We start from the raw sequence: 144,179 nt of genomic DNA, 5'->3' as shown, positions 1-144,179 counted from the left end.
AGTTCATTGTCAGAAAAGGAATATTGCCTGGGATTCTGACCAGTTGTTACACTGCTACAGGAATCCATCCTTTAAGAAAGTGCAGTTCTATAAAACACTTACTACAACAGTTGTAATTATTTTCTATTCTGTAATCTGCATCTTATGGGTATTGGTCCTGCCAAGGAACATAGCAGCTAATGTCAGATTTCAAGCTCTGTCTGTTTGAGGTGTCAGTTACTGAGCTTAGAAACAGTGAGTGATTTACAGATTGCATGAGGGAGACTATCTTGAGTTTTCAGAACCCTGTCCCTAAATGTTACAGCAATGCAGAAATCACACTTGCACCCACAGTCCAACGTTCACAGCAGTGGTGTTTAATGTAAGTCACTTCTTGCAACAACCCAAGCTACTAGCATAATATTAAGATTCTTCACTTGAGATATTGCATTTATAATATAATGTATCATACCAGGCTGTGCTACTGTCCATGTTTACTGATCACCTGTGCATTGTTGCATTACACAACCAATAGTATCTTCATACTTTAATAGATGCAATTTATGATAGGCTGTATGATTTTTCTGAAAACTCACATACCAGGCATCTTGCCAATGAACTACCGGGTGGCATCAAAACAGTGAAACATTGAAAACAAACCAAAAATTACTTGCACCACAAGAACAGAAGTGCTAGGAGAAGTTATTTCCAAAGATACAGGAGATGTGGTGCTCTGAACTTAACCAGCTAAAAGACTGAAAAAAGATATATCCACTTTTTTTCTGGCAGTTTATCTGCTTGAAGCACTTTAGTAATGCAAAGAGATGTGACTGACACTTGGGCAGAGGCTTAACCCATAGAAGAGATCAAAAATGAAATAACTATTAAGAGGCCTCCTGCTTAGGTCTCCTTTAAGTTTTCTTTTATCTTTGAGTAGCATTGCAGTAATAGATAGATTGTGATTGGTTATTCTTGGAGGTGCAAGCAAATGATTGTTATTGCTCTCCCAAGAATTTTAAAGCAAAAATTCAAAAACCTTTTCAAAAAGAAGTTTAAAGATGCTTTTTGTCTTTTTTCTTTCTTTTATTTTTCTGTAAATAGCCAAACAGTAACATTTTATTATCTATATGAAAAACGCTGTCTTAGAAAGCTGTGCCCCTGCTGCATTTTCTGTTTCCCTGATATGTATGGTGTGCAGCAGGTAAGGTATATACTTGACAAGGGTGAAGAAAACCAATCTTTACTCATGAAAGCATGAAACTGGCAATGAATGTAAACAGCATACAACATAAAGTTTCATTTTATTATTTTAAAGCCATGAGTTCTTTTGCTCCTGGAGCCAAGAGTTAAAGAACTGAACTATAGGCAAGCAATACAAAAATATAAATACAATTTCTTTAAAAAGGAATAAAAGCCAAAGTACAAGGATAAACCTGGTTCAGAGTATCCAACTCAGAAAAAAGGTCACACCACAATAAAATGGTCTGCTGAGCAGAAAATATGTAAAAAATAATCCACAGCAGCATCCAATGAACCAAACAACGGTCAAGAAAGCCAGTCCAATCAAGTAATAAAATCCAATTTATTAAAATGTTAGCACTTTTGTAGTATTAAACACCACTTCTTCAGACTAAATAACCACATCAGTGCAAGTTAATTTACACCATTCTCAATTAGATAGGAGCTTATCAGAGCAAAACAACTAATTTTCCAATAAAATGCTAAATACTCTAAAAACATCAAAATCTTAACCCTAAAGATGGCATATTACCTTGTAAGTTTACTTAATGCATGTCATAGGTAATCCTATAATATTCATAAAAGAACATTAATAAAAAACAGTTCATTATACAAAAATATACACAAGCAAATCATTTCACTTAAGAATCATTATTTAAAAAGCATTCTGTTCCGAAGAATAGGTTTCAAAGGGACCATATCATTCAGGCCCTCCCTTTATGTGCTTTTAATCGTATGATTCATCTGGTCTCTGATGTTTCTGTTTTGTTCTCTATGTCCCCTCCATGCTCATTGTCTAAAACAACCTCTATCACTAAAAACCTGAAGGAATGTGAGGGTCCACAAACAGAAACATGTTTAGCCAAGGCATTAGTTAAAGCTGCATTCTTTATATTCAACAGATGTTCCGTAATCCTAAACTTCACTTTCCTGTTGATCTTCCCCTCACAGAAGGCCGAGAAGACATTAGACACTGCCAGGTAAACCACATTAAAGGAATTACAATTTGCTGATAGACTAAACCTATACTCAGTGCCATAGTCTGGATGTATAAATTTACCAGTAGTGTTTAAGAAGCTGCAGTAATTACAATTGTAACAAGGAAAGGTCCCATACCTAACAGACTGACTAGGAGCTCTAGTATTCTCTTTTGGATAACATAACAGTCTTCTAAAGGATTTCTTATTTTTAAATAAAAATATAGGTTTGTCCCCAACAATAGTTCTAATCTCAGAATCATGTCAAAACCAGCCAACACTTTTTATTATAGGTTCATAGGTAGGTACTAGGCTATCGGCCCTGGGGCCTATACAAGCCCAGCCAAAAAGGTACCCTGGCTTTTGCCACCCAAGAAAATTATTTTCCTGTGCCACTGTCGAGCAGAGCCACAGAGGTGATCCTGGGGTGAATTTCCTATTTCCCATCCAATCATCAAGATTTTTCTTGAAGAGTGCTAATGAGGAGTTTTGTTTGATATAGATAGGTAGTTTATTCCAGAGTATGGGAAGTCTGTGGGACAGGAATCTATCCCTCCGGCATGTTTTGTTTATTGTGGTAAAAAGGTTTAGGTCCCTAGAGCATGTAGCTTGGACGGATTGGGATTTCTTTAAGTGGAGCATGTCCAACAGCTCTGGGTTTGACATAGCTTTGTATGTTAGGCAGAGATCACCTCTAAGTAGGTGATATGCGACGGAGTAAAGCTGGAGTTTTTTGAGACGGTCTGTGTAGGGCATCTGTTTGAGGCCGGTAATCCTCTTTGTAATCCTCTTTACTTCTGTTATTACATTAACATTATCAGAAAAATAAGTAGGCACTCATAACAGTGTCTTCTTACCTTCTTTATCCTTCAGAGGAGCATTTTCATTAGCAGAAAAGTAGAATTCAGAGTATATTTCATTAGTCACAAAACAACACAGGTGGGCAACCTCCCTGAAGGTTGTATTATAGAAAAGGATAATAATAAATGTGTCTAGAGACATCAGACCTGCCAAATTTTGGCTGTGTGGCACATGTAATTTATGGCCTCAATGGAAAAATGGGTGGCAGTATTTAATAATCATTAATCATCCAGCTATATTAAATATAACTGCAGATGAAGCATTACAAGCACTGTTATTGCATAATGACAACATTTATTTGATATACAAGGCTATGTCAGACACATGTGACATGTATGAGCAGAGACAAAAGTGTACAGTCTGACATATTTCAGATCAGAGCTACAATGGAGGAACGTGAAGCAACACACGTATGTTATGCGAGACTAAGGGAACGAGCAAGGAAATGTGAGCTCTCAGACACTAACAAAGAGATAACAGTACAAATGAGCAAGGAAATGTGAGCTCTCAGACACTAACAAAGAGATAACAGTGCAAACGAGCAAGGAAATGTGAGCTCTTAGACACTAACAGAGATAGTACAAACGAGCAAGGAAATGTGAGCTCTCAGACACTAACAAAGAGATAACAGTACAAACAAGCAAGGAAATGTGAGCTCTTAGACACTAACAGAGATATTACAAACGAGCAAGGAAATGTGAGCTCTCAGACACTAACAAAGAGATAACAGTACAAACAAGCAAGGAAATGTGAGCTCTTAGACACTAACAGAGATAGTACAAACGAGCAAGGAAATGTGAGCTCTCAGACACTAACAAAGAGATAACAGTACAAACAAGCAAGGAAATGTGAGCTCTTAGACACTAACAGAGATATTACAAACGAGCAAGGAAATGTGAGCTCTCAGACACTAACAAAGAGATAGTACAAACGAGCAAGGAAATGTGAGCTCTCAGACACTAACAAAGAGATAACAGTACAAACGAGCAAGGAAATGTGAGCTCTCAGACACTAACAGAGATAACAGTACAAACGAGCAAGGAAATGTGTGCTCTCAGACACTAACACAGAGATAACAGTACAAACAAGCAAGGAAATGTGAGCTCTCAGACACTAACAGATAACAGTACAAACGAGCAAGGAAATGTGAGCTCTCAGACACTAACAGAGATAACAGTACAAACAAGCAAGGAAATGTGAGCTCTCAGACACTAACAAAGAGATAACAGTACAAACGAGCAAGGAAATTTGGGCTCTCAGACACTAACACAGAGATAACAGTACAAACAAGCAAGGAAATGTGAGCTCTCAGACACTAACAGATAACAGTACAAACGAGCAAGGAAATGTGAGCTCTCAGACACTAACAGAGATAACAGTACAAACGAGCAAGGAAATGTGAGCTCTCAGACACTAACAGATAACAGTACAAACGAGCAAGGAAATGTGAGCTCTCAGACACTAACAGAGATAACAGTACAAACAAGCAAGGAAATGTGAGCTCTCAGACACTAACACAGAGATAACGGTACAAACGATCAAGGAAATGTGAGCTCTCTGACACTATCAGAGATAACAGTACAAGTGACTCAGAAATGCAGCTCAGGCAGGGTTAGCAGAAAAGCACTGCTGGACCATATTTAAAGGACCTCTTCAGCAAGACACTGCAAGTACAATACACATAACTAAATATTTTAAATTGTTTTTCAAATTCCTTTTCTATGCTAATGTCCCATGCAGCACTCTAAGTGGTCATTAGCAATATTCTTTCCTTACCTAAAATGAGACACAGGGTGGTATTCGTAGTCCCTTGTTTCACAGATACACAGATACACAATGGTGATCTGACAATCGCATCATAATGCCTTATTTAAATGAGCAAAGTGCACTGCTTTCAAAACTTCTCATCCCTGTGGCAAAAAGCTCACATCAGTTTTACACATCTGAAGCAGAGTAAAATGAGTAAAAACCAGTCTAGTTATGTGCAGAATAATTTATAAATGCCTAAAGAAATGAGTCAGATTGTGCATTTGTGGCAGGATGGTGCAGGGTGAACCTGCACAAATCTCTCAATAATTTTCATAATACCTGAACTGAACTGAACTGAGGGCTGATGGCCCACAGTCTATCCATACTGTATTAAGGTTTCTTCTATTCTCTGTAAAAGGTGTCCTTGTGTGGACATCCTACTTTGGCTTTTATAACACCAAAAAGGAGGAAGATAAGAAATTGGGAAATAGAGGAAAGAAAATATATAGGAAATACTAAAGAAACACTTTAAGAGGATTGTGCTGGAGTAGGTGAGACAGGACAGGCATTATGTGTTTGTGGGATTACATCCCCATTTCCAATTTTTTTAATAAGGAAAGTTTGCAAAGCAGTAAAGGCACAGGGTGTAGGAGAAAGGGATAGGGAAGAGCTAAGGACTTTTTAACACAGATATACAATGTAGGCAAGACAGGCAGGGACACTATGATGGCATGATGCTGGTGAGAGACAAGACATACAAATGGCAATCACAAAGGAAGGATGAGAAAATCTGGGTGACAGCTCCCACCCAGATCCAGACATCCTCAATTATCCTCACTCCCTAGTGGGCCTGGAGGGGGGACCTTGATGGCATGGGGGTGGGGACTCCAACAGCTTAATGGATTGTGCTGACTGGGTCAGTGAATCTTGCACCTGCTGGAGCAAAGACTGAAGTGGGTGCAACTTCTCTCCATTGCCGTATCAACAGCAGTCTCTCCTGACAGTCATGACATTAGCTTACCTGAATGTTTCTTGCAGAGAAGACCACAGAGGTGTATTCACTGCCTAAAGCCTGTGAAGATGTCATAGGTCAGGCAGAGGGGGGGGGGTGGAGATCTTTCCCTCACTTGGGTGGCTTCTTGTTGTACTGCCCTGAGTGTTGCTAAACTTGCAGGAAAAAAAACATAAATGGGAAAGTAAAAAAGAGAATGAGAGAAAAGTGGACAACAAATGGATTTATATGAGTAAGAAGCAAATGCATTTATTTTAATTAACAGATAATTATCCATTTTATCATTGAATAAAAAAGTGTCACTAAGCAATGTAACATATCTTGCAGGTTATCACTTAAGGCACTGGAAACTAACTTAGCCATGAATGCTGACTATAAACAATATATTTGATTGTTAATTCATGATTATTGGAACAATATTGAAACATTTGTTTTTATCTGTGGCTCTGTATAACAATTTTATTCTATATTGTACTAAGGAATAGCAATGCACTTTTGTTTGATTTATTTTAGTCATATGTAGTCAAGCCATGAATGCTGACTATAAACATATTATATTTGATTGTTTGCTAATTCATGATTATTGGAACAATATTGAATTTTTGTTATCTGTAGTTCTGTATAACAATTTTATTCCATATTGTACTTAGGAATAATAATGCACTTTAGTTTAGTTTATTTTAGTCATTGCAAAGAAAGTTATTAGGAAATGGAGACTGAGTATACTTCCTAATTATTCATAATTTTTAGAAACTTAAAACTTCTTTGTGATTGAGAAGTTGAAGTACTTAAATGTAAAACAGTTAATAAACTTCTCAGTCTTAACTACTGGCTGAAGATTTCTGAAATTTTGTACAGAAAATTGTTAACATTTTCACCCATCTGGTAATATTAGATTTCCTAATTGCATTATATATATAAAATGATAAATATATTTGATAGATGTATGAGTCTATACGTTTAACACTCTTTTATACAGGTCTAGACAAACTTTGTATATATTCTGTATAATTTAATTTGCTTATAGCTTCACGTATAAAAAAAACTTGGAAAGGTTAAAAGAAATTTCTTGATTGAAGATTATCTGTTTTATTATGTTAAATAAGTGTCCTTTTATATTTGAAAGTAATGCAACCAATAAAAACTATTTGAAAAAAAAAGCAAAATTTAATGCAGCTGATAAAAACTATTTGGAAAAAAAAAACAAAGTTCTTTGTTTTTGTTTTGTTAGGCAGTAATGGAATGACTGAATTCTAACCACTGCTTCTTGATGTTAAGTGTTATCACAGGATCATAAGAGATTACTAAGCTAATGACCCTAGGGCCCTTACAAACCTAGCCAAGTTTTACCCTTATTTCCCTGATTAGTATCTATCACCCCTGTCCAAGAGGGACATAGGTGGAATCCCTTGAGTGAATTTATGGTTACCCATCCAATCATCCAGATTGTGTTTGAAGAGGGCCAATGAGGTGCTCTGCTTGACATGAAGAGGGAGTCTGTTCCAAAGGTGTGGCAACCTCTGGGAGACAAATCTGCTCCTCCAGCAGGTTCTATCAATGTCACATACTAGGTTAAGGCTATTAGAGTGAGTAACCTATGTACCATTTGATTTATGGATATGCAGTATTTCTGATAAAGCCGGGTCAATGATTGATTGTATATGCAAGGCGAAATCACTTCTGAGTAGTCTGGATGAAACAGAATAACGTGACAGTGATTTTAGACACTCCTCATAGGACAGATGCTGAAGACCTTGAATTTTCCTTGTGAGGAACCTTTGTAGTCTCTCCAATTGCTGCAGGTACTTGGAATGGTACATACCAAAATGGGCATTATACTCAATTATTGGCCTGATGAGGGGAGAGTACAGGGAGATTATAACTTATTTTTCTTCTGGAGGCAATGCCCTTACTTATCAGATGAGTAGTATAGAATGCCCTTCTTACCACTGTGGAGACACGGTGATCAGAGGTAAGGTTGCTGTCAGCCTGTGCACCCAGGTCTCTTATTACTGCTTATTGTGCAAAATGAATGAACTGATTTAAGTCTCAAAATGGCATATCATAAGCAATCTTCAATGAAGCGCTACTAAAAACTACTGTTTCATTGACACCTAATGCTTTCACTAGAAAAAGTAGTACTTAATGACATAGTATATTTTCACCATTTTACAGATTCAATGTAATAGGTTTACATAAACATCACTGATTGTATCTATTGACTAATTACTGATTCTGTGACTCTGATAACCTGATAAATGGCACCCTATTTTTAATGTTACATATTTTTCTGTTATTTTTATTTCCTTGAGTATTTGTCATACTTAACAAGATTGTTGCACCAGCTAAACATTTCTGCTGGTCCTACACCCTATTGTAGTTAATTTCCGCTGGCACTATGGAGATAAGATAAAAACAGGCTAAACAGAAAGACTCAAAAACTAGAAAAAGTCCAGGTACTGTGTTTAAAAATGCGTACTTTCATTCCTTCTTTATTAAAAATAGAACTTCATCTGATCAAAAGCACAGTAGTGATGTAATGTTTAAATCACAGTATTTTTACAACACAAACATTAAATTCATCTCATTAAATTAAAAAAACATTTAATATGAAATATAAAACTCCATCATTAATAAAAACTTCATAATAAAACCTAGACTGTAAATAAAGTCAATAAATAATCCATACCTTTATGTACACTTTATATAATAAGCCTTAAATTAATACTTAATTGTATTTTGAATATATTCAATTATTGATCTCAAAAAGTGCGGTAACAATTAATTTGAAGTTGTAATTTATTATTCATAATTTTTTCTGCCCTGGTGGTTGTGTTGCATCAAGTAAAACCTAGAAACAAAATCAAAATGAGCACCAAATTAAACAGCAAAATTAAACAAATGGAGACCAACCAACATATCTCGCTGCATGTTTTATAGAAAAAATATAAAATAAATATTGAAAAGACTTAACGCTTTTGTTCTGAATATAGCAAGGCTTCATCAGAGTAAAGACTGCCATAACTCCATCTGTATTAATACTTGCAACCAGCCTATCACATTCTTTAAATTAGCATGCCATAAATGATACAACACATCAGATTAAAATGACCTAAAAGCACCATAAAAAATTGTGTGAATGAATAAATAAAAATATAACTGAAAAAAAGCCTGCATGACACAGAATGAAATTCACGTATGCACCACAAATAAGAAATATTTAGAATAAAAACACAATATGGTTTGCACAATATTAACCTTCTTTTTCAATACAGTAATTAATGACAAAGAATCATTAATTCCCAGGCTAACTCAGGCATTTAGCCTCAGGTAAATTATTATAATGTATTACAGCATATTACAATTATACATCCCCTTACCAGGAAAAAGCCGAAAGACAAACAACAACAACAACAATTATACATCCCTGGACAAGGGATAATTTTCTCAAAGCCCTCTACTACTATGTAGGGACCTTCATGTATAAATCTAGAAGAATTACAGAATCCACATTTTCTCATAACACGCAGTCCAAACATCATTTTTTCTATTACCAATGTCAGTGTCTATTAGGGTTTTAATATTTCTCCCCTTACTAAATACAGTTACTGGGTCTGAACCCAAAAACTTCTTAATCACGGGAGGAAATATGAGATCCCTATTTTGTTTCTGAACTAATATATCTAAAGATGTCCATGCTATATGAAATCATAAACACAGGGGTGGACAGATCAAAATGTATTATTTCTTATTTCAATAAAGTTCCCACCTAAGTTCTGTTAATTGTGGAATTTAATCTGTAAAATAGGTGCAAACCAGTCATTGTGAAGGCCTATAACTTCCACCTTAACATTCAATGAAAGTTGAATAGGATACCCTCTCTTAATGAACATGCAAATTACATGTCTAATTTTGTTATCAAGTAAAACCTGCCAATGAATTTCTCTAAACTTGAGATAGGCTGAACAAATTTCTACCCTAACATTATTATCAACCTATATATACCAAAACTAGGCTGTCTTCCAATAGAGGCTGTCCACAAGAATACAAACAGTAAAATTCCAATCCACAGCAATTCACTTCATACGTTTATTCAAATGTTGGTGCAATTCAAGGATTAAGCGTTTTCATCTCATGACCAGAGACTTCATCAGAATCAATACAAAGAAACTGAAAACCATTTAAAAATACCTCTCATTCCAAAGAAACTCATTTCATTGGCGGTTATAGAGGGCTAATTAATTAGTCATTGTTGTTTAAAGTCCAAGTTCCCTGTGTACACAATCTTAAGAATATATATATAAACACATATATAATCACATATATAATTAAATACATTTAAATATACACACTTTACTGCAATAAAAACCTTGTGTTAAGGCATGTTAATATGTATATATTTATACATTCATTTAATAAATATAAAATGATATATTGTACATACACAATATTAAATAAGATATAAAAAATGTAAAAATAAATCAATTAATTATCTCTGCCTTTTTGGATCTGCTGCTTTCAGTTTGAGAATCGGGGTGATGGATAAATGGTCATTGAGACCTGGATGATGTACCGCATCTAGCCTAAGTTGCCAAATCAACTCACGAAACTCTAAATTTTGTTTCCCAATCACCCCCTCTCTCATTTGGTGTTACTTCTTCCAGCACCCAAAACTTAAATTCTGCTTGATGGCATACTAATTTGTGCCTATATAATGCATTATATTCATTTTTCTTATTTACATCCCTTATATGTTCATATATTCGTTGCCTGAGGCATCATTCTGTCTTGCCTATATAGTATGCCCAGCATACTGTACAATAGGCAAGATAAACTACCCCCTTTGTATAGCAACTTGCATATTTCTTGGCTTTCAACAAATATTTAATGCCAGGAATGTAAAATTCTTTTATACCAGCTATATGTGTTCATTGCCTGCATCTCCCACATTTAAATGTACCCAGTCTAGTGCTAGTTTCATTAAACATCTCTACCCTCTTCTGTTTATAAATTTCTTTAAGATTCTTATTTCTCCTAAAACTCATTCTCAGGGGTTTAGAAAAACTTTCAACATTAGACGGTATTCTCTTAAACATATTCCATACGGTATTAATACATGTTTTGACCCATCCAATATTGTTATGATATGTCACTATCAAATACGGATTAGGATCAATACTTTGTTCTTTACCAAGTCTAGTGTTCTCTTCCCTAGTTCTCTGCATAATTCCACTATTCAAAAGTGGCTTGTATGTATTACCCCAACCCTGGATAATACTCTCTTTTATAGGATCTATAACCATGTCAGGTTACCCTCTTTCCCTAAATAACTGATGGACAAAATCCATTTCTTTCAAAAATTCAACTCTATCAGATGTCATCTGGGCAATACATACCATCTGGCCTTTTATGATGTTATTTTTTAAAAAATTATTATCAGCCTTTTACAGCATACAAAAAATAATTTTTGTTGCAATCTCTCAAGTGTTTACTTAATGTATTTGTTTAATCTTTTTTCTTCATCACATAAGTATGCTTATAAATTCAAACCTTCGGATTCTTTTCCACCTTGCCTATATAAAAAGAAGAGTATGACAAACAAGTGGCAGCATATAACACCCCACTTGTCCTACAGACATAACCCCCCATATTTAAAAACAGGATAAATAAGTTGCATACGCATCCCATTTATGTGTGAATTATGGCTAAAAGTAATGCAATATTTGCAACTTCTTTTATCTTTATTAATAACATTTATGGTATATCAGTACCTTCCACTCTTTCCATCCTTTGTTTTCTAAAGCAGTCAATTGTCTTGTGCTGAGGAAATGAAAGATGTTGCTCTGTAAATGTATGCGTGGGCATGGACAAGTAGTTATTGTAAAACTATGGCTGTGAAGTTCAGAAGGTAGCCATCCTGGGAAAAGGCTATTGTGGTATATCCCTTTGTTGCAAAAATGGTATGGTGTTCGACTTTAAATAAATTGATACAAGGAATAATGAGCACTTCTGAATTGATACATTCAGGGGCACTGTGGTGTTTATACTGGGAGGTGGATAGTTGATATATTGATATATCTAAACCTGAAAAGGCAACATTAGCAGATAGTCAATTTCAGAAAGGCTTAAACCTAAAATACACAAACAAACCACACTAAAAGAAATGTTGGCAGCCCAAATATCAGAAAGCTGTATTTATTGGAAAGCACTTTTCATTTACTGAAATAGTAAACTTCCTCAGACAAAAATAACATATACAATAGGCTACATAAATAGTTAAAATTGGCACCTTTTCACTAAAGGAAATGACGTAATCAGCCATAAGAAACTATTATGCCACTTAATATAAACATTTCAAATAAATAAAATGTATATAAATAACATAGTACAAATAAATAGACATTTCATGATAACAATATACCCAAAACAAAACCTATTGACCATAAATGTTAATATAAACATAAACAAATAATGTGCAACCAAATATGTCAATGAAATAATTATATAGGGAATTATTATTGTAAAAGATTTTAATTATACATTAATATAAATTAATGTATTTGATAATTATCCTTTATCTATTTAATGTCTTTAATTTTAAAATTAAAATACTGTTAATACCACAAAAGTCATTCAGACCTAGCCAAGCATAAGAATAGCACAATAGCTGCCAAATGAGTTCTGCTCTCTCCAACTGCAATTCCCATGGATCTCCTCTATCATTACAAAGAATCTGTTGCAATACCCCAAACTTAAAATGATGGTTATATTCATGGATATGCTAAAGCATTATTCAGCTGGTCTTTTTTTATTGCACATATGTGCTCATAAAGTCTTTCCTTCAAGGCCCTGGTAGTTTTTCCTATATAAAATGCTGAACACAGTTGACACTAAGCTACATACACTACTCCCATTGTATAAATTAAACTGGACTATAAAATGCGTTATATTTGTCTAAATTTAACTAGACTGGAAAATGTGCTACATTTGTATAATGTTATGATTACTCCTGATCTATATGTACATTGTAATGATTGTATATGTAACCACCTTTGGAGCTTTTCTCCCCGGGCCTCTGCTGAAAATGGACATGTATCCAGTTGGAATATCCCAGTCAACAAATGTAAAATAAATAAAATAAATAAAACAAATAAATTACAATTAAATTTACCTTTTATATTATATCCTTTTCCTTTTATCTCTGTATGCTGGCCCAGATGAATATACCTACAATAATTACACATGACAATCTATTCATAGTTCCTGTTTGTTTTATAGCAATGTAATTAACTCCACCATTCCCCAATGAGTTTTTAAAATTACTAGCTCTCCTCGCTACCATTTTAAACCCTTGTACCAGTTTGGTTCTAATCTGTACATCTTCATCAATGACTGTCCAATTTTTCAACATAATAGTCTTTATTTATAAAAATGTGTATTAAACGTTGTTGTAAACAATATAGAATTATCAAATTGTTTCCTGCTAACCACTGATGTATTATATTATTATGACTCCTTGAAGGCTTGTGTGGAGAGCGGAGACATTAGAGCTGTGCTTTTATTAAATATTGATGTAATTACTGGCTGGTTGTCTTCGTTTGCAGTTTGTTTTGTGGTTTTTCCATCATTATTACTATAACCTAATTGTTTGTCTTTCGGCTTTTCCCAGTTAGGGGTCGCCACAGCGGAACTCCAGTCCGCTAATGATTGGTAGTGGATTTTTACGTACCGGGTTACCAGCCCTGATGCACAACCTTCAATGAAGGCACGCCCCATTCACGTATGCCTCCACACAGAAGACGCTCTAGCTGAGAATCGAACGGGACAACGTCTTGCTATGAGGCGACAACACTACCGCAGCACCACCACTGCAGTAACCTAATATTGGTACAAAATGACCATTAAATCTTTTAACTTTTACCTCATCATAGAAATCATATAAAATATGATCAGGGTAACCCCTCTTTTTAAACATATCGATCAACTTATTACATTCCATTTCAAAATCAGTGTCCAAGGTAACCATCTTAGCCACACAGAAAAACTGTCCCTTTACCACGGCTTTTTTATTAGTGGTTGGATGTGCGCTGTTAAAATGTAAAAATGAATTTGAGTAGGTAGATTTTCTATGTATGTTGGCCTTAAATTTATAATTGACCCTATCCTTACTCAAATTAACATCCAAAAAGTTGATCTCATTCTCATTTACCTGCTGTGTAAACCTCAAATATGAGGTTGTCTTATTAATATAAGTAAAAAATGATTCCAACAACAATTGTTTGCCATTCCATAGGATGAATATCATCCAGGTAACATAAATACAAGCTAATACGTTGATAAAAAACATCTGAAAGATGTATTGTTGTTCCCGGACAGCCATCACAATATTAGCAAAGATGGTGCCACAGGGTGAACCCTTGGCTACTCCCACTTGCTGTAAAAAGTATCTCCCTTTAAACTGAATATAATTAATTTTAAGAATAATATCCAACAAATCTGTGTATAGGTTAATTTTGGATTGCATGAGCCCCTGTTCTGTTAAAAAGGTTTCTACAGCTTGCATGCCTTCATCACGAGGAATCACAGAAAATAAATCCTTAATATCTGTCATTACAAATACACTCTGATCAGAATATTGCATATGACTAATTAATTCAAGAAAGTGCCATGAGTCTTGACAAATTTGGGGACATTTTGTTAACTAACTCTTTAAACGGTTGTCAAGGTACTTTACACATGCATAAGTAATGGAATTGTGCCCATCCACTATAGGACTTAGTGGATGGTTATTCTCATTCTTATGCACCTTTGGTGCTCCAAAAATGGTAGGTATCACAGGAGAGATAATATTGAAATAATTATAAGTGCCAATGTCAATTCTATTTTCAAGAAACATATCATTTAAAGTGATGTGTACTTCTCTATAAGCTACATTCAATTCATTTTTACTGACCTCATGATATATATCAGTATATAATATAGCTAAAATTATTTTTTCATAATCAAACGTGTCCATTATAACCAATCCCCCTCCCTTATCAGGCTTCATTATTCTTAATGATTGCTGCATAAGAAATAATAAATTATCTCTTTCCTCCTTCATTAGATTATCATTAACATGCTTCTTTTGGTTATCAAGCATATGTCTGTTATCTAACTCACATATTTTTTCATATGTTGCCAATACTGGATGCAATGGAGGATTGAATGTACTATGGACACGTGTTATATCCTGCAACTGATGGTGCACATCCTGATTATTACCAAATAGAAATGTAAAATTCAACTTTCTTAAAAACAATTTTAAGTCAATCAAAATCTGTGCAATATTCGGTTGCTTGAATGGTAAACGTATAAATCCTTTACTTAACCCTTACATCAGGACCAACAGGAACCAGTTGATAATCAAAAGGATGTGACCGGCTTGCAAATGGATACCAATATGGTAATCAGCTTCTTCTTTGGTGTCTAAGGAATATAAAAATAAGTTATGTACTCACCATAATGTTCCATGTGAGTTGTTCATCTTGCCTTTATTCTTACAGATGGGTTCGGAACTGATCTTCGGCTCCGAGATGGCCTACTACAAAGCTCGAGGTCTTCAGACAGCTCGAGGCCAAGTCCCTATCCCATGATGCACCTTGAGTTACCTCAGATCTTGTTTGCTGCCTCTAATAATACCATATGCTATTTTATCACTTATTTTGGTAAAAAAACATAGAAAGAAAGAGCAGCCATGATAAAACTAGTATCTTGGTCCTCAAAAAACCTGGAGGGGGTAGGGGGGTGGGTAGTAAGAATGAAGGTGAGATGAACAACTCAAATGGAATGTAATACTGAGTACATAACTTCTTTATGTGAAGTTTTATCTCACCATTCATTCTTACAAATGGGTAGCATCCAAAGCACCATCTTTCTTGGGTGGCTCACAGGAGTATATTTTTCAGGACAGTAGAACTAAAGGAGGCCTTGTCAACTTTGTAATGAGTGATAAAGGTATGAGGTTTTGACCAAGTGGCTGCTGCACAAATGTTGTCTATTGGAAGCTTAGCAGAAAAAGCAGAGGATGTGGACACTGCTCTTTTAGAATGAGCCTTAATTTTGTGTTGTAAAGGTAAATCGGCAGCTGACTAAGTGAAAATGATGCAATCAGATAACCATTTAGATAGTGTTATTTTTGCCACTGGCTTACCTTTCTTAAAATCTGAAAAGGAAACAAAAAGTTGTTCTGATCTTCTGAAGTCTTTGGTTCTATCCAGGTAAAATCTGAGCAGTCTATGAACATCAAGCTTGTGCAGCATATACTCTAAGTTGTTGGTGTGTTTGGGGAAATACACTGGTAAATCTATGATTTGGTTAAGGTTAACTTCAGTACAAACTTTAGGTAAGAATGAAGGATTTCTTCACAGCGACACTCTGTCAGCATGAAAGACCAAATATGGAGATTTTATGGACAAGGCCTGTAGTTCTGATACTCTTCGGGCAGACGTGATGGCTACTAAAAAAATAGTCTTCCAAGACAAAAATTTCAATTCACATGAGGAAGCTGGCTCAAAAGGTGGGCGAATAATGCATGAAAGCATAAAATTTAGGTTCCATGGAGTATAAGGGGATTTCACTGGTGGTCTGAGCTGGAAGGTTCCTTTGGCTTTGGATAACTTGTGTGACATTATATTCAATCCTTCAAAGCCAAGATGAAAATTAGAGATGGCGGCAAGCTGTACCCGAACTGTAGCTGCTGCCGCTCCTTTGTTGAAAAGTATAGTCAAAAATTCTAATATAGAGGAAATGGGGGCTTGGTAGGGATCAATGTTATTCTTAGAAGCCCATATAGAAAATCTCCTCCATTTGCTAAGGTACAACTTCCTGGTAGAGGATTTATGAGAAGATATTAAAATATGCTGCGTTTCCTTTGAGAGGTTATGGAACCTGGCTATGTTGGGAATTGGAGCAGCCAAGCTGTCAAATTTAGGGACTGAAGGGAGGGATGAAGAGCCCTAGGAGTAGGGTCTAGTAGGGGTGGAAAAACAAACTCCAGTGGCAGACAGAGTCTTTTCTTCCTGCTCACACTTGGACAAAGTTTCCTTAACTTTGGGCCCAGAAAGGGATGAGCCGTCAAAAGGGGTGTTGGCAAAGGATAACTTAATGGACTCCAGAAAGGAACATAAGCACATCCTAGAATGTCTCCTGAGAGCAATTTCTGTACCCGCTGCCCTACTCATTCCATAAGCTGCCCATGAGATGAGACACATGGATGAGTTCACTATGGAATTAAAGCTAGCAAGCTGGGAGGCAACTTTGTCAGAAGCTTCTTCAGCTACCATACCCTGAAGAGTATCTCCAAGCTCTTTTAGGAGGTCTCTTTGCAGTCTTGTGAATTGTGTAAGATAGTTCAGTGAATGAATAGCAAACGTCACTGAACTATACATGCACTTCCCATATCTATCCATGATCCTACAGACTCTGTTAGGAGGATGCATAGAGGAAGAAGTTTCTGCTATCTCCTTTTTGGTGGCTTTTGCCGCCACCATGGCATCAACCAGAACTCCCTTAGTGAGAATAGATTTATCCTGAGGGGCAGAAATAAATTTATTGGGCCTCCTAGGGACAGGCTCCATGGAGTCCGGAGACTCCCATGCCCTTTGTGAGACCAGCTCCATGAGCTCATTGAAGGGCAGTGACACCCAAGAGGTGGAGGGTTGAGATCCAAAAGCCTTCAGGAGGACCGACTCATCTTCAGTAGGGTTGGAGGGCTTCCAGCCACCCCTCTGCTTAAGGATTTCTAATATATCTGTAAATGAGATATCTTCAGAGGGAGACCGTGGGGACCCTTCTGATTCATCTAAGTTGGTGTCAGATGTAAGAGACTCCTGTGGGGAATCTAGATGCTTCCTCTTGCAAATTCTGTTCCTGGGAACCTCATCAGTGGGAAATTCTGGTCAGGTCTCGGAAGAGCAGGGGCTACCTAGTGGGGCTTTCTGAGGCTCAGGGTCTCTACGCTTCAAAGGGATCTGTGAGGCAGAAGTGGACACAGGCACTTTTGGGGAGGAGGTAGTTGGCCCTGAAGTTGTGGATGTCCTGGGGGACATTACTCTCCTCATGTCTTCAAAGGCACCTCTGCTCCAATGAGAAGGAACTGCTGAATATGAAGACACAATCGATCCCCTCAGCACAGGAACATTGGGCTCTGAACCAGAGGTAGGAGCCGAACTCATCCGAGCCGAGGCCCCGAGAGGCAAAGTCAAAACTGACAGATCAATCCGACTATCCTCCCCGGACCCGAACGGAGAGTGTCAGCTCTTAGACTACTCAATAGGCGCCGAGGAAGTCTAAGTAAACGTAACCGATGGCACTGGAACAGGCGTCGGCTCTGAAGGCTCCACAATCATCAGGTCCAACTCCTCCAGCTCTGTAAGACCGGTATGGCTCAGAGGAGGAAAAGAAGTAGATGGGATAACAGTTTTTGGTTCCAAAACTGCTTGGGTCAGAGTCGATAAAAATTTAGCAAACGCCGGTGCCTTTAGCAACTTCTACACCACACAATCCACATCCAAATTGGATAGGCTAATCGAAGACTGAGATGAGTGGATGGAAGGTGGTACCGACTGGAGTAGAGGAGAGATTTCAATACTTCGGATACCAGTTCCAGGACTGGGGACCAGCTCTGAAAGGACAGCACACTCAGCTCCGAAAACTGTGGAGCCGACGTCAACAGTTTTTTTAAATTTTGATGAGTCTGATGAAGAAGTCTTAGAGGACTTAGAAGATTTGGGAGATTGAGTAGCTTTATCCTGGTCACCCAAAGCTTCCTGAAAGGAAGATTTTAGCAGTCCTCTATCTATCTATCTATCTATCTATCTATCTATCTATCTATCTATCTATCTATCATTTTTCTTTTCCTTTCATGCAAAACTCTACTTGAAAAGGAATGGCAAATGGAGCAACTCTCTTGCAATTGCAAAGGCACCCAGACAATAGACAAAATTTACATGACTATCAGTCACTGACATCTTTTGTCCACACTTCAGACATTTTTTAAACCCAGATTTGTGATGTTTGTCTTTATCCTGGTCAGCCATGAAACTATCTAACTATACCACAAAGCCACAAAGACTTGAATTATTCAACAAGAACGTACACACACACACACACACACACACACACACACACACACACACACACACACACACACACACACAAACTTTAACAATTTTTAAACTACACTATGGTATAAGCAGTAAGTAGCCCCTAAAAAAACAAATGGGATCTATATGGATAGATGTATAAATGTATAAACACACACACCAAATTTTAATATCTATAAATCTATAAATGCTTATAACACTCTACTAAGCTAATCTAATATCAATATAAGACAAAGTTTAGAATTTTTTTTAGAAAAAAAACATACTGGCCCAAGCTGTGCTAGGAAACCTCCAATCTGTTGCAGTGGCAAACTAGATCTGAGGTAACTCAAGGTGCATCATGGGTTAGAGACTTGACCTTGAGCTGTCTGAAGACCATGAGCTTTGTAGTAGGCAGACTCGGAGCTGAGGATCGGCTCCGAACCCATCTGTAAGAATGAACAGTGAGACAGAACAACTTCACATCATTGGTGCTTTGAGACAATCAGCTAATGTTAATCAACCAACTGTTTTGGACATAATGGATACATCTAATGGATCACTGCATATCTCCCAGTTAGACAGCAGTGATTCTATCCTGAACGGACAGCATTTACCCTCACTACCGGGTTTCAGTGGTAATACTGCTAGAGGTACTGTTATTTCTAGCACAATAAGTGCTGTTTTATCTCAAAATGACAATTATATTAGTGATGACAACCATAATAAGCATAATGAATATTGCAGACCTAATAATGCTGCTAATTGGAAATCTCCATCTTTATTTGAATGGTTGTTGGAGGGACAAACATGTACTGGAGCTGTGTCAAACAACCATAGTGAGGGGTCATCGATAAAAGCATGGTTGGAACAGCTTGATTTAAAACTGTATAAATTTAAAAAGTTACAATTGGAGAACATGTATTTAAAGGGTTGTATTAAAAACAGAGTTGTTCCCAAGGGTTTACGGACATGGCGTTACCCCTCAGGTTTGATAGAAAATCCCCCCTTACATTTGGAATTATTAACCATGTATGATAGGCATGGTTTTTAATTGTTAGAGTTATTAATTAAATATAATACAAAAGAAGTAGATGTATTATTAGTGGAATGTGATAACCTGGAAAAGCAGTTACAAGCTGACGTTAATTACAATAGATATAAATATGAACATCAAAGAATTTATGCAAGTATTGAGCATGTTTTATCTGAGTTGAAGCAGAAAAAAAACAGAATAAATTGTTAAGGGATCAGCAGCAGTACAGTAAGGGTCAGGTGTTTCCTAAACCACCAAGGGTTAGAACAAAAGTGGAGAATATTATTAATACTGCCAACGATAATGATCATGGGCAGTTGCAACAGCAGCATACACTAACTAACGACATCCAGCAACAGCAGCATACACTAACTAACGACATCCAGCAACAGCAGCATACACTAACTAACGACATCCAGCAACAGCAGCATACACTAACGACATCCAGCAACAGCAGCATACACTAATTAACGACATCCAGCAACAGCAGCATACACTAACTAACGACATCCAGCAACAGCAGCATACACTAACTAACGACATCCAGCAACAGCAGCATACACTAACGACATCCAGCAACAGCAGCATACACTAACTAACGACATCCAGCAACAGCAGCATACACTAACTAACGACATCCAGCGGGATAGTTACCCAAGACCATTTTGATGAGTATGATGAACATTTTACACCTCTCAGAAGATCTGAGAGAATAAAAAATCAAAATAATCACAATGTTAATAATAATCACAATTGGCCTGGTAACCAGGGATTTTGCACACCTTTGAGACGGAATCAGAGGAGGGTAGGGTATCAGTATCGAGGCAGGGGGAGGAAACACAACTAAATGTTTCATATGACAATAGTTTGGTTGAGAATCATTTAGCTAGTGTTAACATCTCTAATAATTGTTCTGATAATGTACCAGTAATTGTGTACAATGCTTTAAAAGATTTTAAAGTATACAATTTTTCTGGCACTACTATTGATGAAGCTTCAGTGAATTTATTAAGTAAAGGATTCACATTTGTACCATTCAAGCAACTGAATATTGCATAGATTTTGATTGACTTAAAATTGTTTTTAAGAAAGCTGAATTTTACATTTCTATTTGGTAATAATCAGGAAGTGCACCATCAGTTGCAGGATATAACACGTGTCCATAGTACATTCAATCCTCCATTGCATCCAGTATTGGCAACATATGAAAAGATATGTGAGTTAGATAACAGACATATGCTTGATAACCAAAAGAAGCATGTTAATGATAATCTAACGAAGGAAGAAAGAGATAATTTATTATTTCTTATGCAGCAGTCACTAAGAATAATGAAGCCTGATAAGGGAGGGGGATTGGTTATAATGGACACATTTGATTTTTAAAAATGAATTTTAGCTATATTAAATACTGATGCATATCATAAGGTCAGTAAAAATGAATTGAATGTAGCTTATAGAAAAGTACACATCACTTTAAATGATATGTTCCTTGAAAATAGAATTAACATTGGCACTTATAATTATTTAAATATTATCTCTCCTGTGATACCTACCATTTTTGGAGCACCAAAGGTGCATAAGAATGAGAATAACCCTCGACTATGTCCTATAGTGGATGGGCACAATTCCATTACTTATGCATGTGCAAAGTACCTTTACAACAGTTTAAAGAGTTGGTTAACAAAATGTCCCCAAATTTGTCAAGACTCGTTTCACTTTCTTGAATTAATTAGTCATATGCAATATTCTGATCAGAGTGTATTTGTAACAGTAGATATTAAGGATTTATTTTCCGTGATTCCTCATGATGAAGGCATACAAGCTGTAGAAACCTTTTTAACAGAACAGGGGCTCATGCAATCCAAAATTAACCTGTACACAGATTTGTTGGATATTATTCTTAAAAATAATTATATTCAGTTCATAGGTTCATAGGTAGGTACTAGGCTATTTGCCCGAAGGCATTTATAAGCCTAGCTGGAATGTGTTGGCTTTCGCCGCCCCTTAGATTAGTTCCCTGTGCCTCTGTCCAGCAGAGCCATTGAAGTGATCCCTGGGATAAACTTTATGTTTCCCATCCACTCGTCAAGGTTTCTCTTGAGGAGGGTTAGCGAGGAGCTCTGCCTAATGTAGATTGGAATCTTGTTCCAGAGCATGGGAAATCTCTGGGATAGGAATCTATCCCTTCAGCACATCCTATTTATTGTTGTGGTGAGGCTTAGATCCCTGGAGCATGTTGCTTGAGGGGATATGGTTTTCTTTAGGTGGAGCATGTCCATCAATTCTGGGTTGGACATGGCCTTGTATGTCAGGCAGAGATCACCTCTGAGTAGGCGGTATGCAATTGAATACAGCTGGAGTTTCTTCAGTCGAGTTGCATAGGGCATCTGCTTGAGGCCAGTGATCCTCTTGGTGAGGTACTTCTGTGGTCTTTCTAGTTGTTGCAGGTGTCTTGTAAGGTACAACCCAAATGGGGCATTGTACTCTATGATGGGTCTGATGAGTGATGCGTAAAGGGGCCCAATGACCTCTTTCACTCTGGATGCAAACCCTTTTGTAATTAGGTGGGCCACATAGAAGGATTTTCTAACCACTTTGGCAATGTGATTATCAAAGGAGAGGTTGCTATCTACTTGGGTCCCCAGATCCCTTATTACGTCTTCCGTATTTAGGGGCTACCATCTATGTGATAGTTTGTGGGTACTTTGTTTTTTCCAAAGGGGATGACTATGCACATTTTGTCATTTAGCTTGAGGCCATGGTTTTGACACCAGGTATCTCTCTCAGTGAGACCCTTTTGGAGGATGTCTGTGTCAGCCGGAGAGTCAGTTATAGCCCCAAGTTTGCAGTCATCTGCGAACTTGGTCAGCCATAGTCCTCCTGTGCTTGCCTGTACCTCTGAGAAGTATATGCTGAACAGGAGGGGTCCTAGGACTGAGCCCTGGGGAACACCACTTGTAACCAGTTCAGAGTCAATCCTAGCTCCTGCAACTCTTACCATGTGGCTTCAGTCCATGAGCCAGTTGGCAACCCATCTCGTGACATAGGGGTTTATGTTCAGGCTGGTGAGCTTGTCTATAATACCTGAGTGGGAAATATTGTCGAAGGCCTTCAAGGTCTAGGTAGGCTGTGTGGCCCACCTTTCTCTTGTCTATAGCCTTGGTAACTGTCTCAAAGAAGTCCACCAGGTTTAGGAGGCATGATCTGCCCTTAACAAAGCCAAACTGGGTAGGGTCCAGTGTTTGGAGGTTCCTAATGTCTCTGTTAATGAGATCCATGATGATGCACTCCATAGCTTTGCAGACCAAGCTAGTCAGGCTTATAGGGCGATAGTTCCCGGGGTCCATTGTGGCTCCACCTTTGTGGAGCGGAATAACTGTTGCTGTACACCACTCTGTGAGCACATAGTCTGTGGAGAGGCTGAGTTTATACATTGTGTTTAGGTGAGGGGTTAGTTCATCTTTGAGCTCGTGTAAGATGCAGCCTGGGACACAGTCCGGTCCCATTGATGCTGTGTTTTTGGCTTTGGAGAGGGCTGTTTTAACCTGAGTGTCTGTGATTTCAGGGGCACTACATTCTTGTGGTATAGTTATGGACCCTTTTGGGGGTGAGAAGGGGGGTGAAGTTTGCACTGAACCTGTCTGCCAGGATGTTGGCTATATCGGTCGGTTCAGTGTATTTTGTGCCATTCTGCACTAACTCCGAGCAGATCTGAAAATTGCGACTTAGATTCTTGACATAGCTAAAGAATGCCTTGTGGTTATCTTTGGAGTCCATGGCAATTTTTCTTTCGAAGCTAGCCTTGGATGATTTTATGAAGGAACAAAGTTTCTTGCTGATACTCATCAGGGATGTCTTCCCTTCTTGAGATTTTACTCTTTTCTGTACTAGTTTCCTCCTTCTATTGTATATCTTGTTTATGGCAGGGGTCCACCAGACTGGTTTCCTTTTCTTGGAGGAGTGAGTCTCGGTTTTGTTTGGGATAGCACCATCCATGCATTCCTGTAGGTGCCCGTAGAGTGCATTAGTAAAGGATTTTGCAGCTTGGACAGTGTTATCCTTTAGCATGGGGGCTTTGAAACTTCCCACCTCGGTCTTAAGTAACATGAAGTTTGCTTTTGAAAAGTTTTTTATGGTGGTTTCTTTGACTGGGGATGGTGGCAGAATGTGGATATCCAGAGTGATTAGTTTATGGTCAGATCTAACCAACGAGGGGTTGACGTCTGGTGTGGAACACTGGTCACCTATGTTGGTGATGACCAGGTCCAATATGTTGTCACCTCTGGTGGGGGTGTTGACCAGTTGATTCAGGGAGTTTATAAATTCTAGGAAATGTTGGGCAAGGGAGTTTGTACTTGAGTAGTTTTCCCAGTTAATGTTTGGGTAACTGAAATCACCCAATATCAGAGTGTTTGGTAGGACCTCTATATTTCCCAGTGTTTCCAGGAATGTGGAGTGGGGGTCCTGGGGCATGGTGGGTGATCTGTAGCATGCTGTAACTTGAATAGCAGTTTTGCCCATTGTTAGTTGCACGTGGATGCTCTCTGAAGCATCATGCCGTGCCACTAACCTGGAGATGTGGGTATCCTTGATGAATATGGACACTCCCCCGCCTTTTGTATTTCGGTCCGGGTTTTGTAGCCACAATGTATGGTACGAGTTGTAGCCTGGTAGTGCTGGGGTGCTCTCTGGAGCCTTAAACCAGGTTTCTTTTACTGCACATATATCGATTTTCTCCATACTGAGGAGTGCCTCGAGTGCATGCATTTTGAGGTTTAGACTTCTGGCATTGAGTAGCATTGCCCTCAGTTTTTTGTTACTTGTGCTATTTACAGCAGTGGGTTTGTCTTTTGAGCCTTGCCTAAAAAAGGCACTATGAGGGTGGCAAGAGCCTTGGCCAGTATTCGAAAGCCAAAGGGTGACAAGTGCAAGCTGTCTCTAGTGAAGCAGCGTGGCTTGTCTAGCATGTCATCCCAGGCTGACAGACACTGGATCACCTTTGAATGACACCAGAAGCTTAGCCAATTGTTGAAATTGATAATTTTTTTCTCTATACCGTGATATCATTCTTGGTGAGGGCAGGATGCTACTCAGGGTCAGGGTCATACCGGCCTTGGCTACGTGATCAGAAAACTCCTTCATGTCTCTCTTCATGTAGTCCAAGGAGGTACAGCTCAGGTAATTCACACCAACATGGACAATGACAGAGTCATATTTGCACTTGTTCTGGAGTGACCTGAGTGCTTGTGTTATGTGGTGGATCCTGGCACCTGACAGGCAGATAACAGTAATCTACTCCTTGTTCAGCCTAGTGAGTGGGACGTCAGTGTGCCTGACTATAGAGTCACCTATTACTAGTGTTTTGGATATGTTATTTTGCCTTAAGAGTTGTGATTGCATGGCACACTGGCTTTGTGAAGTATGTGTTTCATGGTTTTTGTTGGGGAGTGGAGGTTGCTTGGATGTCTGCTTTGGAGGTCTCTGTTGCTTTTGCAGATTTTTATTTAGAGCCTCCGAGTAAGTTTTTGTGTATTCATGTGTGTTTTTTGCTGGTGTTGGTTTTATAGGTCTATGTGAGACCGATGGTGTGATGCAAGTAATTCCCTTCTCATCTTGACTGCCTGGTCCAGTCTTGGGTTGAAAGAGCTTAGCCTCCAGTTTGGCTGTATAATTTCATCTCTCGCATGTATTAGTGTTTGGTGGAAGGAGGAGAGGGTTGTCTGTGTACATGAGGCAATTGAAACATTGCCTCAAAATGCCCAGATTCACCAGTTGGACCAGAGAGTACACCTGAAACTGCCCTTTGGACATGCCTGTATAGGTACAGTGAACTGTTTTACTGATTGGCTGGTAAGATCGAATAGACAGCCTTGTCCTTCTCTACAGTATAGGGGGGGTCTAGTGCTAAAGTTTATTAGTGCTTGCTATGAGTTTTGAGCAAGTGCCGGGATGAGAACTGAATGGTTTGAGTGCTTAAGTTAAAAGTTTGTCTAGTTCCAATGGAAAAATTGAAGAGTAGAGTTTGTGGAGCCGGGAATAGTTATACCCTAGCTAACCGGCACTGCCCAACGAGCAAAACTGCACAAATGCAGGTTTTATAGCAGGGAAATGAAAGAGATATAAATTAGCCCAAAATGGCCAATAAACTGCTAATTTCTGGGCTGAAACCACTCCTCCAAGGACAGATAGGCTGCTCAAAGCTCCCTCTCTCACAGTGAACAGAGAAACTTCCTTCTATCCAAGTAAGGTATGGGCAAACACAGAAACTTGAAACACAGCCCTGAATTCCGCACTAACCTGAAAACTGGACTATACTAGCTTAGAAAGATGGGAAAACAAGTATATATTTTTTGTTTTTTTTCAGAAAATAAAGCAGATACAACAAAAAAAAAAACTTTAAATGCACAGAAATGGCTATCACACTTGAGTGTGTAGCCTACAACAGTTAAACAGGTAATTTAAACACAAAAACAACTTTGTTAAAGTGCAGGCAGTAAAATAAGTACAATATGTAGCTGAAACAAGCTTTTTAAATCACAGAAACTCTAGAAAATCGGCATTTTAGTCGGAATTAGCTAAAGGCAGCAAGAAAATGTAGAAAAATTATACTTAATCACTCCAAAGTCTCTCTTTTGTCTCTCTGCTGCTGTAGAACTCTGCAGGACACCAGGCAGGAGCTTGCTGAGCTGTATACTAGCCCAAAACCCTAAACGCAGTTTAAAGGGAGATACTTTTTACAGCAAGTGGAAATAGCCATGGGTTCACCCTGTGGCACCACCTTTGCTAATATTGTAATGGCTGTCTGGGAACAACAATACATCTTTCTTAGTAATTTTTATCAACATATTAGCTTGTATTTACATTACCTGGATGATATTTACATCCTATGGAATGGCAACCAATTGTTATTGGAATCATTTTTTACTTGTCTTCTTGGTAAATGGGGGCAAAAACAGAGAGAGAGAGAGAGATAAGGTGTGGAACTGAGTAGTGTCTGACATAAATGCTGTAGAGGGAGGAACACATCTTGGCACAGTGTAAGAAAAGAACAAACAACATGCTGGGATGTGCCAGGACAAAAGCTGGGCCAAATGCAATTGCTTGTAACAGCACTGATTTTGTCTCTTCTGCATTCTAACCTTTAACATCAAACTAGGAGTAACTTCTGTCTCTAAAGGGTTATGACTTTGATGCAGATGAAGTTATTGCTGGAATCATCAGAGGTGACATAGACATGAATAATTTTAAACCCCCTACAACAACCACAGCCAGGCAGTGTGGAAGTATGTAGGTGATTTTATTTCATTATACTAATTTGTAATTGACATGATACCTTCAATGTTTCATCATCAGACACGCCATCAGCCAGGTGCTGCACAAAGTCGACAGACAATGTAAGGTAAGTATCATACCTTTATGTAAAAATCATTCCACCTGCCACAGGTCACTAACTTCATTGTTGCATATTTGCCCAGAGGGTTAGACTTGGCAATAAAAACAATCACAGTATAGCCCTAAACAAGTTTCATAGCACTTGCTTTTCTACAGTTCACTCAAAGGCTGACATTATAACTAGCACTTGTAACATATGTACAAATGGTGAGTGATAGTAGGTCATGAAAACAATCTTGATATGTGGAGGAATGTCTGATGCAGGGTGTAAGTTGACTATACACTACTCAGCACAGCCCACAGGTAACACTGCATGTATCAAGTGGTATCTGTGTGAATTTTTTTGCACTTTCTTGAAGTGAACGTCATGGCCCATAGTGGTGAATTACATACCACCTCTTTGTCTGCTCAGCTGTAAAGCATGCATTAGCCTGCTGGAGGGATTGCAGTACTACTGCTGTCATCTGACCACCGTTGCTCTCACTACCAGTATTGGGAAACTGCATTGGCTCTGTGAGTGACTGGCAGTTACACACCAGACTATCCCATGATTAAGTTCTACAGAATGCAGCAAGGGATAAACATCCTGCATGCAGCAGCAGGGTCAAAATGAAGGGAATCCCTAAATTTGGCTGTCTTCAGGACTTAAACTGAAATCCATGAATTGGCCTTGAAGAACCTGAACAAACATTGGGTTTTGCAATGAGAAATAAAAAAAAACTGGAATACAATAAGACCCTAATTCTTCATTCTTTGCTGTTATTTTTTCACTTTTTATCACTAACTTGTCGTATTACATTTACTTTTGCGAGAATGCTAATTTCTTCAAATAAATGTTACTTAGTAGGCAATACAGATGCTACATTTACTTTGATTACAGCTATAGTTAGTAAAATAATGTACATCCTAACTGAAAGAGAAAAGCAAATTATTATCCAGCTTTGTACATATTATAGCTGAATTATGTAGAAACTGCTTGCAAAAGTTGTCTTAAAAACTTTGGTTCTACTTGTATCTGTGCATCTGTGCCTGTATGACTCTGTTTTGGTACGTAATTTTTTAAATGGAATTATATATAACAATTGCTGTCTTTTTTTGTGATATTTATCTGAAGTTGTATTCATCTTTGTATAATACTCTAATCTGTTTGTTGTCAATCTCTGCTGTGTCTGAAATGGGTCTGTCATTTTCAGTTCACTGTCTCAGTTACAAAACAATAAACATAGTTCAACAGTTCACAGATAGCATGGGTGCTGAGGTTACTCTCAGCTGTCCTTAAGAAAAGAATGTTAACAAAAGTAGGACCAGTCTGATTTAAAAGCAGACATCCAAAACTGATTGTGCCTATTTTCCCAGTTTTGCACTTTTTTGGCACTCACTGGCCAGAAGGGTTTTAAAAATCAGCAATACTGTGAAAAATATGATGCCATTTATAATCTTGTTGAATCTGAATACTTTAAACATATTTATTTATTTATTTTATTTATTTTACATTTGTTTACCGGGTTAGTCCAACTGGATGCATATCCATTTTCAGCGGAGGCCCGGGGAGAAAAGCTCCACACAAAAAAAAACAAATAACACATAGACTTACATACAGATAAATTCTTGGTAGCATAATAGTAATAGACAGAAATAAGACATATTAACAACACATACAACAGGCAAGATATTTTGTGAAAGGGAAATGAGTGGTAACATTTTGCCATGCATATTAACTGTGTGGATATCATTTATCAAAGACTGAACTATGTGCTGCAGCTTTGCACATTGTTTGATTCATCCATTTGCCATTCATGTACAAAAAAAACAAATAACACATAGACTTACAGCACTTGCTCAAAACTCATAGCAAGCACTAATAAACTTTAGCACTAGACCCCCCTATACTGTAGAGAAGGACAAGGCTGTCTATTCGATCTTACCAGCCAATCAGTAAAACAGTTCACTGTACCTATACAAGTATGCACATACACAGGCACACAAATGTATACATGGGCACACAAACACATATACACTTCCACACAAGCATGCAGACACACACACACACACACACACACACACACACACACACACAGAAATGCCCACACACACATGCCCACATACACAGATGTGCACACACACGGAGGAGGGACTAGCTATTTTTTATTTCATGTACGTATCAAACTGCATTCATCACATAACTTGTGTAATATTGGAAACCAATATGAGAGTCTAAAGGATAGTTTCTATGGCACAACAGGGAGCCTTTGAAGATAAAAAAGGGTGAAGAAATAGATTTTACTTTTCCATACCGCAGAGCACAGAATGCAGTCAAAGAGGCATATGTTGATAAGTTTTGATTTTCTAAGCTGTTTTTTTTCTTATCTGCAAAAATATGGAGATAATTTTCATAAAGGTAATATTATATAGCTTGACAGCTTTTATGTTTTGAATGTTCTTCACCCCCTCCTCCCACTTGTTGCAACTATTGAACTAGATGGAAACAAACAACATTCCTGTCTTATGTTTTTTTATTTACATTTAACTTCTATAGAATTTGTATTCAATACTTAACATTACCCATTAATTTTTACTTTCTTCTTTATCTTTAGAATGGATTCATCCATTTGCCATTCATGTACTAGAATCAAACAATGTGCAAAGCTGCAGCACATAGTTCAGTCTTTGATAAATGATATCCACACAGTTAATATGCATGGCAAAATGTTACCACTCATTTCCCTTTCACAAAATATCTTGCCTGTTGTATGTGTTGCTAATAAATAAATAGCTCTGGCTATCTATCTCTCTTTTCCTCTCCTGGCTCCTAATCATAGTTCTGTAACCAGTTATCAGTGCAAATCAGCATTTGGCATATAACAAATATTTTATTTGGTTGTATTCTTTTCTCAAAGTGAAATTGTGCAGTTGCAACCAGTTTGATTTGATTCACAATTTGCTCTTGCTGTGTTATAGGTTCATAGGTATTTACTAGGCTAACACCCACAAGGGCCTTTTTAAGCCTACTCATGCATCCCAAATCTCTGACAAGTTGTGATACCCTTGATAAGTGTAAGTATGGGCCTGGAAGATGAATCATTTACAGGTTACCTGTTTGCATTAGAGACATAGGTACCAAACCAGGGATGAATTTCCAGTTTCCCATCCAATTGTCCAAGTTGCACTTGAATTGGGTTAGGGAGGAACTCTGTTTCACATGGATGGGGAGCCTGTTCCATAGTTGGGCTAGTCTCTGGGATACATACCTGTCTCTCCAGCAGGTCCTATTTATATCACAGGCAAGGCTTTAGTATTTAGAACAGGTAATTCTGGTGCTGTTTATTTTGTGAATATGCAGAAGGTCCATCAGAGTGGGGTCTGAAAATGCCCTGTATGCCAGGCATAGATCTCTCCTCAAAAGCCTGTAGGAGACAGAATACAGGGATAGGGCCTTGAGGTGGTCAACAGAGGACATATTACTTATGCCCTGTATTCTTTTAGGAACCTCTGTGGACACTCCAGTTGTTGGATATGCCTGGTTAGGTGCATACCAAAGGGGGCATTGTACTCAATGATAGGTCTGATGAATGCCGACTACAGTGGGACAATGAATTCCTTGGATTTAGATGCCATACCTTTGTTTATAAGTTGCGCAACACAGAATGATTTCCTCACCACTGTAGACACGTGATGATCAAAGTCTAGATTACTATCTATGTGTGTCCCTAAATCCCTGACTACTGGGTCAACTCTAAGGGGTGTGTGGTCAATATGATAATTACCAGGGATGGATGACTTCCCAAAGGATACTATTATGCATTTCTTGGCATTTAGTTTTAGTCCATAGCTCTGACACCAGTTGTTTGTCTGTGTGGGCCCTTCCTGGAGAATATTTGTGTCAGTATGAGATTCAGTGACAGCTCCTAATTTCCAATCATCTGCAAATTTAGTCAGCCAGAGACAAATGGTATAACCCACACCCAAACAGGGGAAATGTTTCACACACACACACAGTTGGCAGTTTTGAGATTAGAACCCCTACCTATCTAGTTGTATGTACTATAGTGCTACGTACGTACCGCATGCACCATGGAGCTTGTTTTAATGACATTACGATCTTGCAAAACAGTGTGACCACTCAGAGAACAATGGGATCAATACTTTGTTTTACTGCTGCATGTTAAACGATCAGTCAGTGCATGAGGTGTATCCTGTTGAAGGAAATTAATAGTCTTGCTTTTTCTTGTAAAATTAGCATGGTGGGTGTCTTTTTTAAGTTTCATTAAACTGAAGAAGAATTAAAACTAAGCTGTCATATCTGGCATAATTTCCTACAGAATGTGGCCAGATGCTTTTTAATTAAACAAGTTGACGAGGTCCCATTACAGATTAGGGTGGTGACACTGTAACTTCTGAAATATTGGAACTGCTGTGGTGTCTCTGCTTTCTATAACAAGTTAATAAGGCCTCTGGGGGAGTTCTGTTGTGGTATGGGGCATAGTGTAATTTTTTTATGAGAACATTGCTAAGTTGAGTTGATTTGCTTACCCAGAATCTCACAAGGAACATCTCTTGTACTATGAAAGCTTTTTCTTGGAAACCTTATTATCATAGAATACAACACTGAAATTTAACAGATGTCATTTGTAGTAAAACCAGGGCCTCATTTTTATTGAACTGTACTCGCACTGCTTTTGTAATATTCTCTCCAAACTACCATTTTTATAAAATAAATTATGTTATTTATCCTGCTGTCTTAAACTGTTCACAAGTACTCCTTTTTTACTTCTTTTTCCTCTCACTGCATTCCAGTAATTATCATTTATGCTTGGATAACAGGTAATTATTCACAGATTCTCTCTGACAAGGATAGTGAAGCTGAATGAATGCTGATTTATAAAGGGATTGCTTTAAAATGAGATAGGAAACAGCAGAATCTGTACAATTTTAAAAAGTTATATATATATATATATATATATATATATATATATATATATATATATATATATATATATATATCCATAGGCATGGCAGCATAGATAATTTCAAATAGTATGCATTTTTCTAGGACTGTGGGCATAATACCTGAGTACAGAATCTGGGGAGACTAACATGCATTATTTTCTTGGCCTGTCAGATTTTTTTTCCTATACTGCAAAACGGGGTATCGGAAAAAATATCATGTAGATGTACATATATCTCCTTACTGTACCTCTGAGATGTCAGACATCAGTGTTATCCCTTTAAAGTTATTTTTTTGCATAGGATAAGAAGCCCCCCCCCCCGCACACCACCAATGCTGGGAGGGGGCAAGCCTTCCACACCCCGTGAACTTACATATATCAGCTTTGAGGCTGCCATACCTCAGAGTAAATGGAACTTTCAAGAAAGAGCACTCTTGGACTTGGTATATGAAGGTCTATGTTTTGGTTCATCGAGTCTCAGAATATCAAATTGTTAACTGCATAGATACAGGAGTACTTTCTGTATAAAATGCCCATTGTGAGCTAATACTTCAGCAGTACTGTAAAAGACTTGGAAGAGATAACAGAATGATACATAAATGCATGAATATTTTTGAATGGAGATGCCCTTTGAGAACTACTAGGACTACCTAATACTAGCTGTTGTCACTCATTTTGTTATAGTGTGGCATAGCAAGGTCCTCCTCCAAAGCCTATTAGGTAATTTCTCAGATTTCCAGCTCAGAACCAGATATTCAGCTCTAATGCATTCTTGAACTGGGATCTGTTAGCAGCATTGTACAATTTAACTGCATGTAATTCACTCTATGCCACCAGAGCCTTTATTTTATGTGCATAGTTTTTTTCTCTTGCTCTGACAGGTAACATATTACCTCCACATATTGCCCCTTCAAGAACATTACAAATGAATCTGCTATTGTTCACTGCTGCTTACATATTTGGAAATGGGCAATATATGTCATTTGTGTTATGTTGCAACTGCCAAAAGGTCCTTGTTGTATTCTGTACAATACTTTACTACTCTCCCTTTACTGTAATGTGTTCCATAACTGCCAATACCCTACCATTGCATCTGTGAAAACAATATATTATTACTCTTACTTACTGTAATGAGTTTATATGGAGATTTTTTTCCCTGGGCCTTTGCTGACAGTATGTCCTGTCAGTTAAAATATTCTAGTTAACAAACCAAATAAATAAATAAAATGTAGAAAATTGATTCTGGATCTGTAAAGGGTAAACACAGACTAAAACAGGTGATAAGTTTTCTTTAAATAGCCAATTTGTCTTGGTTGAAGTCACTTCATTCTGTAGTGACAGTGATTGCTTTGTTGCAGTATTTTCTGTATGATGTTTCTAATTATTTAGTTACATATTTGTAGTGGGTGGATCTAGTAGATTCTATATCCCTTTGTTTGGATGCAGGGTGAGTCTTGGGCATTTCCAGTCACCAACTGCCACAGTGGAACATGCCAGAAAGATATTAAATTGCAACTGTGAAAAAAATATAGTTAAAAACTTTAATAGCAGCTAGAATTAATAATTAAAAAGAGTAAACAATAATAACAATAAGAAAATAAAGCAAGGGTATCATATAGGGAAAGGAGATTAAAATAAAAACAGACAAAGCAAGGGCAGGGTAATAGGATAAGGCTGGTACTGGAAAATAAATGAATAGTGATTTCACACTGGGCAAATCCATTTACGAGGAAGAATTTGGGGGAGCCGCTTCTTATTACACTATACAGTAGTAAAATCAATAAAGATGTATTTGAAGGTTTACATGCAATTGGCCGTACAACCAATAGTCGAACAGGGCTTTCTTCGAACTTATATGTCAAAGATTTAGGTGTCAAATGGTTGGAATGTCATATAAAATTCAGAATTCAACATTTCCGACCACTCTACCAGCTAAACAAGCTCTACCATGGGTCAAAAAGGGGGGATGTTTGGCATTTCGACATAATTGCGTTCGCAATTATGCGGAACTGGCATTCTGCATTTGAACATGTTGTGTTCGACATTTGGCCGTAGGACCAAATCCATGTATAGCGTATTTGAAATATACATTTATTAGAGCTATAAATAGCTGTAGCCTGCTCTTTTGCTTTCCTTTGTTTCTTTTATTATCTAAATTAGCATATTCTGTTTCATATGTGTATATTCAAAACCATTGTACTTAGTATATGCTTTATCTATTTGTTTGCACTTTTATTTAACTTTTGCTTCTTTCGGTTTTGTGTTCTATATGCTTTGTTGGGACGTTTGTAAAAGGTAACATCTGGCTGCCTATGAACCTTCTATACTCTAACATCTATTTTTCTTCATACAGGATTTTTGTCCTTAAGTTAGAATATGATATTTAACTTAATGTGTTTCTCAGTTCTATATTACAATGTATTTTATTTAGTACACAATCAGCTGTTTTCCTAACCGTATTTAACATTTTCTTGTTTGAATTTCATCTGTTTTGTAAAGTGCTCTGGGAGGCGGCACTGTTATAAAAACTGACTTGACTTGATACAAGGATCCTCAGAACAGCTTAGCAGGAAAGGGATGTCGATAAACAGCTGAGGAACCAGAATGAGAATGTTGACATGCAGAACAAGTGAATGCTATGTAGGAAAGAACGCTATGTGATAGAGAACAAGAGAAAGAGAGACAGAGAGAGAGATCTGTTAGTAAGGACAGCTTGTGATAAAGAAAGATAAGACAAAACCAAGAGATCCATAGAAACAGTTTCACATCAGGCCTGAGTGGGACCTGGACACTGGAGGATGGAAACATGGAGAATGCAAAGTATTCAGCACAAAAATCACACTGCCACACACCATGATTTAATGTGCTTCCTTTCTGCAGTAGGGCGTTTGACTTTTATCAAAGTGGAGCTATTGAACCATCTGGAGTCAACCCTTGGAACGGTCAAGCAGTACTGAGGCAGTAGTCTTAATGAGTGCAAAGGCAATGAGTGGGAGAGAACCCCAGGATGGTCAGTACAGGCCTCATGAAGGAGGACAGATTAAGCAGTAATGATTTTGGTATACTACAGCTTGGAATGCAGAGAAGACCATCTGTCTGTTGTCATTGTTCTGCAGAAATGCAAGGCATATACCTGGATTAGTGATAATATCTCTCTCTTGGTCAGATCCTTGTACAGAGTAACAATCGGGATTGGCGTAGTATAGAAAGATAGTTAGACAAGAATCTACCCCCCTCATGTTCACTTGCAAGTTAGGACACACAGTTCAACATGTCCAGCTTAATGAGGACATTAGCCAATGTGGAATTCATACCTACTGAGAACAATCTGAGCTTTGTTAGAAGCTTATTTTACTTCATCCACTACAATTATACAATGTACAGCAGTTGGGACAGGAGTTTCTCCATACTGATGGCTCTGAAAAAGACATTTGGAAGCTGGTAGTACAAAAGAAATGTAAGAACAGCACACTGCATAATGTGGCTTTTCCCACAACATTGCCAGAATTAAGTATAAATATTTTATGCTATTTACCTGAGAATGTTTAGTGAGGAGGTACACTGACCCACAGAGGAAGTATTCTTCCCTAGCTTGGTTCAGAGTAGCAACATAATTATATTATATAGTATTAAATACATGAAATGCAATATAAAATGAAACATTTATAGCTCAGTACAATACAAGGTTTAACATACATTTAAATGTGTCCAGTGCAACATACACTATAAAGGATACCTACAAATAAAGTATTCAAGAATTGATTTATGAAGTGCCTGTAGGACATTTCAGCAATCCACAGTTCATCTGACTGAATGTTATGAATGGAAGCAATATTTTCAATTCAAATTCCACATAACTTTCAGACTTTCATGTAGGGAACTTCTCCCCCACACCCTGCTAATTAATATAATGAACTCTGATGTAATGCATCTTGGAAAACAAAACAAAAACAAAAAAAATCTAGTTTGCAGCAGTCTTGGAGCCAAGCCCTTTCTCAAGAGTTTACTTAATGAGTTCAACATTTTAGTTCTCTGACAGGCAATTTTCATCAAATTCTATGACCTCCCCTAGGGGTGCATATCCAGTGAGCAGTACCATGTCAGAGAAAAGACCAAAGCATCACACTGTCTAAGCAGAGTCCTGCTATGCATGAGTCTGGAAACACAGGAGGCTCTTTGGAAGCCCTTAACCTTCATTGCTGAGTTAAAATATGATTTAGTCGTGCAGCATTAGTGAAGCACATCAGCTTTGTTAAAGCATTTAAATGGAGATTGTTGACATAAGTAGACATATTTTCTTGTTTAGCATTAGTATGTGTTTGTCTGTGTTTTGTTATACAGTTTCTTAAACTGAAAATTGCACCCTCTGTATAGCTGTCAATATATGTGGTTACTGGAGGAATCAAATGCATGTATCCTTTAAGATCTCTATCATATGATAGAAACCTCATTTGACTGAGACCATAAGACTGAATTTTCAAAAGACTGAAAAGTCACTTGACTGAAACCCATGACTGAAACCCATAATATTGAATTTCAACATACTAAATTGTAAACTGGACCATATAAAACCAGACTAGGTGGGGGGGCTATGCCCCCCACACCCCCAATGTGGAGGACTGTGCCCTCCACACCCCCCTCTAACTATATATACAAACTCCAGGCTTGCACTACAGTGGGGAAAAGGGCATATACCTTTCACTTCCTTACAATAGTCTACATGCTGCCGCTACTTTGACCTTTTTCCCCACTGTAGTGCGATCCTGGAGTTAGTAGATATAGTTGGGCTGGGGTCTGGTTTTATATTGTCTAGTTTACAATTTAGTATGTTGAAATTAAGTATTATGGGTTTCAGTCAAGTGACTTTTCAGTCTTTTGAAATTTCATTCTTATGGTCTCAGTCAAATGAGTTTCAGTCAAATGAGGATTATATCATATGACAGGGATCTGTCTTTTAAGTTTCCAGGTTTCCATTATCTGCCTTAAGACTTACCAGCCTAGTAAGTCTGGAGCCATTTTAGAGCTTGTGAGTCAAATGGTTGTCTGGATATCTTGTTGTGCAACAAAATGATCTTTGGAACAAGCTGCTTTGGACAGACTGAGGAAAAGTCCTTAATTCTGCTTGATTATATACATCCCTGGAGGACACATTTTATAATTTCATTACAGTTTTGTTTGCTCTTTACTTGTTCTAAATCCTTGCTGGTATCTGAGAAGGAACAGCAGACATCCTGAACTTAATAAAGCTGTAAGCAGTTATAGAAAGCAGAATCTTGGAGAACGGGCTAATTAGAGATGAAGGTCTACAGCAGGATAATAAAGCTAATGGGCTGACTTTATGCAGCCAGATCATACTGGTGTCCTTCCAAAGGATGGGCACACAATCTTTTCCAAGGAGGCAATTGATTAACCAGAAGGCAGGATGCTGCCTGACCTGGCAGTGAAGACGAGGAACCTTGCTAAAGAAAGGCCATAATTTGTAGGAGTCTGCTTCCTGCAGGTGAAACACCTGAAGTCCTGCTACACCTGCAGTCCTGCTAGTGTTTCCATTGAAGTAAGCCAAGCTGCCAGCCACCTCCCCAAATGTATGCTAGCATCAGCTGCTCAGTCCCACTCAACATTATTTGTAACTGTTGCCCCCACCCCCATAGCCACAGAAATTTGGTTTTATACAAATAAATATATATGTTAACAGGTTATGTAGAGATCCATGGATGTAGGCATTAACTTAGATGCTTATGAACATTTTCTGGGCTCTATAAATCATAATGTTTGAGAAATATTTGGAAGAAATGTACTTAGCGTAATACCAGGAACATGCTTGGATGTGCTCTTGGCACATTTTAGGGGAATTCTTCACTTTATTTACCTTTTCAGGAACAGCAGCACTTTCAAAACAAATGTTTTGTTTTGCCCAGTCAAACATGACAGAAAGGGCTCAGTCCTCATAAGGATGGAGTAGAGCCAGTCAGTGGTAGCTAAGTCTTTGGGGCTTAGAAGGCAGTGGACATGTTTGCTGCAGGTGTATTATTATTTAATAGTAAGTAATGAAGTTTAAAAATAAACACACACACTTTCAAAGCACTCCCATTCTGTGTGAAGTGACAGAAGAACTTAATGTGAAAGGAATCGCAAAAATTGTCATGTCATTCTCCATCAAGTGGCATTTCTTTTGATTTGTTTTGTCACAGTTTGTTGAAACCGCACTGATGTAAATAGTAGGCTGATGGTGCATTGCAATGTTTTTCATGTTCCCCTCTGTATTGCATCTGTGAAGTTGATACACAAGTTGGAGGTGTCAGGGTGAAGTCTTCTATTTGAAGGTGCCTGGGGCTTGCCTTCTGCAAAAAGAATTTTTATTTTTCTGTATTTACACTTTTGTGAATTATAGTGCTTTAGATTGAAAAATCAGTGAAAGATGACTGTCTGTTGCATTAATCAGACTAACACAGGGAAGCCCAAAAATGCTACATCATGGCATCACAGAGTTCACTATGGGAGGAAAAAAACACTTTAGCTAAAACAGTCACATCAATAAAGCAGTTCACATGGGGTATTTTATGCTACATCACCGTGAGATGGCATGCTGGTAGATTGCAGCCCATTGCACTGGAGTCCAGGCAGAGATCAGGGTATAGAATGTTTGGTGTGCTGGGCTGGAGGCATGTCCATGGAAGTGCCCAAGGTGGATAGATGCCTACAGAACACAGACAGCTCTTTAGCTCACCCATTCTATGAGATGTAACACACACAGTTAGGGTACAAGGCTGTACCCCAGGCAAGCAGCCTGTCTCTTTGAACAACAAGAGCAGCTTCCTGGCTAACCTGCATGAGGAAGAGGACTGGTGATACCAGCACAGATGGACTGCTGTACACAATCTAATGTTTGAACAATGTCAAGCTTTAAATAGATTTTTTAAGATATAAAGATATTTATATAATTAGGTCCATTAGTGAATGTGGAAACCTGTTACTTCTGAGTAGGCAAAATATCCAGATGTGTGACAAACATTTATTTACAGAAGACTATGAAAAGTGACAGAAGCCCGCTCTAATGACTCTTACAATTAGAAGTTTTATGAATTATTGGAAAGAGGTAAATATGCAGGATTGGTGTCGCAACAATATGTGAATAGGCTGCTTTCTGAATATCCAAGGGAGACTCATTTTTACATTCCTCCTAAGGTACACAGAAATTTGGAGGATCCCCTACCAGATGTGTGAGATATAGTGTTCCTGACAGAATAGGGATTCTTTTGAATTCAGAGCTACAACCATATGTAATAAAACTAGCCTGATGTATTTGTGACATCTCACATTTCATTAGCCAGATTAAACATACTCTATGTCAATCTGATTTCTGCTGCGCTTTACTGATTTTAATTCACTATATATTGCTATACAAAATTTTCACATGTATCTGTGCTTTTTCTAAGTTCTTCCTTCTTTTTGTTGCCAGCAACAACTTAATGTAGTCTCTATGACAATGATCATTTATTTATTTATTTTTTTCAATGGCCAGTTTTAAAGTAAGTGAGAGCTGAATATATCTGATCTGCAGCTACTCTGCTTCTGTGCAAACACCGTGGAAAATAAAACATCTAGAAGCTGTACACACTAGTTGCATGTAATCAATATTACTGTACACTGTAACTTAGGCAGCGTTTCATCATCCATACCAATTGAGCTAGGTGTGAGTAGCAGAGTTCAAGTTGTGGCTAATTTATTTCTGGCAGACCATTTGCAAAGGAATTGAGAGAAATGTATGAGGCAGGTTTAGCAACACAGACTAATATCTGGATGCTTAGTTGACCCTTTTGAATTGTTATTGTTACTTTGTGAATTAGTCATTATTCTCATTAGAAATTAGGGAAATTAACCATAATGTTATTGCTGTGGCTGAATGGATCTGGCAGAGGGGGTAGGATACAATACTGCCATCACCATAGCTTTTAACGTCTTAGCTCAAGGATTAGGGAGAAATCCAAAAAATAATGAGGAGCAAAGACCCATAATCATAGACAGATTTTTAATATTCTCCTTATATTGTTAGAAAGTTGCTAGAATAACCGGCTTTACATTGGCATGCATATTCTGAAGGAAATATAGTCAGAAATTCCAGTGCCTGCTATTATGTAGTGATGGTAATCCTCAACAATCTGTAAGGGGGCTGTACATTTTATGAGTTTATTTTTATGAGAAACAAACCAAAAATATAAGACAATATCAGGGATGTTTGTGAAATCAGACAGTTAAGAAGTATGCTCACACTCTCTCATACAAAAGACAGTACATGCTTTATAGTGTGGCATCTGACATCACTTCCCTACTTTGCTGTGCCTATAATAAAATCCCTTCAGCTGCATTAGGCTATAATATTAGGCTGCGGCATTATGCCTACACTAAAGAATCTTAATAAGCATAAACTGTGATTTTCTGCAGCAGAACATTCTCCAATACAAACATAGTTGTTTTATCTTCTCTAATCTTGCTTTCAGGCACCTCAGACCTAACTTTCTCTGGTGATCTAGATCCTAACCATGGATTCACTGCCCATACAGACACCCCTATCAAGTAAGTCAGACTTAATGCACATAATGCAGGAAGAATCCAGAAAAAGTTGCACCTGCATAAAGAATGGATTGAACTACAACAGTTTAATATTATTGGTATCAATGAACCTTGGGTGAAACCTGATGATCTCATTCATCTATCTCATCTTACAAACAGTGACATCTTCCAAAACCGAAGGCCATATGTAAGGTTGGGTTGAGGGGTATTTTATCATGTCCTTATCTCACTCAGCTGAATATGAAACATGCTGGTTGGTATGAGACTATATTATTACTGGCAAACTAAGGTTTCAAACTGATATAAAACTTGTAAAAGTGCAGCATATATATAAAAACTTGCATGAATTTCCAATGCTTCAATTAAATGCACTTACAAGATATCCACGCTGTGAATGCAGTTACACTGTGGCAAAATTATGGTTTCAAGGTGTCCAATCTTTCAAGTCTGATATACAAAGTATCCACATTGAAGATGTAGCTGCTGTAAACTGTAGTAAACTGTAATTATAACTTAACCAATCAAACAGTTCAAACAGTTCAAATAAGAGCTTCTGCCTTTAGTGGCAGTTAAAATCCTTTTATTGCAGAAAAAATTATTAAACAAATATTATTAAAAAAAAATATTAAAAAAAAATTATTAAAAAAAGGGAATGATCCGGGTTAAGTCTGGGAGTTTTAATAACTAGACAGCTTATTTTGTCAATCACTACTATTGCTAATGACCCCCTCAATTAACTCTCTGTTTAAACCTCCTTTCCTGCCTTAGGACTTTTTATAAATATCTCTCTCTCTGTTATAAAACTGTTTTTTCATAACTTTCTCCCCTGCACAGCTATACCTTTGTTCACCATTTCTCTGCTAATTAGTAACAGAAAATGTCTCTTACCTTTCCTATGCCTGTAGAACTCAGTCTCTCTGCATAACTGATTGACTCTCAGCCTCTCTCAGCTCTGACCCGCTCCGTTCGCCCTATGGGCTCACTCCGCTCCCCTACCCTACCCTCAATTCCCACCCACCCCAGAGGTCCTAAACTTATACTTCCCTAACCACACCCTCTCTCTCTTTCAACCAATCCCATACTTCACCTTATTCCACACACTATAGCCACACCCCTACCGTCTAACAATCACTCACAGTAAGCCACTCCTCAGAGTACCTTACCATAGCCTCCTACTCTTATCCAATACATATTAGTGCCCTCCTCTCTTCACTTCCTTTATCCCTTTATCTTCTTTTCCTCTACTTTTCACTCTCTAATTTATCACTCCTCTTTTTTTATAATCCTTTTAAGATGCCTCTGACTAATCTAACCAAGCTAACACTAGCAGTTATACTCTCAACTGTCCTCACTTCAACCTACCTTCTTACCTCCATTGAAAAACTGCACTATGTTCATCATAACCACTCTCTAAAACAAACAGCAATTTACACACATATAACCTCTAATAGACACACTAGCATAACTTCCATTCCCAGTTACCTACTACCTAAATACCATAGACTCTCCCACATTAAATACAATTTACCCTCAATAAATAAAGTGAAAATTCAAACTAACCTTAGGTATAATTCAGTAACAAAACTAAATAATCTCTCCTTAAAAGATAGTGACATCCACCACAACCCTGGCCCTACCAACCCCACTATCCAAACAACCCACCCTAATCTCAATAACTCTCTCCTAATAGGACATTTTAATATCCAAAGCACTAATAATAAAGTAGCCCACCTCCATGCCCTCCTAGATATTCACTCCTTTGATATCCTCTGCCTCACTGAAACTTGGTTGAAACCAGAAACTAAAGACAATGAAATCATTCCCCAAGGCTACAATATAGTGAGACAAGACCGAACAAAATGCAAAGGTGGTGGAGTAGCATTTCTATTTAAAGATGGACTTCATATCTCCACCCTACCATCTAATCCAACCCAGGATAATAACGCAGAAGTCTTTATTACCAAACTTCAAATCAATGCAAATAAATCTTTATACATTATCTGCATCTACATATCACCCGGAAATAATATCACTACAATAGAGGCTATTCTAAGCTGGGTGTCTTCCACTTACCCCCAAGAAACAATAATACTAGGCGACTTTAATATTGACTGGAAAGGTGTTAGTGCTGAAAATCCTACCTCTCATATTAACCTCCATGGCTTTAGCCAAACCATAACCTCTACAACCAGAATTAACAAACCTAATAGAAAAGAGAGCACCTTAGACTGGATACTCATAAATAAACAGAAACAATCTTACAAGGTAGGAACTCTGCCAGATGATGTTAGTGATCATTTTTTGACCTACATCATAAGAGAAAAGAAGGATCTTCCCAACCTCCCCACCTCTAGGATAGTACACTCTACCAAACACTTTAACTCAGAATTATTTCAAGCTGAGCTTAAAGCCTGCAACAGGAACCCTTTAAAAATCCTTCCACTTGAAGAGGCTGTAAAGTATCTTAACTCCAAATTCTTATCTATCCTGGATAAGCATGCTCCTAAACGGTCCATTAGAATGAAATCTAACCCAGCCCCATGGTTTCTAATGAAACTAGACATCAAATTTTGCTTAGGAACAAAGTATGGGCTAAGTGGAGAGCTAACAGAAATATCTCTGATCATCTACATTTCAGGCAGCTCAGAAATAGAACAAAAAAAGGCAATACTTAAAGATAAAAAAAATACTACTGTAAACTCCAACAAACTCACCAAAATAATCCTCAGAAGTTCTGGTCTAGCATTAATAAGCTCCTTTCCCCAGGTAACTCCAGAACACCCACCCCACTTGATGCAGATCCAAATACCCCCCATCAAACTGCAAATATCTTTAACTCTTTCTTCACTGAGACCATACAATCGCTAGCTAGTCAACTTATCCCAGATAACTCAAGCCTTCCCACCACCTCACCAGACTCTCTACCTAAATTCAAACTACAACCCCTCTCTACTACTCTCATCTATAAATTTATTCAAAAACTCAAGCCATGCACTCCTTCTGCTGACCAGCTACCTTCCCAATATCTCCAAAAAGCAGCCAAAGTAATTGCCTATCCTATATCCAAACTTATAAATAGGACAATCCAAGAAGGAACCATTCCAGATATTTGGAAAATCTCCCACATTATCCCCTTACATAATGATGGGAATTCAAATGACTACTCTAACTATCGGCCAATTGTTCTCTTATCACCCTTAGCAAAAATTATGAAAAAATGCATTCACCAACTTTTACATCATCTTTCTCAACATAACATAATAGCAAACTGTTAACATGGCTTTAGGCCATCACATAGTACTACTACTGCCCTTCTATCCTTTACAGATACCATCAATAGAAACCGTAATAAAAACATCCTCTCATCTGCACTCTTTATTGACCTCTCTAAAGCTTTAGACATGGTAAACCACAACCTCTTAATCAATATTCTTGAATCTCTCTCCTTTGACTTTCAGGCTGTTAAATGGTTCAGATCCTACCTCAGCAACAGGCAACAAACAGTTCTCTGTGAAAATCAAATTTCATCCTTTTTGCCAGTCACTATAGGAGTCCCTCAGGGCTCCATTCTTGGACCACTTCTTTTCTCATTATTTATCAATGATCTCCATGTAGCAATTCCTCAAGCCACCTGCATTCAATATGCAGATGATTCCACACTAATATGCTCAGCAACCTCTCCATCTGAACTATATTCTCTTACTCAAAATGTTTTCAATACTGTAGAAACATGGGTTACAAAACGCTGTCTCCTTCTTAATGCCAAAAAATCAAAACTCCTTCTCTTTACCCCCACTACCAAGTCCTCCCCCATAGATTTCTCAATCTCTTCAAATAATGGCACTATTATTTTTCCAGACTCTACCACTAAACTGTTAGGAATATCCATTGACAATAACCTCACATTTGATTACCATACAAATAACACCATTAAAACAGTCAACAGAAAAATAGGCTCCTTATATAGAATCAAACCTTTCCTAACACCAGCAGCCAGAAACAAGATTGCTCACTCCCATCTAATCTCAACTCTTCTGTACGCTTCACCTATTTTTACCAACCTAAAGAAAACTAACCTTAACAAACTTGCAACTTCCTATAATAACATTGCCAGATTCGCTACTGGCAATCCCTTTAGAACCCACCACTGTTTTAATCTTAGGCAACTAGACTGGCTGGAATTCCAAAACCATCTGATAATACCCCAACTCACGATTGCCCACAAGATATTGTACCAACGCAATAACACCCCTATACTCTCCAAGCTCTTAATCCCCTATAAAAATCTGAATTCCCTACGTTCTTCTAGCAAACTCCTCGCTAGCATAACAAAGTCTAATAATATGGCTGGTGACTCTCTGTTTACTAACGCAGCAGGAAAAAACTGGAACCTGTTACCCAATGAACTAACTCTAATCACATCCTTGCCAGTCTTTAAACAAAAACTTAAAAAACATCTCCAAATGCACTGGTTATGCCCTTGTAGTAACCCTGACTAACCACCATCTTCACCTCTGTTTCTTCCTCTTCCAACCAAACTTCCAAACATTTTAATGCTTAGTCATGTAAGTAAGATTGACAATGTTTAAACTCTAATTAACTTACTGCCGAAATCTTTCCGCCTGATGTGAATGCTTGCACATGATTCTTACTGTGTTACATTTGTTTTTGCTTTCTTAAGTGTAAATATTTTTACTGTTGCTTTTCTCAAGTGTTAATATCTTTAGTATGTAATAATTACTTGTTGTATGTTTCTCTTTTTTTATTAATCCTTTATTTACCATGTAACAATATTTCATACTTTTTATATCTGTTTGGAGCTTTTCTCCCCGGGCCTCTACCGAAAATGGAAATATATCCAGCTAGACTAGCCCAGTTAACAAATGTAAAATAAAAATAAAATAAAAAATAAAATCTTCATGTCGAGTTAAAATCTTGATATAGAATAAAACAGTTCTCTGTATTCCAAATGATAAGTGCTTTTGTTAGCTTCTTCAGATCATAGAGATTGGGACTGGAAGTTCTTTTTTATAGTTCTTACTTCCTTTACTGTTGGAAGAATCATTCAATCATCACGCTTTCAATCAGCTGTTTGAATGCACTAATCCTCTTACTTCTCAGTAGGGTTGCCACCATTTGAAATGCCCAAAGTGGGACATTTTTGGTACAAATGTCAGATTTTGCAGGGCAAAACATACCCACGGCCAGTACAAATGACAGAACTTCACTTTTTTGCCTAAATAAAAGCTTATTTTTGTAGCATTTTAGTTGCTTATTGTATTTCTTATAACATTTAGTTGTTTCAGATACAGAATAATTGTTTTACGCAACTATTACATAAAATATAGTAAATATTTTTGTCTTAATATCTCAGGACATTTGCCATTTTTTAAATTTTTTGCAGGACACAACTGCCCAAAGAGGAACTGTCCCTTGCAAAGTGGGACAGGTGGTAACCCTACAATTGAGGGTGTTCTATTTCCTATGCTTTTTGCTTTTGAGGGGTGTAACCAATCATGAATTATTAAGCCAGACACACCTCCATATCAACTAATGGTTGGTCTTCTAGCTTTTAGTATAGGTTTCAGTGGAATGATGTTATTCAAGCCAGGCTCAATATCAGCACGGAGGTTCACAATCCACTTACTCTCCCTGCATTCAGTAATATTTTCAATGTCACCTTTTCTTACTCCACTATATACATTCTCTATCACCTTATAAGTGAAAAAATGACCGAAATTTCTTTCAGCATGAGTTGCTAAAGCGTTATGTGGATCTTTATTGGCAATGTCTCTTTGATGTCTCAGAATGTGATTTTTAAACAGCTGATTAGTTTTTCCTACATAGAATGCAGGACATAATTTGCAGGTAGCCATGTATACCACACTGGGGGTTACACAAGTGGCTTTAACATTAAAAGTGTATTTTTTCTTTGTCCTTGGATGTTCAAATTCATCATTACAATCAATCAATGGACATGCTGTACAATGACCACACTTGAACATCCCTTTATGTCCAATAATTTTATGTTTACTGAACCCATCCTTTGTGCAAAGTAACCTCTTCAAATTTTTTTTATTCTTGTAGCCAAAGCATGGCGTTTCACCTACAATATCTTTTAGCTTGGCATCCTGGGTAAGGATTGGCCAAAACATTCAAGTGTGGCCATTGTACAGCATGCCCATTGATTGATTGTAATAATGAATTTGAACATCCAAGGACAAAGAAAAAATACAATTTTAATGTTAAAGCCACTTGTGTAACCCCCAATGTGGTATACATGGCTACCTGCAAATTATGTCCTGCATTCTATGTAGAAAAAACTAATCAGCTGTTTAAAAATCGCATTCTGAGACATCAAAGAGACATTGCCAATAAAGATCCACATAACGCTTTAGCAACTCATGCTGAAAGAAATGTCGGTCATTATTTCACTTATAAGGTGATAGAGAATGTATATAGTGGAGTAAGAAAAGGTGACATTGAAAATATTACTGAATGCAGGGAGAGTAAGTGGATTGTGAACCTCCGTACTGATATTGAGCCTGGCTTGAATAACATCATTCCACTGAAACCTATACTAAAAGCTAGAAGACCAACCATTAGTTAATATGGAGGTATGTCTGGCTTAATAATTCATGATTGGTTACACCCCTCAAAAGCAAAAAGCATAGGAAATAAAACACCCTCATTTGAGAAGGAAGAGGATTAGTGCATTCAAACAGCTGATTGACAGCGTGATGATTGAATGATTCTTCCAACAGTAAAGGAAGTAAGAACTATAAAAAGGAACTTCCAGTCCCAATCTCTACGATCTGAAGAAGATACCGAAAGCACTTATCATTTGGAATACAGAGGGACTGTTTTATTCTATATCAAGATTTTAACTTGACATGAAGATTTTAATAATTTTTTCTACAGTAAAAGAATTTTAACTGCCACTAAAGCCAGAAGCTCCTATTTAAACTGTTTGAACTGTTTGATTGGTTAAGTTATAATTACAGTTTGCTACAGTTTACAGCAGCTACTGCATCTTCAGTGTGGATACTTTGTATATCAGACTTGAAAGATTGGACACGTTGAAACCATAATTTCGCTACAGTGTAACTGCATTCACAGTGTGGATATCTTGTAAGTGCATTTAACTGAAGCACTGGAAATTCATGCAAGTTTTTATATATATGCTGCACTTTTACAAGTTTTATATCATTTAATTATGTTACCTTTTTCTGAAGAGAATCATACTTCATTAGTCATCATTGTACAGCGCTTCATTTTGAGTATTGTTTTTACTTGTTACTGATAGCTGTACTTTAGCATTAGATGGTATGCTCATTACGAGGTTGCAAACTGAGCTGGTATAATTATCTACTTCCCATGTTTAGGCTGCTGTTATTGACATTTTAGGTGAATTGTGTCACATATAATAATATGTAATTCAGTAGTCATATGTCAGTTTATCTCCCTCTAGCAGCCACATGCTAGAAGTGAGTTGTATGACAGCTAAAACATTTATGTCCTTACCTAGTTGAGTAATGAAGCAACCAGAAGCTGCCCTGTGTCAGGACATCATAGTATGACTGACTGGGTACTGTTAACTACACTTGATAAGCTAAAAGAACCTGTGGCACAGCCTTCTTTTCATAATGACAACTTCGTAGCCACTACTGTCTTCTCCACTGTGAACCTAAAGGCACCAGCTAAGATAACTGCATTCCATAACTCTAAGCAGAATGCTCAGTTAGAGCTCCTGCCTAAACAAGCACCTGCTGACTGGTTTTACATCACCTAACACATTAACAGCAGTCTGCACAAAAACACTTTTTCAGTAGTGTCCTACTTTTTCCATGTAACCACTGTCATTCTATAAAGCCAAAGGCATTCAAGGCTTCCATGTAACCACTAACATTATATAGAGCCCAAAGGGTTTGAAGCTTCCATGTAACTACTATCATGCTATAGAGACAAAGGGGTTCAAGGTTTTGATGCAACCACTATCATTCTATAGAGCAAAAGGGTTCAAGGCTTCCATGTAACTACTGTCATGCTATCGAGACAAAGGGGTTCAAGGTTTTGATGTAACCACTATCATTCTATAGAGCCAAAAGGGTTAAAGTTTTCCATGCAACCAGTATCATTCTATAGAGCCAAAGGGGTTCAAGGCTTCCATGTAACCGCTAACATTGTATAGAGCCAAAAGGGTTCAAGGCCAAATTTGGATTACTTGACATCTGCAAACTTGCTATCAGATCAGAAGGCAATAAAACATCCACTTCTCATTACTCCTTGCTGAATTATTGCACTATTAGAAATGAATGCCAAAAAAAATCAGTAAAGTCTAAGCAGAATATCTCTAAAAGAGAGAGACTGGATTACCTGGCCATCCAAGCCTTCAGAGCACATTGTTACTTGTATATTCGTCCTTTGTTGATGTTCTTATTCCTACATGATATGTGTCCCATTTATCTGAAAAAGTTAATTGTTTGTTATTGCTTAGTATGTGCTTTGCCACCATGGGACTGGTAGTAGTTTCTAGGCTGTGGTTCGAATAATCTGGAGTATGATCTTTTGCATATCATACTTTGCACCTCTGGAAAATGCTGTTTTAATTGCTTAGAGAATGCCTCACAATGACTTGCTTCAAGAGTCCCCTAAAAATTTTACTTGTTTGACCTACGTGTTAGTGAAAATATATATGAGCAGCTTTTTCATTTGTCATAAACTACATGTATTCATTGTTTTGCTGATCTTATTTTTATATGCACATTTTAAATGTTTTTTAATGTTTTATTTCCTGCAAAAAAGTGATTAGTTGATAACCACTTTAGTGCATTTGAATTTAATTTGGCAAGAAAAAAAGAACTTATCTGGTTGTGAAAAATCTACCTTTAATATCACTTTAACTCTAAAATTTGATGGCAAACATATCATCAGTCCTTGTAACATACCTGATGAATTTGCTTGCTATTTCACCAAATATTCCTTTTCCATGTCTGATGTAAATAGTCCTAGCACTGAAGTCATGCCAACATACCTTCTGATACACTACAAATTTCTGTTTTCACACAGTAAACTTGAAGCAAGTTACTCAATGGTTCAGAGCCACTCTAAGCTATGAAAAAGCAGGCTTTGATGGACCACACCCACAGTTCATCAGACCCAGTGACAGATTTATAACTATTCTTTATCATCACATCATCAGTCACTTACTAAATGTTGGCAACTTTCCAGAACTCTTGAAAGTGTCTACAGCTATCCTGTGTATGGATCCCATAATTTAAAACTATAGGCCATCTCCTTGTTATCTCCATTGCGCAGGGTGTTATAAAAAGCTACTTCCTCACTATTAGAATATCACTTTGAAAAGAACAGAATTTTCAGTATGGCCAGCCTTAAAAATATGTGAAAAAGGGAGCCATCTATGGTGATATTCTGTTAGAGGACATTTTTATGTTATTTTTTTGAAGTAATCACTCAGTAATGGTTATACAGACCACTGATACATATCAACAGATGACAGGTATAAGTGCTCCATCATCTCCTGCCTTTAATCTTCTCTTTTTGTTGCAGCGTACAGTCAAACTGCATGTCCCATTTCCCAAAATGAAAACTGCATGTTGGGGTAATTCTTCCTTTTAAAATAACATGGCGCATAGTGTTTTGTGGATTAGGAGGAAACAAAAAGTTAGAGTAATGAAAATGAAACAATATTTGAAGTCCACTCAGGTACTCTTGGTGACTGCAGTACCCTGGTGGGTTAGACATGTAGTCAGTGTCCTCCTCTGAACTGCACACAACACTTTCAGCTGCTGATATTACACAAGTATTTCCATATTAAAAAAGAAAGCTCGAGTAACTGCCATGTATTATTCTTTCAGAAAAGAGAAATTATTTGTTAAAAATAATGTATTTCTGAGAATAAAGAACAATTCTAAATTGCAAGAGCGAGGACAGAATTGATTTATAGGTATAGTGGTTTAGTTAGGTAGACCATTTCAGCAGTATGTATCAGCTTAGAGCTCTAGCTAGAACCACTGACACCCTGGGCAATGTCCCTGCTGGTGCCCCCCCAGCAAGATTTGATAATCATAAAAAAGGCGTCCAGAGTTAATTAAAAAATGCCTCCATTGTTGAAGAACATGTTGAGGAACACAAACACAGAGAGGAGGATCAACCAATCAAAAACTAAACACTCTCCATCTGTAGGCAAACAGCTTAAATTATGGAGCTACATAACAGTTCTTCATACCTCTCAACCTCTTATTGCAAGAGATCTGAACAAAGCCTGACATAAGGGGTGGACAAAGGACTAACAAAGGGGCACATTTTAAATATTGCTCTGATGTACTTAGAAAGTTGTTAGAATAACAGGATTTGTGCTAGCCTGCATTTTTTGAAGGTTATAAAGTCTGAAACTCAAATGCATGTCATTATTTAGTGACTTTAATCCTTAGATCATCCCTGTGATTTGTCAAAAAAATACAATTTTTATGAGGAACAGACTAAACATATGAGGCAAAAATCTGGACATTCTGCGAAAATCTGTACAGTTGAGAGAGATTTTCTTTGCTCACTTTGCTACATGGTCTGAAACTGGTCTACTTTGTATGATAGAAAACACATTTCACTGAAACTCATTTCATTATATCCTAATTTCAGTGAAAATTATTTCCCTGAGCACAATGCACTGAAAGCTCATTGAAAACACATTTGAGTGAAACTCATTTTGTCTAAACAGGTATTTGCCCTGTTCCCCACTGTAGTGCGATCCTGGAGTTAGTATATATATTTGGGGGGTGTGTGTAGCCCCCTCATTTAGTCTGGATATATGTTATTTTCTGGAAAGAGTTATTCATTTGACTTGTAAGAATCCATGTCTATGGTTTACAACATTTAAAATAGGTGGGGGATTCTTTATACATATATATTCATAGGTAATACTAGGCTAACTGCCCTTATAGGCCTTTAAACTTAACTACTTTTCTTATTTGCAATGGTGATGGACTGGTTGACAGACGAGATCAGACAGGAGTCCCTGTGGACTATGATGTTTGCAGATGACATTGTGATCTGTAGTGAGAGTAGGGAACAGGTGGAGGAGACCCTGGAGAGATGGAGATATACTGTAGAGAGAAGAGGAATGAAGGTCAGCAAGACGAAGACAGAATATATGTGTGTGAATGAGAGGGAGGATAGAGGAATGGTGAGGGTGCAAGGAGTAGAGGTGGCAAAGGTGGATGAGTTTAAATACTTGGGATCAATAGTTCAGAGTAATGGTGAGTGTGGAAGAGAGGTGAAGAAGAGAGTACAGGCAGGATGGAGTGGGTGGAGAAGAGTGTCAGGAGTGATTTGTGACAGACAAGTACCAGTTAAGAGTGAAAGGGAAGGTCTACAACAGGGTGGTGAGACCAGCTATGTTATATGGATTGGAGACAGTGACATTGACAAAAAGGCAGGAGTTAAAGCTGGATGTGGCAGAGTTAAAGATATTAAGATTTGCACTGGGTGTGACGATGGTGGACAGGATTAGGAATAAGTATATTAGAGGGTCAGCCCAGGTTGGAATGTTTGGAGACAAAGCCAGAGAGGCAAGATTACATTGGTTTGGACATGTGCTGAGGAGGGAAGGAGGGATGCTGAGTATATTGGGAAAAAGATGCTAAGGATGAAGCTACCAGGTAACAGGAAAAGATGATGGCCTAAGATAAGGTTTATGGATGTGGTGAGAGAGGACATGCAGGTGGTTGGTGTGACAGAGCAAGATGCAGAGGACGGGAAGAAATGTTAACAGATGATCCGCTGTGGCGACCCCTAATGGGAGCAACCGAAAGAAGAAGATGAATTTTCCTCAAAGGTGAGAGTCAAACTATGTACCCTGTGTTTGTGAGGTAAACACCTTAACCATTATGGCCCTCCCTGTATATCAGGAGACAAAAAACAAGGAAGGACTCAACGTTCTAAAACATATTCCACACAGAAATTAACAAAAAGCAAGACTTTCGACTTAAAAGTAACACTTTTTCAATGCTGAAAAAAAAGTTCTGCTCTAATGTAATTTATACAAAAGCCAGCCCACTAAATTAATCACACAACAAACAATCAATTAATAATTAAAATCAATATAACATCTAACCCAAAACAAAGAAACATATAATAAAAATTCTCTTTTAAACTTTAAAATTGGTCTTACATTAGTTTTAACATTGAGGCCAGGTAATTTATCTGCTCTAAAATAATTTGTCCATCGATATTCAACTAATTCAATTTTCGTAACCAAGTCTCCCTCTTTTATATTAACCTTTACTGTCTGTAATACTCTAAATTTAAAGACATGATCTTTCCTCATAAGTATAAGATGCTTACTTAAGGCATTACTATCAATCTCCCTTCTAATTTCAGAGAGGTGCGATCTTATCCTCTCCCTTAACTTCTGATTTGTCTTACCTACATAAAAATGTTCACATTTAACACAATTAGCCATATCAGCAGCCAAAAAACTAAAAAAGTAAATTCTCTGCAATAAACTGCTTGGTTCTAAAAATGAAAAAAACAACAAAAAGCACAGCAGGCAAAACAAGCCAAGATTTTAACAAAAAATGCTGAGCACTTTTGCAAAACCACTTTTGCTTCTTCAGATCATACTCAACAACTAAAACACCATGAACTAAATACACTATTCCCCTGGGCACCCCAACCAATAGACACACAGGAAATTATGGTTGCTAAGTAACTAATTACTTGGTATTATAAAAACTCAAAGACTAAGCATAATTAGCAGTTTGTCTACTTTAAAAACTATTACTTTGTTTACTTTAAAAACTCTTTTTACAAATTTACCTCTTTACATCACAGAAAACATACAGTACAATAAAATTCTACAACATTATTTTAAACTTTTTAAAACTTATTTCTTCAGCCTTCTGGATTCTTACAGGTAATGAGCAAAAGCCTGAGCCTGTGGTACGAAGGAAGACTATCCCTTCGAATGTTCAACAGCCATTTTTTCAACTCCCCCTCCCCTTTCACAAGAGATGGAAGAGTTCTACCCAAGTACAAGAGCCACGAGACAGAATGAAATGGAAACAGCCACTCCAGGAAGGAAACATGCAGACACTGAAGAAAATGTGGACTCAAGTTGTATGAACCCGGTATGGAATATTTCCTCCAGACAGTTAACTGAAGTGGAGGTTAGTGTTTTAAATAGCAGGCTTTCATTCATACCAGCTCATCGAGCTGATGTCTCTGAAGTTATGTTAGATTTGTGAATGTTTACAAGGAATTTTGCATTGAAACTAATGTTTGGTGACAGTAATAATCAAATGAATAATGTTGCTGTGTTTAAGAAACCTAACCAGTGTATACCACAGAGCCACCCTGTCCTAGATGTATTTACTAGGTTATGTGAAGAAGAGCTATATAAGCTATTGGGAAATGGGAAGCAGAGTTACAATAATTTAACTTTTGATGAACGACAGGCACTGTTGTCTTTATGAGAACCTAATATAGTGATCAGACCAGTAGACAAGCGTGGCTCAGTGGTTATTATGGATAAAGCTTATTATTTTGACACCATGAATGATATATCACTAGATGAGAAAACATATACCCCGGGATTCATGAAGCTCGGCGCAAGGACGGCGTTAGCCTTGCGCCGACTGTGTGGTGTAGAGATGGCGCAGCAGCACCACATGCATATTAATGAAGGCGCACTGCCGTAATGGCCACATGCATAGGAAATGAGTACGAGTGCAGGGGGCGTGTCCAAGCTCTGTACAGAGGCGTGATCATGTCGGCTGCATACGCGCAACCTAAAATGCTGACTAGTACAGCCTGCTTCTAATAGTAATCACACCTGTCAGTGTCCGTGGATACTGAAACGTATGCAAAGCATGCAAGACAGTTTTGCGAACACAAAAATAAGAAGCAAACACAAATGCACGTAGCGGAATATTGAGTCCCCATCCCTTGAACAAATGATATTTAAAACTCTGTGCCTGTATTCCATTGTAGTGTCTATAGTTATACCAAGTGGAAGCGAAACGCATCGTGTTAGCATGCCGCCAATAGCTAAGCCTAGCCCATTGGTCAGGGTTATCACCTGTCCCACATTGTGAGGGACAGTCCCCGTCTGGGCAGTTGTGTGAATATCAAAACCATTATAAATGTAAAATGTCCTGCGATTGTAGGACATAATTATGCCCCAAATCTTATGTAATAGTCACATACAATACTTATTTCCGTATGTAAAATACCTACATGCTACAAGAAACAGAATAAGCAAGTAAATGAAACAGAAGAAGCAGCTAAACTGCTACAACAATAAGCTTACATTTAGGCATAAAACAAAAGTACTATCTGTTGTACTGACCGTGGGTATGTGTTGGCCTGTAAAATCTGATGTGTGTCCCGAATATATCCCATCCTGGTCATATGAAAAGGTGGCAACCCTACCAATGGTCAGAGCATTCACCCAAAATCTGCCCATTCACGGTCCACGGTGTCCTTGTCAGGATGGGCCAAAGATGAACGGGTATTACCCGGGTCTACCTACCATATCATGAAAGATAAGTATTTGCGTGTACCTATGTGCGTGATGTACAGCATGTGGAAGGTGAAAAATGCTAGGGTAGTCCTCACAACCATACAGGTACCAGAGATATGTAGTGTATGCAATGTGTTCCCTTGACAGTGCCATGGGCCATCAACCAGAGAAGGGATGGATGGAGTGTGTGGAATATGGGGGTGGGGGTGCGGGTAATGTAATTATTCACCAAGGGGAGACTGTATTGGATGCACAGTAGGTGAACTGGAGGTGTACGAGGGAGCAGTGGGTGAATCAGAAAGAAACACAAAGAACAAACATACACATCCGCAATACAACCTGACAGGCCATACTGTAGAACACAATCCCACAAACATATGAATATTAAAATGTGCGATACACATGTACAGAAACATCACTGGCACATACCACATAATGATCTGGCCTGAACTGAGCCATCCAACCACAACACACCTGGATACATAATTGAATACCCATCATCCCCTCTACAGCACACAACCCCCCCCCCCCATTCCTGAACGTCCACCAAATCCAGCCATACTTGGGCTGCTAGCTTGGTGCAGCCATATCTGCATATAGTGACCACTACTCATATCTAGTAGGCAATCTCACCCTAGGCAGTCTTAGGATTGCAAACTATGTATCCTTTGCATGTATAACCCTATCACATTTTTGTAAATCCAAAAATATCAAAGGTTATTGCCAGTTATTGGTCTGTTCAATTTTTGGACATCCCTCATGGGATAAGTATCCTGTGTAAACATCAGACTTGGTGTCAAGACATGATGTCCAGTCCTGTACACATCTGGACACAAGTTGTATGTGCAGTAGTGGTTCACGAGACTGCTCATCCTCCAGCCAGTCATGCAGAACCTACTGTTGTTGTTGTCTTTCGGCTTTTCCCAGTTAGGGGTCACCACAGCAGAACTCCAGTCCACTAATGATTGGCAGTAGATTTTCATGAACGCCGAGGTGCCAGCTCGATGTTCAACCTTCAACGAAGGCACGCCCATTTACGCATGTCTTTTGAGCGCCCACCCAACCGTGGGGAGGACATGCAGACTCCACACAGAAGGCACTCCCCGCACTCCAGCCGAGAGTCGAACGGGAGAACTTGTTGCTGTGAGGCAACAATGCTACCGCTGCACCACCGCGGAAGTCATCTACCTGGGATTAAACACCTGACCATGATGCATGGCTCCCCAAATGCATTATCGAGAATATATACTTTACACATTCGCATAGTGGCAGTTGGATATAGGGTGATTAAGGCACTGACATAAGCAGGGTACCTCCTGTCCCACTTTGTGAGGGACAGTCCCTGTTTGGGCAGGTGTGTCCTGACCAAAAATAATACAATGGCAAATGTCCTGTGATTGTAGGAAATAATTATGTACCATATTTCATGTAACAGTTGCATAAAATAGTTATTTTTGTATGTAAAATATGTAAATTTTACAAGAAACAGAATAAGCAACTAAACTGCTAAAAGAATAAGCTGTAATCTAGGAAAATAAGTAAAGTTCTAAACCCTGTACTGACTGTGGGTATATGTCTGCCTGTAAAATCTGATGTGTGTCCCGAAAATGCCCCACTTTGTCCATTAGAAAATGTGGCAACCCTAGATGTAAGCGGGTATGCAAGCAGGTAGGTGGCGGTGATTAAACTTTATGTGGAATGTAAAAACGTATGTAGGTGTATATGCATGTGTATGTACAGACATGTGTATGTACAGACCGATATATATGGAGAGAGATATAAAGATACACACACACACACACACACATATATATATATATATATATATATATATATATATATATATATATATATATATATATATATATATATATATATAGTTATGAAGAATGAACATGGTCACAATATAGCAGTCACAATGAATGTGAAGGGAAACAGCAGCGGAAATAGCTGTAATATTTAGTGCTGTTATGTGTGCTGCGGTAGCGTTGTCGCCTCACAGTAAAACGCTGTCCGGTTTAATTCTCAGCTAGAGCGTCTTCTGCGTGGAGAGATGCGTGAATGGGCGTACCTTCATTGAAGGTTGTGCATCAAGCCGGTACGTAAAAATCAACTGCCAATCATTAGCGGATCGGAGTTCCGCTGTGGCGACCCCTAACCGGGAAAAGCCGAAAGACACAAAAATATATCAGGATGGCTATCAGTGAGCACACTTCTGCATCCCCAACCACAGGTAGAATGTTAAAAGTGGACCGCACAATCTCCCCTTGCTAAGTCTAAATTTCAACTAGGTACAGGGCAGTCCTGGTCCCCAGTCGGACAAGGCTAAACCCTGAAGACCATATGAACTCCCTGACAATTGAACACATGTATGTGCCAGGACTATAGGCTGTAGAGGTCTGAATATCCTTGGAGTGAGTCAACATGCAGCACGAGTCCAGAACAGTAGGGAATAGGGAATGACGCATGTGTAGTAGTGCATTTTTCCCAACAGGTAAATGGATGCCTGCTGTGTAAGTGAAGTGATGAGGCATGTGTCCGGGTAACTATGCACCATGGGTATACATATAAATGAGGCAGAACACCAATAGTGTAGTGGTTAGAGCATCCGCCTAACGAAAAGGTATTCACTGTTCAAGGTCGACAATAGCACATATCATTTTCCTTGTGGAATTAATGTTGCTCTGCTGTAAAGCCGACATTTAAACATGTAAAGGTGAACGTGCATATTGCATGGGACTATTAACTAGTTCCTTTCAATCAAAGTGGTATTGTCATAATGTATAAGGCACAAATAAGCATAAATAAGCGGCTGTAAACATATGTAACGCACAGTAAGCATAGGCGAGTGCGCCTGCGCGGGTGTAAGCAGCTCCCAGCATAGGAAATGTATGTTTGTATGTACAGATGTAACATATATAGTAGACAAAAATAATGATGAACAGCTGCTGAGAAGAGAAGTTTATTCAAGCACAGCCTGCATCAAAATACACAGACCGGTGACCGGTTTCGCCAAAAGCATCATCAGTGTGTAACTGAATAGGCAGAAACCCGGATTTAAATACAAAAGCAAACAACAACAAGCAGCGAATATTTAAAGCTGTAAACATTAAATAGTAAACATTAATCCCCTAACCACTATACAAAATCATACTTCCATTTCAAGTGTATATTACAATAAATACATAAATAAACACTCTACCAAACCTTATCTAGTTTATAAAACTGAATAGGAAACTAAGTATAAAATAGTGAATAGAAAAATAAACCTATACCAAACTGATAAGGGTCTTAAATACAACTGTACAAAAAACATATATACTAAATACAGGCTCATATCACTTTATGACTAAATATTATTATTCACAGCTATATATAAATAAATAAAAAAAATATATATGTGTGTGTGTGTGTGTGTATATATATATATATATATATATATATATATATATATATATACACACATACACACACACACTTATGTGGGTATACAATAATAGCCATAATTAAATGTTAGAATAAATATTATACTAAATATTGTAATAAGTGTTACTACACCATTATGTATTTTATTGGTGTGCTTAAGTCAAATCAAGACTACTTGCACTACCTAATGCATCACAATATTGTGAAGCACACTTAATGAATATAACCAACAAAATATGTGCCTGTTAGTATTCTTGAAGCCCTTATATTTGTGTAACAACTCCAAAATTGCCTAAAATATATACACGCACATAAATCCAAACACCTAACTGGAAAACCTGAAATCTAACTCCAGTTTCTCCATCTCTACTAACTACCACTGGTCATTTAAACCTGGTCTAAAAAGGGCCCCCCAAATTGACATTCCAATGACGTTCCTTATCAGTCAGTATTTTATGTTTAAGTGAGATATTATCATCTTGTGTAATTACCATATCCAGGCCTACAAACACAAAATGAGCTGTAGTATGAACTACCTTGTGTTTGTATAAAGCACTACGGACCCGCCTGCACTTTATATCGCTAATGTGGAGGGCTGTTCTCTGTTTCAATGTGCAAGAGGTCTGGCCTATATGAAATGCCCCACATTGACATACAGCCATATAAATGACCTATGTACTAGTGCATTTTATTAGATGTTTAATATCAAACACCCTCTTGGTATTAACTGATGTAAAAGACTTGGTTTTGGACATCAATTTGCAGTATTTACAAAACCCACAATAAGTACTGCCCAATGTACTTACTGCTGGTTTAGAATCCACTGTACTGCCCTTCTTAAAGGCTGAAAAATGTTGCCCCAGTGATTTACCTTTTCTTTATCCAAAACTACAATAATCCTCAACAATTTGTGTGAAAAAAGGATCTGAATGTAAAACATGCCAATGTTTAGAGATGATATCTTTGATGTAAGAAGTATTTGTGCTATAAGTAGTGATGAATCTCACTTTTTCATTTTGTGACCTGACAATCGGCTCTCTATCCAACAATAACTGTGTTCTGTCACCATTTTTGGATAGCCTATAGGCTCCATCTACCTTTGTTTTATTGTAACCTCTTTTAATGAATCTAGTTTTTAAATCTAAAGCCTGTGCATCAAATAAAGACTCATTGGAGCAAATTCTCCTTACTCGTTGAAATTGTGACCCTGGTATGTTGTGGATTGTATGGCGGGGGTGACAACTGTCAGCATATAAGAAAGCATTCTTGGAAAATGGTTTTCTGTACAGGTCAGTAACCAAAGTACCATCCCCTACCTTACTGACCCTAACATCCAAGAAATCAACCTCCAGGGGTGTATACCCCTGGTAAATTTAATACATATTTATTATTGTTAAGATATGCCACAAAGGAATGCCAAACAGTCTGTTCACCCCTCCATACAACCCAACAATCATTCAGGTATCTTCGCCACATAATGAGTTTAGTTTTGAAACATGGTGGAGCAGTGTAGATGTACTGAACCTCAAGGTATCCCATAAACAGGTCTGCATAAATTGGGGCAAAAGTTGCCCCCATTGCCATTCCCTTTACCTGTAGATACCATTGGTTCTGGAACAAGAAAGCATTATGTTCTAACACCAATTTTAACAGATGTAACAAGAATTCACTTTCATCTTCCCTGATTAAACTGGACTGTGCCATCCAATATTGTATAGACCTGATTCCCCCCTCATGTGGGATGCTTGTATACAAAGACTGAACATCTAAAGTCCCCAACTGAGCTGTGGGCGAAATTTGTAGATTGTCCATCAGGGATAAAAACTGTTTGGTGTCCCGAATCCTAGCTGTAACCAGTGGAAGAAGCTGTTTTAACCTATATTCCAAATATTTAGACAATGGTTCAATTAATGAACCTCTGCCTGCCACAATAGGATGCCCAGGTGGATTATTAAGCATTTTGTGAATCTTGGGGACCAAATAAAAGTATTGAGGTACTGGTGCCTCAACCTTCATCTGTGTCAACAAAGAGGCTGTAATTACCCCTTGATCTTTAGCCTTTTCAAGAAACTTATCTATTTCCTGTTTATAATCTTATGTAGGATTAATAGATATTGCTGAGTAAAAAAACTGTATCAGATAACTGTCGCTGAGCCTCTTGTATATAATGCTCCTTGTTCCATATAACAACTGCTCCACCCTTATCTGCTCCTACTATCACTATATGTTCATTTTTTGCCAGAGATTTAACAGCCTCTCTTTCAGATAGACTCAAATTGTCAGTACAAGATCGAAAATCCATCATTGATTGGCATGTAAATCCTTCAAAACTAACTGCTCAAAAATGTTAATAGTGCTGTGATAAGGAGGTGTAACTGTTTGCTTTTGTATTTAAATCCGGGTTTCTGCCTATTCAGTTACACACTGATGACGTTTCCAATTACCATCGGTAATCCCTACATGAACATATAGTGACATCTGTCCGCTGTATAACGTGCTATATACTGATTACAAGATAACTGGAATGTGTCGGCGTTATAATGAATAAGGCACTAGTATGCTGGTGAAGCTTATAAACACCATTACACATGTGTAAGTGCGTATGAGCAGGGAATGTATTGACACACTGATGTACATATATATAACTATATATATATATATATATATATATATATATATATATATATATACATATACATATACATACACTATATATATATAAATAACAGCAAGATATGAATAGTCATGTATGAATACATATGCAGATATGTCTAAAAATATTAATGTATATATGTTACAGTAAATATACACATGTATATACCTAGGTTATTTTACAGCAGTTATGAGTAACATGTTTAGACTGGGCATATGTTGGTGGGAGGTCCACTCAACAAACGTCTACTTATCACCCACCCCAGCTAGGCCAGTGAGACATACAGACACGCAATAAAGGTAAATACAACACTGGTTCCCAGACCACCGGCAGGAAACTACCAGTGGGAGAGATCTACAAGGCCTACACTTTAAACATGGACAGTGACGTCCCTTGCGGGACACCAAAAATTTGGTACCTTTCCACCAATGGGGGAACATCATTACGACCAGGATGTAGCTGTACATGGAACAATAGGTTGTGCAAGCCTGATAACACATGGGTTGACACAACGTACAACATGTGTCCTGACACGGTGAGAGTGGGCAGTGTGCAGGGTTGTGCTCATATCCTACCTGCGTCCATCTTTGCCCACAGTAAGGATGAGTGCTGTAGAGTAGTGGCAGGTGCGGGAACTATGGGTATGCGATTATGGGGCTAGGAATGCATGTGTTGGCTGGCAGACATGTATTAGGACCACCCCGTGGGTCCGATGTGGGTATAGCAGATGCACATACCTCCCAAACTATAAGAGCACATCTACTGGACAGTCCGTAAACCATTGGGGGAATACATAAGGACCATATCATTGAACTGTCCCCGATTACCAGGGACGTCCATGATTACGAATCAGAATCCTAACACAGTCTCAACTAAACCATCCTAGAACTAGTGATATTAGGAGGAAAGGTGGCGGAATACACATAATGAATAATGGCAACATGTAAGAGTCATAAACTGCATGCACCTCAGAAAATGTGTATGAATACATATGTGCTCTGTGTCCATCAATGTGTCAGGTTAGTAGCACCAACCTTCTAAATGTGTCCCTGAGGTCGTTATGCAGTGCCCCTGATTCAGTGTTTATTCTTCCCTATTCATATGAGAGGTCTGATAGTAAGAGAAAGCGCATGTTCCGCCGACTACCTTAGAAGATTGATAGAATAAAAGCGGGGTTACCACCTGTTCACCTTTGTGAGGGACACTCCCCTGTGGGCAGTTGTGTCCTGCATAATATAATTAAGGCAAATGTCCTGTGATTTAGGGCAAAGACTACCTATATTGTTTGTAGTAGTAGCATAAAACAATTACGTTCCTCTGAAACACCTAAATGTTATAGGTAACAGTATAAGCAACTATAATGCTACAAGAGTATCCTTTTATTTAGGTGAAACAGTGAAGTACACCCCTTTCTACTGGCTGTGGGTGTGTTGTCCTGCAAAGTCTGACATCTGTACATACAGGTCCTATAGGGTTGCCACCTTTCCAAATGGCCAGAGCGGGACATATTCTGTAGAAATGTCAGACATTCCAGGACTAAACATACCTACAGTCATGCATAGTACAGGATTACACTTATCTGCACAAATAAAAGCTTCATCTAGTTGCATGTGAATTGCTTACGCTACTTCACATAACATATAGAAGTGTCATATATAAAATAACTGTTGTATGCAATCATTAATGAAATGTAGAATATAATAATGTCCTGTCATCTGGACATGTGCAATGTCTTGATTATTTTTGCACTGTCCCTCACAAAGTGGGACAGGTGGTTACCCTAAAGTCCTACCTTGGCCAATTGGGAAGGTGGCAAACCTATAATAGGTATGCGGCAGCATGACCCGTCTGACGGATGTGGCTACCACAACCCAACTACTCATTTGTGATGCAGGGTCTCGGTTCCCATGTATCAACCAGATGGGAGCAGAGTGTATGCGAAACACACAAATATGATTAATTCACTGGACAGGCCACTGATTCCGTACAGTCGAATGCCATGCCGTCACCTAATGGGCAGCCATTCCCAATACTGTAGTCATGTAGTCCGATGTGATAGGCATTACAAGGTGGGAGCAGATTGTAAGAGGAACACACAATTATGAATGATTCACCAGACAGGCCGCTAATTCCGTACATTCGAAGGCCATGCGGTCACCTAATGGGCAGCCATTCCCAATACTGCAGTCAGGAGTGGCCTTAGATCAACTGGTGCCCTAGGCAGATGGCACAACGGCACCCTTCACCACACCAACCAGTGCCCCCATCCTGGTCTACCTACACCAAATAAATGCTGTTAAAGTGCACCCACTAAAGCGGTGCCCTAGGCGGATGCTTAGTTGGCCTATGCCTAAGGCCAGCTATGACTGTAGTCATGTAGTCTGATGTGATAGGCATCACAAGGTATGCCTAAGAGGAACACACGAATATGAAGGAATCTCTGGACAGGCTGCTGATTTCGTACAGATGAACACCATGCCGTCGCCTAATAGGCAGCTGTGTCCGATACTGTATTCATGTATTCCGATGTAATAGGCATCACAAGGTGGGAGCACATTGTATGAGGTGCACACACATATGATTGTGTCACTAGACAGGCCGCAGATTCCATACAGCCGAACGTCATGTAGTACGATGTAATAGGCATCACAAGGTAATATTGTGGTTCTCGCTCACATCCAGGGGTGTGAGTGACAGATGCAAGCACCAATGCCGGTGCATTACCAAGTGCGTGAACAAGCGGGTGTAAGCGTATTTGGCTACCAGTATTCGAGTATTGGATTGGTTAAGCAATGTAGAGGCTAATCAAGCATAAGAGGCTGTAAACAGAGGATATCATACAGCGCAGTCATTCAACAGTATAGGAATGTATCCCATCATGTAGAAGTACATGTGAGTGTTTATGTCCAGCATATAGGTGCATACATATGTAGAGATGTATCAGGGACATGCCATGTGGCAACAAAGCATTACAAACGAATGAAACGGGAAACACCAGCGACACCTGTATTATGTAGTGGTGTTGCTTTATGTGATCACAAGGCTCCCTCAGACAGACAGTAGTTGTAAATTGGCCGTATACATCACTCTGTGCATGTAATGTACATTAACACAACAGTACCTGTCCAATCATTATGTGTGAACAGTACCCCTGCAATGTGCAACATCATCATCATGATAAAGGTAAATGGGGTAACCATAGCGGGACCAGTAGTGTTATGTGTACAATGGGGTCATCCTCCTCATGTGTACCTGAACCATGTAGGAGTGATGTGCATACCAGGACCGTGCGCCTGAGGGACAGTGGTGAGGATAACAGTAGTATGTTATGATGTATATTACAAGAGTTTCATATGTCCAGTGGGCACGTGTGTGTAATGGACAGCTATGTATAGGGCAGATGGTGTCCTAGGAGCTGAATGACCTTATGTGTCCATAGGTGAGGGTCAGATGTTGCGGAAGGAGTGTAGGTATGGCCGTGGAGGATAGGTAGGAGCACAGAAATGACAGCATACAGGTTTGGTATATGACACATGTGGGGGGGATACACCTTGGATGGGGATGGGTCTTCGGCATTCAAAAGCCCATGGAAACAGTGGGACAGAGGTCTCCAGCCATGGGCAACTGCCACTGCATCTACACTACTGCAAAGGAGGCAGTGCTGTGGGCTGTCCAGGATAGGCAGCATCACCCTGTAAATGTGACACTCCACCCTTGAACTGGCGTATCTGGCTTCGTAACCCCTTAGGAAGCCACCTACGAAACATGTCCCGGACCGCATGACAGCAGATGTATACCTGTCTGGTCCCGCTCCCAAGGGGGACATGCTCCATCCTCAGTGGTGGAGCAACCAGAAGGTGGTGCATAGCCAACAGAGGTTGATGTTAATGGCTGGGCTCCAGATGTACTAGTGCCCGGTGCCATGGTCAGCTGAAGTGGGACAGGAGGATCTGCCAGGACCTACCAACCCATTCGGCCTATGGTGTTGCATTTTAAACACACATATGGTTTAGTGATAGACAACAGCATACAGGATTACCTACGACAGTATGCATAGATATCACCAGCAAACCAACAGATTGTATACATTTGTAGAGGGAGCACAACACATGCATATATACCGCATGGCAACCGTACAATGTGTGGTAGACGTGTGACCGCAGCTATGAACAGTTGTCCATCATTGGCTTGCCACTGGGAATCCCACACAGTGTCAGTCAAACCACTGTCTCATGTGACACATGCCCAGTCAGAGATGCGATGGCAGTAACACATCCCTATCATCATGTACTGTCTGCAATCCCCACACCATGCTTCTGCTATGCACAGAAGTGTGTTCAGTGTGTAACACAGGAGACAAATGGTTGTACACACTGACCTGTTCACAGATGACCCTACAGATAGGGTTCCCTCATGAACAGAGTACTGTCATGTCTGTATTTTAACATGCAGAATAGCCATTACCACACACATGTTAAACAGGCAGTAGTCTCAATGCAGCATAGCTACACTTACATGCTGTAGTTGTGTGGCACATCACCCTCCTGTCATTAGGCTATTTCTCACTGTTGAAAATGATTGCAGTACATCCAGATATCATCTGCGATGCCGTGTCAGAACCCCACATCCAGGTACCACTCACAGCGACTGTCATGGCCAGATAATAACATCATTCCCTAGATAGTGTACTGTCTTTATCATGCGGATGGCTATGGGAACACCATCACAGCTGTACCACATGCAATCAGCTAGAGGAGGACTGCAATAGATGCAGAGGCTATCACCTGACCATTTCCATCTGTTACAATAAACATGCTGCTGCTGCTGCTGTGCAGGTGTACACCTTCACATCCACCAGACAGTGTGTGTGCAGGACAGGCAATGTACACCAGGGAAGGGCTTGGAGACTTCACCATAATCTGCCACACACTGAATAGTACAAGGTCAAACCCCTGAGTACTCATTACTATTACATATGCATGATGTTACTACATGTGCCACAGAGGCACCATGTTGCAGTGCTGTAAGAACATGTGTGTAGGTGAGTGAGTGCCATCTGCAACAGATATAGTTAGGTGTGGCACACATGTCAGTCCACGTGAACAGATGCCATTGTCACCACAACCACACTCTAATGGACACGCATTGACACCTTTGCCAGGGTGGCAAATACACACTGTAACTACTTAGTTTGCCACACCACAGTAATGCATAGGACCACATGCACCACAGGGGATATCTGGAGGTTCAATGGGCTAGGCCATGTGAAAGTGCTTGACAACTGTTGGTATGCCAATGAGATTTATACTGGGAGTGACTGTGGTTGGGAGCATCACAACCCACATGCAGACACAGGGTGCCAATACTGTCATGCAGGTATGCATTGCTCCATGGGTGTGTAGTGTTTGGCTGTGCAAGATGGCTGTACAAGGCTGGGTGAGGGGTAATCCTTGCCATTGCATCACCCGACAATGGTGTGTGCAGGGGTGTAGTGTCTGCAATGTCCCACACAGATGGGTACTGCAATATGTGGCCTGACATCCTGGTTACCAATGTGTAGAGCCATAGCTTTGCAATGCATGCCATGTCTGTGTTTGATAGTCCTTCACATGGACATTGCCTGGGATGTGCATGTCACACAATACTGTACAGTGACATGTACAGGTGTACCTGGTTTGGCAGACACATGTAGTGTACACAGCCTGTTATACCCCGATATGCCAATACTGGCCTGGAGTGGCAAAACCTGCTTACAGTGAGCAGGTCGGCTCTGCACCTGCATGTATAGAATGGACAGGTATTCCATGGTGTCAGTGGCATGGGTCCATACAGGGCACATGTGTACAGCATTGTTTGGCCTTAGTGGTTCACATATGATGGCACCACATATGTTGCAGCCATTCAGTGTGGAACATAGTGAAGGCACAATATCCGCATATATTGTACTGCTGTACAGGGTGCCATGTCCTCTGCAGGCCACTGCAGTCACACCATGCCTACTATCTGTCCTCAATGTGCATGTTACTAGCAACATAGTGGGATATCCTAGGCAAGGTTGTATGTGCATGGCACATAGGTGAGGGACATATGTCGGGTACTAGTAGGGCTGCATACTTAGTTCACCAGCCCTTTTGCCAGATGTATGGGTATGGCTTGCCAACTCAGTGCCATGGCTGACTGACAGCTGTACTCCTCGTGAGGTGGCCAATGTGTCATAAGACGGATACTATATAGGAAGACAACAAAACGCACTCCCAAACATGTCCAATGGTAAGACAATCACGGCCACCTCTACACAGCCTCTGACAGACAAACACACACTTGCCATATCCTGTATACAAACCTCTACCATATCACACTGCAGCAACATATGTTTAGGGCACACCCTACAGCAAATACTACAAAGCACTGTACTTGTCTCATATAGGCAGACACACACACTCACTTGGCATATCTGGGATTAAAACACTGACCTAACTACTTTACTACACTACACCATTATGCAGTTACAGAATGCACTACCGAGATTACTGGGATACAGCACTCCCAGAGGTGTATTTGTAGATGGGTGACATCATCGGCCTTGCTAACGGTGGGCATAAGAAATGTATGGAGTGTGAGCAGTATAAAGGTATTACTCAGTCCTCAGGCAAACGGGGAGACACACACACACACAGCAAGTGTGGGACTAGAACACCGACTTAACTACTTTATTACACTACAGTGATTATGCAGTTACAGAACGTGCTACCAAGATTACTGGGACACAGCACTCCCAGAGGTGTATTTGTAGATGGGTGACATCATCGGCCTTGCTAACGGTGGGTATAAGAAATGTATGCAGTGTGAGCAGTATAAAGGTATTAGTCCTCAGGCAAACGGGGAGACACACACACACACACACACACACACACACACACACACACACACACACACACACACACACACACATGGCAAGTGTGGGATTAGAACACCAATCTAACTACATTATTACACTACAGTATTGCGCAGTTACAGAACACGGTACCAAGATTACTGGCACAGCACTTCCAGAGGTGTATTTCTAGATGGGTGACATCATTGGCCTTGCTAACGGTGGGTATAAGAAATGTATGGAGTGTGAGCAGTATAAAGGTATTACTCAGTGCTCAGGGAGACACACATGGCAAGTGTGGGGCTAGAATACTGACATAACTACTTTATTACACAGTTACAGAATGCGCTACCGAGATTACTGGGACACAGCACTCCCAGAGGTGTATTTGTAGATAGGTGACATCATCGGCCTTGCTAACGGTGGGTATAAGAAATTTATGGAGTGTGAGCAGTATAAAGGTATTACTCAGTCCTCAGTCAAATGGGGAGATGCACACACAAAGCAAGTGTGGGACTAGAACACTGCCCTAGCTACTTTATTACACTACAACATTATGCAGTTACAGAACGCGCTACCGAGATTACTGGGACACAGTACTCCCAGAGGTGTATTTCTAGATGGGTGATATCATCGGCCTTGCTAACGGTGGGTATAAGAAAAGTATGGAGTGTGAGTAGTATAAAGGTATTACTCAGTCCTCAGGCAGACGGGGAGACACACACACAAACACACACACGGCAAGTGTGGGACTAGAACACCGACCTAACTACTTTGTTACACTACAGCAGTATGCAGTTGCAGAACACGCTACCGAGATTACTGGGACACAGCACTCCCAGAGGTGTATTTCTAGATGGGTGACATCATCGGCCTTGCTAACGATGGGTATAAGAAATGTATAGAGTTTGAGCAGCATAAAGGTATTATTCAGTCCTCAGGCAAACGGGGTGACACACATACACGGCAAGTGTGGGACTAGAACACTGATCTAACTACGTTATTACACTACAGCATTACGCAGTTACAGAATGTGCTACTGAGATTACTGGGACACAGTACTCCCAGAGGTGTATTTGTAGATGGGTGACATCATCGGCCTTGCTAACGGTGGGTATAAGAAATGTATGGAGTGTGAGCAGTATAAAGGTATTACTCAGTCCTCAGGCAAATGGGTAGACACACATACATGGCAAGTGTGGGACTAGAACACTGAACTAACTACTTTATTATACTAAGCATTATGCAGTTACAGAACGTACTACTGAGATTACGAGGGCACAGCACTCCCAGAGGTGTATTTGTAGATGGGTGACATCATTGGCCTTGCTAACGGTGGGTATAAGAAATGTATGGAGTGTGAGCAGTATAAAGGTATTACTCAGTCCTCAGGCAAACAGGGATACATACACACACGGCAAGTGTGGGATTAGAACACCAACTTAACTACTTTATTATAATACAGCATTACGCAGTTACAGAACGCACTACTGAGATTACCAGGACACAGCACTCCCAGGGGTGTATTTGTAGATGGGTGATATCCTCGGCCTTGCTAATGGTGGGTATAAGAAATGTATGGAGTGTGAGCAATATAAAGGTATTACTCAGTCCTCAGGCAAATGGGAGACACACACGGCAAGTGTGGGACTAGAAGACTGAACTAACTACTTTATTACACTACAGCATTACGCAGTTACAAAATGCACTACCAAGATTACTGGGACACAGCACCCCCAGAGGTGTATTTCTAGATGGGTGACATCATCGGCCTTGCTAACTGTGGGCATAAGAAATGTATGGAGTGTGAGCAGTATAAAGGTATTACTCAGTCCTCAGGCAAATGGGGAGAGACACACGGCAAGTATGGGACTAGAAGACTGACCTAACTACTTTATTACAATACAGCATTACGCAGTTACAGAACACACTACCGAGATTACTGGGACACAGCCCTCCCAGAGGTGTATTTGTAGATGGGTATAAGAAATGTATGGAGTGTGGCCAGTCTAAAAGCAATTTAGAGTCCACTGGCAAAGGGGACAGGCATACACCCACACACCAGTGTCGGGTACGGAACACCTGCCTATTTACAGATTACTGTTACAATACTACATATATATGAATTGCGCCACACAGACTACACATGTCAAGGCTGTCATTATGACTGTCTGGGAATGCGGACATTAACAGGGATGCTGGCAGTTAAGATGTACATACCTGTGAACCTGTGGAATGGACGACTACTACCACTATACAGGGTTACAATGGCCATGCCCATACACAGAGGCACATAACCAACACATGGTGTCACTGAACATGCTCACACACTTAGTAGCACAGGGCTGTTCGGAATGCACTTTATCCATCTACACAAGGATATACTGGGCATGCTCATACACTTAGTAGCACAAGGCTACTCAGAATGCACTATGTGTCCATCTACACAAGGATATAATGGGCATGCTCATACACTTAGTAGCACAGGGGGCATGCTCACACACTTAGTAGCACAGGGCTGGTTGGAATGCACTACTATGTGTCCATCTACACAAGGATATACTGGGCATGCTCATACTCCTAGTAGCACAGGGCTGACTGGGATGCACTCTGATGCTAAACACAGAGGGCCACAGTGGCCATGCTTTTACAGGTAGACATAAATAACACACTGTAATGGGCTCTGGTGTTGGTAGTTGTCATTGTTAACGGGAACACTGCTCTACATATATTTGACACCGGTCTTTAACAAATCAGCTGTCATTCTGGGATGACATGGCTGACAGTAGGCAGGCCTTTGTCACATATCACATGCATCCATGATACAAGGGAGTGTGGATATTACCCAAGTCGCATCCACCCACACAGTGCCATTCCAAGGCAAATGTCCTAAACACAGATTAACTCCCATACACCTACAGGGCAACTGCATTGTTTTCTTATGCTAACCAGTGTTAGATGTGTAGCATCCATATTCACAGCTGGCCACTGTAGATCTAACAATGGGGAGTACTGACATCTGTGCAATGAGGAACACCTGGTTGATGTCTCTGTAGTGCACAATAGCACTACCACCATATACCTCAGAACCTAGCACTACCACCATATACCTCAGAACCGGACATGTGGGCCATAACACAGGTATGGACCGCTCCAGGTGGTGTACCCACATACATAAAGGCCACTCACATGTACTGACCGGTCCCCCCACAAAAGGCATTACAGATGATCCTTGTGCAGGACACAGTGTCACATGCTGCATTCTAATATGTAAACTGCAGACACCACCATACCCTCGGGCAACCACCACGCAATCATAAATGTTGTTTGACAGACGAGTATGCCACCATGTGACCCTTGACCTGTGTACTGTACTAAGCTCTACATCAACTGTAGACAGTACACATGTACTGACACAGTTGCATCATGTGTTATGCAATGCAATGATACCACTGTCTGTGACCAGGTCAGCTGTACACAAAGGGTTGGAAGGGTGGCCTAATGGTTAAGGTGTTTACCTTACAAACACAAGGTGCAGGGTTTGAATCTCACAAGGGATAATTGGCTAAGCTTAAAATGGCTCACAAGGGCAGTTAGCCTAGTACTAACCTATGAACCTATACCAAGGTCCCTCAGTGCTGTCCACCATTATCATATGTCTGTTGCTGTACACCAGTACACACCCTCATATATGAATATGGCATACATACACACAACATACCTGTAAATAGCATAGCTGTTGTAGTCCTTTGTGTAAACAGGTGGCTACAGCTATTACACACATGCACATGGAATGTAGGTCCATGGCTACTGAGTGCTAACAGTACATAAGGTGTGGTATCAGTGTTGACAGAGGTAACATCCCCTCTGTACTGGTCACCCATCATATCATGCAACAGTCCATGTGTCATGTATGTTATTACATATATCCGCCAATTTCAATGCCTACAAACATGACCAAATGTCAGTATTGTAGGACCTACACACCTGTACATGTAGTGTTGTATGTTCAGATAACATGCGTGTGCAGTTGCTGATGTAGTACATCATGCAGCTGCAATGCAGCCTCAACATTGCCAACTGTATATGGTGATATGCTGAAAGTACAGAAAGATGTACCAAAGGTATGGACAGATGTGTTGAAATAACTAAGTGGCGGGCCATCTTTGCAGATGGATGTTTGCTGTAGACAGCTCACAGGTGTGTCACAAGCAGTCCTACAATACCCTGTGTAACCAGTAAACAATGATTTCATTAATTGAAGGACATAACACACAACTTAGACAGCGGTCAGGGTGATAGCAAAGGTAAATCACTTGACACCTGTTAATAGATATGATGTCCCTAGTGCATATATCAGCACTGTTATCACAGGAAGCATCAGTACAGTTTGTAATGCGTGCAATACTGCTGTACGTCTGACATACATAATGAGCTAGGCAGGTCTGAGATTCACAGTACTGGCATATGTGGTTGCGTGTGTGTCCATATTTGTCACGTATTGTGGGGAATACATCTCAATTGTTACTCACTCTCCTGTACACTAGTGTACACATCTGTACAGACTGCACTGTATAAAGCAGGACATAGGCAGGGGTGTATATCTCACTTATGTGAGGTATCTGTATGTGCATGACATAGGTGTATTAATTACTGAATGCCACAGTGTGTGTATGTAGGGCTGACTGGTCCCTGGGGTGAGGATGTATGTTACCATACCAAACTGATAGGACCCCTCCCACCATTCAGGCGATGCATTCAACTATCCATGTTGATGTCCCCGATCTTAGGTCGTACTTTACTTGACTACCTTTACATGTATATTCTCTGTGGCGCATCATGTAGGTGTACAGTACTGTAATGATGATTTGCACATAGGCAGGGGTCCTCATCCCACCAGTAGCAACTGTGTGCAAGTGTGTGTTACTGTGTCGGTGAAGCCGTGAGTGTGTGTGTGTGTGTGTGTGTGTGTGTGTGTGTGTGTGTGTGTGTGTGTGTGTGTTACAGTGTCACTGAATACATGTGTGTCAATACCTGAGTGTGTGGGTGCAGTTGTGTGTTGGCATCCTGTCATGGGAATGTGTATTACTGATTTCCATTGAGGCATCACACTTCCCACTGGCCTCTACCCTTGTAATCAGCTAGACCACTGTCTTGCCTCACCACTCCATGTAACTGTACCTGTGATCTCACCCTTTATGGATGTCACATCTGTGGCCACAGTAGCTTAATACACAGCTATCATGCTCTTGGAATGATAGACGTGTTTGTAACGTGGGACATTCTCACTGGTATGTGGCAGCTACATGGTGCATGCTGGTATATTCATACATACCTGTGAGTAGTCCACATTGACATATGGGACACAACTGCAAACACTGACATCCACCGGCACATGCAATTAGACCTGAAGAAGGACAGCAGAACAACATGACCAACATGCATTTACTGTTGTTACACAAGACACATACTGTTAACAGTATTGTACACCTGTACTACATGGTATATCTGCTGACTGACAACAGTCCTCAACATTTGTAAACTACACATCATCATAGACTGTTCAACCTGTGCATCAGACCATATGAGCATGTCCCTGCACCGATGGTGTGGATGTCAGGGATATGGCACAGGCATCATCAAATGCACAGGGTGTTAATGTTTGCCAGAGGCCTAGGCTGCACCATTGGATGACATCATGTGTGTGGGTTTGGGCCTTTGATCTAATTGGGCATGTATGGATGTTATGCATGTGTGTGTTGCGGTGCCCTACATATGTGTCCAGTATATGTGTGTGTGTGTGTGTGTGTGTGTGTGTGTGTGTGTGTGTGTGTGTGTGTTTATGTCTGCACACAGTTCTCCCATGTGTCTGGCCTACACAGGGGTATTATTGACAGCTGCAGACAGTACAGGTGAGGTATTACAGTTCACGGTGTCCGGCCTTGGACATGTGACCTGTGCCTGCCAGGGGTTGCACAGGCACTACCAGACAGAGGTGCAGATTGGGTACTGTCTGATGTCACTAGTCCACTGTCCCGGGCCACGTGCACGTGGCCTGCTGTGTTGTGGTGTGGACAGCACAGCACCAGATGCACTGCTGCTGCTACTACCGCCACTATGGGAGCGGGCATGTGAGGTAGCTCGTACATGTAGACCTGACACAGGTGATGCAGCAGGCCTTCGTCCATGTGCCCGATGCCTCACTCCTACCAGATGTTCCAACACAGATAGCTCACACTCGCGGATTGTCATGCCATGGTCAAGGACTCCAACCATGTCACCCAACCGTCTATCAAAAGCATCAGCAATCTGCTGTTGAGCATTTACCATTGCATGGATGCTGTTGTTTAAAGAATGGACAGCAGCCCTCTGTAGCCTCTGATCTTCTCTGTTGCACCACTCATCACATGCCTGTGCCTCCATTACAGCCTGAAACACTCATCTGGTGACACCAGCTGCTGTGCTCTGTCATGCAGGAGCATGTTGGCCAGAGGTCCTCCTACGAGCAGCACTGGCCACATGCTTGTGTGGGGCACCACCAGTAGTTTGGCTGACCCCATGGTGTGCAGGCACACCTTCCATAGCCCCACCACTTTCCTGTTCCTTGATCTGTGTGCGGGATGAGGTAGATATGGATGGAATGGCAACCAGTGGCACAGTTTCAGCACCTGACAACTCTGCCTGTGACACAATCATACATTCATCATCACTGCTAGAGTCTGTGAGGACACTAACACCTGATGTACCACAGGAGGGCAATGCACCTACATCACCTGTGAGGGCAGACAAGAACTGTACATTACAATCTATACAATAGACACACACACACACACACACACACACACACACACACACACACACACACACACATGTGATAGGACAGAAGGCATGCAACATGCATGTGATACGGCAGATGGCATGCAGCGCAGACAATAATAGTGGTAGTTATCATACATCCCTAGGTTGCACACAACAGCATGCATGTGTGATAGCAGATGGCATGCAAATTACACAATCATAGTAGTGGTTAGCATACATCCCTGTATTATACCATGTGGACCAGCACAGGTTAACAGTTCACCTGCCTGATGTGTGGCGTATGACCTTGATAGTCACATGTAGTATGACATCTGATTTGCTGATGTATGCAATGACATGCATACATGTTCAACACAATGGTGTCCTGTCAAATTTACAGTGGGGCAATGGTGTACCAATTCAGTGTTGTCTGTCCACCCTACAGATATACTGCAAATTTAGCTAATGTGCATGGCCATTGCAGGGAATCATGAGGAGTCTCTAGTGCTATACAGTGTGAGTTACAGACAGGGTTCATAACCATGACTGTATTCAGATACAATACATATATACTGTGGAATGTGACCCATGTCACTGAGGTGTATACACACTAAACCATGATGTGGAAGTTGTGACACAGGTCACTGATGGGTATATGGATGACACCCCTGCACATCTGCAAACATATTGCTGCAGCCTGGCAACTATGGGCAGACATGGTGAACACGTCGGTACACCATGTCCCACATGACATCTGTGTACCACACACACACGAGGAGCTAGTATGGCATTTATGTCCATCACCAGCAACGGGAATGTACTGTATCTGTGGCCTGATGTGGATACTGTACAGGTAACTGCTGTCATGTTGCAACATTCTCAAGATGTTCAACACATCCTATGTGGTGGATTGATGTTACTCCTACACAAGATGTGCACAGGCCTATAGGATGTCTAGCATTCCACATCTACATTATGACCATTATACAAAGGCCATTGCTGAACCATGTGTAGCCATTGTACGACAGGGTGTACACACAAGCACAACACTTCTACTGTGTGTGTTGCTCCATGTCTCTGGCCATCCTCCATGGCCATGTGTGTACATGTGTTGTCTAAATTATAGTGATGGGCATCTATTTCACATGTCTGTGTTGTCCCATATGACATATATGCTCCACTGACAACAGGGTTATGAGTGGCATGTGGGATATGTTTTCAGGTTAGGTAGGCAGTGTCAATAGATGTCATGGACATGTCAAGATAGCACATCACATTATGTGACATTCATAGCAGGGCTATAATCCACACCGGTGAAACCTGTGTGCTGGCCATACTCCAGCCCACAGTGTAGTACGGTTTGTATAGAACACATGTGTAGATCAGATCTGTGGTATGTTCCTAAAGTGAACAGCACCTCCACCATTGTATGCACAGCTGTCAACACATCTGGCAATAAAGTTTGTGAGGATTCATGTCGGTGAGATGATTCACATAGTTTGCTAGTGTGGCACATGGATAGTCATTGTGATGCATTGCAAGTCCGACCTGTATATTGTGACAGGACCATACATTATGTGTACATGTTGTGAATGGCCACATGGCAGATAGATTTGTGCATTACGGTTCCTGATAAATAATAACACTCTCACCTGCAACGGGCTGCTGTCATCACGGAATGCAAGAGGTACCTAAATAGAAGTAACACAGCAGTATGAGCATAATCCCCCCATGTATAAAGGCTACAGGGAGCAATGTGCATAACACATACACCAGTACATTAGACTATACTATGGTGTATGCACATGTGTGCATACACAGAGTTGCATACTATAGTATGTGGCATGTGTGTATACATGCCTTGCATATGATGTTACATTACATATTGTACAGTGACACATGCAGCTATATGGAATATAGTTGTTATAGGTGCAGTACTGACTTACCAGGCAACTCCATGCTCAGTGGTTGAGAGACACCCACCTCCACAATATCGGCTAAGGCTTGTGGATGTGGTTCTGTAGGTGTCCCCAGGTTGGCCAGTAGCTCCTTGGTACATGTGAGTGGGGGCTGGGTTGGTGGTCCACAACCTGTTGCACCTTGTTCCCTGGAGCTTGCATTCACATGCTGTTTCGCTCATCTAATGAGGTCTGTACAGTGTCTGTGCACCTGCTGGTATGTGCGATTGTGCCACGTACATCATTAACCCTCTTGTGAAGTTCCATCCACAGGGCTTCCCGCTGCTGTGCATCCTGTGGCACATGGCTGAACAGGATGTCGTGATTATCGAGTAGGTATGGGATGAGGGCCTCATCCTCCAAGCATGTAAAAGGGGGAAGCCTTGCATGCAGCATACCTGGAAGACATAATGATGGAGACAGGTCACAGTACCTCAGAGACATACAGAGCTACAGCTGAATATACATGTGTATCACATTACTTCAGTTTAAATAGTTGTATTTGCAAACCTACATGACACTGACATGTTTGTGTCACACACGTGACACTCAATGTTGAGTGGATATTATCACCATATATGTGTGTGTGTGTCACCTGATTACATTACTCATACTCCATGTGGTTGCTGTCTTGATGTGGGCATGTCTGTTTGCCTGTACTGGTGTTCCTACCTATCAGCACATGGCTGGATGTGTCCACATTAATGCAGTCAACCTTAATGCAGTGTATATGTTACATATAAGGACTTACACTGCCTTAACAGACATGACTTCTGACCCTGCAGACATGCTCACATAAGGTTTTGCATGTATGTGTCCTGCCAAATACATCTACACTGCAATGTACAGTGATTCAACATCCTGCCATGTATTACCTGTGTTGCACATGTGATACACATGGGACACTGGCTAGCCAGATGGTATTTGCAGGGATGGATATCAACTATGGCATGTACAGTCAAAGTCAACTAGTGGGCTATATGCCATGGGCCATGTATGCATCTGGGATGAAAGGTTACCTGGCAGTAGCCGACAGGTGGGTCTGTGGTGCAAGGTGGAGCAGTGCCTCATTACTGATCCACAGAGTTAATGATACATATACCATCCGTTACATCACACCATGTCTGAAAGGGGAGCGGTGTGCATCTTTGATGGACAGGAATGCATAGTATGGCAGGACTATGTCAATTGTATGGGACAAGGATCTGTCCAGCATGTGGTAGGTGGATGTCCATGAAGTATGTGTTCGAGATCAGGATGAGTACGTGTAGCATGTCTGACATCACTGGGTTGGACATGGATTAATTCAGGTTATGCATCATGCTACATAGTGGAGATGGGGAATGGGAAGACTGGTGTAGGCCATCTGCACATGGCCAATACCCCTTAAAGGAAATATGTGATCTGATATGGGTCATTTGAGTGGTCTGCATGGCTGGACAATGATCTCTATATTCATAAATGGCACCCTGTTATTATTAGGGTTGCCACATATGACTCCCTGACAGGTGTGGCGACGTAGCTATCACAGGAAAGACAACTGCCCAGCTGCATCCCTCGCACACAAGTGTCCATTATGATGACCACTGCCTATGTGGTAGTTCATGGGTACAGGGTTATTAACATAGGGGTGACAATGCAAGTCAGCTATTGATCCTAGGTCATAGTCATTCACATACTTCAATAAGCAGATGCCTTCTGTTTGTCTGTGAGGTATGGACTACAATGAGGGGGAATATAATTAATTAACCCTGACATATTGTAGCTGCCACTGGTGTGATGATCACGTATTATTCAGGCACCTTCTGTAGTGTTGTTTCTGCCAGCAGTCCTGTTGCTAAACACTCCTGTGACATAGGAATGTACATCTAGTATACCAAGTGTAGGTGGTACACAGTATGGGTGATGATGTCCTATGACCTGGCAAGGTTATGATATGCAGTGTGACATCAACCATATTATCATCTACATCTGTACTGCTGACATCACTTAAGTGATCAAGGTTCATGGCCTTCCTGACCAGACTCAGCAGGGTAGTAGTGCAGTACTTCCCATTATCAGTGGTGTCTCCCCCTATGTTGGGTTGTGATACCTGTTGGTGTGCACCATTCAGTGTGTACACAACCTGACATGGAGCTATGTTGTACATGATGTGTACGTGGAGAGCATCATGTTTTGCCATATGTGTATGATACAACCAGTGATGTGGGCAAATCCCATGCAGACTGAGTGCAGCTTGTACCTGCATAGTTGTGGGTACAGGGGCCCCGTGGCGTACATGGATATATGCTTGTGTACCTGTTGGGGGAGGGGGCCGTGTTTCTATATTATCCAAAACCCATTCTGGATTGCTTATTCATGCTAAGCACTTGTTCAGGACTTATAAACAGTAATGAAGATCCAAAAAGATGCCAGAAATCCAAGTAACACGACTCCACAGCCACCAGGAACAAAAAAACAAAAGCTGATGTAGAATGTGAAAATCCTTTATTCAAGTAGGTCCAAGAAGAAATAAACACAAGTGCTTTCGCTCAGGGTAATCCTGAGCTTTTTCAAGTGAGTACAAAAGCATTTGCTGAAGCCAAGCCTTTTTATATAACCATGGGTAACACATTAATTGAAAACAAGTGTTGTCAATCAGTTGTTAGGTTCCTTAAAGGGGCTTTGCATTAATTAAAACATGAGATAAAAACTTATATTGTTAAAAAATATATATATATATTTAACAGCTGGATTATGCATATATAATTACAAAACATTAAAAACGCTGTTTCAAATATAATAGAATCAAAATTAAAATAGTTTAAAATACTGCTGTTTGAAACGTTGGAAATCCATAAGTTTTGATGGACCTGGGAGATAAAATTCTGTTAGAAGTGTGAGGGAGCATTTTATTTAATGTTGGTTTGTAATAGGAATCTTGGTTCTTTTTCATAGTTCACATCAAAAAAGGCACCCTAGGACCAAGTGTCAGGTTGTCAAACTAAAGAAAAAAAGAGCGTGGGAGTTAAGGAAAAGGAAACTAGTGAATCTTGGGTCCCTAAGTCATGTGTTCTGATAAAATGCGCAAGTGCCGAGTGGTAGTAAAAGAAGGGCATAGTGTATGTAAACGTGGGACAACAAAACTAATTGGTTAGGATGGAATAACTATAATCGTGCCCTTCTAAGCTTTAATACGGGTTTAATGCTAATAGTCCCGTTCAATCCAGGTGGTCTCCCTGCGTCTAGCCTTAATTGCCATACTAGCTCGCAGTACTCGAGGGTGGATTCCCACTCACCACCCCTGAGATCTGGTTCCACTTGTTCTAAAACAAAGAATTTGATGATACTACCCGGACAAAGAAGGGAATGCTTAAAAAAAGCGTTGGTTTCTTTCTGTTTAGCCATGTCATATAAGTGTTCGTAGATCCGTCTCCTGAATTCTCTTTCAGTCTTCCCCACGTAGAAACTCGAACACGTGGTACAAATACCCAGGTATACCACCCCTTTGCTTCCACAAGAGTAGGAACCAGTTGGTTTCGTCCTAAACCTCCTGGATGGAATGTACACGGATTCGACGTTCATTAAAGCATGGCATTGACTACAAGAGACACATTTGTAAGTGCCCTTCTTAGATTGTTTCACCTTTTTTTTGTTATCTGGTTTCCTTTCAAAAATTTCTTTGAAGTTAATGCCTCTTTTTCTAACGAAACTAGGTCTGGGGGGTAAAAGGTCCTTGAAATCTTTATAAAGGGCTAGAACCGGCCAGTAGTTTCTGACGGTTTCCTCCATTTCTTTGGAACTAGATGAATAGGTGTATATAAAACTGTTTGTAGGGTAGTTGGATACTCTGGAAGTTGGTGGGATTGCCAACTCTGGTCCTTTTCCCAAAATAGGTGTGTATAAGGTTTTCCTCAATACTTTGATCTCATCAACTAAACCCATAATCTTTTCTAGGGGATATCCTCTTTCCAGGAATAAGGCTCGCAAGGTTTTAACTTCAAACTCAAAGTCCTCATCAGTGCTACAGATTCTACTCGCTCTTATGAGTTGCCCTTTAATAATTCCCCTTTTCTGATATAAGGGATGTGCACTATCAAAGTGTAACAATGAGTTAGAAAAGGTGGGTTTGCGGTATAATTTAGAATGGAAAGTATTCTGGTTAAAATCCTTGAACAAGGTAATGTCCAAGTAATGGAGCTCCTAAGGGCTAGCAGTGTATGTGAATTGTAGAAAACCAGTCGAGGTGTTGATGTATTGGAAGAATTCTTTGAACTCACATTCTGAGCCTCCCCAGAGGATGCAAATGTCGTCCAGGTAGCGTCTGTAAAAAAGGATGTGTTGCTGCCAGGGGGGTATCAAGAAAAACGTGTGTTCCCATTTATGCAACACCACGTTAGCATAAAATGAGGCACAAGATGCCCCCATGGCGACCCCTTTATGTTGCCTGAACAGTTCGCCATTGAAAAAAATAAAGTTGTTCATCAGGACCATCTCCATCAACTCTGTTAGTAAATTTGTAAGCTTATTGTTGAGGCTGGTTTCATTACTGAGAAATTCTGTAAACCACTCTAGACCTTCTTGGTGAGGAATGCTCGAAATAAGGTCCTTAATGTCTATGGTGATCATGATCAAATCAGGCGAAAAACAGGAAACAGGAATATCACGAAGAAAGTGCCAGGAGTCCTTGCAAACATGGCTAAGAAGGGGCATAAAAGCCTTGGTTAAGTGATCGATGAATTTTCCAATGGGCTCAGTGACACCTCCCGCACCTGATACTATAGGTCTGAACCTTAAAGGATAAGTTCCCTTGTGGATTTTGGGAATCCCGAACATGACCGGTATCCTGGGTTTTTCTACATGCAAATAATTATACACCCTCTCATTTATTGCTTGCTGTAATAAGAGATCTTTAAGATAGTAGTTGATCTGAGCAAAAGCAATGTTGACTTCATTTCGGGATACCGTGTCATATTGTTCGTTGTCCTGGAGCATGGAATAAATGTGTGCTTCATATTCACTAGTAAACATGAGCACTATCCCTCCACCCTTGTCCAGCTTCATAATCCTGACATTCTCATTTTTGAGATAATTGATGAATTCAGTTTCTTGAATGGATAAGTTACATCCAGAAAAAGACTGTTTGTCTTTAGATAATTTTCTAAACTCGTTTTCAACCAGCTTTTCAAAAAAGAGAATAATTGGGTGGAGAGGGGGGTTAATTAAACTACTGTGTGTTAACCGTGTCATCAATTTTTTGCCTCTTAAAGATTTGAGTAAGGTTCAGACTTCTAGTAAAAAGTTTCAATTCTACAAGTGCTTGAGTCAAGTTCATTGGTTTGTGAGGAACAAACTGTAAGCCCCGGGTGAAAACATCAAATGCACATTCTTCCAGATCTAAATCTGTGTAGTTGTATATTGTAAAGTTATCTTTGTTTAGTTTAGTACAGTTCCCTTCTAGTACTGCTATGTTGTTAGTGATTGTGTCAGGGTCAGGGTTAAAATTAAAATTAAAAACAACATCCTTTGCAAATCTAAAATCTTCAGTAGTGTGGATGTCATTCAATGCCTGGGGATCCATGCCCTGGGTACTTGTTTCTGCCCCCAAACCCCAGTCCTGCCAATACATCAACACCTTGACTGGTTTTCTACAATTCACATACACTGCTAGCCCTCAGGAGCTCCATTACTTGGACGTTACCTTGTTCAAGGATTTTAACCAGAATACTTTCCATTCTAAATTATACCGCAAACCCACCTTTTCTAACTCATTGTTACACTTTGATAGTGCACATCCCTTATATCAGAAAAGGGGAATCATTAAAGGGCAACTCATAAGAGCGAGTAGAATCTGTAGCACTGATGAGGACTTTGAGTTTGAAGTTAAAACCTTGCGAGCCTTATTCCTGGAAAGAGGATATCCCCTAGAAATGATTATGGGTTTAGTTGATGAGATCAAAGTATTGAGGAAAACCTTATACACACCTATTTTCGGAAAAGGACCAGAGTTGGCAATCCTACCAACTTCCAGAGTATCCAACTACCCTACAAACAGTTTTATATACACCTATTCATCTAGTTCCAAAGAAATGGAGGAAACTGTCAGAAACTACTGGCCGGTTCTAGCCCTTTATGAAGATTTCAAGGACCTTTTACCCCCCAGACCTAGTATCATTAGAAAAAGAGGCATTAACTTCAAAGAAATTTTTGAAAGGAAACCAGATAACAAAAAAAAGGTGAAACAATCTAAGAAGGGCACTTACAAATGTGGCTCTTGTAGTCAATGCCATGCTTTAATGAACGTCGAATCCGTGTACATTCCATCCAGGAGGTTTAGGATGAAACCAACTGGTTCCTACTCTTGTGGAGGCAAAGGGGTGGTATACCTGGGTATTTGTACCACGTGTTCGAGTTTCTACGTGGGGAAGACTGAAAGAAAATTCAGGAGACGGATCTACGAACACTTATATGACATGGCTAAACAGAAAGAAACCAATGCTTTTTTTAAGCATTCCCTTCTTTGTCCGGGTAGTATCATCAAATTCTTTGTTTTAGAACAAGTGGAACCGGATCTCAGGGGTGGTGACTGGGAATCCACCCTCGAGTACCGTGAGCTAGTATGGCAATTAAGGCTAGACACAGGGAGACCACCTGGATTGAACGGGACTATTAGCATTAAACCCGTATTAAAGCTTAGAAGGGCACGATTATAGTTATTCCATCCTAACCAATTAGTTTTGTTGTCCCACGTTTACATACACTATGCCCTTCTTTTACTACCACTTGGCACTTGCGCATTTTATCAGAACACATGACTTAGGGACCCAAGATTCACTAGTTTCCTTTTCCTTAACTCCCACGCTCTTTTTGTCTTTGGTTTGACAACCTGACACTTGGTCCTAGGGTGCCTTTTTTGATGTGAACTATGAAAAAGAACCAAGATTCCTTTTACAAACCAACATTAAATAAAATGCTCCCTCACACTTCTAACAGAATTTTATCTCCCAGGTTCATCAAAACTTATGGATTTCCAACGTTTCAAACAGCAGTATTTTAAACTATTTTAATTTTGCTTCTATTATATTTGAAACAGAATTTTTAATGTTTTGTAATTATATATGCATAATCCAGCTGTTAAATATATATATATTTTTTATCAATATAAGTTTTTATCTCATGTTTTAATTAATGCAAAGCCCCTTTAAGGAACCTAACAACTGATTGACAACACTTGTTTTCAATTAATGTGTTACCCATGGTTATATAAAAAGGCTTGGCTTCAGCAAATGCTTTTGTACTCACTTGAAAAAGCTCAGGATTACCCTGAGCGAAAGCGCTTGTGTTTATTTCTTCTTGGACCTACTTGAATAAAGGATTTTCACATTCTACATCAGCTTTTGTTTTTTTGTTCCTGGTGGCTGTGGAGTCGTGTTACTTATAAACAGTAAGTAAGCTAATGATTACTATAGCACTCAGTTTTCCACATCACCTACAGGTAAGGGTGAACAGGTTATGTACATACTTTTCTCACTTGCGTAGAGTAATGTAGCTGTTGTATTCACTTTCCTCACTTATCTAGGTGAATGTAGTTCTATATTCAGGCATGTCCAAGAGTCAACTGCCAGTGTTCTCACCTGTCTATCTGATGAATCTGGACATCTTGAGGCAATGTACACATTGCCTCATGTACCTGAACAAGCCTCTCCGCCTACCACCCAGCACTACAACCTGTGAGAGATGCACTCATCTAGCCAAACTGGAGGTAAAGGTCTCTCCAACCAAGCCTGACCCTGACTGTCATGTGGAGAAGGTACACAGTCGCAGAACACCACACTCATCATATAAGCCTCACTGTATCTACCCCACCATTAACTGTGAAAACTACTCGTGTACCAACACATTAACTCAATGGTTTCTGGAATTCATGAACACCAATGCCCTGACTCAACATATCCACACACCCACCAGGGGTAACAATATCCTAGACCTAGTCATTACCAACATGAGTGACTGGTGCTCCACATGTGAAGCCAACTCCTCGTTGGTCCGATCAGACCATGTGCTGAACATCATTGATATCCACATCCCGCACCTACCCCCCATTAAGTGAACCACAGTATAATATGTCTACAAGGCCAACTACATGCTTCTTAAGGCAGGTGTGGTGGACGTCATGACACCCATGCAGATGGACAGTACTGTTACAACTGCTGAATCCTACACAAATGCACTCTAGAAGCACTTACAGGAGTGCATGGCTTGTGCTATCCCAAACAGAACCAGGATGCTATACTCATAATTAACTAAACCAATCTGGTGATCCCCTGCCATAAACATATTGTACTAGAGGAGGAAGACACTGTTGCAAACTAGAGTACAATACCATGCATGGAGGAGATCCCTGGCCAGCCTCTGTAAGAAGGTGAGATCCCTTATTATGATCCTCCAAAGCTAGCTACAAAAACTATAACATATCTAATTCCAGCAACAACCACAGAGCCTTGATGTCAACAACCAAATCTGCTCTGAGTTACAGCACAAAGGCACAAACATTACAGAAACAATTGATATTGGCAACATCCTGGCAGAGCCCTCTCAAAGCTGCACACTCTGAAGGCAATATCACAGCATCCATGGGACTGGACAACATCCCAGGCTGCGTTTTACATGAACTTTGGATCGTACTGTCTCCTCACCTATGCACCATGTTCAATAATAGACTCACATCGGGCATAGTGCCCCCTGAATGGCGCACAGCAACAGTTATCCCACTCCACAAAGGTGGTGCCACAACGGACCATAGGACCTATTTCCCTATAGGCCTGACTAGCCTGGTCTGCAAGGCTATGGTGCACATCATGGATCACTATCACAGAGACATTGGGTACCTCCCAACATTTGACCCCTCCCTGTTTGGCATTGTTAAGGCCGGACCATGCCTCCTAAACCTGGTGGGCTTCTTAGAGACAGTTACTAAGGCATTAGATGAGGGTAATTAAGTCAACACAGCCTACCTAGATCTCTCATAGGCTTTCAACACCATTCCTCCTTCTGGTATTATCAACATACCCATCCTCCTGAACATTAACCCCTACGTCATGTGATGGTTTGCAAAGTGGCTCATGGACAGAACACACACAGTAGGAGTTGCATACCCTAGGTACGACTGTATACCAGTTACAACTGCCATCCCCCAAGGCTCAGTCCTAGTACCCCTCATGTTCGGTAAATACTTCTCTGACATACAGACAAGCACAGGAGGGCTTTGGCTGAAAAGGTTTGCAGACGACTGCAAACTAGGGGGCATAATTGTTTCCCCAGCTGTTACAGACACCCTCTGGAAGGGTTGCACTGAGACGGATACCTGGTGTTAATATCATGGCATCATGCTGAATGCCTGAAAGTGCATAGTCATCCCCTTTGGATATAACTAATTCCCCGTGGACTACCACATAGGTGCTAGTCCCCTACATACAAAAAAGGTAAAATGGGATCCGGAAACACCAGTAGATAGCAATCTCTCCTTCGATACCCATAATGACAAGGTGGTTAGAATATCCTTCTACATGGCCCCCCTAATCTGTAATGGGTTTGTATCCAGATCAGAGGGGCCATTGTGACTCTACACATGTCATATCAGACCCATTAAAGGATACAACACCCCATTTGGGATATACCTTACAAGACAACTGCAACAGCTTGGAAGACCACACCAGTACCACACCAAGAGGATTACTGATCTTAAACAGATGACCTATGCAGCCCAACCTACGAAACTCCAGCTGTACTCAGCTGCATACCGCATACTCACAGGTGATCTCTGCTTGACATACAAGACCCATGTCCATCCCTGTATTGCTGGATATGCTCCACCTAAACAGAAGCCCCTGAGAGCCACATGCTCTAGGGATATACACCTAACCACAATGATGAGTAGGACATGCTGAATGGATAGATTCCTGACCTGGACACTCCCTATGCTTTGGAATGTGATTCCAATGTAAATCAGGCAGGGCCCCTCATGAGCACTCTTCAAGGGAAACCTTGATGTGTGGATGGGAGACATGCATGTACCTGGGGATCAATGCAGTGGCTCTGCTGGATAGAGGCACAATTGGCTCTGCCATTCAGAGGCACAGGGAACCAACCTATGGGGGTAGTGAAAGACAGCACACGCTAGCTAGGCTTACAGATACCCTTGGTAAAACAGCCTAGTACCTACCTTTGCACATATTACGTGTCTTATGTGCATGGATAGTTAAATAGCTCTTCCATTTTACTTTGCTAACATACTGATAAACTGTCGGCTCACTAAAAGACATATGTATCCTGTTATTGTGTATTGTAAATGCCAATTGACATAACTAATGTTTGTCTACCATTACAGTAATGCCATGTTGCTTGTAATACATATCTGCCTACAATATTGTACATTACACAGTTATTGGCACAATATCCCACAATGCAAAACATACTTGCACAGTGGCCCAACCTTCCACATGTTATTCTCTGTATTACACCGATACATATGGCTACAGTTACAATATATCAACATATACTATCCCCTGTTATAGCACATACTTGTTGGACCAACCCTGCCACTGACGTCAGCTGGTGAGGAGTATTTCTCTTCAAAGCCCTTATATAGCATCCCTTGTGGTGTATGCGGTGTTTGCCTTGTGACCTACAACATTACACACAAATACTACATGCGTGACTATGCTCAACAATACATCACTACAAGATAACTGTTTCCACTATATGGATTGCGTGCACTTTAAATACTACAGAATAGTACTACATACACAGACATACTGACTGTTCTACACACCTTATTAGTAACCTGACGTATCGTTAACAGTTGATTCAATCCTTTTCGGTTTGTGTTTCAATGTTATTTGTAATGTTCTGCTGGTATATACGGATGGTTTGAATCTGTGATAACACATCCTTTTCTAGTTACATATCGGTAACATGTGGTATCCTGTCCACCAATTGCTGTTCCAAAATAGTTAATTGGATGCACATCAACTGTGCAGCTACTCCATTAGCCCATACCATGGCAACAGTGGTGTATAAGTGAGTACTCCTTTTGGGCGTTGTCCATTTGCTTTACTTTCGAGGGAGATAGCCTAGATGTGTTATAGCAATATATTTCAACAGCTATATAGAGACACACAGAGATATATTAGCTTCATGACTCCCGTGGACTATGTGTAATGGCTAGACGATTTAGTTCTACATGTGAGTACAGCTGTTATATTTCAGAACAGTGCTACTTATGCAGGGTTTGTTTGTACCTGATAATTCTGCAGATGTTTAAGTCTGGCAAGGATGTTTGTCCAGCTCAAGGATGTATGGCTATGCATGAACTGTTATGTGGTGTACAGTGTGCTCACCAGACATCCTTGATTTGGTGTACAAGTGTAGCATACTGTGCTGTTACTCACTAATTGCTAACACATCTCGGTGTACGCACAACCCTCTGAAATGGGATTATATTGTATAACAGCTGCTATTTCACTTAGGGCCATGTTAGTGTGTCTCTGACAAGGTATGTTAAGACTTCTGCAGATGTCGTACAGTGTGTGTGAATGATTTGTGATGTTATTACAGTTTGTATAGTAATATGTTTGGGTGTGGGGGTGATGCTGGTGTGTGTGCTTAGCAAATGCTGGTGTGTAGGAACTGCTTTTATACATAATCGCTATGTGTGTGAGGGTTCCTTCCCTATTTGAACACCTATCCTTTTGTGGACTAATACAATGGTTTTTGCAGGCTGATTCATTAAGGCACTGTTATGTTGTTCCTGTATAGCGTGCAGGTGATGTTAGTCCTTGAATCCCTTCGGTAATACATCTGAATGTAATAACGTGTTGCTACATGATAGCTGTGTATTTCTGTCATAGGTATTTGCAGTCATCGTAGCTGTGTTGGTGACTGACCCTCTTTGGCTAGGGTTGCCACCTTTTCATATGTCCATAGTGGGTCCTTTTCGGGACACACATCTGATTTTACAGGCTGACACAAACCCACGGTCAGTACCAGGGATAGAATTTTCCTTTCTTGCCTAACTATAAGCTTATTCTTGTAGCAGTTTAGTGGCTTATCCTGTTTCCTGTACCATGTAGGTACTTTAGATACAGAAATAACTACTGTATGCAACTATTACAGTACATATGGGACATAATTATGTCCTACAATCCCAGGACATTTGCCACGTTTAATATATTTGGTCAGGACACATCTGCTCAAAGAGAGAGTGTCCCTCCAAAGTGGAACAGGTGTTAACACTATCATTGGCTCATGTCCGTAGCACATATTTGTAATGGTGTATTGGCATATACTCTCCATATCCTTTGTTCATAAAGGTTGGTAGTGGCGGAATGTGTGATTTCTATGGTCTATGTTATACACATATGTGAGCACATCAACCGCTGTATACGTGAGACCTACGGAATCCTAAAACCACAGTGTTCTGACGCACACAGTCCCAGGAACAGACTTCCATACCCCACATTACCGACATTGACAGTAACTCACGAAGGTAACACGAACATGGAACAGACACATGCACACACAGACACACTGCTACCCAACACATCCAAACAAACTATCCTACACTATGTAAGAGCAGGTGGCCAAGCCCCCCTACACACCACATGTAGGTGTCTGCACCCCACACACCACCCCCTACTTTAATATTCTACATCCTAGGTCACGCAAACAGATGCACAAAGCAAACCCACAACCACACATTACAGTCACCCAACAACACACACCACATGCAGAACACACACTTACAAACACTACAGCCCTAAGATACACACGTACACACAGTAACCTACCCAAACCACAACACCAGAAGCACTGACTAACTGTCCATTAACATCGTGAGATTACACCTCGCGCATCTGGTGTTTTGATACTGTGTTCTTTCAGACCTTAAGCCTCAGGATTACGTGCGTTGGTATGTAAAGCAGTCAGTATGTGGTAGGTATCCCATTTATATGTACCTCCATGGTTATGTAGATGTTGTTAACCTATCTCTATATCTACATATATATGTATACCCCCATATATCGACATATCTCTCTCTCTCTCTCCATCTCTCTCTCTCTCTCTATATATATATATATATATATATATATATATATATATATATATATATATATATATATATATATATATATATATATATATATATATATAAAACATACACCTTTCATTGTGTACATGCCGGTTTGTCCTATTTCAACATATTCCTACCTTTTGTGTTTTATCCTGTCAGCATACACACCTGCCATTGGTACAGCTCAGGTAGCTTAGTGGTATGTTATTGTGATGAATGCGTACATGGTTGCGTGCTCTAATCCTGGCAGTGATATCTTACCTCTCAGAGCAGGCACTGGTAGTGCAAGGGTGATGAATGCACATTTCAGCGGTTGTGTGTTCCACGTTTATTATTTTGTGGAGAACTACCTATATATGCAAGCTGTGTTTAAGGTATACTATGTAACATGTACACATCTGTGAATATTCCTGTCAGGGATACTCCCCATTATTTGGAAACACATCCCTGATTACATTATACAAAACCCCTCACTAACACTCCGGGGAATCCTTGCAGAGTGGGTGGTGAACAGTAGCTACACCCCAGGGATCCCACAAGTGGCTCAGCTCCACAGAGGGACAGTTAGTTGATCGATGGGGTGGCAACAGCAGACATGTTTTGCCTATGCTTATTAGTGGCCTCAGTGGTTGGGCATGTACCTACCTATGTATCTGTGAACCTGTACACACAGTATGGACACATGCTGATAGCTTAATATACTGTTCAGGTATTGACTCACTTTGTGCCAATGGCGGTTGTGTGTACAGTAGTTGAGGGCTACCTATGTAGGATGCACACAGTAGACCACCTATACATGACAATTTACAGGTGGTCGTATGTGTGTGCCATCCATGTTTGCTGTGTGTGCAGGTGGAGAAGGGTGTCAGTCCATGAGTGCCTACACTGTCGGTGTATATGCTATACGTTCCCTCTTTGCCAAGGCATGGGCATACTGGGCACACCTCCGTCTGCCTACTGGGGCTAGCACAGGGTGTTTGTGGTCTGAGCCCCCCTGTGCCTGTGGGTCCCTTGGCAATGGTGGTGGGCTGTGAGGGCCTTCACCATTCTGTCCCTGCTGCAGCTCTTTCTGGAGAATCATATTGTGTAGCATGGCACATACTTTGAAGATGTGGGCACACATTCCTAGAGAGTACTGCAAGGCTGCACCAGATATGTCCAAGCAACAGAACCGTGAATTCAGCATCCCAAACACCTGCTCTATGATGATTCTGGTTTCTGCGTGTGCCTCATTATGGCATTCTTGCGTGGCTGTGTGTGTATTTCTGATGGGTGTCATCATCCACGGTTCCATTGCATAGCCAGCATCCCCCACCAGGTGGCCATATGGGATGTTCCCCCTGGCAAATACCTGATGCAGCTGTGAGGCATGCCAGATGTGCGAGTCGTGATAGCTTCCAGGACTGCCAGCACACACATCCATGATAATGCCTTGGGCATTGCACACGACCTGGCAGTTGATGAAGGGGAATCCCTTGCAGTTTATGTAGTGCCTACCCTGCTCACTGGGTGGTGACTTGATGTGTATGTGCATGCAGCCTATTGCACCCAGTACCTCTGAGTAGTCCGCCACATGGTGGAAGAGACGCATATTGCTGGCCAACTCCTCCTGCATTCAGGGGAAGTGTATGTGCTCATTGGCATGTGGTAACATGGCACCCAGGAACTGGTGGAGTACCCTGGATGCTGATGCCTGTGAGATCCCCATGATATCCCCAGTTGGACTTTGGAAGGTACCTGTGGCTAGTATTCTCAAGCTTACACATACCTTCGTGTCCACTAGGATGGGTTCTCCTCTGTTACTTCTGGCTCTGAGGCATGGCCGGCACAGCTCAACAAGTTGCTGTATGATGTCCCTGTCCACCCTGTAACACTGTACTATCTCCAGATCATGTAGCCCTTGGTAGGTTACCCTGGGTATGAACACTCATCTCCTCCTCTGGTGCCCGAGATGGTTGTCAGCATCATCCTCCACACCACCGTCAGTCTCCAACACATGCTGGTGAATCAAAGCTATGGCAACCCCTAACATATACATATTAAAAGTTCCCCATCTGTATACACCAATGGTGCAGAGTGTCTGGGAATACACAAGTGTATGTGTGGGGCTTTCACACCTTATGCTATTGTGCAATGGATGATGCTAGTGTAATTGGGTGTGTTTGTGCTGTTCCAGCTGCAGGGTATCTTAATTATTGGTTTTACAACAGATACTGCTATTGTGGGGCCTTTGGTGTTGACTTACGCTTGTCTGCCGTGATTCATCTATTGCCCTTTACTTCTATTTTCAACCCGATTCACCTCCCATTGTCAGGCATGCATCCAGCTGCCGACTTTCTTGTTTTGTGCTTCCACAACCCAGGATTATGTTGGGAAATGTGTTATGTAGCCAATCTACAGCAAGTTTGCTTTGTTCTGCTGTGGCAGTTCTCTTTTCTTTGCTGTACAGCACCTCCTCTTTCCTGTTCTGCAGGTAGCTGCTAGCAGACTTGTTAGCTGTTGTCTATGGCCCACTGTAAGTTTCTAGGTGTTAATTACTCATTTGTACTCCAATTACCATGCTGCAGCATTTCCTTATTGTCTTCCCGTATCCTTCCTGTTTCAGCTGTGGTGCACACCGCGCACATCTGTTTACCGGGTTTCGTACGCATTTTCATCCACGTTCACATGAACCTTCGGTTGCCTTGTGTGCTCTCAGCTAAGCAAAGCTATGGCTACTTCCACACCCCTATCCTGCAGCTTTGCTTAGCAACACCCAACATGGATTACCAATGATCCAATGTGCTTACAGATACAGTGGTGCGCCCCTCTCTTGATGTCATGTTTACCTCCAGGCCACTCCTCAGTGTTGTAACGCTATGCAGTGTGGTACATCCTTACGCTGGCGGGACATTTGCGATTCAGTATTACTTGACTCATTTGCATGGAATTGACTACTAATTCCTAGTTACCGTGCAGAACACTGTCACAGACCGTTAGCAACCCTTGCACTATGGTTTTGGTGTAGCATGCATGCCATTGACTATTATGGGGAATTCATGAATTGTGTTACATTGCAGTTTTATGACATCTAAATATATTTTCACTGTGATCCCGTTTGCACACCGATGCACTGCGAATTTACTTTGCGTTAGTGTGGCCATGACATTAAATGTTATTTTTTATGTGTTGTGCATTTTTTTATGTCATTGGCTATACATTTAGCCATTGGCATATATTAACATTATAATACGTAAGTATGGTCTGCTTTCATGGCTCCGATTTTATGTTTGAAAAAATGTAAACCGTTTTTTTTGGTTTACATTTCTTCATGCTTACGCTATGCCTGCACCACTTCATGAATCGCTATATACCTTCATTTGCATGCTACACTGCTGCACATTGGGTAATTAGCATACATGCACCGGGAGCTGCGCAGATCTGGCGTACGCTTGTAGTACACATGGAAACAGCTCGTACCTGAATCGCTTGGCGGCCATATTTGGCATTAGATCACCGATGCTACTCCTGTGCCTGGCGCAAGCTTCATGAATTCCAGGGAAAGTCATGTGAGTTTATTTGATAAGAATGCCTGCAGGAAGAGATGATGAGGACATTAACAGAGTGTTTAAATATGGGCCTTATGTCAAAGGAACTTTTTAAGTACTTTGTGGTTGAAAATCCCTTGATACCCAGCCTAAATGGGATGCCTAAAGTACATAAAAATCCGGTGACACCCCTCCTTCAGACCCATTGTGGGAGGAGGGGGATGGTTAATGGAACCCTTGTGTATATATATATATATATATATATATATATATATATATATATATATATATATCTATGTAGAAAAACAACTCAGACCTATTCTTGATAAATGTGACACACACTTTTTGCAAGATCTTTTCATGTTTACTCAAGGTGAAACATCAGTAAAGACTGAATTTGTGGTCACTTTAGATGTGAAATCGCTATTTACAGCAATACCCCATTTAGAAGGGATTCAGATGGTAAGAAGTGTCTTGCTTGATAAAAGTGTATTAGCAACTAAATAGATTTCATCTGCTATCTTTTGGAACTAGTGCTTGAATATAATGTGCTCATGTTTGATAATATTTACTATAGGCAAACCTATATGCACATCATGTGCTAATAGCTACACCAATTTGGTTATGACCTACTGGGAGGAGAAATACCTATTAGGTTCACAGCCAGGAAGGGAACTTGTTTCCTAATATCGTAGATTTGTTGCCGACCTTTTCCTGCTTTGGCAGGGAACAAAGACAGAACTAAGTGCCTTTGTGAATTATTTAAATACAAGTTGAAGCTTCTTAGAATTTATGTTTACTATTTCAGATTCCAGCATTGATTTTTTGGATGTCCAGATTATTAGGGACGATACTGGCATCTCATGTTTTTTATATGTAACTTGTACGACATGTTTAACTATTAATGTTACTTGCACAGAGGTTTTCTCTCCGAGCCTCAGCTGTAAATGGACCTGTGTCCAGTCAGACTATCGCAGTAAACAAATGTAAAATAAATAAATAAATAAAATAAATAAATCTTGTATACTTGATTATATTGAAAGGAATGCTATCGCCCAACTTATTTACATCATGAAACCATGTATCCTAAGCATGTCTTTAAAAATATTTTGAAGAGACACACATTAACGAACAGCAGGCTCACTACTCGTGATAGTGAACTAGAAGAGAGGTTAGATACAGTTAAGAAGGAGTTTTTAATAAGAGGCTATAAGGAAATGGACATTATATTAGTACATGATGAAGTTAAAAGGGGCAGGAATAGCCTGGGAAAGCCTTATTTTTCACTACGCCATACATGTAATCGTAAGATGGATAGCTTAAGTAAAAGGATACTGTTTTCACTTACCTATTCTACAGATGATCAGGGTATTAGGAATATAATTTCAGAAACATTGGCATGTGCTACAAATGGAACCAGCTATAGCGCAGTTAGTGGGGCCTAGTCTACTTTTTGGTTTCAAGAATAAACGGTCTTTGAAACTTAAACGTTGTTATCGTAGGAATGGTGGAGTGACATTAGATAACACGGGGGAGAATGGCACGGGGAAATGTGGAGCTTGCTCTTTTTGTCATTTAATCAATGAGTCAACAATATTTGTACATCCACACACTGACAGAACATATAAAGTTAGGGCAAAGGCTGACTGTGATACAAAGAACTTAGTGTATGTTGCCCTATGCATAGTCTGTAGTCACTTTTATATAGATAAAACAAATAGGCGTTTATGGGAGAGAATGAGAAACCATCTGTACTGTGCACGTAGGGGTTTAACCTACAGTCCCATGATTGAGAAAGGAGAGAAACATATCTTATGTTCTCAGTGTTAGAAGTTATACCCCCTAGTGTTAGGAGAGGGGATATGACCAATGCTACAGAACTAGCAAAGTTGAGATGGATATTTAGACTGAGAGCACGTCAAGACTATGGGTTGAATGATTATGTTTCTATACAACCAACTTTAAAATTCAGAAGGCTGAAGAAATAAGTTTTAAAAAGGTTTAAATAATGTTGTAGAATTTTATTGTACTGTATGTTTTCTGTGATGTAAAGAGGTATGTTTGTAAAAATAGTTTTTAAAGTAGACAGACTGCTAATGACTTAATTATGCTTAGTCTTTGAGTTGCACTAGTATCAAGTAATTAGTTACTTAGCAACCATAATTGTCTGTGTGTCTATTGGTTGCGGTGGCCTAGGGGAATAGTATTTTTGTTATTTAGTTCATGGTGTTTTAGTTGTTGAGTATGATCTGAAGAAGCAAAAGTGGTTTTGCGAAAGCGCTCATCATTTTTTATTAAAGTCTTGGCTTGTTTTTTCCACTCGTGTTTCTGCTGCAGTTTTTGTTGTTTTTTTCATACAATTAGCCATATATACTAAATTATCAGTAAAACAAGTAGCAAAGGTGGTAAAATGAAATGATACACTGTAATAAAATCAGAAGAAAAGATCATCATGACAGAAGCAGCTAATATAAAATACTGACACATATAACGACCTCACGGCGTGAGAGACTAAGAAAATGCATAGATGCATACATAGTAGACAGAAAGAACACAGTCTGGTGAAAGAAACAGAGGAAAGCATGGAAGGAAAACTAGCTGTGAAAGGTAAGAAGGGAGATGGATACAAACAGAAGAAAGTAAACCAGCTCTGTAGGATGACTTAGATTCACCGAGAAGTGTGTTCCCTAAGAGATCCTGTAGCATTAGTCAGTAATCTCTTTATTTAAGTACTTTCAATGGGAAGTCTGGTTAAGGTACCATTATGAGATAATGAAGCAGGGGGCAGAAGGACAATGAATATACGCATTGTGAAACCTCTGGGTGATGTAAAAAGGAATTAAGACAGTTTAGACAGCAGAGAAGGTATAAGGATTAAGTAGGCTGGCCCTAAGGTAATTAGGCAACAAGAGGTTGTACTGACCAAACTATTATTAGGACTTTTTAATCTCTGTTTTAGGAGAGTGGGATTACTTAAAGCCGGGTTATTAATCTGCTTAACCCTGCTTTTAAAGGTGATTATTAATCTGCTTAACCCTGTTTTTAAAGGATCATATAGAAGAGAAGCAGAAGTTTAACGTCCAGTTTATAAAAAAACAAATGTAAGATTGCATGTGTCATATGTGATAATTGAATAAAGATGTTTTTTGTTAAAAAAAAACAAACAAAAAAAAAACAATGGAGTGCATGTGAAACTATAGATGAACTGAAATGCTGAAAGTTGTTAGTGTGGATAATCGGGGGGAGTAGAAGAATCACACTACATCACTGTAACTTAACCAGTTATTTATTTTTATGCATTTGCTAACTGGATAAGTCAATCAAAAGTGACTATTTTCAAGGATGATCTGGGAGCACCGTGTAGGTAAGAGACTTGCTCATATTTGTGCAATTTACAGAGACTGAAGGACTCAATTCTGGGACTGCAGGGTGAAACTCATTAGCAATTCATAACCTTAACTCTGACTGTTTACTTGATTGCTATTATACCTGGAGAATTAAATAGTCAAGGGTAGGGTAAGGTGGTTAGAAATGGCTAAGAGGAACTTATGTTGGTTCTAACAATAATATTGTTAGCAGAATGGTTAGTAAATAAGGCAGATGCATGAAGGATCATTTCTAGGACATGTGTATGCACACACACACAAAACACACACACACACACACACACACATATATATATATATATATATATATATATATATATATATATATATATATATGTATATATATATATATATATATATATATATATATATATATATATATATATATATATATATATATATATATATATATATATATATATATATACATGTTACTCATAGCCAGCCCACATCAGATTAAAAATTGAGTAAATTTGTTTGTGGATGACACAAAATAGGAACAGCAGTTGAAGACTGGGAAATTAACTTTAAAGAAGACCCTCATACAGTGACAGGCAGCACAGTGGCTTAATTTAGTTGTATGCCTCACAGTTTCACGGTTCAATGCTGACCTTTAGTTATGAGGCTGTATGGAGTCTGCAAGGTCTCCAAAGGTCTGCATGTGTACGTTTACTTTTTGTACTATTTATTTTGAGGTAGCTAAAGAAACAGGAGGACTGGGGGGGTATTATTAACCAAAAAAATATTTCAGAAGAGTAGCAGAAGGCAGTGGCAAGAAAAGCAGATATATATATATATATATATATATGTGTATATGTGTGTATCTATATCCATAAGTCTCTCACTTACTTTCTGTCTCTGTGTGTGTGTGTATATATATATATATATATATATATATATATATATATATATATATATACACAAACATATATATGTGTGTGATTGTGTGTGTTTGTGTGTGTAGCTATATCTATATATACATATCAATATCAACATGAGTATGTTATTAAATGCTGACATGCCGAAATAATTATGTACCTTATACTGATGCCTGCACTGTTATCATACTTATCTGAAAGAACAATTTCTTGAAAAATGTATTGACTGCAGAAATGAAACAGGCTTCTTTTGTGATTTTTTGAAGTAAAAAAAAAAAAAAACAGAAAGAAAAAAGCCAACCCCTAGCCTGCAGACACACTATGCCCACCTCCAACCCCTAGCCTGCAGACACACTATGCCCACCTCCATACCCACCACCTTGCTCATGTGTGTTAAACTTAACCCTAGCCCTGTTGCTTACCCTAAACCAAACCCTACATGTTACCTTACCAAAACCCCTTTCTCTAGCAGTGCCACTGTTCAGAAAAACTAGGTCTGCATTTACTGTAAGTTTTTTTCCTCTTTGTTTTGTTAGTTCGGCAATTATGAAACAAAAGTGTTTGTTTTCCTTTTGTGGTTAGTTTTGTTTTGGTTATTTTCATGTTGATTTTCTTCTGTTTTAATAAGCAGAAATTGATGTATATTATATGCAGATCTTTCTGTACATTGCCCAATGATTACAGACTTACATTATATTTGTCCATTATATTATATTTGTCCAGATGGACAGCCTTCATTGCTTACTTCCCCCTTTCCTTACATCTCAAAATTTTTCATGGCTGCATTTTCATTTATAGGTTTATAGTCCTTCTTAACTCATTATTTAGCTATGGTTGTCCCACTTAACCACACTTCACTTTGCTTTGATGCTTCTATATTAACTTCCATAGTTCCGTACATTTTTAAGGTACTCTGTATATTCTAGGGTGTGGTATAATGGATAAGGTCTTTACCTCATGGGTTTGATTCTGACTCTGGGTTATTGGTTAAGCTTAAAATAGCCATTCAGAACAGTTAGTCTAGTATTTACTTATGAATCTATGAATATTCCTGCATTGTTGATAGCTTGCCTTACCTCTTTGTGTTCCTTTTCAGTAGTTCTTCCCAGAAAATGATGTTTTGATCCATGGCCCAGGATCTCAAAATATATGGCATGGACATAGCTGCTAGTCAGCTCTCTTATCTCTACACCCTTCCCTCAATATTGGTGAGGACTCCACTAAGAAAATTAGTGCTTCTTCTTATCATAATTATCAATTTTGGTTTGAATTGTTTCAATCCAACTTTCAGAAGAGCTACAGTCTTTTCCCTCCATATTATTTCTCTGGATTTAGTCTGTTCTTCTTTTGTGCTGAAAGATTAAATTCCTACATCATTATGGCTTTTTTCCTCTTTCTGCAGGGTGCCATTCTTTTTCTAAGTTTATGATGGCATATTGTCCACCACTTGGTGGACTATTCAGATTACCCCTAAGCTTTACTTTTAGCATATCCTCCTATCATCTGTTCTCATTCTCAGCCTCTTTCACTGTACTCTTTCTTTCTCACTGAACACATACTAGGTCAACTGCCTTTCCTCTTTTATTTATATTCCTCATTTATGTCAAGCAACCTAAAATCAGCTAACAAGAAATCCATGTCTATAATCCATATATGTTTATGGCTACAATACCAATGCCCCCTTTCAGACCCCAGTGTACACTTGATTCATTTTGTTGTCAAAATTCCTGGTACTGGTTAAGGACAGTTCATACCCCCACACATAGCATCACTTCCCATCCCTACAGTATTTCTTTCCCTAAGGAAGAAACAAGAGTGCAGCTCTGGAACTGGAAGAAAACAGTAGATAATAACAGCAAAACAACCAGCAAATCAGCCAGTGAACTCAAAATTTGTCGAAGAATATGATTAATACCAAAGACGGGTTAGAAATAGCCACAGTTTCATCTGTAACACAATGACATCATCAAAACTATGAATGTACTGCTTGTGGAAGCCATTTTAAAACGTAAGTGCAGAAGACACACCTCCCATGTGAACCAATCACAACTTGTTGTAGCTGAAAACAGTGTGAATCAGAAAAAATAAAGTAACAGCACTAAAAATGTCAAACATTTTAAAACCTGAACCAAAACACATAAATATAAACTGGGCAAAAATAATCTAACAAAAATGTTTGATGAAACACAAAATCATATTCTGCAGGCTCTCCTTTTTAGTTTACTGTTGATAGAAATACAGTCATTTAAACCAGGAAAGTTGATAGCATCCAGCTTAAGCTTCCATGACATTTCTAGTTCTTGAACAAATACAAAATTCTTCTTATGTAGGGGACTGGCAGAACAAACTGCTTCACCAGGAAATGCCATGTATTTATCCTTTCCCTGTTAATTTGCCCAGTCTTCACTAATGACTTTATTCCTTTAATCTCTCCCTATTTTAGGTTAAGCAGGACACACTTTGAATATGTTTTCGCATCCCATCTTTTAACATATATAGCTAAGATATTGACTCCAGAACAGAATGCAATAATCCAAAACAGTTTTTTCCAGTAGTGTTTTGTAAAATACAAATACAGCTCTTAAGCGAATAAATAATTTGTAGCTGGAAGGCATAAAATCTAAGGTAACAGTTTTAAACTGCAACAATTATAAGTGCATGTCCTGGAACACTGAGACAGAATATGTGAAAATGGGGAATTATAAATATAATAGGTCTGTGACTGATGTGTCTTAGACTATTTATTTTTCTCCAAAATACGACAATCTCAGAGTTAGTGCCAAGGCTTTTGACACAATCCCCCAGTCAGGTATCATCAAGAAACTCTCCCATCTGGGGATCAGCTATGGCTGTTGTGAGGATGGCCCCCTGTTGTAGAAGAAAGTAGCAGTCCAGAAAAATCACAAAAACTGATAGCCCAAAGAAGAGCCATAAAGACGATAGAGTGGACTATTGAGGCTACGAAACAAATTATGTATCGTTACTATTATTCAAAAAGCCCAGCATTTCCAGACACAAGATATACAAGAAAGATTAAGAGGGAAATTAGAGGAAAGAAAAATACTTCCACAAGAAAAACTGTCAGAAGCCTCAACTAAAAATGTGTGTTCATTAATACAACAGCTTTGTGAAAAACAGTATATAGACCAAGCAACTCTGATATGTTTGGAGAAAGCAGTATCTGAGGAAGTGCATAAATATGAACAACAAAACCTAGAGATTTTTGAAAATTATTAAAAAGAAATATGGACATGGGAAAGAAAGAAAGAGATATTTGATATGGTGCAATATTTATGCACAGATGAAAGTCAAATTAATCAATATAAAGAAGGCGCCCCAAAAGATATTCGAAAAGAAATATAGGCAAATGCATCCAGATATGGAAAATTTCACATTAAAAAAAATCACAAACAGGGAATGTAGAAAAGAAGATTAGTAAAGTAGAAGTTAAAAAAATAGAAGTTGAAGTTATGGAGTGCCTGCGAAGTGAAGGATTTGGTGTAGAAGGTCTAACACAGGTTACATCACAGCATGATGGAACAAGTCCCCACAGTAAGGAGAAGTAGGAAGATCAGGAGACACCTGAAGAAGAAATATGGACTTGGGAAAGAAAAAGAGTTTTAATATGGTGCAATATCTATGCAAAGCAGGAAGCAAATCTAATCAATACAAAAAGAGCAGCACTAAAGGTATTTGAAGAGAAATATAGGCAAAAGCATCTGGGCATGGAAAACTTTATGATACAAAAAATAAGAAGACAAAGAGGAAAAGTAGAAAAGGAGATTAGTAATGGAGAAGTTAAAGAAATAGAAACTGAGGTTATGGAGTACCTGTGAAATGAAGGATTCAGTATAGAAAATCTAATTCAAAAAGCACCACAACAGGATAGAGCAATGGATATCCAAATTAAGGGGAAACCAGTGGAATGGGAAAGAATTGGTCAGGTGCCATATGAAGATATTTTGGAGCCTTCCACAAGAAAACAGCATAAATGTTCACTTGAAGCTGGACACCAAGGGAAGGAACAGGAAACTGTGGAAACTCTGACACAGTTAATGTTGAGGAGTGATAGGCCAGTGAGTTCCCATATGACAGAGCGACAGACGGCACAGAATGAAATTGAAGAGAACATGCTACAGGAAGATGCAAAAGAACTTTCTATAGAATGCCTGCAGGACATGGAAAAGAAAAAATGTGCCTTCAGTTTAGAAGAAAATGAGCTAAGAGAAGAGTTGCTTGACATAATAGAGATAGATAGATATATTAAGATCAATGAAAGAAACAGACTGCAGAAGGTCAATAAAACCAAAAAAGTCAGACGTTTGATAAAACAAGTGAACACAGTAATTAGGACTATCCATAGAGATCCTTGTGATATAACAGAAGTAAACAGGATATATTACTGTGCAGCTAAATTAATAACTGATAAAGTTCTACCACAAGAAGGGCAGTGAGGGAGAGAAAGGGGAGAAATTGAATACCATAAAAGAAGTATAGAACAGAGAAAACTATAAAGCAACTAAGACAAGAAGTGCCACTGTTAGAAGAGTATAGAAGAGGAAACAGATCAACTAAAATACTTAGAAAGATAGACATGATAAAAGCAATGCACAGAATTAGAACAGATCAGGATCTCTCATGCACTGTCGCAAATAGCAAACTAAAAATCTCAACACAGGCAGAAAAAAATAGAAGATATGGAGATAAATATAACGGAAAAGTACAAAATAAGCAATTTATTGATGACCCAAAAAAGTTTTATAAAGAATTGGGAAACAAGGTAAAAGGAATTGAAAGACCACAAAAAAGAAATAGATAAATTGTGGAGAAGTATTTATGAAGATCCTGTGGAACATAAGAAAGATTCTAGATGGATACAAGAAGTAAAAGAAAGAATAAGATTTTTAAAGGTAAAGGATATGACATGGGATGGAGTAATGGGCAGAGAGATTGAAACAAAGTTAAGAAAAGCCTCTAATTGGAAAACCCCAGGCTCAGATGCAGTAACTAACTTCTGGTTAAAAGTATTAACATCTTTGCATGAAGATTTAGCCATGAGTAAGAACTATTTATATGCGCACCCTGAACAGACACCAACCTAGCTAATAACAGGAAAAACAATACTCTTACTTAAGAGTGAACTTGCAAGGTACCCTAAAAATTGTAGACCAATAGTGTGCCTTCCGACGACATATAAACAACACTGGAATTGATGTTGAAAGAGTTTATAGTTATTTAGAAGAAAACTCAATTATGGCAATAGAACAAAAGGGCAATAAAAGAAAGTCATATGGAACAAAGGATCATTTGTTGTTAAATAAAGTCATAGTGGAGAACTATAAAAACATGAAGAATCTAAGTATGGCATGGATTGACTACAAAAAAACATTTGCTAGTATCCCACATTAATGGATAAAAGAGTGCTTAAAAATGTATAAGATACACCCTACACAGATTGACTACACTACAGTGACCATGAAACAGTGCAGACCACTTTACAAATAAGCCATGATAAAAGACAAATTATTGTTCCAGGAATAAAAATTCAAAGGGGGATATTCCAGCATGACTCTCTGTCTCTGCTGCTATTCTGCCTTGCTCTTAACCCATTAAGCTGTCTACTTAACAGCTTAGGCCATGGCTATAACTTGGCACCTAGAAAACAACAAAGTGGAAAGACTTCTCATCTTCTCTCTGTTGATGATTTAAAACTGTATAGCTCATCAGATGAGGAACTGAAAGCACAACTGCAAGTTGTCAAAACTTTTTCAGATGATATAAGAATGTCATTTGGTCTTGATAAATGTGCAAAAGCAACCTTTAAAGCAGGAAAACTGCAGCACCAAGAAACCATCAGTTTGGGACAGGAATGTGATATAAAAGAACCTGAGCAAGACGGAGTGTATAACTATCTGGGAACTGATGAAGGATCAACAATAAAACATGAATAAATGTGAGTAAAACTTAGTAAGGAATACTTTGGAAGTTTAATCCTGAAAACAGTGTTGACATCTGGCAACAAAATCCAAGCAATAAACCAATTTGTCTTCCTGTCCTAACTTAAATTTTGGAATGATTGACTTGCCCCAAAACGTGTTGGATAGATTAGAAAGGAAAATGAGAAGGATGCTTCATGCTTACCAAATGATTTATAAAAATCAGTGGACGCCAAAATTATATATTCCCCTTTCTAAAGGAGGGATGGGCCTCCTTTAATTTGATTACATGTATAGAGCTGCAATCGTGGGACTCCGCACATATCTCCTAACCTCACAAGACCCAAATGTATTGAAAGTTTTGAAATATGAAGAAAATAAATCTAAGATGTCCTCCCTGCTTAGATTAGCAGAAGCATATCAGCATCAAGCAGGAATGGAAATCAAACCACAAGTAGATAAAAATCAGGCAGCAACTGAATGTGCCAAAAAAAAAAAAGAATATAAGGTGTAGGACCAGAGGAGAAGGCAAGAAATGTGGAAAATGCATGAATATAGTTGCAAGTATAGAAAACCTCTGGAAGAACCTCATGATGATCAGGAATGAATGCAGGAATGGTTAAGGAGAGGCAAATTCAAACTAAGAGATGAAAGGTTAATATTAGCAACACAAGATCATGGGCTACATACACGTTGGTTTACAAAAATCCATTGAATATGTAGGAGAAACAGACAAATGTAGGTTTTGTAAAACAGAATTGCAAACAGTTGCACACCTCGTTGCTGGCTGTAACATACTAATGGCAGAATGACTGCATACTGAAAGGTATAATAATGTGGCGTGACTGTTGCACTGGGGATTGTGCAAACATTATGGAACTGACATGGCTGAAAAACACTGGAAACATGAGCCACAAAGCATCATAGAAAATTATGATGTCTGCATTACATGGGATCATGCATTACCAACAGTTCAAAAGAGAGATGCTATAAAACTGGATATAGTGGTCAATGAAAAGAAGGCAAAAGTAGCATTGATCATTGAAATTGCCACACTCAGTGACTACAATGTTCTGCGTACAGAGAGACACAAAAGTCATAAAATATCAGGATTTGCAGGCAGAAACGAGAGCAATGTGGAAGAAAGATACCCAGATAGTTCCAATAGTAGTAGGAGCAATGGGTCTTATAAAGAATAATCTACAATCATATTTAGATATGTTATCAATCAGTTAGACGTTGCCCATTCGATTCTCAGTTAGAGCGTCTTCTGTGTAGCGACATGCGTGAATGGGTGTTCCTTCGTTGAAGGTTGTGCGTTAGGCCCTGCAAGCCGGTACGTAAAAATCTACTGTCAATCATTAGCGGACCAGAGTTCCGCTGTGGCAACCCCTAACCGGGAAAAGCCAAAAGACACAAACACAAAACCAATACATGTAACTCTGTATGAATTGCAGAAGAAGTCATTACTGGGCATACTGCAGGTGCTGCGAAGGGCACTTCTGGCTGACATCAAAGATTGAAACACTACTAATTTCACGAACTTTAATCATGCTTTGAGTTAGGAATGGGGTCCATTCCCATCATGGTACTAGAAACCCAAAAGATTTGGAGAAATTGAAAAAAGGTAGATGTAGTGATTTACAAATCTAATTTCTTGATTTGCCTTTTCATGTTAACAGCAGTGATTAGTTACTTAATAGTTTATGTCCATATCCTGGCTTAAATAGTACATATGTTTTAGATGTATGATTTATAGTTTTGTTTCTTGAGTGCAAGCACATTTTTAATGGAAATGCTTGTTTTTAAACCAGGTGGTAGTGAGCAATCTACCAGCTTGACTATTTTTTTGAGGATGGCATTTTTTGCTTCCCTCGAGTGGAGCCATAGTGAGCTTGTCCAGGATGTGAAAGTGAAAACCTCCATGCCCTGGAAAGTCACAGCAGTGCTTTGCTAGTTGTTTTTTGAGGATCTGGAGTCTGATGTTAGGCAGGTGATATGCCACCCTGATTTTGAACTTGTTCACAGTTTTCTTTGCTGTAACCCTGACTAATATTCTACTATTAGCCTGTAACCTATCTTCTCTCTCTTCCTTTACATTACTACTCTGCCAACAAATGTTATGTAAATGTTATCTTCCACATTTTTAACCCGATGGTTTACTTTAAAATGTTACGTTAATTCCTTCCTAATGTATGTGGCATTGCCTCTTATTGCTTTTTTTTTCTATATTATTATTAAGTATGTGGAGCTTTTCTCCCCGGGCCTCTACTGAAAATGGAAATATCTCCAGCTAGACTAGCCCGGTCAACAAATGTAAAATAAATAAAATAAAAAATAAATTTCCCTATATGAAAACAACTGCAATCATTTTACTGTGCACTGTATGCAGTAAAAGCAGTGTTGCAATTATCAGAACAAGTGCTGTTGATTTTTATCCTAAGTACTAGACAAAAGAAATCGTCCTTGTTGCTCATGTATTTGCAATAACAGCAAAAAGGGGAGCCTCAGAGTTCTCCTCCAGCTTGAATTTGCACTCTACCCAGTCCCTAACGTTCCTGGCTGTCTTAAAAACAAAACAAGGATGGAGACCTATGAGTTTTTCCAGTTGTTTATTTTATGTAATCATGTAACCATTACCTAATTGTAGGTCATGATCTTTCTGATTGTTTTATAATCTACTGTAAAAGTGAATGCCATACTTGCTTTTCTTTTGTCTTCCTGTGGATCCCAGTGTTGGTTTCTGTTGAGCCCTAGAAGTCTCCCACTGGGGGGGGGTTCCTCAAAATAGGGCCCTCTACCTCTTTTAAAGTTCTTATGTGGTTGAGGATGGAATTCAGTAATCTGTTGCTGTACTCAATGGCCACAAAGTCTTGGTGTGGGCTGTTTAGATTTGTGATGAAGGATCTAAGCTCTTTGGAGACAAATGCAATTCTCATCCCCTGTGATTTTATAACATTTCTCTTAGTGATTTGTAGATACGTGCTTTAGCTGTGCAGCAGCATATTAACCCTGGTTGGTTTTCTGAACAGGTTATTGGAGATGCATTTGTTTTCAGTGTCCTTAGATGTGGTTATGTCTAAACAGCTGACCAAGGATTTGCTGAGAGAAGATGTGATTCTCGGGAATCTAGTGGAATTACTGATATGGTTGTAAAAGTCACTAAGTGTGGCTTCATACGCTTCCCAGATGTTAAAGATGTAATTATTGAAATGCAGATAGCATTTCATCATTCCAAAATAGGGACTTTGGTACACTGCCTCCTCCTCCCATTTTTCAAGAGCCATGTTAACCAGGCTTGGGGCTATGGCTCCCCTATAGCTATTCTAGTAGTCTGCTTATAAAACCTGCTGTTAAACATGAAGTAGTCGTTCCTAAGGGTTAGATTCAATAACTTTCCTAGAACTTCTGTCCCTGCTGGTAATACATCTTTGTCCTTTTCATTTACCTCTGTTACAGCTTGAATACAGTAGCTGTGTGGAAGAGCTGTATAAAGTGCTTCCACATCTGTTGTGACCAGGATTGTGGAATTGCTGACTGGAATGTCTCTAATTTACCAAAAAAATCCAGAGAGTCTAAAATAAAAGATTTGTTGGCCTCTGCCACTGGTTTTATCAGGGCAACAAGGTAGATGGACATTGTCTCAGTTATGGAACTACCACTTGCCACTAGTGGTCTTTAGTGAGGATCAGAGATATTCTTATGGCATTTTGGGATGCCAAAGAAGCCTGGTATTTTTTTTGGGGGGGGTGACCAAAAAGTCAAAAAGCTTTGCATCTGGTAAATCATCCTCATACAGCATTCTCAGTTGCTCTGTCAAATTATTATAAAAAGCATTCTCAGTGTGAAAATCACACTGTTATTGTCAAGCATTGCCTCAATCTTGCAGTTATTGGCGGCTGTATCTGTGACTAGAGTGCCTTCCCCCTTATCCACCTTCATGATTCTGTGAGTTTTAACTCCAGTCAGATATTTTACAGCAGCTAGTTTCTCTTTGCTAATGTATAACTTTTTCTTAGGTGGTTTACCAAGGGTCTTGCAGACTTAGGCCTTGAATTTGCTCTCATATGTATTCAGGGTGGGGTGCACAGCAGGACAAATGTCACTGGCCTTTTTCCATTTTATACTTTTTATATGTTTTACCTTGTAATTTCTATCAGTGTTGCTTCCATCCTTATTTTTTTGTGTATTAGAAAATATTTTAAGATTCAATTTCCAAACATACAATTTAACATCTGTCTCAATTTCCACCAAGTTACTTCTGTTAAAAGGTATAAAAGTCAGACCCTTACCTAAGATGTCTTGCTCTAGATAAGTTAATGGTTTTGTTGAGTGGTTCCAGATATTAGTCCTATTTTGCTGTTAGCCCTGGTGGGTCCCTTCTGTTTTGTTGATCTCTCCAAGTCCCTCAGCTCTCTGGCCCCTTTCCAAGACCTGTTCCTCTCTTGTTGGTGACTTTGTGTAGATCTCGGGTGGGGGTGAATGACTACTCTGTTTTATGCCTCCCCTGTTAGGGTCTGGTGGTTTCAGTTGATGGGTGTCTCCCTCTGTAGTGTTACCCTCATGTCCTGATGTCTCATGCTGGTGGTAGGTGCACCTAATTCAGGTCCATGGTGAACCCTGGTGTGGCCAGGTTCCCTTGTGTTCCATCTTCATGCTTGGAGTGGTGGTTAGGTTTGTCATGCTTCTAGTGCCCAGCAAAATGTTTCCCACCATTCTGTCTAGGTAGGTATCTCCTTCTCCTGGTCAAAGTATGATGGGTTTGTGTTTATGATTGTTCCTTTAATCCATTATCAGTTCTTTCCATTTTCTTCTCCTTGACTTCCAAGAAGTAGCTGCAAAACAGAGTGGGCCCAGCACAGGGCCTTGGGGGTTCTCCTCTGGTGACCAGTCTCTTTGGGGAGGTGGTCTCACCAATCCTAACTTCTTGGTTCCTGTCTATGAGAAAGTTGGCAATCCAGTGAGTTATGTAAGGTGTTACACCTAGCTCAGAGAGCTTGTCAACAATGCCTGAGTGAGGTATTGTATCGAATGCCTTAGTCAGGTCAAGATGTACCATATGTACTGTTTTAGCCTCATTCATTGCCTTGGTGACCCTCTCAAAGCAGTCTACCAGGTTAATTAGGCAGGATCTTCCCTTAACAAAGCTAAATTGGTATGGGCTCAGTGTCTGTAGGTTCCCAATGTTCTTCTTTATCATTTCCAGTGTAATTCATTCCATAGCTTTGCATATTAGGTATGTTAGACTAATGGGTCTGTAGTTCCTTGGGTCGGTTGGTGGTCTGCATTTGTGGAGGGGAATGACTGCTGCAATCTCCATTCCTGCTGATAGCTGGAGGAAGTACCTTGGAGGGAGTTTTACCTGGTGGAGATGGGGGTTGAGTAGGGGATGAACCTTGAGGTGAATTTATCTGCCAGTTGATTTGCTATTCCCCCTGATCATTTAAGGTGGTATTGTTCACCACCAATTCAGCTCTCTGCTGTGTGTTACCTCTAAGGTTCTGGACATAGCTGAAGAATGCCTTGTGATTGTCCTTAGCTTGTGAGCCTATTCTTACCTTGTAGTTGACCTTGTTGGACTTAATTAGGCCTCTTAGTTTCTTGTTTGATTTGGTAAGGGAGTACTTGTCTTTAAGAGAGTTGCTCTTCTTGATTTTGGCTGTGAGATTTCTTCTTTTATTATATACCCTGTTTAGGTGAGGATTCCACCAGTGGGGTTTGTTTTTAGTGTTTATTTTGGGTTTAATTCTTATAGGTACAGCAGACTGTGTGCAACCATTCACATGTTTATATAAGGACTCCATGAATAATTATGTGTAGGTAGCTGTGGTCTCAGAGTTAGGGAGAACCTTGGATTTTGACAAACTGTCACTTAATAGGATGTAGTTTCCTTTTGGATAGTTCCTAACTGTAACCTGTTTAGCTGGATTTCGTGGGTTGATTTCTACTTCAAATGAGACAGCTTTGTGATCTGACCTCACAAATGAGGATGTGATATGTGTGGGGGTGCAATTTTCTCGATGTTGGTGAGTACCAGATCCAGTATGTTTAATCCTCTGGTTGAAACATTCTGGGGTGCTTGCTTTAATAAAGTCCAGGAAGCATTGTGCATGTGAGTTTGAGGCAGTGTATATTTGCCAGTATGTAGAGGGGTAGTTAAAGTCACCAATAAATAGGGTGTTTGTTTGGATGGTGACCATCTGTAGTAGATTTAGTTAAGACTCTAGGGGCATAGAAGGTGACCTGTAAGGTAGCCATGATATGGTGAGGGACCTTATCAATGGTGCCTTGTACATGGATGAGCTCCATGGTATTATCCTGCTTAACTAACCTGGAGGTATGTTTGCTGTTAATGCAGATCGAGACACCTTCACCTTTGACCCTAGTCTGTGCTGTTATTGGTCTAAATGTGTGGAAGGCACTTTAGCCTTGCACTGTCAGAGTACTTTCTATGGCTTTAAACCAAGAATAGTTCATGACACAGATGTCTACATCTTCCACAATGAGAAGGGCTAGAAGGTTGTGGAATGTTTTTGTTTAGGCTCTGAGCTTTGAGCCATAAAACCTTAAGGCTGCTTGTAGACTTTTTCACTATGTTGGTACTTTTGTCTTTTTGACATTGCCTAAAAAAGGTTATAAGGGGGGTGAATAAAGTTTTAACCAGTATCTGAAAGCCTAGTAGGGACAGGTGCAGCTCATCCTTGACAAAGCAATGTGGTCTTTTGACCACATTCTCCCATTCTGACAGATATTGGATCCCCTCTAGAGTTACATGAGAAATTAAACCAATTTTTAAATTCATACTGTGGCATCATCCTTAGTGAAGATAGAATTCTACTCACTGAATGGCTCATACATATCTGTGACACATATTCTGAGAAATCCATTATGTTTCTTTTCATATAGTCCAGTGTGGTATGTCTCAGGTAATTTTCACCCACATGGATTATAAGAAAATCATATTGATAACTGGGGTGTAATAACATGAGTACGTGTGTGATATTGTGGATCCTGGCTCCATATAGGCAACTAACCTTTACCTTCTCCCTATCTCACCTGGTGAGTGGGCATCTTTGTGTCACAGTGGAGTTCCCAATGACAAGAATATCAGATAAAGTATATGCTTGCCTTATGGGCTTGACTTTTGGGGGACCATTGGGTATAGGCTTATGTGAAATGTTAGGTGTTGCTTTTGGTGTGTGTTTGAGATTGCTGAAGAGCAGTGCTACCATTACGTGGATTTGGAGCACTTTGAATTTTGGGAAGGTTTCTTTTAAGCACCTCAGCATAAGATAATCTGTGTGTTTGGTAAGCAGAGTGTGTGTGAGGGATGTAGTGGGGGTATTCCTGACAATCTTTTTGCCTCCAGGGAAGTTGTGTATTTACATCTCTTGCATACAGTGTTATTTTCTTTAATGATTAACTGGTTGCCTGAGAACACAAGACGATTGCTATTGTGCACAATTGTTTCTGATATTCTTTTCTATATTAATCTCTGCTTAGACGTTACAGAAAATGTTGAATATGTCTTTTAAATCGCAGTAGTGGAGGCTGCATCTTCTCATCCATCAGTTCTTTCCTAGTTGTAAGCATGAAAGTACTGATGCTTTTATCTTTTCTGCTAAGAAGACACCCCTTTAGAAATGATCCCCTCCCCTGCTTTATATTAATCACTTGGCAACCCAGTGTGTTCTCTTGTATCCAACACAACTCACCATGTGCATTACTATTACTGGTATCATTATTCGGTACGTAGCACGTGTACATCATTTTAATGTAACAGTAAATCTTTATATGCATTCTTTTCTAAAAGCATTAGCACTCTCTCTCCTTAACTAGAGTATATTTTCTTTCTTTTTTTGGCATTATATTACAAATTATTATTGATTTTCACAACCCTTGAACACTGGCACTATTGTGTCTGCAGTTTTAATATCAGTCTTTTAATCCTCTTCATCCCTCACTCTTTATTTGCTTATTTATCAATCTTATTTTTTTTCAACTTTGACTTATGGGTATCTTTGACAACTTCAGGGTGATAATGAACCCTTATAGTCCGACTCCTACCAAGGAAAAATCAAGCTGCTGTCCTTTACTTAGCCCATATTATTTTACTGTCCGTAAGAGTTCTTCAGTTGTTTTTCCTTCTAAGTAAGCAACAGAACATATAAAAACCTCCAATTCAGTTTAACAACATTTATTTTAATAAGATAAACATAAATACATTAGTGCTTAAATGTTTCTCCAAGTAATCCATTAATTAATCCTGAAATGTTTTTTTACATTATTGGTACCATCTGTATTTGCTACAAATATAGGAACAAATCAAGTGTATGCTAAATAAGACAAGTCAGTGAAGGTACAAACAATAAACATGCGTTGCTAAGCATATAACGTTCAGTCAGTAGATAACAGTAAGCCCAAAATATGAAATAGAACTATTTTACATTCGTACATTTGACCCAGTGTTGCTACCTAGGTATACAATGTAATTTTGTTTACAGGGCAAGTGGAATTTTTGGGGCATAACATAATCAACATATAGTTAATTTCTGTTATGGCTGAAACTGACCTTCACTATGGAACCTTTGTGAAAACCTTTGAGGGTATATATTACTTTCTTGCATACTGCCTGAATGCTCGACTTCCATTATGAGATGTGGAAAAGGCAAAAAACAAAAATTAGAAAAAGACAGAGGATAGCAGAATGCTCACTCACTAGCTGTGGTCTGTAGTGCAGTTTCATAGAAACTATATGCCTTTTCAGACATTTACTTATTTATTTATTTACTATATTGTATCCAGGTAGGTGGACTGGTACAAAGGCCCTTTTTAGCCATGAGTCATCCTCATGCAACATGTTGTAATGCTGTTTCTCTGATGTCACAGTAATGACAGGATGGCTGTAGGTGCATATTGCAAAGAAAAGTAAAATCTTCAGTAAGAAAAAAACAATACTTCTCTATTTGTGTTTTGGGAACAAAGGTGTTCTGCTAGCTCGAAGCATAACACAGAGGTTTGCAGGAGAGTATGTGATGTGATGGCAGAATTTACACCCTCTTGCTGACACCTGAAACCCTTAAGGGAATGCTTATTTAGGGAAAGGGTGGCAGGTGGAAGCACAGATGCTATCAGATAATTAATTCAGGAAACTTCAAAGAGGAATCACTTAGCAGAATTATACATGTACAAACTGCAACTCCCACACACACAGACAGCATACAACATTCAAAAAATATGCTTTATTAATGCCAAGGCCTGGCCCTTTTGTAGATAGGTGATGAAGTTATGCCCTTTCAACAGAAAGCGGCTTTTCCAAGATAGAAACATGAAAACTCGTGTATAGGGAATTTGTTTTCAGACAGACAGACAGAGACACACACACACACACACACACACACACACACACACATACACAATGTTTCAAACCAGTATGCTGCACATGGCACGAGCTATAGATTTGCATGCACATAATTTCAGCTTAGAGATGCAGGGCTATGCATCATCATTTAGAGGTACATCCTTTCTCTTTGGCACCAATGCCATTTCTCTATGTTCATGGAGGGGGGGAACGGGTACCACAACTTCCTTTCCCAGTTTGATAGATATAAGTGATCTGGGAACACAGGTTAACAGCAGCCTCTCTTTTGATCACCACATTGCCACTCTGGTCAGAAAGTCCTTCTATGTGGCACATCTCATTACTAAGGGTTTTGCATCCAGGAAGAAAGAGGTAATTGTCTCCCTCTACTCCTCCCTCATTAGGCCAATCATCGAGTACAATGCCTCATTTGGCATGTACCTCACTAAACACCTGCAACAACTGGAGAGGCTGCAAAAGTACCTCACAAAGAGGATCCTAGGCCTTAAACACTTGTCCTATATGGACAGACTAAAAAAACTCCAACTATTCTCTGTCTCATATCGCCTACTTAGAGGTGATCTCTGCTTGGCTTACAAAGCCATGTCTGGCCCATCTCTGTTAGAAATGCTACATCTAAATAAATCTCAATCCCTTTGCACCACATGCTCCAGAGACCTCAACCTCATTACCACAATTAACAGAACATGCTGGAGGGACAGGCTCATAACCCAGAGACTGCCCATGCTATGGAACAGACTTCCCATGCATGTCAAGCAAAGCACCTCGCTGACCCTCTTTAAAAGAAATCTTGATGAGGGGATGGGAAACAGAAAATTCACCTCGGGGATAACTCCAGTGGCTCTACTCGACAGAAGCACTGGGAACTAAGGCCGGGTGGCACTATGCCAGGGTAATCCTATGGCTAGGCTTGTAAAGGCCCCAGGGCCATTAGCCTAGTACACACCTATGAACCTCTGAATCTATGAATAGAGTACAGAAAAATCACACTGTTCTATAGATATCATAGCACATACAAAAAATCACAGTGGCCTTAGTAGTCAAACGATGTCTCACATATCTATAATATGAGAACTGGACCTCCATTTTCTTTTTCCCTGGGAATGGTATGAAACTGTGTATTGGATATCTGGGAATTTTGAGGAATTTAATAAACATTTTGAACCCTTTATGAATTCTTATTATGTGCCACTTATGTTACATTTCTGTATGGGTACCAACTAATTTTCCACTCCAGCTCCCAACATATAGTTCTTTTCACCCTTGAAAATCATTCCCTGTATATTACAGCTTCTCCTCAGGACTGCATAGAGGGGTGTCCAATCAGGTCTAGATTTCGTCATCGTCTATTTGCTGTTTTCTTCCTTTGGTCCTCTGAAGCATTGGTACTGTGCTGTTGGACCTTGGTCAACTACTTTTATAACAGTTGTGTTTGGGATTTGTTTTTGTTTTAATTTACAGCACTACAGCTACTATGTTTCATGGGAAATTATGTGAGACCTGCAGTCTTCATGGTATTGGCTTGAATTTTCACAAATCCTGCTTTATTAATCTGCTTGGATTGCTGACATAAATGCATGTTTAGCTGCAGCTTTCAGTAGGATTGTGCAGCTAACTCAAACATCTGATTCCTGAGCTTATGCAATGAATGTGTCGGTGGCTTTGGGTTCTGTTGCCAAACACTTGAGCATTTCTTCTGCTATAGTACACAATTTCCAGTGGGTGTTTTATTGGTCCTTCTAAGTACAGTATCAACAACAATGTGGCACACACACTGGCATGAGATGTATTCATTCTGCAAGTCTGTGAAAGGCACCCTTATTTAGTGCATCTGTCTTTGTTATTTTTTTAACAAAACCTTCACTTGGTTCCTCTTAACTATTATTGTATAGATAGATTACCTAAGTATTTTAGATCATCTTAGAACCCTATTTATTTGTTATAGATTGATAGAGTTACATTTTATAATAATAATAATAATAATAATAATAATAATATCTTATTACAAGTGCATTATATGTAACTTTTGGTAGTCTGTCAGCTACGTCTATATGAATTACCTCAGGTTATAGATCACCTTTTTCCTCAGTGTCTGGGTATCTGTCTGCAATACTGATAATCCATGCTCAAAAAATGATCCTAAGAATCCAGAGGGTGAACATAGTGAAAAAGGGTTAACATCCATAGGAGTAATGTCCTAAGACAAGATACATGGAAAGGGACACCTGGGCTCTACCTGATACCTAGCAGAGTAAAACAGTGGGTGTCATGCACCCATTATGAAGGCAAATGTGAGTTTGGTTTTCAGCTAGGTTATAGACGAGTTTACGTACTACACTGATAATTAAGTACCATGTGGGCTGAGGGTAGGGAAAGAAGGCATACCACTTAATCATGCCTCACAGCTCCAATGTGGTAGGTGCCACCTTTCTGCTTACTCCAACTGTCCCCGTGGAAGAAGGGTGAGGAGGACCATGCAGGTAGTTTTCTTGGAATAAGTGATGTGGTGGCACAAAAAAACAGGTCTGTGTCACCATGAGAAGTGGATTGCTTGTTGTAGTAGTAGGCTCACCTACGTAATTTGTCTGTCTGATGATGTATTTTCAAACTGAGTCAGATGGTCAACAAGTTCATTAGTCACATGCACTAGGAAATATTTGATAAGGCAATTAACCAACAATGAGAGAAGGAATGAAGATGTGAAGAAAGAGATGTCGGACGTACTGTGCAGACTCAACCAGGTTACGCATGCTCAGAGACATAAGAAGCTGAGCTGGCAGAGAAAACTCAAGATTCTAAAAAGTATGGCAACTTAAGCTTGAAATTAGAAAGGCAGGTGGGATTCGTAATTTACATATACTGTAAATAAATTGCAGTTGTGGAATTCTGATTTCCACATAAGAGGGATTCAAAGCTAACTGTGTCTACTCCATTGAGTAACACAGCACGTCATAGACCATGTGTGCAGATGACTATGAACAATATATAGGGAACCATATGACTCATGGCACAGCACAAGCTGAAATGTTTCACTTAGTGACATAATGGTAGTCATACAGGTTGGGGAGGAAGATCATTCAACCATGACCCACTTCTTCTTTCTCTAAGGCCATGTGGCTTTCCCTTGATAAAGAGTATGTCCAAGTTCTTGGTAGTGTTAATGCCACAACATATGAGGTATGTACATATGTGTATGTGTGTTTGTTGTTTATTAGTGTGTGTGAATGTGTGCATAACATATAACATATAATGCATAACATGATAATATATACATGCTCTCTGATCAGGCTATGGATCTTAGGGCATATGTCCTCATGTCACCAGACTGACATTCTAGAAGATCTTCAAGTTTCATGTCTCTCAGTACAGACATGCATATACTAATCCCCCCCCCCACACACACACACATCCTTGCAAACACACACACACACACACACACACACAGTGGAGGATTACAAAAGCAATGATTTGGAAGTTGCTTAGGGCTTACAGCTGCTGGGAGGACTCACAGCCAACCAAGAAAAGAACTTTATTTTAAAGGTTTTGTTGTTATGTTCAGCACTGTAACTCATCTTTAAGTATGTAAACATAACAAGATATCATCATTCATTGCCCCGTTCTAGTATAAACACACTCACTGATAAGTGATGGAGAATGTTCAGCAAGACCTTTTTTCAGAAAAGTCAACTTCTTATGATAAAATTGCACACACTACAAATAGGCAGGGTGTTTTACACTATATGTCATAATATTTAATAGAAGGATGAGTGAAGTTATGAAGATAATTAGAAAGAACTGGGCCATAACGGAATCTGTGCAAGAGCTGAGACAATATATAGGTGAGAAACCCAATTTTGCTTACAGAAACTGTTCTAATCTTAAGAGAAGATTTTGTTATAAGGACTTTCCTAGTGATCAAAGTAAGTGTATTGGTACAAAGATTGGAACATGTCCTTGTTTCAATTGTGTGACTTGTAAATATATTATTTCTGATGATTTTTTATATACCCAAAAACAAATAGAAAATTTACTTTGGATTGTTTTGCAACATGCAGTACAAGTATTGTCTATCTTGCCACCTATGTAAAATGCTCTGCATTGTTATAGGAAAATGTGCACAAAAGTTAAAAAACATATTACAGAACATTGCTTGGAAATACGTAGGCAAATTATTACCAATGCTTTAGCCTGTCATATTTTGAAAATGGGTACATGACATGAGTTTATGTTTAGGGTTATTCAAATAATGCAGAGAAATGTGAGAGTTGGAGTCTTAAATAATAAACTAGAGCTCTGTGAATGTAGTTGGATTACTCAGATGCAATCAGACCCACTACCTGGAATTAATGCTATGGTTAGCATTAAACCAGTATTAAAATTGAAACAGAATTGTTCACATTGAGTTTAGGATTTTACGGCTAATACATGTTTAACTAAGATGTGCATTGCTACCTTATATTTAGTTGTGCATTGTTACATTGTATACATTTTAGTTGTATGTTTTTAAGAACTTTAATGGATGACTGTGAATGTCTTCGAATGGTAGGCTGTGTTATGTGATTAGTTTAAATTTTATATTAGTATAGGAGTAAACACACCAAGGCAAAAAAGTGCTAGATGACAGACACCTTGAATACTTACCTTCATATGCTTATGGTGCTTGCCATTTGAGCATGGGCAAGCAGGCTGGTGAAGATATTGTGGTTGTGGATTGCCGGCTTGAGATACATAAGCATGATATGCCACCACTGTAATGCAGTTTTTTTTTCACTGACAGTCTATCATATAAGAGGGGGCACGCTGTGCTTCGGATGAAAGTAATTTGTCCTGTTTTCATTTGTTCATTGTAAAGTGGGGCATTAAGAGCTGGTGTGGATTTGTGTTTAATAAACTAGATTATTTTCTCTCTTTCTTTTTTCATACTCTGACCATCAACTAGATAAGGGGGGGGCTGTGCAATGGATGAAAGCAACTTGCCCTCTTTGATTGTGAACTTTATCATCTAGCGGTAAGGGATGGTGTGGATTTTTGTGAAATAAACTGGAATATTTATTTAGTTATTGTTTTAATATGCTGTCAAACAGATTGGGGAGGTATCGGTACTGAGGATGACAGCAACTTGTGCACTTCATTTGCTCGGTTTATAGTCTGGCATTAATGGGTAGTGTGCATTTCTCTGAAATAAAAATATGCTGGCTGGCAACCACACTTGGGACTAGCTATGTGGTGGATGAAAACAACATGCTTATTAATGTGCAGAGTCTAAAGTCTGTCCCTAAGGTCTAGTATGCATTTGTGTGAAATAAATTGGAATATTTGCTTTCTGGCCACTCCTTGTGGAAAACAAATTTGAAATTGTTCCTAACTTCACATGATGTCCTTGTCTTTGCCTAATATTTTTGTCTGCTACTTATCCTCTTGTCTACCCAGTTTTCAGTATAGCATTACAGGACTGGTATATATTTGTATGAACTAAATTTAGTTATTTACCATCTGGTGATGTTTGCATCAAAACAAGTTGAAAGCATTCATTACTTTGCAGAATGCCTCTGAATTTGATTCATATTGTGGTCTGTACCTCATAAAATTTGAGACTTTACATAAATAGTTTGCATTTGTATGAGATAAGCTTGAATATTTACTCCTTGAGTACTGCTCGTGTAAAACTATGTTGAAACTGTTCCTGATTTTGCAGAATGTCCCTGACTTTACCCGATATGTTTGGTCTGTGTCTCATAAAAGCTGTGGATTTCTGACAAATAGTTGAGGATTGCAGTCACTAAGTACGGTAGGGGGTTGTCCTTGTCATTTGCTCAGGCTGTGGTCCAGCTTTAGAGGATTAGTGTGCATTTGTATGAAATAAACATGGAAAATTCTTTGTATTAAACAATTTGAAACTGTCCTTAATTTTACAGAATATCTACAACTGTGCCTCATTTGGTTGTGTTCTTCAGAAAATGTGTTTTTCTAGCAAATAGGTAATCATTGCAGTAACTTAACAGTGACAGACATTTGAGTTTCATACTCTATATCCTTCAGAAACTGCACGCCAATGTAAAAATAGTTATTGTAGCAACTTTTAAGTATACATGAGCTAAATTTAAAATCTGTCCTTGATTCTGGGCCTTTGCTCCCAGTTATAATTTGGCTGTGTCCCTGAGTATTGTTCTTTTCTTTAGTGATGATGGTATGTGTGTGTGTATATGTGTTGCACTTTTGATTAAGGCAATAATTAATCTTAAAGGAAATAATTTAATGTATAGGGCAGTGTCTGTTCAGTTACCCATAAGTCACAGCACATGCAGGATGTCATAAGACTGTGTGCATATCTAATTATGTATGCTATTGTATCTACTAATGATACTGAATCCTCCAAAAGTCATTCCAGGCCATAAATAAGGTAGGCTTTCATAAGTGTTATTCCACTCATATAAAAAATTATAAAAGGTTGTGATTTTGCCAGATGAAAAATCCCTAGCCATGTTTTACTAGATTTCTTGTATGCCTACATATATACAGGATCAGGGGACAGGGGTGAGGTGAAAAAAAATAAAACTAATGGCATACCTAAAAATATGAAGGTACTGACTGTGTAAAGGCCATTAGGGAATTGTGCAAATGGACTGGAATGCAAAATGAAGACACTTTAATAGAAAGAGCATAAAGTACTGCATGGCACCCTGGTCAGCCAGACCAGCCAAAATGGATGAGACTGATAATAGTAAGGTTTCACAATTTTCATTTGAAGGAGAGCGTACAACGGGAACTTTAGAAACCTGTGAGAATGCTAAACGTATGGGACTATGTGCTTATAGTGTATAACACTAGAGCTGTGACCTCTACTTCTGTTAACTATATATACATTGTATCTCTGCATTGTAAAATACTGATGCTTGTAATCTATTTTTATCTATTTTTATTTTTATTTTTATTTCTGTATTATTTCTGTATAACAAATAGTATTACTGTGGAGCTTTTCTCCCCAGGTCTCCGCTGAAAAAGGGCTACACAGCTCAGTGGGAAAACCCGGTCAACAAATGTAAAATAAAATAAAATAGTAAAATAAAAGTAAAAGAGGAACACTTTCATCCTTGCCATGAAAGTGCGTAGAGATGGAGGATATGATTGGAGGCTGATCTGTTCAGCATACCTCAGGATTTATACACAAGGCATGGTAAAAAAAGTCTGATATGGTGAAAGAGGCATTGGAGTTTCTCAAACAACCAGTGAATCAGAGAGTTGGGAGCATGGCAGCAGAAGGCAATAGCAGAGAAGAGCAGAGGGTGGGAGGGGAAGATGATACGAATGCCCCGATAAAAGAATCTGGATACTTTCTATTATTTAAAAGGAGCAGAGACCAAGGAAGAAGGCTGAAGGAATAAAAGAAGCTCAAATACAGAAGGGGAAAACTCAGGAACAAGCCTGAATTAAGAGGGAAGCTAGCCAGTGAGAACATTTAGTGACTGTAAAATAAGACAGAAGGAAAGATCGGACATATGGACAATGATATAACATAATTAAATGTATTAATTTAAATGTATTAAAATGTTGTTTATAATTTAAGCATGCATGTATGTATACAGGAAACAACTCATATACTTTTAGAGTATGGAAAGTAAAGAAGACTACACGATGTATATAAGGCGGAAATGATAACTGTTTCCTGAAAGTTATGTGGGACATACTGATGTAAACATAATGGCAGTACAGTAATGCCTACATTGTTATCAAGATATAAACAGAGAAATAGTGACACAATAAACAAATAAGACACAGGGGAAGTGAAGGAAGAACAGGGACAATATAACATGCACAATAATGCAGGTAGGAACACATGTTCGTAGCGATAAGGACTAGAGGTAAAGAAGGACTAGGAGCTGGGGAGGGACAATGAGAAGACCCTGGTAAGGGAAGAAAAATGCTAAATAAATGATGTAAGAATATGTACATATATGTGATTAAATAACTGTTACACCAAAAGGGGAATAAGAAAAACAGAAACTCTGGACAGACAAAGTATAAATATATGGGTGAAATGGACAACATAATTATATGAAAGGAGCTGGATAGAGAAATATCAGAGAAATATGCGAGGGAGAAGATGTCAATTAGGTTGAGAGAGGAGATGGATGAAGAAAGTAAATACGCTATATTTAAAGTGGGTAAACATTTGACAAATTGGGACCTGTATGATTAAGTCCCATTAAATGAAGACTAAATGCTAAAAAAAACAAAACAAAACAAAATGGACTTTTACATAGCAAGTGTGAGATGGCCATTTCTTATAATATTCCCTTTTCTCTGAGGTATGGCAATCTCATAGTTGGTCTGTATAAGTCTGGGGGGGGTTTAGAGGGCTTGTCCTGACATTGGGGTGGGGAGTGGGGGCTGCAGGAGGCTTGTCCCCTGGAAAAGAAAACAAGTTTAAAGGAGAAAAGTGATATTCAAAATTTGCTCTTCTCCTGCAGTTTCAGTCTTTTTTTAGGTCTGTTAGCACTTGGCATTATGAGTGCCAACATTTCAAAAAGGTGCCGTCAAAATGGAAGTATTACAAATTAAATAAGAAAAGGAAGTCGGGGAAATAAAAACACAAAGAAGTTTAATGGAGCATGAGTATGACTGAATGGGGTAGGAAAGAAAAAGTGAAAAAAAAACATTTTCAGTTCATGGTGTGTGGGGTACCCCAAATGCAAAAAAAAAAAAACAGTCAGAACAAGATTCATGGTCAAATAGAGAGCAAAACCAAACAAACAGATGAAAAATTGCCAAAAGAAGGCAGTACTGTAACTATGTATCTGGTTGAAGGGGAACAATTATTTAAAAGTGGGAGAGAGAACGAACAAATAAAAAAGGAGTATATAAACTAACAAAGGAGAAGAGAAACAAAGAAAAAACATAAGTTAAACAATAAAGATGGAGAGAAAGGAAAGAAAAGAGGATGTATAAAAGAGGAGAGAGAAAAGAAACTGTTGGTGAAAATGGGTAAAGTGGGACTGTGGATTAAAGCCTGGAATATAAATGGGTTGGGAAATAGGACAGACAGACAGAGAGAGAGAGAGAGTATTAACACATTTGAGAAGAACACAGGTGGAGATATTAACAATACAGGAGACACTTCTTGATAGAGAGCATAAACAATTGCAGAAGGCAGGATATAATGGCATGGCCAGTTCATCTTTGGGAAGTAAAAAGCAAAGAGGAGTGATTATTCAATTAATGAAGTCATGTTCCATGTAAGAAGCGAGAACAGAGGATAAAAAGGGAAGATAGAAGGAATCAAAGGAGGGGAGTTTTATCAGAGATTTTTTGTAGACAGTGGGGTGGAAGGATGTAAGAGAGACCAGCTCAGGAGGAGTGGGTGGAATTTAGCATACATACTATTCAGCAAGACATAAAACCTGGTCCAGAATCTACAGGGGATACATAACAAGACTTACTAGGTAAGAGAAGTAAAGGCAGATCAAATAGCATTATCAGATTGTGTATTAACAGTAGTAACAATAGGAGAACAAAGGGAAAGGGAGCTAGAAAGACACTGGAGGGGACCAATAATTTTCATGGGAAGAGAAAAAGATAAAAAGAAATTGACAGATATAGTAAAGATAACACCAGAAACCTATAAACAGGAAATGCCAGATGAATGGGATTAAATAAAACAAACCACTAAGGATGAAATTATAAGAATACAGAAGGTAAAGGGAATGTTAGTTAATAAAAAAGTGAACAGTTTAGAAAGACTTAATAGGGACACAATGGCAAATAGGAGGCGGGAAAAGAACCCCAAAAGAGAGGGAAAAGCAAATTATAAAGGTCATATAATGATGGGAAGATGAGAAATTATGAAATAAAAAATAGTGGTAAAACAACATTAAATCAAAACCCAAATCGATGAAATGGTTAGCAACAAGGCAAAGACAGGAAGAAGTAGAGAGGGGGATTTATGAGCTAGGAGATGAAATAGCATACAAGAAATCAGTTCAAATTAGAGGAACTATTAGATAGGTTAAGGAGAATTACCAGAGGCGTTACAAATCAGAAGAGGAAGGAGATGCTAATGAGGGATGGGAATGACTGGAGATGAGAAAGTTGGAAGAGCAAGACCCAAAGGAATTGGTAGAGAAGATAAAGAAGGATGAGATAGAGAAGGTATGAGGAAAACGGCAAATGGATAGTCACTGGGACAGAATGGGGGGGGGGACAGAAACAAGATATATTACAGAGATGGCTGGCACTATTTAATAGTATACAAGAAGGTGAACAGATCCCTAACTTGCAAAGAGTGATGATGATCTCAGTGATTGCCAAGATGGTCAGCGTTGTATAGACCAATATCAGTGCTTAATCATAATTATAAATATTTTATGATGATATGATGATATATGATGAAAGACTAAGGAATACATGACCAGTAATTATACATGGGGGCCAGACAGGATTTGGAGAGGGAAGAATGACAACAGACAGTTTAATAAGAACCCCGCACAGGTTCATAGGTAAGCACTAGGCTAGCTGCATTTGTGGCCTTTTTAAGCCTTGGCAGTTTACCCTTTTGTGCTCAAATTAACCTATCCCATTTGAAACATGACTCCATAACTCATTTTCTAGGAGTCTTTTCTAGTTTGGTCATCTCAAACACTTAAATTTTTACATAAGTAAGTAATTTTCACCCCTAAAAATTTCAATGTACTTATTGTAGCAATTTTACAATGCAGCATAAAATGACACTTAATCATTCAGTTCTCACCCCGGGCTTCTGTCCTTTTTTGTTAATCGGGTAGTGCTGGAACCTATTTTAAATTAAAGCTTTAACTTTTATTTACAATCTGCAGTTTTCAAATCTTCCCAACAGTGTTATCCATGGTTTCTTTGTTTTCATTACTAATAGCATTGCAATACTTTTGTGATTAACTAGATGTAACACATTGTTTGTATTAGTGTTTAGAAGTCTGTTCTGATAGCGTTTTTATTTTTCTTTTCCTTTTCAGAATTAGTGATCTCGTCTACAACTTCGAGCTGATCCTCTTCAGATGAGTCTCTTATTTTCTTAGAATGTGCTTATCATTTTATAACTATTTTTTTCTCCATGTCTCCCTTTCCTTTCCTCTCTTCTGCTAAGTTCCTTTTGTACCTTTTTATGGTCTAAATGTCTTTGGGTCCAGCAGAGAAAATATCCCAAATATGGCTAAGCACATTAATTTCATATGTTCTGAGTACCTGGCTAGCTGCTGTTGATAAATATGGCATAGGAAATGGGAAAAAAATAGCAAAAATATCATGAGATGCCAACAAAAGCATTTGATAGTGTGGGCTGGAGCTACTTTTTAGGAAACACTTAGAAAACGTGGATTCCCAGAAAAATGGATGCAACTAATTAAAAGAATCTATGAAGGGGTTCACAGCAGAAAAAAAAATAAATAAAAGCTAGGTTATCAGGGCCAGTACCAATAAGCATGAAACATGGATGTCCAGTGTCCCTGCTACTGTTTGTTCATTGTATATACAGAACCTCTGGCAGAAATAAGACAGAATAGCAGTATTAGAAGCTGTAAGTGGGGTACTGGGGAAAGGAATTTCTCATTATATGTAGATGATGTATTACTTACATTAACAAGCCACAGGACAGCTAAGGAGAAATTATGGGATATTGTGCAGAAGTTTGGGAAAAGATCAGGGTAAAAACTAAATAAAAAAACAAAGGTTTTGATGGCGAATACAAAGATGGAGGACGAAGGAAGCAGGAATAGAAAGAATGATAGCAGAAGAGAAGTACTACCTAGGAATAACATCTGGTGGGACAGTGGAGGGGACACTAAAAAAATATGAAAATAAGGAAATGGAAAACAATAACGTCAGATATGGCACAATACTGTACCAGCTTAAAGAACTCAGGAGACAGCAAGTACAAACCCAAGGATTTTATTAATTCACACTTAAAAAGAAAAAAAAAACAGTTAACACTTTCATCCTTTCTAACATACAGAACTTCAGCAGAACTGGTAACTAACAGGCTAGCAGTTCTTATATAACATTGCATCATAGCAAAATGGTGGTTTTAAAGCTGCAACATCCATTGAAAGCAATCTGTGTACACTCATACTAAAAATTCATCATACATCACCATACCAAAATATAAGAGCAAGACAGCATAAAATAGTTACAAATATTGGGTGAAGATACTCCATATCTCACAGTATTTACAAACTACAATACAATTCATAAGGCTTAAAGAAGAAATGAAAAGGGCAGGGAAAAGGAAGAAAATAAAAGAGGAAAAGGGAGGAAAAAAGAAGTAAAGGGAAATAGAGGAATAAAAGTTAAAAAGAAGGATGAATGGGGAAAGAGAGAAAAGTGTGAAATAAGGAGAAAGAAAGAGAAAGAGTATTTTTTTTATAAAATGATGTCAAACAACCACCAGAGCAGACACAGCTCTAAAGTCTTGTTCTATAAATGTTTCGTCGATGATGTGTTTGCACTTTGGAATGGCAGTAGGATGGAGTTAAATGACTTTATAAATTACTTAGACTCTGCCACTAGTTTACCTAAAGTTTAAACTCACTTTCTCTAAAGATAGGATTCATTTTTTATATATTGACATGACTATAACAGATAATGTAATTTAAACTAACGTTTATAGAACGGAAATTACTGCTAACAAATATACCCATAGATTTAGCATGCATCCTCCCCATACTTTCAAAATGATAGTGAAGAGCCAGTTATTGTGAGCAAGTAGGCTTAAGACAGAGGATAACATATGCATTAAGCAAATGGATGACTTGCTAGAGAACTTTAGGGAAAGTGGACATAGCAGTAGATGTTTGATGCAAAATGTCAAATGATAAGTGATGGAGAATGTTCAGCAAGACCTTTTTTCAGAAAAATCAACTTCTTATGGTAGAAGTGCACACAATACAAATAGGCAGGGTGTTTTACACTATGTCACAATATTCAATAGAAGGATGAATGAAGTTATGAAGATAATTAGAAAGAACTGGGCCATACTGGAATCTGTGCCAGAGTTGAGACAATATATAGGCGAGAAACCGAATTTTGCTTACAGAAACTGTTCTAATCTTAAGAGAAGATTATGTTATAAGGACTTTCCTAGTGATCAAAGTAAGTATATTGGAACAAAGATTGGAACATGTCCATGTTTCAATTGTGTGACCTGTAAATATATTATTTCTGATATTTTTTTTATACACCTAAAAATAAATAGAAAATTTACTATTGATTGTTTTGCAACATGCAGTACAAGTATTGTCTATCTCGCCACCTGTGTAAAATGCTTTGCATTTTTTATAGGAAAATGTGCACAAAAATTAAAAAACATATTATAGAACATTGCTTGGAAATACGTAGGCAAATTATTACTAATGCTTTAGCCTGTCATATTTTGAAAATGAGCACATGACATGAGTTTATGTTTAGGGTTATTCAAATAATACAGAGAAATGTGAGAGTTGGACTCTTAAACAATAAACTGGAGCTCTGTGAATGTAGTTGGATTACTCAAATGCATTCAGACTCACTACCTGGAATTAATGCTATGGTTAGCATTAAACCAGTATTACAACTAAAACAGAATTATTTACATTGAGTTTATGATTTTACAGCTGATAGATGTTTAATTAAGATGTGCATTGCTACATTATATTTAGTTGTGCATTGTTACATTGTATAAATTTTTAGTTGTATGTTTTTAAAAACTTTAATGGATGACTGTGAATGTATTCGATTAGTAGGCTATGTCATGTGATTAGTTTAAATTTTATATTAAGTGATTGTGTTTATTTTTTCAGTTTGATGAAATTTCACCAAGGAAGAGTTTATTTTTCCCAAAAGCTTTGCTGTTTTCTGATATTTATTTTCATTAAATTCTAACTACTAGTTTTTCCATGGTTGAGAGTATTTGTTTTGATGTTACATTTGTGTCACAGACTCGGTTAACCTTAGATTTGGTTCTTTGTTTTCATATGCTATATGGTTATCATGTCACCACTTGGCTTTGCAGTTGTGTCCCTACTGCCTCCTATACCACTCTACCTTAAATGCATTTCTCCTACACTAACTTTCACAAGTTATATTCTGTTTATATATGCATCATTACATCAAAAAATAGATCAGAACACAAGACTCATGACCATGTAGGATAGCCACATACCTTCTTTCTCTTGTTGCAACTGTGCTCTTGAGATTGTGCTGAACATCCCCTAGGACTCACACTCAGCAAGCAAGCACCACTTCTGCGTGTACTTCCCTGGCCTAGTCCTATACATTCTTCTCACAGTCCCTGCTTTGTCTGCAGCTGGGATATTTAATGAGCTGCTAATCGTGCAAACCTGCCTGGCTGTATTCATTGGTAAAGAGCATTGGGATTTATTGCACACTCACAGCAAAGACAGGAGGGCTGGCCTAGATCTGGGCTGTAATGTTTCTGAATCCCCAGCTGTGTCACTTGGTATGCTCATCTAGATTTCAAACAGAAGGCACTGTAGCCATCAACTTATTACAGTTGGATCCACTCCCCCACCCCAGCCCTTCAGTTGATGAGCAAAACATGGCCATTTCTTCTACTGGCATGACCTCCCTCCTTCTCTCCTGCCCAGCCATTCAAGTCCCATTTCTGTGCCCTGCCCCCACCGTCCTTCCACATTTTTATGAAAACAAATATTTCTCCTTTTAAACTGTAATCATCTGCTTGCTTCAAATGTAGAAAACAGTTGCTGCAGTTTAAACCCTGCCTGCAAGGAGGACTACAGTGCTCAGGTTTTAGTTAAAAAAAAAATTATTCTTAACCTGTAGCTTGTTACAATGTAGACCACCAGTTTAGACCACACACAGAGTATTATAGCACTCAGGTTTGAGTGCAAATGCAATACTGCCTTTTAAAAGCTGGTATTGTATTAAAGACATACGTCTGGAGTGTTTCTCCCTGGGCCTCCACTGAAAACAGGCTTTGTCCTAGTTGGACTTTCCTGGTCAACAAATGTTAAATAAATTAAGAGCGAGATACGGATTGGCTGATTGCACCCCCCCCCCCCCAACACTTTGAATCCATGGCAGTTGCCCCTTTTGCCTCACCCTAGGTAAGCTACTGATTTCAAATACTCATTCTGCTGGGTGTTAAACAGAAGTTCTCTGTGTTTTGGTTAAGAAAATTACATCTTCAAATGTTAATGACATTCCATATTCATGTAAAACAAAACTCGTCTCCATTTATTACAAAAATGGATCTCAAATTATGCTTACATTTGTCATGTCTACTTTATCTCAAAATTATGTTAGGATTTTTATTCTTTTCCAGAGTCAGCTTGTTTTTTCTGGTTTTGATTCTCAGAGTAGCTTTTATTAGTTAATCACCTGTACTCCTAATTTAAAACATCTTTTGTTCCCATTGAATGGCTCCACTCTATGTAAGAACCTTTTAAGTTTTATACCATTTACTGACAAACAGAAAGGGTATTAAGCTAAAGCAAATGTAATCATTTCCAAATGCAAGTATGACAGACTGAGTAAAATCTGAAGTTGTATTTTAGTAAACCATATAGAAAGTTTTATTAAGATGGATTAAATTTGATTTTTATACTAAACACTGTGCAGAAAACTACAAGTAAATCTTGCAGCAATGTGAATTTCAGTGAACATGGCTTCAAAATTGTTCGCACATTTGCTGCGCTTTAAGTTCGCTGTTCCTTGAAATACTACTTACGTGGATTCCTCTCACCCCAAAAAGTATGTAACTGTAGAAACAGGAAATCTTACATTCGGGTTGAAGAAAAACAGGAAATACTGCCTGGCACTCATTTCTACGTATACAGAGAGAGAGAGAAAGAAGGACAATTTATGTTCTGCCTTGGTTCTGTGTGCACAGGTGGACTACATTTTGGACAGAGCTTACACTGGATTTTTGTTGTCTATAACATTGTGCAACTGCTGCTTGGATTTGCATACCGGTGGTATATTATATAGGAACTAAGTAATCTTTTAATTAATGGCAGTGGAATGTCTAGAAAATTTACAGTGTTCCTATGTATCTGTTAGTTTAAATGTGTTTTCCTTGTGTAAGTTTATAGCTGCTTGCATAATTGATTTTACACAGTCCATTGCTTAATTTCTTTATTTCAAAAGTTTGTGGTTGATAGTTTATGAATGCGCTTAAAGGTATGTGTATTGAACTGGTGTGAACTTCAATAGTTATTACTTAGGATGTCGCTACTATACTGATATTAAATGGTTGGCTTGTTTAATTGTATTTTTGGTGTGATTGGTTGCAGTGTTACTGAAAAGACGGTGAAGATGCATTAGTAGTGGAGAAATATTATTAGCTGCTCCTGGAAATTACTGTGCATGTGTGTGTTTTTCCATGTGCATGCGCATGCATGTTTGTATGCATATGAGTCTGTGTGTGTGTGTGTGTGTGTGTGTGTGTGTGTGTGTGTGTGTGTGTCTGTGTGTGTGTGTGTGTGTCTGTGTGTCTGTGTTTGGGTGTATGCCATTCTGCTGAAATAGTTTTGGACAGGCTTTCAGTTACTGTTGGTAAGATACAGTGGCGGCTGGTGACTTCAAATTAAAGGGGGGCTGTAGGAGACAGCTGAATGGGTGGGGGTCAGTGGGAAGGGGTGTGGTCAACTAGAAAGGGGTGCAGCTATGCTCAAAACCACAACAACTGGAACTTTAATTAAATATGCTGCTGTGTGAGCCAAACCATCATTATGAGAGTTCAATTAAGACAAAATGAAGTATAGAAGAAAAAAATATTTCAATGCATTGGCTACATGACGACTTAATATCTATATGGAAACATTGTGCGGCATGAAAAAATAAATTACTTTTTAAATACATTACTGGAATGCCAGTGAAAATCTAGTATAAATAAAAACAAGCAGCACTCAACTCAAACCACTTCTCCTTGCACTGCAGTTCTAATTATAATTTATATTCAGCTTTATAAAATTACCAAGTTACATGCTGAAAGTAACAATTTCTGTGATACCCCCACTTGTAAAAATGTTTCTTATCCAAAAAAGACCTGCTGCCTGACAACAACTATCTACTTTTTTCATGGGGAAGGCATGATTAAAGTAAAAAATGAACAGCAAACAAGAAACAAGTTCAAGATAAATTGCTTAAAGGATCACTGCACAATTTATGGACCACACATGATAGATTGGCATTCTGTTTAGTTTACGGGTAAAGCCTGCAAAGATGTCTGCAAGTCTCCAACAAATGTAATGAGCTGCTGAAAATAATGTAATCCTGTCCTTTATTACAAATACTGTCATATGCATTTCAGTACTTAAGGCTTATACGTTATCTAGTTATGTAAATATTCTCTGCATGGCAACAACAAAAAGGCTTTCAATGTTGGTAATTCTTTAACAGTATGCTTATTAAAGCTTACTTGCATCTTACAATCTCCAACAAGCTTACCTGATGGTCATTAAAGCATTGCTACTTAAACACAGAGCAACAGGGCACTGTGACAACATGCATTTTCTGAATAATAAGAAGCATAAATCAGCAGTATAAAAATATGACAGAAAACCAGAACATTCTGCAAAATCAAGGACAGATGAAAAGCCACAGTCGTACTTGTGGTCTACCTTGGATGGGGGAATACTCTGCACACTTACACTGCATAACTGCTCCTTGTCTTGCTTGGACACATCCAGAGCCACTACAATGTTGATTGGGGTGCAACAAGTATGTCACAATTTGAAATGTATCTGGCTGACGGTGATAGCTGTGGCACTCATACCTCTCAACATCAGAGCAAGAAATCTGGACAAAGCCATACACAGAAGTGGGACACAGGCCCAAAAATAAAGACAATTTTTAAATATTGCTCTTATAAACTTAGAAAGATAATAGAATAGTGGTAGGTCTTGCATTAGTATGAATTTTCTGAAGGGTATGAAATCTGAAACTCAAATGTCTGCCATTATTTTCTAACTTCAATCTTTAATGATTTGCCACTAGTTTGTCAGAAAACCACAATTTTATGAAAACAGACCAAAAATGTGATGCGAAAATATAAAATTGCCACACAATACAGCTAGGAACCTGTCAAAGAAGGGACACCTTTTCAGTACTGGTACTGTTAACTTGAGCAGCTGACAAAATAAGAGCATCTGCATGCATTTCTGAAATAAAAGTAATCTACAACTCTGATCATTACAGTTATTTATAATTGTAAACCCTCCACGTTTTCTTCCAAAATTGCCATTTTGCTGAGGGATTATTAGGGGGAGAGCAACATTTTGAGCCAAAAATTGGGGCCAGTTGAGAGGTTTGGATATTCCTAATTCTATAAAGTGATTTGCACGTACCTCTCAACCTCTTAATGCAGGAAATATGGACAAGGCCAAATATATTGGGGAAGATACAAACAGTACTAAAAATTATTCTTGTATAAACTTAAGACAGTTAGAATAACAGGTCTTGGTTTAGCATGCATTTTTAAGAAGATTATGATGTCTGAAACTCAGTGTCTGGCATTATTTAGTGACTTCATTCCTAAATGATTTGCCAGAAAACCGCAAATTTTATGAGGAACAAAACAAAAATAAGAAGCAAAAATCTATTCATTCTGCAAAAATTTGGACAGTTGAGAGGTATAGTTCAGTTTGGGCTGTTGAGTTTGCCACCCTTCCCCCCTCACAAAATCATGGTCGAATGGAGCCTCCCCCCTGCAGCCATTCCAATGTCCCATTCCTTGGTTATTTCACCCCATTTACCATAAACACTGAAATGTGCATACTGCTTTACTTCTGCAATGATTTGGATTTCATTTGAAAGTTTTATTTTGCATTTTAGAGCACAAACACTAATAGATATCTGCTAAACAAAGCAATGCAGTCTCATAATGAAATAGACTTAGCATTAAAACTTCTCTGTCTTTGAAACTCACATTTATTGAAACAGCATTGAAACCCACATTCAAAGAAAATACATTTTGCCAGTGGCAGATAAAGATTAACTTTGGGCTCTTTTTAAAACATAGGCCCCTTAAACACGAAACATACACGTGCTCTTTGATACACCTTCCTGATTTATTAAATTATATTCCTTGCACAATACAGTACAGTTGTTAGAGGGCATTTTAAATTTATTGTTTTGAACATTTTTCCAGTAAACAATGAAACAAAATGCATGCACCAATAATGACAAAACTGCCAAATTCAGAACATTTCCATCATAAAAGTCTACTCAAACCTCTACAGTCCACCAGTATCAGTAAATATGCACAATCTCTGAAGAAGTAAAAGTCATCTAAATAATTCCACATTAAAGAAATCTGTAACTAATGAAGAGGTTGCTGCTAGCAAACAACTTTATATGTCATTGTTTCATCTACAAATAAAGTGCCTGTTGCCCTTGAGGAATAAATTGCCTATGCTGCATTAAAAAAAATGATAAGCTAGTAATATCGCAATAGGGAATGGATGGCAAACTGATAACAGGTTCATTGTTAATAGGTATCTTCACCAAAAAGGACTGCAGCATCCATCCCCTTTACAACACAGTACAGTATCAGCAATGCATCTACCTACTGTGGGAGTAGAACCCACAGCCTTCTGCATCAAAAGCAAGTACACTACCTGTTGTGCTATTAACAATGCAAGCATACTCAGCATAAGCAGCACTAAACTTTTGTTCCCCTGCAGCTCTCAGCTCCTTGTAAAATCTACTCGACATTCAGCTGTATCTCTTAACTTTGCAGCACAAGAAATCTGGAAAAAGCCAACATTTATTGGGGGAGACAAAAGCCCCAAAAAACAGGGGCACACTTTAAACATTGCTTGTATAATGTTGGAAAGTTGCTAGAATAAAATGCTGTGTTACCACCGTATATTTCACTGCCAAGTCTTGAACCCAGGGGACCCTGAGCAAAACAGTCAGAGCAACATACCACTATGCCAAATCAGCTGTTTTGTGAAAGAGAGGAAGACTGAAACTTAAATGGCTACCATTTAGTGAATTTGGTTCATCATAGCTGTCAACCTCTTAGCATAAAACACCTGAACAAAGCCAATAATGGGGGAATACAGCCCCCAAACATATGTAGTGAATTCAGTTCTCACCATAGCTCTCAACCTCTTAGCAAACAACACATGGACAAAGCCAGTAATGGAGGAATAAAGTCCCCAAACATATTCAGTGAATTCAGTTCTCACTATAGCTCTTAACCTTAGTACAAAAAGCCTGGGCAAAGCTAATAATGGGGGAATACAGTCCCAAAAATAGGGACAAATTTCAAATATCCATGTTATAAACTTAGAAAATTGCTAGAATAAAAGATTTTGTGTTACCATGTACTTTCTGAAGAATATGAAGTCTGAAATTCAAATGCCTGTTATTTTTATTTATTTAGCATTTGTTAACCAGGAAAGTCTGACTTGGAACAAAAACCAATTTTCAGCAGAGGCCCAGGGAGAAACACTCCAGACACATGTCTTTGTAAGATGGAAGGACATGCAGACTCCACACAGAAGGCACCTCAGCCAAGAATCAAACCAGAGAACTTGTAGCTGTCAGGCAGCAATGCAACCAGTGCACTACTGCACTACTGACTTTGCAAAGAAAAACAAACATACAGACACCACAGATTTTATGGGAACAGAACAAATATGATGCAAAAACTGCAAATACTTTACAAATGGTAGTGGGTAGGGAATTCAGGCCCTTGACACCTGCACCCAAGGAACAGGGTTCAAGCCTGAGGTATTCTCTACCCACCACCATGTGTTCACTCTAGCCACCAGTATATAGCAACTGGGGCATTACACACACACACACACACACACACACACACACACACACACACACACACACACACACACACACACACACACACACACACACTGAAGCTCCATTCCCTAAGCTACAAGCTCAAATACATCTAACAAGTTCTTAAATGCATTAAAAAAGCTCTGCTTAATACATGTATGTTTTGGACCGTGTAAGGTCTTAAGAAACAAAAAAAAACCCTGTTCTGTTGTAGAAACACACACACTTGCATAAATACATAAAGCTGAGCTCCATTCTGGAAGCTATAAATACATTAAAAAAGAGCTCTATTCTGTACACACACACACCCCCTTAAAAGCTCCAAATACACTTTGTTCTGTACACACACACATACCGTGACCTACCTTAAATAAAGCTGAGCTCTGTTCTGTAAATTCATAGCTCCAGAAGCTCTGAAATACATTAAAAGAAGCTTTGTACATAAGATAGCTCTAAATACATTAAAAAGCTCTGCTGATGCTCCGTAAGCTGCAAGCACAATCTCAAATACATCAAGCAAGTTCTGTTCTGAGAGCTGACACACATGCTCCGTAAATACATAAAAAAGCTCCTTAAATACATTAAAAAAAGCTCTGCTTAATACATGTATGTTCTGTACCGCACAAGCTCTGTAAGATCTTAAGAAACAAAAATAATCTCTGTTCTGTTGTAGAAACACACTCCAGTCCCATTGAAAGCTTACCTGAGGGGATCTCTCTTCTGTCTGCTGCCTTGTGTTACACATTCCCCATGAATAATTCACTTCCTGTGAGAGCTGATGAATATAATTCCTGCGAGAGCAGACTGGATTATCCACCCTGCAGACATTGCAGTCTGGTCCCCTTCCAGTCTATGCTGTAGTAACTGCATAGACTTCTGGGCATCTCTGTAGTCTGATGCCTTCTTCCTCATTAAACCAGTCCGGATTCATCAGCATGCATGTGTAGAGTTCGAGAATTTTTTTTATTTTATTTTTTATTTTTGTTTTTCTTACAGCTGGGGGGGGGGGCTGCAGTCCTGCAGTCCAATAGCATGAGCCGCCCTAGGTTCAGAGGTGGAAGCCAGGTGGGTAACATCATAGGGAATCAGTGATTATAACTTTGCTCTCAAGCCGACCAGTGTTAAGTTTATTTGGATATGGCAGATGGTTATCCTTTCAGGTAACAATGCACATTTGTCATACATTCTGAAGGGTAATCACTTCTCACATATTATTTATTGGTCAGTGGTGTGAATCATGAAATGATTGATCCTGACCATCATCATACCTATCAACTTCTTAGAACAAGAAATCTGGACAAAGCCATAAATTATGGGGGACAAATGGTCAAGATAGGGACACTTTTCAAATATTGCTCTTATAAACTTAGAAATTTGATAGAATAACAGGTTTTGCATTAGCATGAATTTTCTGAAGGGTAAGAAGTCTGAAACTCAAATGTCTGTCATTATTTTTCTGACTTCAGTCTTCGATGGTTTGCCAATGATTTGCCAGAAAAATCACAATTTTATGAGAAGCAGACCAAAAATATGAGGCAAAAATCTGGACATTCTGCAAAAATCTGTACAGTTGAGAGGTATAATGCATCGTTTATTAATTGGTGGCATTAGTGAGATTATATGCCTGTTTCTCACAAATTAAAGAAATATCAGTGGTGCAGATTGAAAACTTAACTTAGATCACATCTTTCAAAATATGTATATTATAAATGCAGCTGATAAGAAAACTGTGACTTATTTAACGATAAGAAACATTGTCCATGCTCCTACCTTACTTCTGATTCTAAGATTGATTTAAACATTCTGGAGAGTTACAAAATTCTTGAGCTATTCAATTATTCATATCCATACGAGAACAAACTCATCTCCTTTTTTCATATGCATGCATCCTAGTCCAAGTAGTTATCCCTACTATTAGAGATTGTACATATGACCACAGATTTTTTCATGCTGTTTGGCAATAACCTACACTTAGATTATCAAGCTGACAGACCTGTGTATTTTTAGGTTGAATCCCTATATACTCGAAGATTTAGAAGTGGTTAAGTTAAACAAAGATCAACTGGGTATTTTATTACATAACCTGAATGATTTCTCTATAAACTCAGTAGATAGATGGGTCCCTTTTTGAAAGCTTTGCTTCATGGATTTTTAAATAGTAATGTTTCTTTCTGTATGGAATCCAGAATCCAGACTATCTAAAGAACCTTTATTAAATAATGAATTTTGAACCCTGGAAAGATTACAGCTTTGGGATTACTCTGATGATAGAGAGGATGAAACTAAATCCTATATTTACAAATTTAACTCATTTTTAACCATCTGTATTAAATTACAGTTGCAATAGTTACATAGATACACATTCATTAATAGAAAATAAAACACACCATAGTAATATTTTTCACTGATTTCATGCAGTATATGCATGTTTTCTTTTTAACAATCATTGATTCCAACACTACATCTTCGTCTTCTTTTGGCTTTTCCCAGTTAGGGGTTGCCACAGCAGATCATCTGTCTGCTCATGATTGGCAGTGGAGTTTTACGGTGTCGAGTTACCAGCCCGGCACCCAACCTTCCACAGAAGGCACACACATGCATGCACTCATGTCTAGGTCCAATTTAGAGTATCCAATCCACCTACAGCATGTCTTTGGAATGTGGGAGGAAACCCATGTGACCACAGGAAGGAGATACAGACTCGTCAGAAGGCACTCCAGCCGAGGATCAAACCTGACAACCTCTTGCTGTTAGGCAGTAACACTAACCGCTGCACCACCGCGGCCGCCCTAATGTATAGGCGAAAATATCTGAAGAATAAAAAGATATCCCATTTTGTGTATTGCAGACGTGCAGATTAAAACCTGATAACACAGAGGCATCCAGTAGTTTCATTCCTCACTTCGGAAGTGATTCCAACATTACATAAACTATTCAAATCCTGCCATTCCTTAAACCTCACTCCTTCCTCTGAACATTATTCTGCATGTATTTTTTCTACACAATCTATTTATTTCTACGTACTTCACTCCTTCCCTGTTATACTTAGATGCCATTATCTTAGGTTTATTGAGCATATTTGGTTAGGTACTCTGAACAAGCTCAGTCTCCTTTGGAGTCCGTGGGCAAAATTATTAACATTTATAATCCATGAAACTTTATTTGTTTCAGTTGATAAAAATGAGAACATTTATACCAACATACCTGACTAAGTGTATGCTTTTTTCAAATTTATTCTTAGACATTTATTACCTCCCTACAGTAGGTTCTAATTATAATTTTATCAATAGTTTTCTAGCTTTAAGTATGTTAGGGTATTGTTGCTGATCACAAAAAGTTTAGAAATTAACATTTCTGTTGAAGTCTAATCTGCAGTTAAGCATTTGCAAATTAATAAACCTTAAGGATCTGATAATTTATTTGTGATATTCCATTAAACTTTCTCATTTAGTATTTCTAAAGTTCTGTTAAAATTGTATTATTATTTAAAGGAATGGGATTTCATTGAAAGTTATCTTAATCAGTCTAAATCAGTTCTTGTGCCCAAACAAAATGTTTATCCATCAGATATGAAAAATGACAGGCATAATGCCTTAGGTAACTATGATAAAACTTTGATGCTATACTTGTCAGTTGACTTAACTTAATAATTATTTAAGTCATTTCTGCTTTCTCCTCTGGTTTCACTCAGGGAAGGCAAATGCAATATCAAATGCTAACTCTCAAATTGTTAATGATATCCAACCAGGAGAAAAAATACCCTAATTTCACATTTTCATAGAAGGTTCTACGACCTTCTTAATGTTTTATTTGAGATACATGAGAGATATGTTTTTATCAATATTTACAAAAAGATATTATACAACCCCCCATTAATATTCCAAACCGTGCACGCTGATTGGTCAGCGTGCACGTTGTAAATCAGAGTTATAGTAATGGAAAAAGGTCCGGTCGCCCAGAATACAGCAAAATGATTTTTTTTTTTTCAAAAGTATAAGGCATGGCCAGAGCAATAAACATTAATGAACTATCGGTATCTATGTGAAGACTTCAGTCAAAAGTTATGTTTATGGTTTTTTGTTTATACTAATTTATTTAAGGTCATGTGTTTTGCAAAATGTATCAGAACTTCATATAATAGACTAACAGTTCCTAAACATGGTTATCTTAAAATTCCCAAATTGTATTTTTATTTCACTAGAGCATATACCCAATCACCAGAGTATATAATATAATACACATTTCTTCATATTCCCAATGGGAACACATGGTCAGCATTATGGGTACACTTATGGTCCAAGAACTTGACAGCTCAGGACATTTTCCGAACTGTTCAACATTTGTTTCTAAAGATAGATTAGGTAAACTCTATATGCTTACAGCATTAAGAAAATGTTTTGGAAATCTAAAATATATTTTAAGGTTTTGAACTTGATGATGTTTTGTTTTATGTCAGTCAATTTCCAATAGTTCCATATTTTTGTTACAAAATCAGGTGATTATATCTATTTTTGTTTAGTAAATACTGTAAAACTTCATGGCCTATTACAATTTCCTAATGTTTGTGGTCACCATTGTTGTCTGAATGGGACTCTGTGTGTGTGTGTGTGTGTGTGTGTGTGTGTGTGTGTGTGCACATGCACACACATACCACACATACACACATACACACACACTTGTAATGCAAAATGTTGAATGGTCATTGGATCGACATGCCTGAACTACTGCATGAAATGCTGGGTACACAATATTCTGAACATACATAGGCTTGACTTCTATGTATTTGACTGGTAATGTGAATGGAATATTGTGCATGGCTGTATTCAGTTAAGTAAAATATCTGTGGGGAGGTTGAGTTTTTATGTTTAGAGATAATTTATCACAGAAAGTCACCACCACTGTGGTTTCTCAGTGTCTGCTGGCACTTATTCCTTTCTTCAAGAAAATGTCTCCCTTTTTCAACTTTGTATGACCATGGTGTTGGTATATGCAAGTATAGGGATGCATGGGCCTTATCTTCCCATATAGTGAGGTTGGGGAAGTTGCTGTTGCTCAATACAAAATCACTTTCCTTTTACATGGTAAGGGTATTTAGTGCATATTCAGTTTTTATGTGTGTTGGTATTTTGTGTGATCAGTTTTATGTGCTTAGGATTTTTTGTTTGATCTTTTGTGGTTTGGGCTTTTTTTGGGGGGATTTTCATGATATAATCCCATATATGTATATATATATATATATATATATATATATATGGGTCTATGTTATAAAATAAAAAAAACACGTTATCGAATCCGGATTTCACATACACACATTATCGAAACTACCAATTATCGAAAGTGTAGTTGAGCGAAACTCATATGATTGACAAGCACATCAGCCTATAACACACTTACATAGACTTACATAGACTACTTCAAGTAAGTGGAAGGTACGACGATGTACTATGTACCAAATTTAAATATGGTGAATGTAGAGGAACTACCTCCCGGAGTGCTAGTGTGTGTCACAGAAAGGTAAAAGCTATTAATTATAGATGGGTACACGTACAACCTGGAGAAGTCCACTAAATGTAAGAATTACTGGTGTTGTACCCGAAGGTTAACTCACAAATGTAAAGGTCGAGCAATAACTGTCTGTGTCACATCTGGTGAAGAACTACTAAAATCTGTTACTCGTGATCATTCAGGGGATCCAGTACAAGTAGAAAAATATGTTGCATCTCATAACTTAAAACAAAGGGCAATGCTTTCTCAGGACTCCTCATTGCATCATTGTGGATGATGCCATAGCATCATGCTCGATAGAATACGCACCTAGTCTACCAAATAGACGTGCGTTACTACAGCAAGTCAATAGGTCTCGACGAAAATGTAGAGGAAAAGTTTTGGATAGTGATTTAACACTGCCTAATTTAAATGTTTTGGATTGGCAGTTAAAGGAATGCATATTTATTCAAAAACGAGTAAGCGATAATAGTAATGACACAATTGTAAATGTGTTTACCACTAAAAAAGGGTTACATGATTTAGCTGTTTCTCAGGTTTGGTTGATGGACGGTACTTATTTTGTTAGAGGGAATGCTTGCCGTCAGTTGTACAGTATACATGCAATAATAAAGTGTGGAGCTTATTCAAAAATTGTGCCATTGGTGTACTGTCTCATGAGCAAAAAGAGTTTAAAAGTGTACAATCTAATGTGGCATTCCATTTTTGCACTACAATAAGGCAATGGGTTAAGTTATTCAGTTAGTTACATTTTATGTGACTTTGAGGTTGCTGCAATAAAAAGTATTGCAATAAATGTCTCTAATGTCACTTGCAAAGGATGTTTCTTCCATTTTGGAAGAAATCTGTGGAGAAAGGTACAAAACTTAGGTTTGGGTGCATTGTATAATAGCAATATATCATTCCAACTGTCGATGAAGAAATTAGCTGCCTTAGCATTTTTGCAGGAGACAGATGTGACATCTACATTTTTGGAGCTGAAGAATAGTTTCCCTATCAAAGGTAAAGAATTGTTAAAGTATTTTGAGGAGTGGTATGTTTTGGGGAAGCCGAGATCTTTTGCTACCGGATCTAGTGCACAGATCAGGTTTCTGCCATTATTTGCTATTACGTTTTGGAATATCTCAGTACTGAATGAATTGTTTTTACCAAGAACACAAAATGCAGTCGAAGCATGGCATCAACACTTAAAGTGTCTGACGGGGAAGCATGTCTCAGATCTTCACAGTATAATGTCTGCTATAACCAGAGAACAGAATAGAGTTGACGAAATATGTGTAAGGATGTCTGTAGCCTGCCCACCTTCTCCTAAGAAGTGGGCTTCATTGTGTCGTCAAAAACAGTTTGAAACTATATTTTCTCACAAAGATGAGTATTCTAATATAGATTACAATTGCACTATTCCACATTTGTTGAAGATGTAAAGTGCAGGTTTTGTTTACAGATGGAAGTGCGGTATTGCACATTTGTTGAAGATGTAAAGTGCAGGTTTTGTTTACAGATGGAAGAGCGAGTTATGTGTATTACGTTTCCTTTTGTATGTTTTTCGTGGAAGATCTTTTATCACTGTTCGCACATATGATTTAAGTACTATTTCAGTTGGATTACAAGTGTGGTGGCACTACTCAGTTTGATTATAAGTGTGGAAGCACTACGGTGGTTCAATCACATTCGATGTGGTTAAATTCAATGTTGTGTACTTTGCTGTTATGTGGTTTCGATAATTGGCAGTTTTGATAATGTGTGCATGTGAAATCATATATCTGCTGTATGTCAGTTTAGCAGCTAAAGGGAGTTTTTTTAGCTGACCCATATTGGATAAATCAGCTGAAACAGTTTAAATTCAGTTTGACTGGGAGATTTTAGAGTTTCCTACATCATTACTCTTTCAATACATTTAAAAAACTCCATTTGTGGTTTATCGTAACTCATATTTTCACCCCTTTAGAACTCTTTTCTTCCATTTTCCATGTGCTAAATGATTTCTGTAAAATTTGTATTTCATTTGAGAAGGAAATTTGTCATATTTCTTATGACTGCAAGAAGGCAACTCCATTATGGGCTTACAGTATCTTAATAACAGACTTTCTGCAAAACCTCTTGCATATAACAGATTAGATTGGCTATAGTTTCTGCTAGGAATTCTGGATAGAGTTAATACTTCACTGCAGTTATGCAGGCTTCTCTTAAGGTATTTCATTGAATCACTTTCAGTTGTTGTCAGTTTTTTAAAAGCGTTAAATTTGTTGACAAGTTTAAATAACAATGTACCAGTCATAAACAATCAGAAATAAGCATTGTTGATTTTGCTTGATCGGTTTTCTTATTCTCTCCAGGTCATCTAATGGATTATTATTTTATGCTACACTTTGTTGTCAGTGTTGACAGGTTGTATATATTAGTTTGTTTTTCCTTCATTGTTTGTATGTACATTGATTAAAAATACAAATAAAGAAACTAAAATAAACATTTTACCTCTACAGCATATGCAATACTTTTAAAGGTTGTTTAGACTGTAGGCTTACGGTAGTCTGATGAAACAGTTTCATGCTCAGTATGAAAAAATGAAATGCTCTGTACTTTGAGAAGAACATTGTGAGCCTTTTTTAAAAAAAAAAAGAAAAAATGGTTATATGCTCCGAACAGGTACTGCCATGAGGGATCAAGGCAATCCGCACTAAAAGCAGGCTGATGTAATATGAAAATAAAATGGAGAAAAGACCAGTCCCAATGATATCTTCTAATATCTGAATGGAAATCTTTAAACAATAAGCACTTTCATCTCATTCAATCAATCATTTCATTGGGAGGTTGGCATAGTGGTTAAGGTGTCCTCCTTATAGACACAAGGTGCAAGGTTTAATTCTCACATGGGGTAATTGGCTGGCTTTGGAATGGTCCATAAAGGGAGTTAGCCTGGTACTAATTTTTGAACTTATGGAGGGAGGTTGCATAATGGTTAAGATGTTTACCTTACAGACACAAGATGCAAGGCTTGATTCTGACACTGGGTAACTGGCTAGGCTTAAAATGGCCCACAAGGGCAGTTAGCCTAGTACTAATCTGATCTCTTAACCTATTCACCGATAAGTATGATGAAGTCTGTTATAACTTTTGGAAATGAGACGAAAGCTCTTACCAATTAAAATTTGTTTCATAATAAATCAATGTATTTTATAGTAAATTTTGGTGACTTATATGCAGATTATGAGGAAGTTTTTGTCCCATTGATGCTTGCTGTAAGGGAATGGTTTCACAATGTTGCTTGTTGTAATGGAATGGTTTCCCATCCTTGCTTGTTGTAAGGGAATGGTTTCCCATTGTTGCTTTTAGTAACAGAATGGTTTCCCATCCTTGCTTGTTGTAAGGGAATGGTTTCCCATTGTTGCTTGGTGTAAGGGTTTTAGGCTCACTTACAGATGACAGTCTTAGCATGTTTATACCCCTGTCTCTTTAGGCCCTACAACGTATCCAATGACTCCCCTACGTTCACCCAACTAACCCATTTATTCTACCCCTTGAGGGATGGTTACCAGGGCCACTGGGGTTAACCAGCCACCTTCAGTGTAGAAGTACCCCTGGATCATCCACTGGCAGCCTAGTAGTCCTACAACATGTTTATTCTATACCTGAGAGGGATAACCAGTACTACCAACATTAAGGTTGTCGGCTGATGTATCCACTGTCAGGACAAGACACCTACAGCCAATTCATTTCCTATGATGGACACACCATGACCATCCCTCAGGAAGAGAAATACAAGTTGGATGGTAGAGAGTGAGTCAGTCTGTAGGTAAGGTTGACCTCCTAACCTTTGGAGCTTTGTAAGTAGACCTCCTAAAGAAAAACATACTGTTAAAGTCCTTCCTAAAGCACACCTAATTTGAACAGTAAATTTCTATGGCTGCTGTAGTGTTTTCTATCACTCTATGAACATTGCCGTCAGTGGCTGGAATTCTTAAATGGATTATGCATTGTACAAATAAACCAAACATGTGCTTTGTGTAGCTCTAAACATGTGGACTGTGATTCAGAGACATACTTTCTACTGAAACATGATGTCATACAACAGGGAGTTTCATTGGGAAACCTATTAGTGAATAGGTATGCAGAATAGTTCTCCACTAATGCGGTGCACGCCTCTTGACTGGCCAGCATGTGTAGGACAAGGGTTAGATACATGTTAAACCATTTGGAGGCACAACTTATAAGGGCAGGTAGGGGTGGTATATATTTGCTTAGGAAGTTTGGTGAGTTGGAAATTGCTGTGGCATAACTGGTGACACTCACCTTAATCTACCCATTGTGCAAAAGTTGTCTCACCATTTTCTGAGCAGCAAAACCTTATGTTGCATAGCATAAAAGACCCTCCATTAGTTAATAAACAGGTAATTAGATGGAAATGTACTTGTCTTCATGAAAGCCTTCTACACTATGTTAGGCATAGTGTAAATGAACAATGCAGAATAGTACTTTCTGTCTATGTACACAGCATGATACCTGAAGGGAAGATGGGACATGGCC

The sequence above is a fragment of the Protopterus annectens genome, chromosome 13.part0, assembly GCF_019279795.1.
Source record: "Protopterus annectens isolate FY-2018-M chromosome 13.part0, PAN1.0, whole genome shotgun sequence".
In the NCBI taxonomy this organism is placed as follows: domain Eukaryota; kingdom Metazoa; phylum Chordata; order Ceratodontiformes; family Protopteridae; genus Protopterus; species Protopterus annectens.
This window is presented reverse-complemented; position numbering follows the sequence as displayed.